Raw genomic sequence first — 144179 nt, forward strand, 5'->3', positions numbered from 1 at the left:
ATGTTAGAGAAAAGCCCACCACTGACAGGCTTTCTGTTTGGCTTAGCCATGTACTTGATCTTTTCCTGCTGAAACAGCTGAGTGAGTGCTGGTATGGATTTTTGACAGGACGAGGGTCTACACTAGAGGGCTCTTATCCCTCCTATGGACTATATGTGCCTTTCCGCATACAGAGTTTGCTTAGATTTCCATTTCTTACTTCTCACAACAGCACATGGTTTTACCTGGAAGAAAAACTGGAGTTAAGCTGGTTCCACCTGTATCCATGTAGCCATATTTACTAAAAGTTTACGACACATTATCAGTATTTTTTGCTTGCTTCAGCAATTGGCTTCGATTAATTTTGTTTACCCTGATCCCACCACCCTTTGACAGTTGTACTCTTCTACTGGAGGAAATTTTTAGAAATTTGCTCCTCTTAGAGTTCCCTTTATCTCAATTTTTTTTTTTTTTTTTTGCTTAAGGTAAAGACAGAATACTATCCGTACAATAAATTATAAATTCATCATTTTGATTTGAAATTTTGGAGAGAAAACACAGCACTATTTTTTTAGAAATTAACAGAATGGTGATAGGTTTTTTTTCCTATTTCATCAGAACTGGTTACTAGGATCCAGAGTTGAGGACAAAAACTTGCCAAGTTTCTGATATTCTCAAGAGAACAAAATTAAAGAGGAAAAAAAAGCCACTTCAGAATTCATTAGAAGACAGACAAACTATCTCTATTACCTTCTACTGTTATCCCAGAGCTTCCTAACCCCAGTCTATATACATTGAAAACTAAATAGGAGAGAGATGTGAGAGGAAGGGAGTCACAGGAGTCCTGAGACATTGGCTGTATTCAGAGGAAGAGTCCACAGAGTTGAGGGAAAGGAGATCCCAAAGAATCACTCATAGAGGTTAAGGATGCCAGTGAGTAAGGAAGACTGGCATTTCATTCCCCATTAGAATACTTCTGCAGCAGCAAATTTTCTGATCTTCTCCTGCATTTATCTCAACTTGTGAGAAAAGAAGTGGAGAGAGACAGCAGGGCAGAGAAGAGTTCAACAGAGTAGCAACCTGCACTCCCATCATGTGGCATGGCAAGTTTGTGGCTCAATTAGATACAATGAAAGCTAGCCTGACCCCTATCCAAGATGACCAACTGCTGGAAAAATAACCCTAGTAACGAGCAGCTATGGGTACCCTGCTGGGGTATACATGAAAAAGCAGAAGTGGAAAAATCTTGGCAGTAATGAGGATGTCCCCATAGGGCACCTGAAGAACTCAACCATGCCTTCAATGAAAACGATAGCATTTGTGTGTCTGCTGGCAAGAGAACATCAATGGCCAGTCAGGATTCTCCAAACGAACAGCAATATCAGAGAGAAGACCACAACACTAACTATGAAAGAGACACCTGTCCCTTTCCACCTTTCTTATTCCCTCCTCCCAGACTCCAACCCCAAAAGAGACATTGATCCAGAAGTGAGAGGGGGGAAATGAGTGGAGGAGTAGACTGTGCCTCCTTTCCACTTCAAGATGAAGTTCAGGTATTCCTGGGAAGAGGGGAAGAGATGATAATGAAATTGAATATAAGGTAGATGCTTTTAAACTGGGTTCAACTAAAAATATCTTTTAAATAATGATCATAGAGTTATGGGATCTGTCTGAGATAGCTTTAGGGGATGATAAAGGGAAAGTCTGCATGGTCCAGTTGGGACAGCAACTGGAGTAAAAGATTAAACAAGCATTGTTATGCTTATATCCCACTGGATTTAGCCTATTAATAGGAATAAATGTAGAAGAAAACAAATATGAAATAATATAACTTTATAAATAAGTCCAAAGAGAAAAGAATATAGATAAATTTTGGTTTTATTTGGCATTATAGGGGTGTGGGCAAGGATGTCAAAAGAGATGCTGAAGAATTTTAATAATTTACAATTGCCAATGAACAATTTTATGTCATGATTCTTAGAAATCAGCTTTTGGTGGTCATAAAGTGAAAAAAAAAACCTCAGAAACATTTTCATGCATTCTTTTCTTCAACTGATTGAACATCTCTATGTACCAAACACTGGCTAACTCACTAAGACACAACAGACCTTCTCCTGCTCTTCTGAAATCTACGTTTTTTTCTTCTAGATGCTCACAAGAAAGAGCTTCTTAGGACACTTAACAAAGGCACAGAAATCCCTACGATCCATGATCTTTCATGTAAGGGAAGAGAGCATTGTGTAAGCACCTGTTATGTGCTAGGTGCTTTTATGATCATTACATAATTTAATCTTTAGCGTAAATATGAAGTATTTGTCCCTATGTGGGGAATGAACAAATTGAGGCTTAGAATCAGTAACTTGCCCAAGTTCACTCAGCCACATAAATGTCAGAGCAGCAATAAGACACCACCTTTACCTGGTTCCAAACCCTGTGCTTTTTCTACTACGATCATGCAGCCTCTCTATGAAATAGCTTCATAGAAACAAACTAAATCTGTAGAAGAGATATTGACAATTTACAATTTGGAGATCAGAGCATTATGGGACCACATTTCTCATGAGCATTACGGAGAAAATTCCATGTAATATGGGGTCACTTTGGATTTTATCCTTAAGGTGTAATTCCCTACTAAAGACCCATAATAAAATGAGTGCACGTGTAACTAAAATCATATAACTTCGACAAAAGCATTTTGAATTATTTAGAGGAAATGTACTTATTATTTTAATAAGAACTTCCATTTATTGTAGAATTTCCTAATATAATTGTTGTGACCCCATGATTTTCAAATATTTACAGAAATTAATTTCCTTTGTTGCATTATCATATTGCCTAGACAATTTACAACTGTTCCCCAAACATGAAAAAGAAGAAAAAAGCGATAATAATCTTCCCAGGGTAAATATTACTATAACCCCCATCATGTAATAACATATACCACCCTTTTGTATTGTCAGAGAAGAATTGTCATAAGGACAAAGTAGTTAGAAAGGCTATATTCTGACCTCTGGTGTATACTGATGTTCCCAATTATTAAATGATGCCAGTGGAAAATGCTTATACAAGTTATTGTTATTCTTATCTATATACATCCTGGCATTTATAACTTTAATTAGGATGTACCCAATTTCAAACATTTATTTATTCATCAAGCATTTATTAGGAAGCTACTCTCACTTGGGTTCTATGAGACATGAGAAATAAGAACAAACAGAATCTCTACCAGTAGGCGATTAGAATGAAGCAAAGCACATGGAATATATACACAATTTCTATAATATAAGATATAGTGTGAAAAGTGCAAGAAATAAATGCAGAGATATGAGAGTTCAAAGCAGCGATTACTTTCAGCCAAAGGAATCAAGGATGACTTTTTGAAAGAGGCAGCGTTTGAACTAGGCTTAAAAAAGAACTTTGAAATTTATCACATGCTTTTTAGTATTTAAGTGAGATTAAATTGTTTTTCCTCTTTTGATTAAATTTATATAACTTACTTAATTTCTTAGTAGTAAGTCATCTGTATACTCCTGTAAGGAAAAATACATTTTAAAAAATATTATGTTGGATTCAATTTACTTGTATTTTATTTTGAACTTTTGCGCATACTTATTCATGTATATTCCAGGAGACTGATGGGCGGTTTTCTTTCAACGTGCTATGTTTATCAAGTTTTATTATCAGGTTAACATAAATCATGTAGCATCCCATCATTTTCCATATACTGGAAGAATTTATCACGGGAAATCATAGTCCCTTGGAAAATAAGAAAGGATCCTGGTAAACCTTTCCTGCTTTGGATCCATTTTTCTTAAGGCAACTGAAAACTGATGGAATTTTCAGTTTCCTCCATGGCTATGGACACACCAATAGCTCTGTTTATGTTTGTTACTTTTTCCCAAGTTAATTGTAGTAATCAATATTCCCTAGAAAGTTGTCCATTTCATTTTATTGAGATTTTAGAATTCATTTTCATAGAACTTTATACAGTTTTCTTCCCCCTTACAGTCTTTTAATAGACTTCTGTCATTGTAACATTGTTCTTTCTCTAATTTTGTTAACTGAGTCTTTTTAAAAGTTCTTGGTTTATTTATTTTCACCAAGAAGGCTGGTCCTCAGGATGACTGAGATTGGGAGGCTCAAAGGTGGGCAGGAAAGGATATGCTAATTGGCTGGAATAAAGACATCAGAGGTAGAAAAAAGGAAGATAATATTTTTATTAAATGAAATACTTCTTTAGTAGTAAGAGAAAGAAAAACAAGATTGGGTCTTCCATGGGTAAGAAATATTGTTTGTATTGATAACATAATAATGCTTTTTAAAGTACTATTATCCCCACTTAAATGAGTATTGTATCTTAATAGGCAAGCACATTTATCAAAATAAATGTCTTCAAATATAGGTGGTGTGGACTAAGGCTTATATTTATCCAGAGAAAAGTACACTGAAAATCAAGACATGTGTGGTCTGGTAATGATATAAGGCTGGGAGAACCGTTTTTAAGTATTTTAACTTCTTCTCGCTCATCCTATACCAGTAGGGGATGATACTGGCTCCATCTTTAGCTTCCAAGGGTATTTTGATGATGAGTAAGGAAACACACAAAGTATTTTGAATCTTTATAAATGGGTGGTTAATTAGAAAAATGCGAAATTTTCTTTTAAAATATATTTAAAGACATATCTTTCCTGGCTAATGTTAATACATTTGCATCTTTACCAGAATACTTATCACGTGCTTTAATTTCAGTGACCAAATTGAGTGAAACTAAGGTTATTAAAGAACTGCAGCCTCAGTTTGAAACATCTCAAAGCAGCACTGTAATTCCTCTCTTAGGTACAGGCAACTGGCAATGTTCAACGTCAGACTGTCTCCATACTGAAATAAGTAGAGCCATTTCCCGAGGAAGCCTCCCTTATTTATATTGTTGGCCCTCTCCCCTTCTATCAGCAAGCACAAGTACAATGAGATCCCGGAACAAATGAGCTGATTAAGATCATGCTTGGACATATCGTTTTTCAAATCACACTCTACAAGACAGATATGCTGGCAAAGCTGTAATAAACATCAAGGCTCAAGGCATCCACCATTCTTTTCAGCAGCCCGATGGCTTGGCTAGAAAAGCTTTTCATAAATTTCAGTACACACCTGTCAAGTGGCAGGTGTGAGAGTCTGCTATTGCGGAACCTAAGCTGTGATTTCTGGGCTGGCAGCGTCGTCATCGTTTTCCGCGCCATCATGTGCTTTTCTCTGTTTGTGACCAATGAAATCTATGTGATCACACTGAGAATCCGTGAGTTTTGGAAGACCTGCCAGTGGTACTCATCACATAGAGATTATTTTAGGTTGGCTGCCATGAAGTGTTATTTCCCATTTGTTAACACAATGGGGTTTCATGACAATGACAACTGAAGTACATTCATTTGTATACGGGTCTTGTCCTTGTTGCAGTTACAAACCCATTCCACCTTTCCTGTACTCCTTTAACCTATCACAATCAATCTTCTACATGAAAGGACTGCGGTGCTAATTAAGTCACATTTTATGTTGGGGAAAAATGAGGGGAAAAAACTTTTATTTTAATAAGCTAAATTTGTGAGTTAGAAATAAACTTTTGATCCAAATTATGTGAAATAAAATTGTATGTCATATACATGTGTGTATATATATGTGTGTATATGTGTGTGTGTGTGTGTGTGTATGTGTGTTGAGAAAATTTCTGAAAGGGAATTCAAACTGTTTATAGTGACACCACTAAAGAGAAAGGAAGATTTGGAGACAGCTGAGTCAAGAATCTTCCATTTCCTTCTCTGTATATTATGGTAATGCTTGGATTTCTATGATAATACATTCATATATTCCTTGTGTAATAAAAAAGTAAATTTTAAAAGAGAAACCTAAATATTGATATCAAGAAGAGAATAGGGCCCCAAAAGACCATACTTAGTTCAACAGTGCCATATGTTTATAGAGTGCTTTCATATATATTGTATTGCTACGTCCTCACAGACACTTGGTGGGATGATTGAATAAGATGGTAGCATTCTCATTTACATAGGTAAAATCTGAAACTTAATGAGGCTCAGAGACATGGTTAATTTTCAGTTAAGTTTCTAAGTTGGGAATAAGAACCTGGTTCTTCCAACATCTGGTTGAAACTTCCAATGCCTCAAGCCCTACCCTCCACTACCTCATTTTCTGCTCTGAAAACAATATCAACAACAAATATATTCTTACTGTCTTTCTATTTGCTATAAAACATTTTTTCCCATTTTTAAAGTATTTCTGACATAGATATATACACTGTGTAGATATTTCAAGTTACCAATAGAGTCACAGTTTTATATTAATCAAACAGATGAATCACTTCATAGAACTGCTTAGACATAAACAGATTCTGGAACATGCACAAAATTTTAATACTAAACTTTCCGCTGAAGAAAAAATAATTATGTATAGCACAACTTTTTTTTTTTTGCAAAATTATGGTAAATGCAAGGCCTCTGGTTTGTTTAATGGATGTCTCCCATAAATACTATTTAAAGAAAATAACTCCTAAGTGGAAATATTAGTTTGCATTGATGGGATAGTCTACTCTACCAGAATTAATAGCAATTCAGCAGTTGAGCACAGGCACATTTTTAAAACATTAATCACTAACGAATAATTACTTAGAGCAAGTTTCATGTGAAAATTTTAGGAAAATGCTTACCTTCCCACCCCTTCTGTATCTCCAAGTTTCTGCCCTTTTATGGTAATAAAATAATTTATAATTATTTTGCTTTTCTCAACCCCTTTTGCAAATGATTTAGAAGAGAGAACAGATATTGGGAAAGGCCTCACATTTGTTTTGATACCAAAACATAACAAATATTCCAAGCTATATGCACAAGGACTGCATTCACATACTAAAGATTCCCTGTGACCTAGAAACCTCACCTGCAACCTTGGCACTGAGTTTAGTGATTTCCAACTTTGTTCCTGACCCTCTCAGGAACTACAATTGAGGGTGTGGTCGAGGGAGAAATGTTTGGGGGGGGATTAAAAGTCTCCAGACAAAGTAAAGGAAGTCAGCCATGACAACCATCACAACTACCAGAGAGCTGTATCTCACGTGCTTTATCAAAGCACCATGCCGTCCTTTAGCTCTGTCACTGTTTGAAACTGTCCCCTCTGAGCTTTCCTCACAAGATCAAGTGCAAGCAAATACTTGACTTCCCTTTGGGGCTGCTACCTGTGCCTCTGAAGCGGAAACATCAGCTTACTCTCTGCCAACTCATAGGGTACGCTCGGTTCAACATTCACTCTGGCAGACACTGACCAAACTCATTATCTATTGAAGGAAAAGACATAGTGTTATGCTTTGTAATATTGGAAAGGCAACTGTAAAGGGGAGATGGTAAGCGACTGCCATAAAACAATGGTTGAGGACTACCGCTCCATTCCTTCCCCAAGTGAGCCCACAGCTGCTGCTGGCCCAGTGACTCTTGGGAGTGGCCAAGCATTTCCCACGACTGCCTGCTGAACTGGCACATCCAAGCCCTGGAGATGACTGTGATTTCTGCATCCTGTACCTTCCCCTGAAGTCCCTAAATCTGCACTAGCAGTTACCCATCTAGGGCCTTCCTGACTTACTGAATGGAAGAGCTACAAGAGTCCTGTCTCCGGTATCTGTGAGTTTAGAGGCAACACAAATTCATCACATTTAACAAGAAATGGCCATTTTGATATCTGTCTTTATTTCCAACATTTTTCTGTCTTTCAATAATTGCTAAGATGTGTTTAATATGTACGAGGTACACTTTTAAGAGCTTTACATTGGTTAATTAAATAAATTAATCCTCAAAACAACCCTAAGAGAAATATACTACTATTATCCACATTTTATAAATGAGCAAATCGAGGCACAGAGAGGCTAGGGAATTTGTCTAAGAGCAGATATATAGTAAGCATCACCTCGCTCTTGAGTCTGGGGTCTGAACTGCCACGTGATGGTGTTTCATTTCCTGATTTCTCTGCCCACTGGTTCTTCCTCTGCCTGTATTTCCATCTGGACCAGGGCACTCAAAATTTCTAGGTTCCCCAGGCATCTTATATAGCCTCATGTACTGAAAAATAAACTAATTAAACCACTTATCTTGAAATTAAAAGCTTTGAAATTTCATTTTATTGTATTTGAAAACCTAAAAAAGTGACTAAAAGCTGGGCTTAATAATTATAGTATTTTCCCCTAGAATGCTTAGGTGGTATACTCCCAAAGCCAAGCACTTTTTTGAGAAGTGATATATTTTATAAACTATCTTTTACCTCAGAGTCCTAAGAAAATGGGAGAAGGCACATCTAACCTTGAAATCCCTGCTGACCTTCATAGCTCCTTGTAAGAAATGGTCTAGTTCTGTGCACACGCACCTTTTCTTTCAATAGCTATTGAAGTTGTCACTTGATGAGGGATTGAGAAGGCTTGTGAATAAAGCAGAAAGGACACTTGCACTAATTCCATCTCCAGATAGTGACATTCTATCTCAGATGAAATAATGCATCAAATATGTGTTGATTTTAGAAAAGGTTTAATGGAAGCTCTGGCACTTAAATGAATCTACAGCTTGTTTCCAGCATTAAAGGGATGTTTCAATTAATGTCTTACTCTGCTACATTTTCGTCGAGCATTTTCCTCTTTCCTTTTACTCCCCTGGGGCTAGGAGCCCAGCACTGCTCTGGGTACCAAAAGTACAGAAAGAGTGCCTATGGCATTGTCCCTGCTCTCCAGGATTTCAATTGGTTTCTAAGGCAATTTCAGCTCGCTGAGACACATGGCTTCCAGGGCAGCTTTACGTTCATATTTTAGCCTGCCATCTTCCCAAGCTCGAGTTTTAAGTCACATTAATTGTTCCATTGTCCTCTCTAGCTGTCATCCCAATGGCCTCGGAAACAAATACCTACATCTTACCCTAACTGATGATCAAAAACTGTAAGTAAGTGAACAAAGCAGTGGAGACTATCAATCCAAAGGAAATGCTCATTAAATGCTGACAGGGAAACCATTAATACTTGAACAGTTGCAGGGAGTATAATCAGACTCCTGATTAATTCAAAACTGTGTTCTGCGGGCAGACTATGCAATCCTGAACAAAATGGGGCTTTTCCCAATCTAGCTAGATCCCTATGAGGTAAGGATTTAAAGGAGATATAGGACCTATAAATAGTCCCTCTGCTGCAAGGATCAATAGTTGAGAAATTTAAGCAGACGATAAGTAGCTCAGCTGGTTCATTTCTCTGATGTTCTTGCAATAAAGACTTGGCTGACTGCCTTTGAAAAATTTTTTTAGGGCTTTGTTGAATTCAATTTAACATGAAACTGTAGTTTTTACCTAAGGAAGGTGTGGGATGATTTTTCTTCATTTGTAAAATATAACCACTGTGATAGTTGGTGAATTGTAAACATGCTAATCGTCCCCTAGCTGCATTGCTAGAGGTTTTCCTCACACGTTAAGTCATCTACTGGCTGCAGTTCTAATATCCTTCACTGAAGGTAGGCAACACTAACTATGTAAATACTGCTTTATGGGCACCCCAACGTCCTGATTCCATTGCTATTTGACTGGGCTTGTGTAGGGAAATAATATAAAAATCTAAGATACCTTTACAGACAGCTAGGTGAGCAAAATACTATTTAAAAAAGAGAAAAAAAAACAGCTATCATGTACTGAGCCCGATCACATAGTACATGCTCAGCAGGTGTTCAGTTTCATCGTCAACACCATTATTGACTCTGACAAAACTGTTCTAGTACATTATATATTGATACTTTATGAAAATTACTTTTTACAAATATGTGAGATAAGTACTATTGTTGGTTCCATTTTTACAGATAAGGAAACAGTCTAAGAAAGACCAAATGACTTGTTCAAGTTCACTCAGCTAGTCAGCTATCCAAACAAGATGGGAACTCTGGTCTGTCTGATTCCAAAGCTAAACTCTAACGTGGACCAAGCTGCTACTGACATTGAGATGCTAATTAAGTTGTTTCGTAGATAGGATGGAAAGTCAATTTGCAGTCACTTTGGGGTTAAATAATATATTCAAACCTTACTTGCTTATTGTGGCAGCTCACAATAAGGTAATTATATATATATTATGGTTCTTTTTTAAAATAAGAATGGGGTCACTTTTTATATTACATCTGCAATTCTTTTTTTTACTTACTATCTCACGCACGTCCTTTCAAGTTAGCACATACTGATCAACATATTATCTCTCATAACTTCATCCCACTTCATAGTAGAATAAACCAGCTGCATCTGAACATTCCTCTGTTAGAGGGCATCCAGATTGTTTCCAGGTTTTGCTCTGACAAAAAATGCTACTATAAAGAGTCTCTATAATGTGTACATGAGATATATATACAGTAACAGACACACATGTACATATGTGTGATTATATATATGTGTCTGTATGCATACACACACACACACACACACACAGAGATACATTGGAGACTTTATTCCCATTGATAGATTCCAAAAGTAGAATGGCTGGCCAAATAGGTATAAACAAGCACAACTTTTTCTAAACTGTTTAATTACATTTTACATCCACCAGCAATGCATGTGAGTATATTTCTGCATTTCTTCTCTATATCCAACTTATTACTATTTTTGGTTTTTGACAATCTGATGGTAAAAAAATGATTTCAATATTATTTTTATTTTATATTTCCTGATTAATCAAGATGTAAAGATACTATAGTTACATTTTACTATTTTCTACTAAATATCATTATATTAGTTGTCCATTTTTCTATCTGGCTGTGTTTTTATTAAGTTGTATAAACTCGTGGTGTAATACTGCTAAGGGCTCTGAAGATCTGAGGTTTTACCCTACTTGCAAGGGAAAGATTAGTCTGCTGTAGTTTTGTGGATGCTGGCAGAAGACACAAGATGCCTTGGCCAGAGACAAAGGGCACTATTTCTAATATCACAGGAGGCCTCGTGAGTGTCACCATATTTGTGTCAGTTCTCCTGCCTCCAAGTCCCTCAGGGGTGCCCAGATGATGCCTGCACAGTCAGTGGGTTGTGCTACAAGAAAGAGACCCAGGCCATAAGCATGTCTGCCCTTTGCTCTGGAGGGAGACACTATCTTCTTAGGCTATCTGCTAGACATACACCTTTGAAAAGATTAGTCCTGAACAAAGGGCAGTTAATGTCTCATTCATAAGATGTACAGAAATGCAAAAGACCCACGGAGAACTGGCTCCTAGCTATTAGGGAAATCAGCCTTTGATCAAATATATCGCATATGTTTTCTCTTAATCACTACTTATAATAGCATTTCTATTTTGTCCTTGTCTGTCCTCCTTCCTATGGTCCTTGATCTGCTATGTATACTATTCTCATGTTAGATTTAGTAGAATAACATTGAAATGATTTCTCTAATTTTGGATACAAATTACTGCTTTGTTCCTCATCAAAATGAAAACAGATATTGTCTATTTGCCACTTTATGAAAACTGCCATTTTATATGTCCATTATTTCTGTTCTGTTTTTGCCCAGATAAGTGAGGAATAAAAGGCATAGAAAGGGGAGCCCATGGGGACTTTTGCCCAATAAAAATAAAGACTTAAGGTTCCTAACTATTTTCTATCAACTGAATTGCTGAAAATTCAAAGGATTAGCAATATCAGAAGAAGATATAGATGCTGCATAGAAGAAGATATAGATGCCGGAGCAGATCGATGTTTTGTGGCACTTGAAGCTTCTATAACTTTGCGGGGGGTAGTGTTTGTAATTTTGTATTTTCATACTTCAAACACAACATCGCTCTGGCCTGTACACATTTATATGGGCAGTACAAACATAACGTCCTGAAATGTCAGCCAAGCTTGTTCAGATTCATGGTAAGTCTGCTCTATCTGGTAGAGGATGTAAAAAAGAAGGTTGAAGCCAATCACAATATGAAGTTTTTGCTTTTCCAGGCCATAGTGCTGCTTTATAGTTCAGCTCAATATGCAGCTTTGGTCCCTCATGGAAAACATTCCACAGCCTCTGTCCTTTCTGACCTTAGATTATGCTGAACTGCAGTTCAAGATGAATGACGTTTTGTGGAGTATATCCACTGAGTGCAAAAATTATCACATCAGATCCAGCAGGATTACCTCAGTACTTGGGGCTGTGGTCAGGGGGAGGGATGGATCCTACAGCAATTCATCCTATCAGGTGCCCTCCTGTGACCTCTCAAAGGTTTGTAAGGTGAAGTCTGTGCTAAATGGATTTGGAAGGCAGAGAAGGCAAGCAAAGAGTTGCAGAAGTACCACAATATAAGGAGTGACATTTAGAAATGTGCATGAAATGAATTGGGATAAAGTATTTTCAGATAGCTTTAGTTCTTCCTGTTTTATCTTTCTGATTGTTTACATATGTCTCATATATATATTTTTAATATAACGACAACTGGCAGAGCTGCCTCTTTTTCTTTGAGTTGCCCTAGTCACTTGGTTCATGTTTCACAATTAGCTTTAAAAAATAAATAATATTTATTGAGTGCCTAATATGCACATGACAGTCTATAAACAATAGACACGTAAAAACTATTACAACACTCCCAACTCTTACAGAGTTTACAGTCTTCTTACAGAAATAAAGCCAGTACACAGATATGTCCAGTGCTGGGTAGACTATGCCTGGTGGCATGAGAGAGCAACAGACAGTTATTTGAGTTTAAAGGAGAAATTTTTCTTAGAGGGAGTAGCATTTAAGATGATACCTGAACGATGAGGTTGCCTACCATGTAGACACAGAGAAAGTGTTCCAGGCAGATGAACGGGCAAAGCCCTGGGGAGCAGAAAATTGCAAGGAACAGGAAATAGTCCAGCTTCAGTTGGAAGACACAGTAAAATTAAAGAGATTGAGCAAGAAAAGTGGTGGCACTGCATCACTAAGATCTTTGCACTCCTGACAAGTGTAAAAACACTGAGGCGGTATAGTCAATGGGGAGCCATTTTCTGCAGGGGAACAGACTGAACACAGAAGTAATTTTGGAAAGTTAAACTGAAAGAAGTATGTAGAATAGGGGAAAGAGATGGGAAAGTACTTTGAGGCCAGGTTGAGACCTCAACAGAGTACACAAGGCATTGTATTGGGTATGGTGGTGAAAAGGCCATTTGTAGATCTCCTTACAGAGATTTAATGCCATGGCAGGAAAGGGAGGTGCAGGGAGAAAGAGGAGGACAATTTTCCGGGAATCTTGCAGCTCTGAGATCCTAAAGGGCAACTTATTTTATTTGTACGATGTTACCATGTTGACTTATGCATTTTCTCTCTCTTGTCTTTACCACGTTATATATACCACTGCCCTAATGCTCTCTTTCTCCCTCCTTCTTCTGTGACTTCACCTATCAGGTGCATCTGCCATCTTACTTAGCTTTGTTAGTGGCAAGGTGGATTAAAGCCCCTTAACAACATAGACACTGTACAGTTTCACCAAAGAAAAAGAAAGTCAATTATTCTTAAGGGGTACATGACTTCCTTGAGATTTCATGCTAAGGAAGTAAAAGTGACAAAAACATGCAAACATAAATACCACCAACTACCTCCACGTGTACAAAAAAAGAGCACCAAGGGATAGCTCTCCGGGGAGGAGGGAAAAAAACACAAATGTGGAGAGAATGATGAGGTGGCTGATGGCAGGTGGTGACGCTGTGCAAAACCTTCATGACCAAAAGGAGTCAAAGGGCTGCAGAATTACTATGAGGTTTGGGAAGGTAGCAGGATATTAAAGACGGAGGCGTTGGTAGGGGGCATGGTTGACTAAGGAGTTTCACATCAACTACGAATTTCTTGGTCCCCTATTTTCACCTCCATCTTGCTTTCATCATCATAGTCATTCTCACATGGAAGTGACAGATTCAACAGGAAAGATAATCTAATGTTATAAAATATTATACAACATCATATCCCTTTGAAGTACATCTTTCCGTGCATTTTCGTACCTCTCAGTTCTGTAAGGCAGAATCATGCAATCTTGATTTTGCCTAAAAACTATCAACAGATTCAATTATAATTAGAGACAGTATATGAGTCAAGGGTTCACAATAATTTATTTGTGTGCCATAAAAGTACACACTGAGAAGTATGTCTGGAATCATTTGGAAATGACTTAACATTTTGCCACTAAAACAGGCAGATTTGTTCAAAATTTCACTGTGCCCTTATGTGGTGGGAATAACCACTTTAGGCTAGGAACTAGGATTCTAGGAGGGCTCCCTACATTACTGAGTTTGTGATATTCTGCAGAGCTGTTTCGAGTATCTAGTGAAGCCAAGTAAATGAAAATTTCCATAAACTGTAAAGGCGTATATAAATGAAAGCTCTTATACTATTATTACTGAAGATTCCATCATTTCCTATAGCACTCAAATCCCAGTTTGGTGGAACTCTGGAGAAGGCTGTCAGGAGTGGCTGTTTTTAGAAAATGCCTGAGGCATCCAGATCTTCTCTAGGACCTGGCCGCTGTTTACCAGCAGCGCATGACTATTCAGGGGCCAGCAGGCAGTTTTCCTTCACAAGAAACTAAGTCAGAAAACTGTTAGAAAATATGTCCAAAGGACATACCCAGGTTATCTGACCTAAAGCTTATAGTTTAGAGACCTTTTTTAGAAAAAAATATAAATCACAAGTATATACTTTGGTAAAAAATGAACATGCACTTAGAATGAGGAGAGAAATCATAAGAAATCACAAATTTTAAAAGGCTGCTGAATTGCTCAAACATACAAATTCCAGGAAAATAATAAAAATTTAATAAATGCCTGACGCACAATCTCAACATTTTTTGTAAAATTTCTGGCTCATACTTTTATTACCTTTTCATGTAACCATAATTTTGTGATACCATTTTCCATAGAGAAAGCATAATGACAATTTAGGCTTTTCTCTAATATAGTTGATTGAAAACTATTTTTTACTGTTGATAATTGAAATGTATAAAACATGGTTCTTCACACTTAGATGTACTCCTTTTGCTACTTCAGGTTTGTGCTTTCATACTAGGAATTCTAATAAATTTCATGGTCTCTTTAAAATATTATATGCATAGTACATTCTTAATTATGGGTATTCATTATTGAGAACATTTCTGACAGGAGAGAACTTCTGATTAGACCCGATGTCAGTAAGAACTGTGTCCTCTGCTTACAATTTCACACATCAGCTTTTTGGAAGGATTTACCACAGATAACTTCTGGCTCTGTACACGTCCACCCTTGTTTCCCTTGTCTGCCCACATATATCCCTCGATGGGTTCTGTGGGACCTGTTCACACTGAGATATGACCTCCAGCCCTACTCACTTCTGACATGACACCAGGTGAGTTGGCACCGCCGGCAACTTACAGAAGCAAGTTCTACTTTGATTCACAGATGTGACAGCATATCTCTTAAATATATCTCATAAACTACAAACAACAGAAATATGTCTACCCAAACTAAATGTATCCCTGACTTTACTTTCCTTACCTATATCCCCAAAATTCCTGTAGCCACACAAACACTGTCACACAGGAGGGGAAAGAATTAGGATCCTAGTGGAAGGAGAGCATTCTTCATGGGGAGTAGTCAAAATGCCTTTCTCTGCAAATATTTTAAAACCATATGCCATACGAACACACTGCTAAGGTCATCGCTGGTCCTTGGAAGCGGCCCAAGCAAATGAGGAGTCTGAAGCTTAAGCTCAATTAGCCTCATAGTAAGTCTGTCTCTGAATCAATGATGTTTGAAACCAAGGAACAAATATTGACTTCATCCGCCTTTTCTATGTGTATCGCAGGAGAATAATGTCAAGTGTAGATTAGTGATAGTCAAATTATACTTCTTCGAGCTTGAACAAGGATTAGGATGTGAGGTCAAACAGACACACACAAAAAAGGAAGTTTAACCAGGAAGACAGGATGACAGAGTTGAAATTTAATGGAGCTGCAGGGAGTATGAGATGAAAGAGGTGGGAATAAGATGGCAAGGATCAGAGTTCAGGATCAGTAAGTGAAACCACAGAAGCAGTTATACCCAGAGATGCCTTCTCCACTGAACACTGGTTTTCTGATAACACCTGGACACAGCCAAAGACATTCAATGTAAGAACCTGCCCACTCCAGGAATATGAAAGGGAAGGCATGCTGGTGTTACTCTAAGTGGTTAAACAGTGACATACATCTCTAATCACTCTGGTTTGGTTGACACTCCAGTGGCTTTACGAGGAGTTTCTTTCAAATGAGTTACTCTGTGAATGAGCAACCCAGCTGAGGAGATGCTGTGTCATTAGTGCTTGAATGGGACTGTTAGTAATGGCACTGACTTATGTTAAGAATTTGTAAACATTTTCTTTTAGGACTATCAGGTTTTTTTGAGCTTAGGAATTTACAGTCACTTGGGAGGGAGGAACTATCAGAGAGAATTTTTTTATTACCAAAAAATAAACAATCTCCCCTGAACACCCCTCCCCCGAAAAAGCACCTCACATTTCCAGAAAAACATCACCATACTCCTTGAGTTTAACATCAAATCTGGGAAGGGGATACCAGTAGTGAAGTTTAGATTAGAGGCTCAACGCTTAGCATGGGTAGTCTTAACTGCTATTCTCCTTGAAATATCTTTCCTGGAAAAACTACAAAGATTCACAGGATTCAGGTAGGAGCCAGACAGCAAACTGAACTATACCTTCCAAAACAAGGTTGCCCAAAGGGTGATCCTAGGTCCACCTGTAGTGGAACTCCTAAGGGTGCTTGTTTAAAATGTAGAATCACCAGCTCACGAAGAGACTTAAGGAAATGGAAACTCTGCGTGTGGCTCTCACAAATACGTGTGGCTGACAAGCATCCCAGCGAATTCTTATAACCATGGCACTAGCTCCTGAAAAGTGGTAAAGGCTGCCATCAAGAAGTAGGGATGGACTGAAGGAAGGGTCCTTAGCCACCATCAAATCAGTTCAAGGAATTGCCTCAAGTCACAAGGCCAGAGTCACAGAGAATTTCAAACTAAGGACACTCACACATTTGAATCCTCTCTTCCCTCCTCCCTGAGTTATCCTTACTGAAGACGAATGCTTTACTCATTAGAACGCCAATTTAACTTTGCTGTTTCCTATTACTGCTCCCTTGCCTTTTATTCTCTGCTTCTTTTGCCTGATGCAACTTCATTTTGAGTGTTCCCATGACCCTCCTGTTCTTTCTGGACTCACAGGATTGAATGGAATCTCAAATCCAACCAATGCTTTGTGATATTCTCTCCCTCTGTGATATTCCTAAAATGCTACCATGTGATTTTGGCTTGACTGACAATTGAAAGGGAACTCTGGGGCCACTTGTTCCATTTTTAGACACCGCTAATCATCAGAACCATGATCCTTATCACAAATCAAACTATGTCTCGCTATAATTAGCACCATTGGTCATAGGTCTGCCTTCTGGAAATATACTCCTGGCAACTGAGTTCCTCTTCCACATGACAGCTTTGGCTACATTCTCACTGATGGGTATTTAGCTTTGAAAGTTTTCTAATGTATCCAGGATGAAGGTATTCTGTGCATGTGAAATGGGAATTAATCGTCTCAGTTGCCATCCCTGTGATTATACCTTCACAGCCATGCCCTCATTAGATAAAAACTCCAACAAAACTGTCCTCAGAAGAATAAGCTGTTTCTAGAATAAATCATCCAAAAGCCTTGGGAGACCTTTTTGCTTGTGTTGTTTCAGTAGTGGTTCTCAAACCAGGGCAATTTTCTCCCTCACCCCCACCCTGATTGCAGGGAACATTTGGCAACGTCTAGAGACATTGACAGTTGTCACACTTGAGAGAGGGGTGCCACTGCCAGTTGTGGACAGATGCCAAACATATAAATATCCTACAATGCCCAGAATAGCTCCTCACCTTCCCCTTCCATCCCTACGCCAAAAAATTATCCAGACTAAAATGTCAAGCGTTGAGGTTAAGAAACATTTGTTAGAGAATCTCAAAGTCAACGTAGAAAAACGTGTACAATGTTTTACTTGCTACTCACTCTTTCTTGAGATTCCTTTCAAAACAGGCGAACTTTTCACACTCCGTGTCACCTTTCACGTGGAAAAGAGTTAAGATATACTTTTACAACTTAGGACTATCATTGCCAAAGTTATCAGCCACTTAGACATTGATCTTAGTGGAAAAGTGGAAAATTCTGGCTATTTGGACATATTTCATTGAATGTTTTGCCTATACATAGTCTCTAACTGGCCTCAATCATTCACCCTCAACTTCTAAAACAAAACAAATGTCAGCACATGAGAGTCTGGCTTTAAGATATTCAAAATCAGCCTTCTATAAACACTATCTTTAACTCTACTCCAATAAAATAAACATTAATATGTTTAAATTACCTATTACGTAAAGAGGAAGCCAAAAGTAATTTTTAAACATTAATGCATTTGCAGTTTACAATCGTTCATGAGGTATTTAATGTGTGCCGGGTACTGCGTCAGATGCTAATGATATAAAGACAGCGAACATGATCCCTAACTTTGACAAAAAGTTTGCTGAGGGAGACACAAATATACAGTGTTTTCTCAGAGCTGATGACCTTCTTGTTCCATTAACAAAATGAAAGAATCAAAAGAGCCCTCCTTCATCCTCGGCCACTGAATCTTCCAACCCACCAGCACCTGTAACCCTGTATGCTTTGCCTCAACCCTGACTCAATGGATTCACTGTCCATGTTCTACATGGACCAACTTCTCTCACACACTGGGCCCCCATCTCTGCCTAGTCTAAGACTTTTCTCAGGCAATCATCTCCTTTCTCTTCTCCTTCATCACATCATCATTTCCTCCTCATTTCTGTATCACTGACATCGTCATAAAAGCATGCTATACTATTGATCAGTTAGCCCTAGTTTCATCTCTCTACCCTCACTCCTTTCTGCTCTCCCGTCACCCTCTTAGCTCAAACTTGCAGCATCATTCGATACAGCTCATAACCCCCTCATCTTTTAAATCCTTTTTTTTTAACTTGGAATTTGGTACACCATATTCTCCTGATTTTTTTCTTACCCATGTGGTTGCTGCTACTTCTCAGTCTTCTCTGCTCGAGCTGCATCTCCCCAACCTTGAAATGCTATAGCACCCCTTACTCTTAGATGACCCTATCCACCCCAACAGCCCGTCAACACATTCTATATGCTGATGACGCCCAGACTTCTATTTCCAGAATGAACCTTTCCTCTGAATTGCCATACTTTGTTCTAGGATGTCTACCGGGCACTTCAATCCTTGCAAATCCAAAACTGAGCCCTTGATTCTCACCCCTACCCCTTGCCAAAAATGTTTTTCTCTAGAGGTTCTTATCACAGCAGTTACTGCCATAAAGCATCTCAGGTCAAAAATCTGGTGTCACACTGGATTCTTCCTTATTTCTCGTAACTTTTCTTCCAATCCATCAAATGAATCCTGATAGAACTACATTAGAAAAATATCCTGCCCCAACCTAATCCAAGCCATCTCTGTCTCTCTCCTGGATTCATCACCTGGTGCCCCAAGAAGTCTTCGGCTTCTGCTCTGGTAAATCGACAGCCAGTTCTCCCCACAGTAGCCAGAGTAAATATTTTTAAACGGAAATTATGTCACATCACCCAGCTCCTGGACACCATGTGGTAGTCTTCCAACACTCAGAATAAAATCCTAAATCTTTATTGCAGTCTATTAGATCCTACCTTATCGGGCTCAAGATAAATTCTCACTCCCATTTCCTGTCATTTTTCTCCTTGCTCATGACACTTTGTTGGCCTTTTTGCAAGTCTCAAACACTCTTCTGCCTCAGAATCTTTATTATCACTGTAACTACTTCCTGAAACAATCTTCCCCCAGGAAAGCACAAGGCTCATCCCCTTACTACATTCATGTTCTACCCAAATATTTCCTAAGAGACAAGCCTCTCAATAACAACTCTTCTCTAGCCACGTACCTTGCTATAATTTTCTTTCTAGCATTTATTACTACTTGATTTTATATTCTAATTTACTTGTTTGTATATTTCCTGTTTATTCCACTATTATATAAATGTCATAACCACAGGATTTTTGTTTTGCTGTCAGCTCTATCCCCAGTGTCAAGAACTGTGCTTGGAGTATCATGGGCACTCAAATATTTACTTGACTACTGAATGAACTAGTCTCCATATTAAGCCGGATACCACCTAGAACATGCAATCTTAACTTTTGTAATTACTCGTTTCACTTATTTACTGACCTTATACTTTTGAAAGCAGTATACTATCCCTATGTTGTTTACAGTTAACTGAAAATAAGCATTTATTTGTAATACCTCCTGTATTTGGTCACATCTTACCCTGAGGTGGGATCAAACAACATACGACGGAGTGAATACAGTAAGCACAGCACATCAGTTAAGTACAAATAAATAATTAAAATAATTACCAATACATCACATTATTTTAAATAATCTCATTTTTAATATTTTCAGTAATTAGCAAAAACATGTTTACAAGAGTTTGTGTATTTTGGGGCTGAAATAGGATGACACCAATATGCCATCTTAGAGATTGGAACAATTTGAGCTCTTCAAAGAGAACTGCAGTATATCTAATGGCCTTAAACAACATTTGATACAAGAAGCAATATCTCTGTCTTTTCTGAATTAGGTTTTGATGTGTTCCCTGACATCTAGGATTTGAAGTTCAACAAGCTGACAACACTGGAACTTTACTTTCTCAATAGCAAATGGAAATATATATTTGAAAATCATACTAATAACTGTGCAACATAAAAAAAAAAGTCTGAATAATGGTAGCAAATCATAACAGGCAGAGATAAACAGACTGATGCTCCCACTGTTCCTGAGTAGACTTAGATTAATTGTCAAACTTCCAGAAACACTAAAACTGGGGAGTGAAGAGCTGCTTGCCTCAATCTTGCTGAAAATAAAGATTCTGACACTTCTTATTTGGCATTAGAAAGGTAAATAAACATATTTAATGCAGTATTAAAGCACTGGATTGGGAGGAAGAGGAACTGGCTTCTAGTTTTTGCTCACCCACTGAGCAGTTGTATTGAGGCTCAAGGCCTCAATTTCCTCATTTTTATCATTAATTAATAACGAGGCGGGGGAGTGAGACAAAATAATTCTACTTTGCATCTTCTACCCAGGGCCAATATGTAATATAAACCACAAAGCCATTTACTGGCCGTTGAAGAGCTGAGATTTGAACTTGTATCTGTCAGGATAGGTAAGCTTATGCTGAGATAACAAACAACCTCCAAGTCACAAGTGGGTTAAGACAATAAAAGTCTATTTCTGACTCATATTACATGTCAGCAGGCATGGTGTGCTCCTGATGATCACTCAGAGACCCAGTTAAAGGAGTCGCCATCTTGACAGTTTCCACAATCACTGAGGCAGGAAGAAGGGAACATGACGCTTAAAGCTTCTGATCAGGAGTAGCACACATCACTTCTCCTGACATTTCATTGGTCAAAGTCACGTAGATGCATTTGGCTTCAAATGGAGTGGGGAAGGAAAATCAGAATATTTTGGGGTAGCTCTAATAACTACCGAAGAAACCAGTCTGGGTTAAGAGAACATATTGTTTATTTGTATGTTAGAGGCAAGCTTGTTAGTAGTCCCTGGTATACATAAGATCAGCAGTGCCTGTTTCTCTAGAAAGTTTAATGGAGAAAATAGATATAAACAAACAGGTTATACCAAATGTAAAATCATTTTTGTGTCTTCTACTTAGACACATGATATAAAATATATTCGTGACATAAAACTGTTTCATAAAATCAATGAGAACAATAGGAAAAACCCCTCAAAACAAACTCCTTCAAAACTCTGAAAATTAACCAATGGTATGCAATAATCCAAGGGTATGAAAAAGCCCTCAAAATCAACTCCTTCAAAACTATGAAAATTAACCAATGGTCTGCAATAATCCAAGGAGCATTTATTCAATAAAATTGGCTGAATCTTGGTAAAGAGCAGTGAGCTCTGTGGTGTTTTAACTTGGCTTATTCCCATCTGCTCTTACCACCTTTGTGATATCCTTGAAAACCAACAGCCTTGCAATCTACTGTGAAAACCATCAGCTTAGCAGCCACTTGGTGGAGCAGAATGGATTTGGAGCTCCCCAAAAAGTTGGAGAATTATTGTTAGTTAATCTGTCTGACAGCTCCCTGAAAACCACCACTCATAGGACTTGTATTTATTTGACCTGATTCAGAACTTGCTCAATGAGAACAGCCCTTTCTTTGGGGGTATTTGTCTAAAATGATTAGGGGCAATTGTTTAAGATTGCAGCAAGGTAGTGATAACAGTTGGGGCAAACAAGAGGCTCACCAGAAAATATAAAAGGAAACACTAGAAATTAGATGTCCATATGGGGTTCTGATATATTCCTGGAAAAGAAGGCCACCCACATGTGCAGGGCTGCACTCAGGAAAGACTGTACTCAGGGCTGTGCAAGTGCTGAAGAAAGCCTCAAAAAAGTCCTAAGCTCTCACCTACAGCTCCGCATAATCGGGAAGTGAAGGCTCAGACATAGTGTAAATTGCCAGAGCATTGAAGGTGTGTCCCAATATGCACACAAATCCCCCTAGAAAAGACTAGGAGAATTATTGATTCAATATATTTAAGGAAATCTCTATCCAATCATCAGCTGACCACTGAGCTAACTAAACAGAGACATCAGGGGCTACACATGACAAAGAGTACCGAATTAGTTCAGGACAAACAGAAAAACAATAAACCTTTGTGAAGACAGCAGGGGTGGGTGGGATGTGATTTCCAGAGTAACCACATATTATTAAAGATGTCCAGTTTTCAACAAAAAAATCATGAGATATGAAATGAAACAGTAAAGTATGTCCCATATGCAGGAGCAGTTAATAGAAACTGTCCCTAAGGAAGCCCAGATGTCAGACTTAATAGAAAAAGACATTAAACCATTTATTATATGTTGAAAGAACAAAAGGGAACTATGTCTAAAAAATGAATGGAAATGAGAGAAAGATGTCTCACCAAATAGAAAACAAAAAAGAGATGTAATTTTTTCTTTTAAAAGACAGGATGAAATAGAAACACTGGAGTTGAAAAGTCAAATGACTTAAATGAAAAAATGTACTAGAGAGTATCAAGAGCAGATATGAGCTAGCCAAAGGAAAAATCAGCAAACCTGAAGATAGGTCAATTAAGAATATCTAGTCTGAGGTACAGAAAATAAAAAAGAATGAAGAAAAATAAGCAGAGACTCAGACTTGCGGGATAACATGTACAAAATGAGAGTTCTGAAGGAGCAGAGAAAGGGGCAGAAAGAATAGTTGAAGAAATAGTGGCATAAAACTCCTGAAACTTGATAAAAATATTCACCTATCTATCCAAGCTCAATAAATTCCAAGTAGGATAAACTCAAAGAGATCCACACCTACACACATCACAGTAAACATTCTGAAAGCCTAAGACAAAGAGAAAATCTTGAGTGTAGCAAGAAAGACATGACCAATCATGTATAAGGGACCCTCAATAAAATTAAGAGATGATTTCTCATCTTCAACTATGGAGTCCAAAAGGCAGTGGGACGACATTTTCAAAGTGCTGACATCAAGAATTCCATATCCAGCAAAACTATTTTTCAAGAATGAAGAAGTTGGGGCTTCCCCGGTGGCGCAGTGGTTGGGAGTCTGCCTGCCAATGCAGGGGACGCGGGTTCATGCCCCGGTCCGGGAAGATCCCACATGCCGCGGAGCGGCTGGGCCCGTGAGCCACAATTACTGAGCCTTCGCTTCTGGAGCCTGTGCTCCGCAACAAGAGGGGCCGCGATAATGAGGGGCCCGCGCGCCGCGATGAGGAGTGGCCCCCGCTTGCCGCAACTGGAGAGAGCCCTCGCACAGAAACGAAGACCCAACACAGCCATAAATAAATAAATAAATAAATAAATAAAAATTTAAAAAAAAAAAGAATGAAGAAGTTAAGATATTCACGGATAAACAAAAACAGCGAATTAATTGCTAGCAGATGTGTCCCACAAAAATTAACACAAGGAGTCTTTCAGACTGAAATAAAAGGACACTAGCAAGAAACCTGAATCCACACGAAGAAATAAGAGAAAAAGTTAACTATAGAGGTTCAAATAAAAGTGACACTAAGTGTATTTTTTGTTTCTTACTCTTTTATTCTCTTACCTTATTTAACAACAGTTGAATAAAGCAATAATTATAAAACTGTGTTGATGCTTGTAATGCACAAATATGTAACATATAAAAACTTGTAATGTATAAAGATTACAATAATAGTACAAATGAGGAAGAAGGAAATGTAGATATATTAGAGCAAAGTTCCTGCATTCAATTGAAATTAAGTAGTTTTTAAGTTGAACTAGATCATTAGAGTTAACATGTTGATGTAATCCCCAGGGGAACCACTAAGAAAATAACCAAAAATATATTAAAACAAACAAGGGAATGAAAATGATATATTAGAAAATATTTATTTAACACAAAAGAAAAATGGAGGTGCAAAGGAAGAAAAAAGACATAAGGCATATAAAAAATTAAAGAGCAAATTAGTAAAGTAGATAAGACACAATTTCCAACTATATATTGTTTAAAAGAAACACACTTTAGGGCTTCCCTGGTGCTGCAGTGGTTGAGAGTCCACCTGCCAATGCAGGGGACACAGGTTCGAGCCCTGGTCCGGACGGATCCCACCTGCCGCGGAGCAGCTAAGCCCGTGTGCCAAAACTGCTGAGGCTGTGCTCTGGAGCCCAAGAGCCACAACTGCTGAGTCTGTGTGCTACAACTACTGAAGCCCGTGCACCTGGAGCCTGTGCTCCGCAACAATAGAAGCCACCGCAATGAGAAACCCATGCACCGCAATGAAGAGTAGCCTCCACTCGCCACAACTAGAGAAAGCCCGTGCACAGCAACGAAGACCCAATGCAGCCAAAGCTAAATAAATAAAAAATAAAGTTATAAAAAAAAAAAAAGAAACACACTTTAAAAGACACAAATGAAAATTATGGAAATTAAAAGGATGGAAAAAGATACCATGCAAACAGTAAAAGAGGTAACGTGGCTATGTTACTATCAAACAAAAGAAACTTAAAGACAAAATTGCTACTACAGAAAAAGGAGAATATTTTATAATAAGAGGGTCAATATATTAGGAAGGCAATATTATAACCAATGTGCATCTAACAACAGAACCTCAAGATATATGTAACAAAAATGTTTGAACTTAATGAGAGAAAGAGACAATTCAACAGGAATAGAGACTTCAAGACTCCATTTTCAATAAGTCTTATACTACATGATTATAACAGAAAAAATAAGGAATAGAAAACTTGAACAACACTACAAATCAACTAAACTTAACAGATAATCTATGTAATACTCCACCCAACAACAGAGTACACATTCTTCTCAAGCACACATGGGCTATTCTCCAGGAGAGAATGTTTATTAGGCCACAAAACAGCCTTAATAAATGTAAAATGTTTAAAATCATTTAAAATATGTTATCTGACTACAAAAACTGAATAAAACTAGAAATCAATATACAAAGAGAACCTAGAGAATTCATGAATATTTGAAAATTAACACTCCTAAATAATCAATGGGTCAAAGAGAAAACCAAAATTAGAAAATATGTAGGAATAAATGAAAATTAAAACACAACATGTTAAACTTAGAGCATGCTGTGAAAGCAGTATTTAGTAGGAAATTTATAGTTGTAATACTCATATTTAAAAATAAGGAAGATGTGAACCAAAATATATACATTATATGGTGCTCCCGTTTCTGTAGTTTCATGAGGATTTATACATCAAATTTATTGTTCTCCATAAATCTGCCTTCATTTTCATTTATTAGCCCTTCATTTGAGAGAGTACCAGCAATCGTGATCAACTGTTAACTCTTGTACTAGCTACTGAATTAAGCACAGACTCATCAGATCAATTTTTTTTTACCATGAATGTGTATGTCTTGCTATAATTCAACAATTTAGCAAGCAAGTGCTAGCTTCACTGCTCAAAAATTGGAGAAGAAATATACAATTTTTAAAATGAACTTTTAATGGCAAAATTGACACACCTATGAGGTGCATTTTGCTGTTGTACATTTGCAATCACTCCTATAAGAAAGATCACTTTTTATTTACTGTTCTACACTCATTAAGTACCCTTCTTGTTAGTTCTGTTAGAATTTAAATCAAGACTGTTTATTTAAAATATATATATATATATATTTATATATACGTATCAGTATTTTTCCATCCTATTTCATTGCAAATATTGAGATTTGTCTTCTCTACCTAGTTAACTGATATTTCATATTTGTTTCTCAAATACTTTGGCATGGTGAATAACCATACCTGAGAAGTTGTACTTCATTGTTTCAATAATATAACTTAAGTTTCCCAAACCCCCTTTATCAGATTAAAATTAGCATACTTTCAGTTATTTAAATGTTAAAAATTTGAGTACTTATGCTGAGGCCACTTATGGTCATAGCTGATGCAATAATCAGTTCTACTCCTGTATCATTCACACTCACTATATATACTGCCATGATGATAATGTGGAGGAAAAAATACTCCAGGAATCATACACTTGTATAATTTTTTATACTCTGATTCTGTAATAATTGATTTTTTTATAGGAAAAAAAACTGTGATAAAGCAACAAGACCAACAGTTTTACTATCAGTGTTTAGGGTCATTTAAACTTTGCTGGCCTGCCAATTTATATGGCCGAATTAATATATTAGAGTAATAATTTTTCAAAAGCTATTCTTTTCTGTAGTTTTGGTATTAAAGTGACAATACCATGAATAATAAGGGAGAATTATAAAGGAGAAAACCGGCAAGTTTCAGTTGTGTTTGTGTTACCTAAAGAAGCAATGTGGAGGCAGATGCAATCAGCCACCTTTATCACTTGGATAGTGTTGATTTAGAAGCATCCATATTTGCATTTCGTGTTTTTCACACATAATTACTAAAGATGAACTATTTCATTATTTAGTTAAATAATACTTTCTCCCAGATATACCAGGAAGTTTCTGTAATATATTGTCTTTTAGTTGCAATAAAAATGACTGAGTTGCATTTATCAAAGAAAAGAATAAGAACAAAATCTTAAATCAATAATCTAAACTTGCACCTTCAGAAACTAGAAAAGGCAGAGGAAACAAAATCCAAAGCAAGCAGAAGGAATGAAGTAATAAAAATTAGGGCAGAGATAAACGGAATAGAGAATAGGAAAACAACAGAGAAAAATCAACAAAACCAAAAGTTGTTTCTTTGAAAAATCAAAATTAACAGTTAACACATTACATAACATAAATAAATTTAAAAGTTCTCATTAAGGGATAGCTATGGACAGATTCAAGAGGAAAGAGAAAATCCCAATAGACCTATTAACAAGTAAAGAGATTAAATAAGTTTAAAAAAAAATCCCACAAAGAAAGCCAGAGCCCAGATAGCTTTAGTGATGAATTCTACCAAACATGTAAAGAATAATTAAAACCAATCCTTCACAAATTCTCCTGAAAAGTAGAAGAAAAGGGAACATTTCCCAATTCACTTTTATGAGGCTAGTATTACAGTGATAACAAAAACAAAGACATCACAAGAAAACTATAGACCAATACCTGTTACAGGTGCAACAGTTCTCAAAATACTAACCAACTGAATTCAGAAACATGAAAAAGGATTATACATGATGACCTACTGGGATTTATCCCAGGGCGGCAACATTGGGCTAACATCCAAAATCAATTAATGTAAGTCACCATACCAATAGACTAAAGGGCAAAAGTATATGATAATCTCAGTATCAGTAGAAAAAATATTGGTAAGTATTCAAGTCTCAAATAAATGGAAAGATATCCCATTTTCATGGATCAGAAGAATTAATATTGCTAAGAAGGCAATACTTGCCAAACCTATCTACAGATTCAACACAATTCCCATCAAAATTCCATCTGACTTATTTGTAAACATTGACAACCTGATCCTAAAATTCACATGGAAATTCAAGGGTCAAGGGTAGCCGAAACAATCTTGAAAAATAGAACAAAGTTGGAGAAATCACATATCCTGATTTCAAACCTTACTACAGAAGGACTTCCAGTTTCTGGCTCTGCATGTAAGGAGCTTGAAGTCACCAATCCATGCTAACAAGTAAAATGCTGACCAGAATGAAAAGATCAGTAACTCTCCTAGAATCTATAGGAGAGGGCAAGACACAGGAAAAACCACTACCCTCAAGATTGGAGAGATGAATAGGCAAAAACAGCAATTATGTCTGATTACAGCAGAGTCTGAGGAGTAGAAACTCCCATGGGAATCAGTGCTTGGGTAGGAAAAGCTGAACTATAACTTATAAATTGCTTGAACAAGTGAACAAGTCTCAGAGCTAAAAACTCCAGGAGGACCCAATCATGGGGGGCTGGGGGCTCCACAATATTGTGAGATTTATCTCCAGGAGATCAACCAGATTCCCACAATAAATAGCAGAGAAAAAAATTCTCTCCTGCTTCTGGCAGGGGGAGGGGGAAAAGGAAACATTTTAAAATATGCCTGAGCACTCTGCTCTTCTTAACAAGACCTGCCCTCAGGGGAAACTACTTAACAAGAGCTTAACCTGCTGGGGTATTACCAGAGCCTAACTGAGCTAGGGTCGGAAAATACCCAACTCTAGCTCACTACTGCCATCCTGTCCCATCTAAGCTGGGAAGAAAAAATTGAGAAACACTTGCTAAGTTTACAGTTCAAAGGCACAGGCTTCTTAAAAGACTGACCTAATCAAAGACTACAGAATGTTTCCCTTATCCCCATATCTCACCACCATATTAGTAAAAGGCTTATTTACAGCAGTTACTTTTACCTAGTACATAATTTCCACCTATTAAGGAAAAATTTTAAGACACACCAAAAGGCAAAAAAAAGAGTGTCATAGGGAAGAACAAATCTGACTCCATACTAGAAATGTTTTACTTTAACCTTTGTATTTTATTGCTTTTGCTGTAAGTTAAGAATGTTGCCTATAGCCTGAAATATACAGGATAGCCCATTCTCAAGGCTCTGACCTTCAAAGGTGTAACACTTTCCCATTCAAATAGACACAAAAAGTTTCAGAACAGAGAATAACATTTGTCTTGTTGGAGGTTTATAGGAACACTGTGATTGGACCTATATGGACAGCTGCAAGAACAAAGGATTCTGGCATCAAGAAGTGTGCAGCAACCAACCGCACCCCCTCCCCTTTTAGTATAAAAAAAAGCCTGAATTCTAACTTGGGTAAGATGGTTCTTTGGGACCATACTTCACCATCTTCTCAGTCTGCTGGCTTTCTGAATAAACTATTCCTTGCCACAACAACTCATCTCTCAATTTATTGGCCTGCCGTGCAGTTGCAGTACAAGCTTAGACTCAGTAGCAATAGCAAGCACTGGAACCAGACATGGCAGGGCTAGTGGAATTATCAAACTGGAATTTTAAGCAACTATGATTAATATGCTAATGGCTCTAATGGATAAGGTATACAGCAAGCAAGAAAATATGGGCTATTAAGCAGAGAGAATGAAAATACTAAGAACAAACTAAAAAAATAATTCTAGTGATTGAAAAGGAAAAAAACCGTACCAGAAAAGGAGAATGCCTTTAATGGACTTATTATACTCTGTATGTGGCTAAGGAAAGACTCTTTCAACTAAAAAGGATATATCAATAGAATCCTCAAAAACCAAACAGAAGAAAAGCAGGAAAAAAACACATCAGATTATCCAAGGACTGTGGAACAGCTACAAAAGGTGTAACATAATGTGTAATGGGAAGACCAGAGGAGAAGAAAGAGAGAAAAAGAGTATCTGAAACAATGACTAAGACTTTCCCCAAATTAATGTCAGACACCAAACCACAGATCCAGGAAGTTTGAATAGGCCTATATCTATTAAAGAAATTGAATCAATATTAATAACCTTCCAAAACAGAAAGCACCAGGCACAGATGGGGGTCACTGGTGAATTCTGTCAAATATTTAAGGAAGAAATTATACCAATTCTGTACATTCTCTTTCACAGGATAGAGCAGAAGAAATACTTTCAAATTCAATCTATAAGGCCAGCATTATCCTAATACCAAAGCCAGACAAAGACATTACAAGAAAAGAAACTACAGACCAACACCTCTCATGAATATAGATTCAAAAATCCTCAACAAATTAGCAATCAAATCCAAAAACAGTATAAGAAGAATTATATACCACAACCAAGTGGGATTAATCTCAGGTATGGAAGGCTGGTTCAACATTAAAAAATCAATTAATGTAACTCATCACATTAATACACTAAAAATTGAAAATCATATGATCCTATTAATAGATGCAGAGAAAAACAATCAACAAAACCTAACACCCATTCATGATAAAAACTCCAAGTTAAAAGGAACAGAGGAGAATTTTCTCAACTTGATAAAGACTATCTACAAAAAACTACAGCTAACATCATACTCAATGGTGAGAGACTAAAAGCCTTCCCATTAAGATAGGGTATAGGACAAGGAGGTCTCCTTTCACTGCTCCTTTTAACATTGTACTGGAACTTTTTACTAATGCAACAAGGCAAGAAAAGGAAATAAAAGGTATACAGATGGGGAAAGAAGACACAAAACTATCTTAGTTCACAGGTGACATGGGTAGAAAATACAATAATTGACAAAAAACTCCTGGAACTAATAAGCAGTTATAGCAAGACTGCAGGATTCAAGGTTAATATACAAAAGTCAGTTGCTATGTACCAAAAATGAACAAGTCGAATTTGAATTTAAACAATACCATTTACATTAGCACCCAAAAATGAAGTACTTAGATATATATATATATATATGATTTATATGAGGAAAATTACAAAACTCTGATGAATGAAATCAAAGAACTAAACGGTGAGATATTCCATGTTCATGGATAGGAAGAAATCAGTATTTTCAGGATGTTAGCTGTATCCAACTTGATCTATAGATTGAGTGCAATCCCAATAAAAATCCCAGCAAGTAATTTTATAAATAATGACACATTGAATTTAAAGTTTCAGTGAAGAGGCAAGAAGACTCAGAAATAACACAGTAAGGAAAGAACAAAGTTAGAGTACTGACAATACCCAATTTCAATTATAAAGCCACAGTAATGAAGACAGTTTGACACTGGTGAAAGAATAGACAAATATATCAATGGAACAACAACAACAAAGAGCCCAGAAATATGTCCCATAAATATAATCTACTGATATTTGACAAAAGAGCAAAGGTGATACAATGGAGCAAAGACAGTCTCCTCAACAAATTGTGCTAAAACAACAAGATACTCATATGCAAAACATGAATATAGAGACAGATATTACAGCCTTCACAAAACTTAATTCAAAATGGATCATAGACTTAAATGTAAAACGCTAAGCTAAAGAAACTCCCAGAAGGTAACATAGGAGAAAATCTAGATGAGCTTGAATATGGCAATGCCTGTTTATATACAACAAAGACACTATGCATGAAAAAAATAATTTATGAGCTGGCCTTCATTAAAACTAAAAACTTTTGCTCTGTAAAAAACTGAGAGAATGAGAAGACAAGTCACAGACTGACAGAAAATATTTGAAAAAGATACACTTGACAAAGGACAGTTACCCAAAATATACAGAAGATGCTTAAAACTCAACCACAAGAAAACAAACCACCCAATTAAAATATGGCCAACATTAACAACTCACCAAAGATGATATACAGGTGGAAAATGAGCATGATAACATGTTCCACATAATATGTCATCATGGAAATGCAAATTAAAACAACAATGAATGGTCAAAATCCAGAACATTGGCAATACTAAATGTTGGTGAGGATTTAGAGCAATGGAAAGTCTCATTCATTGCTGGTAGGAATGCCAAATGGTATAGCCACTTTGGAAGACACTTTGGTGCTTTCTTAAAAAACTAAACGTACTCTAACCATGGAATCCAACAATTATGTTCCTTGGTATTTACCCAAAGAAGGTGAAAACTTATGTCCACAAAAAAACCTACACACAAGTGATTACAGTAGTTTTATTAACAATTGCCAAAACTTGAGAGCGACCAAGATGTCCTTCAGTAGGTGAATGGCTAAATAAATTGTGGTACATCTAAGATGATGGAATATTTATTCAGCATGAAAATGAAATGACCTATTAATTCATAAAAAGACATGAAGGAAACTTTAATGAATATTACTAAGTGAAAGAAGTCAGTCTGAAAAAGCTATATACTTGTATTATCCCAACTACAAGACATTCTAGAAATGGCAAAACTATGGAGTAAATAAAAATATCAGTGGTTGCTGGGGCTGGGAGGAGGGGATAAATATGCAGAGCACAGAGATTTTTAGGACAGTGAAAATACTCTGTGTCGCTACGATGGATACATGTCAACAAATGTTTGTCAAAATCTGTATTATGCATAACACCAAGACTTAACTTTAAAATAAATTATGGACTTTAAGTGATTATAATGTGTTAACATAGGTTTATCCTTGATAACAAATATACCAATCTGATGATTGATGTTGATAATGGGGGTGACTATGCATGTGTGGGGGCAGTGGTTATAGGAAAAATCTCTATACATTCCTCTCAATTACGTTATGGACCTAAAACTGCTTTAAAAAATAAAGTCTTAAAATATAACTTACTGATATTATAAAACTACAGTAATCAAGATTGTGTTGTACTAGCTTGAGGACAGACATATAGGTCAATAGAATGGAATCAAGAGTGCAGAAATAAACCCTTACATTTATGGTCAACTGATTTTTGAAAAAGGTTCCAAGATAATTCAATGGGTAATGAATGTGTCTTTTCAAGAAATGCTACTGGGACAGCTAGATATCCAGATGCAAACTAATACATTTGGACCCCTACCTCATACCACATACCAAAGTTAACTCAAAATGAATCAACCCAAATGTAGGAGCTAAAATTACAACACTATTAGAGAAAAACATAAAAGTAAATCTTTGTGATCTTGAATGTGGCAATATGATTCTTAGATATGATTCTAGAAGTTCAACAAGCAGTAAGGGAAAAATTACAGCTGACCTTTGAACAATGCTGGTTTAAACTGTGTGGGTTCATTTATATTCAAATATTTTTCAATAGTAAATACTACAGTACCACACAGTCCGTAATTGGTTGAATCCAAGAGTATGGAAGGACCACAGATAGAGAGGATGAACTATAAGTTATGCACAGATTAACACCTACATTTTTCAAGGTTGAACTGTAGATGACATGAACTTCATTAAAAGCAAAACTTTTACCAGGGATGCAAGAACAGTTCAACATCCGCAAATCAATGAGGTACACAACATTAACAAAATGAAGAATAAAAATCATATGATCTTCTCAATAGATGCAGAAAACGCATTTGACAAAATTTAACATACATTCATGATAAAGAAAACAAAAAAAAACCTCTCAGGACTTCCCTGGCAGTCCAGCAGTTGAGACTGTGTTTCCAGTGGAGGGGGCATGGGTTCAATCCCTTGTTGAGGAACTAAGATCCTGCATGCTGCACGGCACAGCCAAAAAGTAAACAAAAAACAAAAAACTTCTCAACAACTCAACAAACTAGGTATAGAAGGAATTTACCTCAACATAATAAAGGCCATATACGACAAGCCGACAGCTGACATTATACTCAATGGTGAAAAACTGAAAGTTTTTCCCCTAAGATCAGGAAAAAAACAAGGCTGTTCACTCTTCACCACTTTTATTCAACATATTACAAGAAGTACTAGGCAAAGCAATTAGGCAAGAAAACAACATAAAAGGCATTGAAATTGGAAGTAAAACTGTTTCTATTTGCAGATGACATGATATTATATACAGAAAAGCCTGAAGACTCCAAACAGAATTAATAAATTCAATAAAGCTGCAGATTATAAAATCAATATACAAAAATCAGTTACATTTCTATACACTAATAACAAACTATCAGAAAGAGAAATTAAGAAAATAATCCCACTTACAACTGCATCAAAATAAATAAATTCCTAGAAATAAATTTAACTGAGGTAAAAAAAAAAATCTCTACACTGAAAACTACATGACATTATGAAAGAAATTGAAGATGACACAAATAAATGGAAAGACATTCTGTGCCCATGGATTGAAAGAATTAATATTGTTCAAATGTTCATACTACCCAAAGCAGTCTACAGATTCAATGCAATCCCTATCAAAATTCCAATGGCATTTTCATACAAATAGAAAAAACAATCCTAAAATTTGTATGAAAACACAAAAGACCCCAAATAGCCAAAGCAATCTTAAGAAAGAACAATAAAGATAGAGACATCACGCTTTCCAATTTCAAACTATATTACAAAACTACGGTAATCAAAATAGTTGGTATTGGCATAAAAACAGACACATAGATGAAGGATGCAGAACAGAAATCCCAGAAATAAACCCACACATATGTAATCAATTAATTTATGAGAAAGGAGCCAAGAGTATTCAATGGGGAAAGGAAAGCCTCTTCAATAAATAGTGTTGGGAAAACTAGACAGTCACATACAAAATAATGAAACTGGATTGCTATCTTATATCTTACACAAAAATCAACTCCAAATGGATTAAAAACTTAAAGGTAAGACCTGAAGCCACAAAACTCATAGAAGAAAACATAGGGAGTAAGCTCTTTGACATTGGTCTTGGTGACAAGTTTTTGGATTTGACACCAAAAGGAAAGGCAATAACAGCAAAAGTAATCAAGTGTGACTACATCAAACTAAAAAGCTTCTGCACAGCAAAAGAAACCAACAAAAAGAAAAGGAAATGTATGGAATGGGAGAAAATATTTGCAAATCATATATCTGATAAGGGGTTAATATTCAGAATAAATACTCATACCACTCAACAAAAACAACATGATTTAAAAATGGGCAGAGGATCTGAATAGACATTTTTCCAAAGAAGACATACAGATGTCCAACAGGCACATGAAAAGATGTTCAACATCACTATTAGGGAAATGCAAATCAAAACCACAATGAGCTATCACTTCACATCTGTTAGAATGGCTATTATCAAAAAGACAAGAGTTAACATGCGTTGGCAAGGAGGTGAAGAAAAGGGAACCCTTGGGCACTGTTGGTGGGAATGTACCCTGGTACAGCCACTATGGCAAACAGCAGGGAGATTCCACAAAAACATAAAAATACAACCACCATAAATCCCGCAATTCCACTTTAGGGTATTTATCTTAAGGAAATAATTATTATCCCCACGTTCACTGCAGCATTATTTACAACAGCCAGGATATAAAACAAACTAAGTGTCCTTTGATGGATAAATGGGTAATGAAAACGTGATATATCACATTGAGATATATATATACACATATACACACACATATATCACATTTATATATAAATATGAGTATTATTCAGCCATAAAAAAAAGGAAATCTTGCCATTTGTGACAACATAGATGGACCTTGAGGGCATGGTGCTAAGTGAATAAAGTCAAAACAGAGAAAAACAAATACTGTATGATCTCACTTATATGTGGAATCTAAAAAAAGAAACCAAACTCATATATAGAGACAACAGATTGTTAGCTGCCAGAGGCAGGGGTAGGGGGTGGGCAAAATGAGTGAAGGGGATCAAAAGGTCCAAACTTCCAGCTGTAAGATAAATATGTCCTGGGAATGCAACATATATCATGGTGACTATAGCTAACAATACTCTACCATATATTTGAAAGTTTCAAAGAGAGTAAATCTTAAAAGTTCTCATCACGAGAAAAAATAATTTTAATTATTTGGTAAAAAAAGAAAGAAAAATAGTGAGACACTATTGAGTGAAAAAATGTGAAACAGTGGGAACATTTACTTACCATTTAACTCTGGCTCTTTTCTGAAATATATGGAAACTCCAAACATGAGAAATAGTTGTAATTAACCACTGACAAAGGGCAACACAGACAATGGAAGTAATCAACTCTGTTTACTAAGTAAAGCAGTTAAAACTACTAGAATCATCATAGACACTGTTAGACTGGGCAACATTAAGTAAGAGTGGATCCAATGTTTCCAGGAGTGAAGAAGCAGCACTCTGGATTAGATCTTCCATGTTTACTTCTTGGAGATATTTCAGGTACTTCTGCAAACACAGTTACTCCTTCTCTTAACAGGAGACAGCATGATTGGAAAGAAAAAGTAAGTCTTTGGAGGCCCCCCACTCCCCCACCCTCCCCACCACACCCCCTTCAGGTTCAAATCCTCACAAACTGGCCCTGGGGCAAGCCACTTAACCTCTCAGAGGCTCAGATTTTTCATCTGCAAAATGCATTTAATAATATATTATTGAGGAGTACATGAAGATTAAATGAGATTTTTTGAGTATGTAAAAAGGACCTGGCATCAAATAGGGGTTAAATAAATGTATGTTGAACAGACTTATCTTATTAAATTAAATAAATGATGCCTGGTTTGGTGTATTATTTCAAGATACTAGAATTTATTTTAAAAATTCCAATTCTTATACCAATTCATGCACTAAACCCTAGTGGTATGAAAAAGCACATGCTTAATGCAGAGATGTCCAAAGTAGTTTACCTATTGGGAGAGCCTAGCTCTGTGACCTGTGAAAGCATTCCACAGTCCTTGCTGAACATTGATGGGTTTTATATCTGTACCTTCACATACAAGAGGTTCTTGAGAATATCAGGTTTGTAGGGCACAATCTCCTTCTCGAGGACAAAATGTCAACCTTCCAGAACTAAGTTAAGGTTTCTCCACAATAATGCTATTCCCATTTAAAAGGAGCAACCAAAACAGAGGTATATAGGGATTTCCCTAGTGGCGCAGTGGTTAAGAATCTGCCTGCCAATGCAGGGGACTCAGGTTCGATCCCTGGTTTGGGAAGATCCCACGTGCCATGGAGCAACCAAGCCTGTGTGCCACAACTACTGAGCCTGCGCGCCACGACTACTGAAGCCCACGCACTTTAAGGCCCATGTGCCACAACTACTGAGCCCGCGTGCTGCAACTACTGAAGCCCATGTGCCTAGAGCCCGTGCTCCACAACAAGAAAAGCCACTGCAATGAGAAGCCCGTGCACCACAAAACGAAGAGTAGCCCGCCCCCACTCACTGCAACTAGAGAAAGCTTGCACACAGCAACGAAGGCCCAACGCAGCCAAAAAATAAATAAAATTTTTAAAAAAAGAGGTAGATAGAGAATTTACCTATCTTAAATAGGTGTTTTCTGAAATACGTTCAAAGCTTTAAGTATTAATAGATCAGTTAGAAGCTGACCTATGTCCACTTGAGGATTTATTTCATTATTTGACAAGTCTATTTCAATCTTCCAGATATATTGTTATTTCAAATAAAAATTTTAATAAAAAAGAATGAAATATTGCCATTTGCAGCAACATGGATGGACCAGAGATTATCATATTAAGCGAAGTAAGTCAAGCAGAGAAAGACAAAGTATGTGGAATCTAAAAAATATATATACAAATTAACTTATTTACAAATCAGAAACAGACTCACAGACATAGAAAATAAACTTATGGTTACCAAAGGGGAAAGAGGAGGGGGAGAGATAATTTAGGAGCTTGGGATTAACAGGTACACACCACTATATATAAAATATATAAACAACAAGGATTTAGTGTATAGCACAGGGAATTATATTCAATATCTTGTAATAACTATAATGGAAAAGAATCTGAAGCTGTATACCTAAAAATAACATGATACTGTAAATAAACTATTGTTAAATTTTTTAAAAAGCAGAAAGAAAATATCTAATTTACCATAATTTATATTTGACATTGCAGCAAAATGACCAAATATATCAAAAAAAGCTACATGAATGAATGAGAAGAGGATTTTTAAAATATAGGGGTGATAATCATAGGAAATAAGGTCAATTAATAGAAGCCAGTTAAAAGTTCTCAAAGTTTAATTTAATTTTCATCCAGTCTTAGAGATCTATTATGATCCTCAACTTCAAGTCATTTCAGTTTAACAAATGTTGTAATGCTTACTATGTACAAGGTGCTGGTGCTAGCTGGTTAACTTCTCTCTTCCCCCACTCTGAGTATTGTCAGATGTGGTCCATTTAAAAATCCATTATTGTTTTCCAAAGGAAACAAAAGAAAATAAACAAATGGCACCTAATTAAACATAAAAGCTTTTGCACAGCAAAGGAAATCATTGACAAAACAAAAAGACAACCTACTGAATGGGAGAAAATATTTGCAAGTGATATGATCTATAAGGTGGTAATATCTAAAATATATAAACAGCTCATACAATTCAACATCAGAAAAACAAACAACCTGATTAAAAAACGGGCAGAAGACCTGAACAGACATTTTCTCAAAGACATACAGACAGCCAACAAGCAAATGAAAAGATGCTCAACATCGTTAATCAGAGAAATGCAAATTAAAACCACAATGAGGTATCAATTCACACTTGTCAGAATGGCGATCATCAAAAAGAACACAAATAACAAATATTGACAAGGATGTTGAGAAAAGGGAACCCTCGTACACTGTTAGCGGGAATGTAAATTGGTGCAGCCACTGTGGAAAACAGTATGAAAGTTTCTCAAAAAACTAAAAGTAGAACTACCATATAACTGAGCAATTTCACTCCTAGGTATATATTCAAAAACCACAAAAACACTAATTTGAAAAGATACACGCACCCCAATGTTCATAACAGCATTATTTACAATAGCCAAATTATGGAAGCATCCTAAGTATCCATCGACAGATGAATGGATAAAAAATATGTGGCATATTTATACAATGGAATACTACTCAGCCATAAAAAAGAATAAAATTTTGTCATTTGCAACAACATGGATGGACTTGGAGGGTATTATGCTAAGGGAAGTAAGTCAGACAGAGAAAGACAAGTACTGTATGATATCACTTATATGTGGAATCTATTAAAAAAAATAAAATAAACTAGTGAATATAACCCCCCAAAAACAGAGAGACTCACAGATATAAAGAACAAACTAGTGATAAGCCATGGGGAGAGGGAAGGGGGTAGGGGCAAGATAGGAGTAGGGAATTAAGAGGTACAAACCACTATGTATAAAATAAATGAGCTACAAGGATTTATGGTACAGCACAGGAAATACAGCCAATATTTTATAATAACTATAAATGGAGTATAACATTTAAAGTTGTGAATTGCTATATTATACACCTGAAACTTATGTAATATTGTTCATCAACTATACCTCAATAAAAATTTTTTTTAATTTAAAAAAACCATTATGGCTTTTCACTTGCCTCTCAGAAAGTGTTAAAGATAATGAATCATCACATCTAAAAAAAAAACAAAACGTTTTGTGCTTCAAAACACAACTTCAAGTAAGTGAAAAAAAAAACTATATCTGATAAGGAACCTGAAAAGGGGTTCTTTAAAATAAAAAGAACTCTTAAAACGATAAAAAAGACAGTCCAATTAAAAGACAAGCAAAAGATTTGCATAGACATTTCTCCAAAGTAGATATATAAATGGTCAATGAACATATGAAAAAATGTGCAACATCATTATCACTTAGGAAATGCAAAAAGAAACACAATGAGATACAACTTCACAGTCAGTAAGATGGCCAACATACAAAAGATAGAGAATATCCAGTGTTGGTAAGGATATGGAGAAACTGGAATCCTCAATACACTGTTATAAATGTAAAATGGTGCAGCCAGTTTAGAATTCAGTTTGGTGGTCAGTTAAAATGTTGAACAAAAAGTTACTTTATGACCTAGCAATTCCACTCCTAGATATACATCCAAGAGAACAGAAAACATGTCCACACAAAAATCTGTACATGAATGTTCATGGTAACCTTATCCACAATAGCCAAAATGTGGAAACAATCCAAATGTCTACCAACTGGTGAATGGATAAACAAAATAGTATATACATAAATACAATATCATTCAGTCATAAAAATAAATGGTACTGATACATACTATAACATAGATAAACTTTAAAAACATTATGTTAAATGAAAAAAGCCAGACAGAAATGGGCATATGTTGTATGATTCCTCTTATATGAAATTTCAGAATAGACAAATACACAGAAATAGAAAATAGAGTAATTTTTGCCAGGGCCTGGGTGATGAAGAATGGGTTACTGTTAATAGTTACAGGAGTTCTTTTTTAGGATGATGAAATGTTTTAAAGTTAGTAGCAACGGTGTACAACTTTGTGAACATCTCTGAGTTACATGCTTCAAAAGCATGAATTTTATGGTATGTGAATTATATTTCAATAAAGCTGTTATTATGGAAAACAGTCTAAGAGTCATCTTTAGCTTCAAATCTACCCTATAAAAATGGACATTTTCTCTCATAACCACACACACACATGAACACCCAAGCCCATGGTTTATGAGTATTTGGAAATGTGTATATTTGATTTTTCTATACTGATGAAAAAAATATCCTGGTGTTAAAAATTAGCAAGTCACTTCTATGTACATGTATAGATCCCTGGACTGTCATAAAACTTATTTAACTATTTCCAGTATTTATCCAACATAGTATCTATCATGCATATAGATTATTCCTGGAAAGGTTCACTATACCTTCCTAACTAGGAAGACATTAATAACTTATATTGATTTTTATCAGGACAATACCATTATATTAAAAAAATTTGTCAGCCAAAGGCATATCTTTATATCATTTAAAATGTGTCACTAGTTAGATAGCTATGAGAACTGAAAGAAGTTCAAATTAAAATATTTGCACTGTAATTCTTTCCCCCAAAATAATCCAATCTGGACAACAGTATTATCACTTCTGCCAAGCACTGGATTCATCAATTTATATAGGTCATGCTTATTTTTCTCTTCTACAAATTTCTTATCTATTTCACACAGGCCCTCTGTGAGAAACCACTGGTATGAGAGAGTAACAGATGTGCGAATTTTCTAACACCTCTTTCTGTCCATATTTTCCTTTAAATTCTCCCTTGTTCAATTACAACTTTGGAGCTCAAGTCATTTTCTAGTCAATAGCTCTTTGTATCTTTTGACTGAACCAAAAAATAAGGAGACTCTCTAAGGAAAATCAAGTTGTGATTAGCCATTACAAAAGAATCCATTTTAGTCAGAAATATACCAGTTTGTTTCATGTGACAATTAAACTAGTGCAAGACAACCAGATTGTAAATACTGTGATTGACATAGTACACACTGAGAACAACCAATTAAACTGTCAACTTCACATGAGCAAATAGTACACTACTAATTAATATTTAGGATCTTGTGATCCATATCATACAATCCACAATGTATAGCAGAATAATTTAAAACCTATTTTAATATTGTCTAAAGAATTATTATCAACTTTATTCTAATATTTTCATTATACCCCATAATGAATATTAAGACTCCTCATTGTTATATGAGTGGCAAAACCATAGACTTTATAATAATAATATAGATCACTTTGGGAAATTTTTTATATATATAATTTTTATGCATAGGAGAATTATTATAAAAGTGGATGCATTTAGGACAGTAGCATTAGCTAAACTTTTATAAAAGGAAATTAAAATACTAAAACTATGACTTTATTTTCAACATACAATTAACACTTTAAATCAAGTGCTTTAAATACATCCCATCCAAATTGTTCTTTGTAAATGGAATCAACTGACTTATTAGTTGGATATCCTGATTTCCTCCATGTCTTAAATTATTGAGACTCCTATCTTATTCCAATAGGTAAGACTGAGGGTTTTTGTGTACAAAGAATAAAATTCTCCATTTGACCTTTTGAGATGCTTGAAAGACAAAAAGAATTGACTGACTGCCAAAAAAGGGATTTAAGTTGACATTACAATTTTAAGGTTGACCAGCTGTGTGCTAACATATTTGGAAAGTATATCACAACATTCTGAATATCTTTTTTTTTTTCCCTATGCTAAGTGCCCTTTGGTTAGTTAAGGGTAAGAGGTGGCAAACTAAAACTGTGGCTACAAAAAATATAACAATAAACTTAACAGAAAAGCGAACATTCCAATAAACAAAAGTCAAAATTTAGAACAAAAGTCACAGGCTGAATCTATAAAGACAAATATTCTCCACAGAAGTGTTTTTGCCCTATAAAGATTTTTTTCACAATTTTAATTTATCTATAATTAAAAATTGTGATATTTCACAAAAAATTTTGAATATCTGGCTTTTATTTTAATAAATCACAATCTGGCAGCCCTAGGTCCATTTTTTTTTTAACATCTTTATTGGAGTATAATTGCTTTACAATGGTGTGTTAGTTTCTGCTTTATAAACCTAGGTCCATGTTTTACACATAGCAAGAAATTAGAGACGGGTAAAGCATGCTTTTTTAGATGGGGGCATGACAGAAGCATTGCTTTCAGTCTGTTTTGAGGATTTACAGCACTTGTAACTTCTTGGCTTTGCTGATTTATATTACCTACCCCTCTAAGCATCTAAATTTATGACCCCCACCAAAATAAATTTAAATGCTTCTATTAAAAGAACAAACAACAAATAAAATTTAGTTTCAAAAAGTTTAAAGTCCCAGAGTATATCTTCAATACTTTTATTTTGATATAAGTAATGACTTTGATCACTCCTTTTAGAAGTAATTGGTACACATAGCTTGTCATATATCTAGCTTTCAAAGCACTATGGAAAGGAAGCCTTAAAAGCTTAAGTACATTGTGCTCTCTGCTTGCTAAAAATTCTGCTCCCCTCAATCTCTAGAACCCACCATTATGGCTGATGAAGACTACACACACATGAAAATGAGTGGGGTTAGAGAAGACAGAAAGGGAAGCAGTCCTTTCTAATCAGTTGTATACAATATTTGCCCAAAGTCAAAACTGCCTTATTTCAAGATCTAACCTGGGATATAAACTACCTATAACGTTAATATATTAAATATTGATATAAATATTGACGAGATGACATGCTGGAAGTTTAATAAAATTTTCCCTAGAACTAAGTTGATTCTTTTCAAAAAGGCATAAACACACCCAGTCTACTTATCCGCCATTCAGAATATCAGATGGTGTAAGCTGAATATTACTAAAAATCTTGGAAAAAATATACACTCTTGGACCAAGCAATTCCATATGTAGCATAGGACTTCACATCATGGAAACAATCACTGATGCATCCAAAGATTTATATACAAGGAAGTTCTTCATAACCTCATTTGTAATAGCAAAAAAGGAGAGGGCAATATAGCAACATATTCACCAAGAGAGTATTGGTTGAATTAACTTGGTACACTGGAAATGTAAGGTGTAGATAATTAGTCAATGCCACAATACAAATTCACAGTATCAAATGAAGTAAGCAGGTCCAAAGTGGTATATGTACCAAGATCCCAATTTCATAATAGATATGAACAAATTAAAAATGAAAAGATGTGCATCAAAATATGAACAGAAATTAGATTTTAGGTATAGTGGATTGAATAGCGTCCCCTCAAAAGTTATATCCACCTGGAACCACAGACTGTGACTTTATTTGGAAATAGGGTCTTTGCATATGTAATTAGTTAAGATGAGGCCAGACTGGATTAGGGTGGGCTGTAAACCCAATGACTAGTGTCCTTAAAAGAAGAAATGACGCACAAAGACATGCAGAAGAAGGCCATGTGAAGACAGAGGCAGAGATTGGGGTGATGCAGCTACAAACGAAGGAATGCCAAGGACTGCTGGGATCTACCACAAGCTAGGAAGAAACAAGGAAGGATCCTTCCCCAGTGCCCTGCTGACACTTTAATTTTGGACTTCTCATCTCTAGAACTGTGAGAGGACACATTTTTGTTGTTTTAAGTCACCAAGTTTGAGGTCATTTGTTAAGGCAGCCCTAGGAAACTAAAACGGTAACTGATCTTTATTTTCCTCTTCATGTGTATGGTTTTTGCCCTATTTTGTAAATTAATATGTTACTTTCATAATGAGAAAAATGTAATTAAAGACATATTGTGGCCTAATAATTAAATATCTAATAACTGATAATTATATATTCTTTTGAATGGAAAAGTTCTAATCCACGTATTTTGTAGAGAAAAATCTGTGTTCAAACACACTCTAAAATACTGATGAGTATCTGAAGCCCCAATACTTTTATTATTTACCTTCTACATTTATGAGATTTGGGGATAAGCAAGGGAGATCTCTCTAAGCATGACCAAACATCACTAAAATTTATAATAATAAAATCAAAGTAAATTAAGCAGCTCTGTAAAAGCAATAAAGAACTTCTGGAACAGCAATCGTGTTTGGCTCATATAATATTGATTTGGTTTCAGTAAATAGAGTTATTTCTCAGGTGGGCATTGAGAGAATTCAATATGGAACAAATATGAGAAAATATACTTGGATAAAAGACAGACACAATCCAAATAAACCTTAGAACTGGAAGATTTAGACTTCATCTAGTACATCTTCCAATAATTCAAGAATCCTTCAAACAACATTCCTGACAGGTGATAATTCATTCAACAGAATGAAATTTTCCAACTACCCATCACTTGCCAAGGATGCATGACTACATCATCCAGTGACCAGTTCCAAAGGCAGCAGCTCACTTCTTCAGAAAGCAGCCTATTCCATTCTTCAACAATTCTAGTTCTTAGAAAACTCTTATGTTGAGATAAAATCTTCTTTCTGGGATAACTAAATTATTTTTATCCTCCTTCTATATTTTTTCTTCATTCTTCCATTCATCCTTCATAGTCAACTTGTATCATAACTTGAAGTTATAAATTTTAAAAGTTTTAGAAAGGAAATCAAGAGATTACTAACTTCTCACCAATGACAACATTCTCTTTACAACATTCTTTACCCAACTGCTATCTCCTCTGGTTTTGAACACAATCAATTTAAAAAGAACAAGTTCCCTAATCTGTGAGCAGGCAGATCTACTTTAGGCATGTTTCATGTAGAGTTGAACTTTGCCTTTCTATGAATTTCACTGAGTGGTTCTATTCCTTCCTGCCACAGCACAGTGAACTCATCCATGTGAAGGTTACCCAGGCATCAGAAAACCACCATCAGCTCTCCCCTTAGATCTCTACCTAACTAGGTAAAACACTCCTGGTTACCCTTCCTGGTTTTGAGAGTCTTCATTATTCAACCTCCTTCATATTTTTTCTGAATAAATCTCAATACATCCATATGTCTGTCTATAGCCTAGTGCCTGGTGCTCAATATATTTCAGATACAGTATGGCCATGGAGAGTGGCAGCACTAATATGGCCACTGTGGCAAAAACCATATTAACCAAAGAGGCAACAGTACACTTCCTGTTGATTGGTTAGCTAAAATCCTGGAGTATTTTTCACTAGAATTCCTTTTAATTCTTGTTTTTTACCCCATTCCTATAAACAGGAGTTTTTTTTTTTAATCTTAACTAAAATGCAGAACTTTGTATTTATCCCTATTGAATGTCATTGCATTAGTTTCTACCTTTCTTGCTAGCTTTTCAATGTCTCTCTGAACCCTAATTCTTCAATCCAAATAGTATCCTTTAGAGACATGCACCATTCACAAATTTAACAAGATCTTCCCTGTCTTCCCTTAAGCAGAGGGTTTTAAGCATTTTAACTGTAAAGTTCTGGAGTTCCGTGGAAGCTCTTCAAGTTTTAGTCACAACGCTGCTGCTACTGCTAATGATAGCTAATGAGTACCTCTTTCTACCAAACATTGTTCCTAGTGCTTTATTTACATTATCGCATCTAATACTCATAAAAATGTTATGAGATAATGAGTACTGCTACTGTTCATTTTACAGATAAAAACATGGCTAGTGAGTGATAGAGCCTGAGCTGGTTATGAGCCAGTGTGGCTACACTGGCTCTTTACAGGCTCTGTCTATTCTGACTGGGCAATGCCCTGCATTACCAGTTGTTAAATATTTTTAAAATAACTCTTGTGTAGAGCCAGGATTTGGACCCCAGCTGCCTGATTCCAGAGTCCATCTTCTTAAGCAGATTCCATTCTGGCTCTCCATGATGGATGAAGGCAAAGCCAAATAATCCTGTCTCCTGTGTGTGCTTCAACTACAGATACTCCACTTTTATCTCATTGAGCGTTTTCTCTCTGAGTGTTTTCTCTATAAGTATTTGATGTGAAATTCACTTTAAAAATATCTGCTGCGAGAAGTTTTAAAAGAACTAAAGGATAAATGAAAATACAGTAAATAACTGAACTTAAGATGTATAGCTCCTCCCATACCACTATAAATATCAAATATATTATTTAAAATAACGCTGAAATTACATGAAATACTGTGTGTGTGTATGTGTGTATACGTGTGTATGTGTGTGTATGTAAGTGAGAGAAAGCATTTCTTCCCCCTGTGAGATGTGTAGCTTTTGTTAGATTCTTAGATGGGTTACAGATATACAAAAGTCAGCATAGTATAGGATCACCTCTGATCAGATGTACAACTAAATTTGTCCATTTTTTTCAAGGACATGAAACAATAGAAAAAATTCCTTGTTGAAATCAGATGAATTGTGATTGTAATTCTCAAACTCAACAATTTGATCTTGAGTAAATTTCACGTTGCCTCTGAGTCTCAGTTTCACATTTGTGAAACAGGGGGGAAAACAGTACCTACCTTAGATTATTGCAAGAACAAAATGAAATAATATATGTAAAGTACTTGGAACAATTTCTGGCAGGCAGCTGGTACTAAATATAAATTAATAAATTTATAAGGAACGTTTTGTGCCAGAATTGTCAAAGCTAAAGGATGAACAAGAAACATCTTCCTGTATGAATTGTACTTGAATTGGGGAAGTTATTTATATAGTAAAACAAATAATTTAGGAAAAAAAAATCATCTGCTTGAATATTCAAGACAAAATGGGGGACTTGGAAATTCCTTACTGAAGCAGACCTCTTTTATTGGAATACCTGAGTAGAAACCTCTGATGAGTACTGGTGTGGGAATTCTCCACTTCAGCAGTTTAATAACACTCTCCAAAAAGGGAAAAACCTCTTCAGTCTAATAATAAAAGGAACTATCTAAGAATGATAAATTTTACTATATAATTTTGAAACTAATTATGGCACTTACTGTCAGAATACAATTATCCATTGGTCCCTCATATCCCTGCATATCTTGGGAACCAAGGTACTGACAAGCTTTTCTGAATTAGCTTTTCAAGGATGTTTATTCAGCAACACCCTCAGAAAATAGAGATCGGGTATGTTTGTCTGCTGTCCAGCATAATAAAGGTAATATCTAGCACTAGGGCAAATATTGGTCAGAGTTTCTTGCTGGCTATCATAAAATACTGGTGTTTTCTAAGCTTGGGGTTACTATCCTATAATGCAACCCACTGCATGTGCAAACATCACCTGGCCCTTGTAATGTTGCCCTGTGGGAACAGGAGGTTGGAAAATCTGCTTGAGAAAATGCTGACATTCTGGACAAGCTTCTTAGATAGGCTAATTCACCAGAGGGCAGACAGCAGAAGCAAGAAGAACTACAATCCCGCAGCCTGTGGAAGAAAAACTACGTTCACAGAAAGATAGACAAGATGAAAAGGCAGAGGGCTATGTACCAGATGAAGGAACAAGATAAAACCCCAGAAAAACAACTAAATGAAGTGGAGATAGGCAACCTTCCAGAAAAAGAATTCAGAATAATGATAGTGAAGATGATCCAGGACCTCGGAAAAAGAATGGAGGCAAAGATCAAGAAGATGCAAGAAATGATTAACAAAGACCTAGAAGAATTAAAGAACAAACAAAAAGAGATGAACAATACAATAAGTAAAATCAAAAATACACTAGAAGGAAATGAATAGCAGAATAACTGAGGCAGAAGAACAGATAAGTGACCTGGAAGACAGAATGGTGGAATTTACTGCTGCAGAACAGAATAAAGAAAAAAGAATGAAAAGAAATGAAGACAGCCTAAGAGACCTCTGGGAAAACATTAAACGCAAAAACATTCGCATTGTAGGGGTCGCAGAAGGAGAAGAGAGAAAGAAAGGACCCGAGAAAATATTTGAAGAGATTATAGTCGAAAACTCCCCTAACATGGGAAAGGAAACAGCCACCCAAGTCCAGGAAGCGCAGAGAGTCCCATAAAGGATAAACCCAAGGAGAAATATGCCAAGACACATAGTAATCAAACTGGCAAAAATTAAAGACAAATAAAAATTATTAAAAGCAGCAAGGGAAAAATGACAAATAACATACAAGGGAACTCCCATAAGGTTAAGAGCTGATTTCTCATCAGAAACTCTACAAGCCAGAAGAGAGTGGCATGACAAATTTAAAGTGATGAAAGGGAAGAATCTACAACCAAGATTAGTATACCCAGCAAGGATCTCATTCTGATTTGATGGAGAAATCAAAAGCTTTACAGACAAGCAAAAGCTAAGAGAATTCAGCACCACCAAACCAGCTCTACAACAAATGCTAAAGGAACTTCTCTAAGTGGGAAACACAAGAGAAGAAAAGGACCTACAAAAACAAACTCAAAACAATTAAGAAAATGGTCATAGGAACATACATATCGATAATTACCTTAAACGTGAATGGATTAAATGCTCCAACCAAAAGACACAGGTTCGCTGAACGCATACAAAAACAAGACCCATATATATGCTGTCTACAAGAGACCCACTTCAGACCTAGGGACACATACAGACTGAAAGTGAGGGGATGGAAAAAGATATTCCATGCAAATGGAAATCAAAAGAAAGCTGGAATAGCAATACTCATATCAGATAAAATAGACTTTAAAATAAAGAATGTTATAAGAGACAAGGGAGGATACTACATAATGATCAAGAGATCAATCCAAGAAGAAGATATAACAATTATAAATATATATGCACCTAACATAGGAGCACCTCAATAAATAAGACAACTGCTAACAGCTATAAAAGAGGAAGTCGACAGTAACACAATAATAGTGGGGGACTTTAACACCTCACTTACACCAATGAACAGATCATCCAAACAGAAAATTAATAAGGAAACACAAGCTTTAAATGACACAATAGACCAGAGAGATTTAACTGATATTTATAGGACATTCCATTCAAAAACAGCAGATTACACTTTCTTCTCAAGTGTGCACGGATCATTCTCCAGGATAGATCACATCTTGGGTCACAAATCAAGCCTCAGTAAATTTAAGAAAATTGAAATCATATCAAGCATCTTTTCTGATCACAACACTATGTGATTAGAAATCAATTACAGGGGAAAAAATGTAAAAAACACAAACACATGGAGGCTAAACAATACATTACTAAATAACCAAGAGATCACTGAAGAAATCAGAGAGGAAATCAAAAAATACCTAGGAACAAATGACAATGAAAACACGACAATCCAAAACCTACAGGATGCAGCAAAAGGAGTTCTAAGAGGTAAGTTTATAGCAATACAAGCCTACCTCAAGAAACAAGCAAAATCTCAAATAAACAATCTAACCTTACACCTAAAGGAACTAGAGAAAGAAGAACAAACAAAACCCAAGGTTAGTAGAAGGAAAGAAATCATAAAGATCAGGGCAGAAATAAATGAAATAGAAACAAAGACAACAATAGCAAAGATCAATAAAACTAAAAGCTGGTTCTTTGAGAAGTTAAACGAAATTGATAAACCATTAGCCAGACTCATCAAGAAAAAGAAGGAGAGGACTCAAATCAGTAAAATTAGAAATGAAAAAGGAGAAGTTACAGCAGACACCACAGAAATACAAAGCATCCTAAGAGACTACTACAAGCAACTCTATGCCAATAAAATGGACAACCTGGAAGAAATGGACAAATTCATACAAAGATATAAACTTCCAAGACTAAACCAGGAAGAAATAGAAAATATGAACAGACCAATCACAAGTAATGAAATTGAAACTGTGATTAAAAATCTTCCCACAAACAAAAGTCCAGGACCAGATGGCTTCACAGGTGAATTCTATCAAACATTTAGAGAAGAGCTAACACCCATCCTTCTCAAACTCTTCCAAAAAGTTTCAGAGGAAGGAATACTCTCAAACTCATTCTACGAGGCCACCATCACCCTGATACCAAAACCAGATAAAGATACTGCAAAAAAAGAAAATTACAGACCAATGTCATTGATGAATATAGATGCAAAAATCCTCAACAAAATACTAGCAAACAGAATCCAACAGCACATTAAAAGGATCATACATCATGATCAAGTGGGATTTATCCCAGGGATGCAAGAATTCTTCCATATACGCAAATCAATCAATGTGATACACCATATTAACAAATTGAAGAAGAAAAACCATATGATCATCTCAGTAGATGCAGATAAAGTTTTTGACAAAATTCAACACCCATTTATGATAAAAACTCTCCAGAAAGTGGGCATAGAGGGAACCTACCTCAACATAATAAAGGCCATATATGACAAACCCACAGCAAACATCATTCTCAAAGATGAAAAACTGAAACCATTTCCTCTAAGACCAGGAACAAGACAAGGATGTCCACTCTCACCACTATTATTCAACATAGTTTTGGAAGTCCTAGCCACAGCAATCAGAGAAGAAAAAGAAATAAAAGGAATACAAATTGGAAAAGAAGAAGTAATACTGTCACTGTTTGCAGATGACATGATACTATACAAAGAGAACCCCAAAGGTGACACCAGAAAACTACTTAGAGCTAATCAATGAATTTGGTAAAGCTGCAGGATACAAAGTTAGTGCACAGAAATCTCTTGCATTCCTATACACTAATGATGAAAAATCTGAGAGAGAAATTAAGGATACACTCCCATTACCACTGCAACAAAAAGAATAAAATACCTAGGAGTAAACCTACCTAGGGAGACAAAAGACCTTTATGCAGGAAACTATAAGATACTGATGAAAGAAATTAAGATACCAAGAGATGGAGAGATATACCATGTTCTTCGATTAGAAGAATCAATATTGTGAAAATGACTATACTACCCAAAGCAATCTACAGATTCAATGCAATCCCTATCAAATTACCAGTGGCATTTTTTACAGAACTAGAACAAAAACCTTAAAATTTGTATGGAGACACAAAAGACCCCGAATAGCCAAAGCAGTCTTGAGGGAAAAAGACAGAGATGGAGGAATCAGGCTCCTGGACTTCAGACTATACTACAAAGCTACAGTAATCAAGACAATATGGTACTAGCACAAAAACAGAAATATAGATCAATGGAACAGGATAGAAAGCCCAGAGATAAACCCATGCACCTATCATCAACTAATCTATGATAAAGGAGGCAAGAATCTACAATGGAGAATAGGCAGTCTCTTCAATAAGTGGTGCTGGGAAAACTGGACAGCTACATGTAAAAGAATGAAATTAGAACACTCCCAAACACTATACACAAAAACATACTCAAAATGGATTAGAGACCTAAATGTAAGACCAGACACTATAAAACTCTTAGGGAAAACACAGGGAGAACACTCTTTGACATAAATCACAGCAATATCTTTTTTGATTCACCTCCTAGAGTAATGGAAATAAAAATAAAAATAAACAAATGGGACCTAATGAAACTTAAAAGCTTTCACACAGCAAAGGAAATCATAAACAAGACGAAAAGATCACCCTCAGAATGGGAGAAAATATTTGCAAACAAATCAACGGACAAAGAATTAATCTCCAAAATATATAACTGCTCATAAGCTCAATATTAAAAAAACAAACACCCCAATCCAAAAATGGGCAGAAGACCTAAATAGACATTTCTCCAAAGAAGACATACAGATGGCCAACAAACACATGAAAAGATGCTCAACATCTCTAATTATTAGAGAAATGCAAATCAAAACTACAATGAGGGGGACTTTCCTGGTGGCACAGTGGTTAAGAATCCGCCTGCCAATGCAGGGGACACGGGTTTGAGCCCTGGTCTGGGAGGATCCCACATGCCGCACAGCAACTAAGCCCATGCACCACAACTACTGAGCCTGCACTCCAGAGCCCGCGAGCCACAACTACTGAAGCCCGCATGCCACAACTACTGAAGCCCACGCACCTAGAGCCCGTGCTCCGCAACAAGAGAAGCCACCGCAATGAGAAGCCCGCGCACCGCAAGCAGAGTAGCCCCCACTCGCTGCAACTAGAGAAAGCCTGCATGCAGCAACGAAGACCCAATGCAGCCAAAAATAAATATAAATAAATAAATAAATTTATTTTAAAAAAAAAAACTACAATGAGGTATCACTTCACACCAGTTAGAATGGCCATCGTCAGAAAATCTACAAACAACAAATGCTATAGAGGGTGTGGAGAAAAGGGAACCCTCTTGCACTGTTGATGGGAATGTAAACTGATAAAGCCACTATGGAGAACAGTATGGAGGTTCCTTTAAAAACTAAAAATAGAACTACCATATGACCCAGCAGCCCCACTACTGGGCATATACCTGGAGAAAACCATAATTCAAAAAGACACATGCACCCCAATGTTCACTGCAGCTCTATTTACAATAGCCAGGTCATGGAAGCGACCTAAATGCCCATTGACAGACGAATGGATAAAGAAGATGTGGTACATGTATACAATGGAATATTACTCAGCCATAAAAAGGAATGAAATTGGGTCATTTGTAGAGACGTGGATGAATCTAGAGACTGTCATACAGAGTAAAGTAAGTCAGAAAGAGAAAAACAAATACTGTATATTAACACATATATGTGGAACCTAGAAAAATGGTACAGTTGAACCAGTTTGCAAGGCAGAAATAGAGACACAGATGTAGAGAACAAACGTATGGACACCAAGGGGGGAAAGTGGCGGGGGAGTTGGGGTGGTGGTGTGATGAATTGGGAGATTGGGATTGACATGTATACACTGATGTGTATAAAGTGGATAACTAATAAGAACCTGCTGTGTAAAAAATAAATAAAATGCAAATATTCAAAAAAAAAGAATTAATGCTACATAGGAAATTATTAGTCAACTAAAAAACTGGCATATGGTTGTTTGCTTGGATAAAAATATTGTATCAATATTAAATTTCCTGAAGTTGAAAAAAAAAAAAAGAAAAGAAAATGCTGACATTCTGGCTACTGCTATTGCTGTAAATATCCAGAAGTCTCGTGTCTTTTGCCAGCATCTATGAAATTGTAGCAAGCTAACTCATTAGCTTCCAAGTAGGATAAAATCTTAGACCCATCAGTTATCTATCTATCTATCTATCTATATATCATAAATAAGTTTGAAACATAAATGATAAAGAAGAAGATGCATTTAACTATATAAAAGACAATGGGCTAACAGCTTTTATAAACTTTTTTAAAAACTTCTGAAAACCAGTAAGAAAAAGATGAACATCTGAAAATATGGGCAAACATATGAACATATAATTACCCAAAAAATAAATATAAATGTAAGATGTGAAAAATATATAAATTTTTAATAATCAAAAAAAATAGGTACTTAATTACAGAAAAAGTTAAACTTGGAAAAAACTTCTAACTTCAATGACAACAGTGAATTTAATATAGGTATTCAGAAAATGTCTCCATCATTACCAGCTGGCAGGAGTGTAAGTTGTGAAACATTTTTTCTAGGGAAACTTGTAATATATGTCACAGTCCCTAAAAAGAATGCATACCCTTTGATACTATGATCCCATTTGAGGACTATATCCTACAGAAATAATTAGATAATATATTTCATCATTTTTCACAATAGGAAACAGCACAGATTTCCAATGACAAATGAATTTTTAACTTTTAATTATGATATAGGAATACAGTATAATATAGTGTACTACTAATAATTTAAATACACACAAATATGAAAGAAGAGGGCATTTATGTATTTTGAAGTGAAAGAAGAAACACTACAGGAAAATTTCTATAGTAGAACCTCAATTTTGATAAAGAAAAATTTGTACGTATAATTTCCCATAAGGAATATAAAAGCCAATAACCAAAATTGTTAATAGTCATTTTCTCTAAACGATAGTAATCAAAGTAATTTTACTTAGACTTTTTTGTGTCTGATGTCTGTGACTTTTATAAACTTTTAAAATTCTAAAAGAAGAAAAAGAGAAAGTAAGTTATCTTCTCAAGATTCTGTTTTGTCTATCTTGGCCCTTGTCATCTCTGTCTCTTTACTAAGTGGTCTAAATCCATCTGTTAACACAGTCCTCTTAGGTCTCGATACACAGTCTTCAGTGTTACTTGTCTGAACAATCTGAAGTTTGCCTTCTCCCACATTTTAAAAAATACATGAGTCTTTATCATTTTATGCTCCTTGGAGTCATAGAGTACAAGTGTACACCCTCAGATGTATAAGAGTTCTTCAAATATTTAAAGGCCTTGCTTATTTCCTTAACCCGTTTCCATCTTCTCTGGTTAAAACATGGCTTCGTCAATCATTCCTTATATGATTTAATTCCTAGGCCCTTCTCCATCGCAGTCACCTGTTCTCACATTTCCTGGAGCTCTGTGGTCAACGTCTTTTTAAAACTTCAGAGAAGTTTTAAATCCCTCCATACCCAGTTTGACAAACACAGAGTACAAAAGACCACAGCTTCCATCATTGGTACATTTCTATTAACATGCCTCTTTTTGCATCTTTTTAAAAGTAGTCGTATTGCTCTACTGATGCATACTGAACTCTTCACTTACTAACACCGCCTTCATAAAAATACTACCAAATTATAGCTCTATCATCTTGCATTTCCTAATTGACTTTGTATGTAGGTATTTGAATTTGTGTATTCATACTTGAGTAAATCTAGGAGTTCACATATCCCCCTATTATATCTCATTTTATTAACTCTGGTTCTTAACCCAACAGAAAACAGGAATACATCTTTTAAGCTTAACAAATCTAGATGAATTTTGTGTGCCTCTAACTGTGCACCTTTATTTCTCACACACATACATCTTTACAAAATGTAATCAAGTGGTTTGTTTTCTCTCAGAGAGTAAGTTGTCATCTTGAGAGGATCCTAAGTGAAGAGTATTGGAAATTTAAAAGGCTGGGGACAGATCATTTTAACAAGAAAGAGCCTCAAGCCTTTGAGGGTTCTCATACTCAGAAGCAGCTAGTATAAATGAGTGAAGCATCATATGCTGGAGAGCACTTGAGCATCGAGAGGGGCCACTTCTGACCTCTGCCATAGGGGAACATGGCCCATGTTTTGACTTTTCATGAGAATCCAGAAAGCTGAGTTTTTATGGGAATCATCCAATTTTCAAATTGCTTCATTTAATTTTTAAAAAGTTTAACGAGCTCTGTCTTCCAAATTAAATATACCCACAAACCAAATATATTCTGTATGACTGATGGATAACCCTAGAGGGGGTGAAAGCTATGAGAAGGAAGCAAGAGTCTTAGTATCCAACTCCCCATGATTGACGGCATGCCACGATTGGCAATTTCATAGTTTTGTATTTATTAACAGTTCACGAAGAACTCTGGATTCTTTACTGAGCATTAATTGTAAAAGTACTTATTGAACTCCTTCTATACTCTTTAATATTATCAATGAAAAAAACATCAACATAATCAACTTATTAGCATCTACCGGAAATATAGAATAATTTCAAGAAAGTCAAATTCAGAGTTTCAAGTATGAGTCCCTCTAAAAGCCTTAATAAAAATCTTAGGATCAGGATTTAGCATGAAAAATGTTTACTTAGTATCTCATAATCACCATAAGGAATTTTAGACTCATAATATGAATCTGTCATAATCAGGAGACATTTCAGTGCTTTAGGATTTTTCATGAGACTTTCTGGGAACCACACTTTTGTTAAATATAACTAGCTATACAACCCTTGACACAAAGTCAAAATTCCATGAGCAAAAACGCTCTCTCCTTTGACCTATAGCAACTGTACAATTCTATTCCATGCCTGACAGCTGATTCTCACAAGGCCTCTGACATACCAAACATAATCCATGACAGCTGATTCTAGAGAACAGCAGTCACAGCAGACAATTATTTTTGATTAGTTGTCTGAAAGAAGCAAGAATAAATTATATATTTGATCTCATCATGTATAGAGATAGCCTTTAATCAGATCCAAATCTGGAATTACTAAGTAAACTTTTACTTAGTAAACTGACATAGGCAAATACACAAGAGTGATTTGATGCTTTATATTCCAATACATTGTTCAGGTTTTCCTCCATCCCTCTCTAGCAGTCATCCTTTAAGATAAAGGGAGCTCTGTTTAACATACAGGTTCACAGGTCAAAAGCCCAAGAGTTTCACTCTTCAATCTACAAGTGGCCCAGGAATCTGCATTTTATTAGGCTCCCTAGGGGATTAGGAAGTGGGACATCTGCAAAGTGTATTTTGAGAGACGCTGCCTAATTCCTATCATTTCCCTAAGTGTTACTCATATCAAAACTGTACCCACCCTCAATTCTCTAACCCCTTGATTTGCACATTACATAATATTCATATCACTTTCAGAAAACATAATATATGGAAGACTGGACAAGACATAGGCACCAATTTGTTTAGTGACTGATAGTCTCTATTAGTCAACCTCCAATTCCTTCTGTTCTCACCTCAGAAACTGACTCCAAAAAGACTGGCCAAACTTTGATTTTTTTCCAACACAAGGGCTTTTTATTTTTAACCGATATATAGAGATATGCAATGAAAGTTGCTACTCTCTCCTATATAAGAGTGGCCTTGAAGCTAGCCCAGGCTTCAGCTCCCACCATACCTGAGGGTACAAAGAGCTCAACTATCAGTCAGACTCCATGGCCAGATGGCACATTGCCAAGCCTCCAAGAAAGATAGCTCTAAAATGTATTTGTAAGAGTTTTGGTCCTAACCTACCAGACCAATTACTCAAGGTCGGACTTCATGCATGAGTTTCTCTGGCAAATAGTATTTACCAGTTGTGGGCAGTGATTTGACTGTGGATCCAAGCCCCTTTGATTGGATTCCTCCAAAGAAAGTTCAGCACTGGGAATAAGCACCTTTAACTGGAAATGTTGGCTTATCTGCTGGTAAACAGAAAATAGGAGTCAATTATGTAGGTAAGGACGTGTGTGTGTTTGTGTGTGTGTGTGTGTGTGTGTGTGTGTGTGTGGACACTGAGCATTATAAACTTCTCTGAAAAATATGTGACCCAGTTATGATACTAACTAGCCATTTTACCTTAGCAAATACTTTAACAAGGGTGTCCACTATCACTGCTCTTATTCAACATAGTCCTGGAAGTCCTAGCTAGAGCAATCAAGCAAGATAAAGAAAATAAAAGCAATCAAATCAGAAAGGAAGGAGTAAAATTGCCTTTGTTTGCAGATGATATGATCTTACCTATAGAAGATCCTAAAGACTCAACTAAAAAATTGTTGGAACTAATCAACAAACTCAGTGGAGTTGCAGAATATAAAATCAATATACAGAAATCAATTATATTTCTACACACTAACAATGAAATATCTGAAAAAGAAATAAAACAATCTCATTCACGATAGCAACAAAGACAATAAAACACTTAGGAATAAATTTATCCAAGGAAGTGAAAGACTTGTACAATAAAAACTACAAGACTTCGATAAAAGAAATTGATGACACAAACAAATGGAGAGATATCCCATGTTCATGGATCATAAGAACTTGGACTTCCATTTTCTATATAAAGAATGGAATTAGAATCAATGATGGCAAAAGATTCCTCCTCTGATGCTCTGTTTCATTCAAATACAGATTACCTTTCAGTATTATTTAAATATCTCATTAGTGTATTTCAACAACAAAACTGTAAGCTTCATGATATTATGTCTTATACTTTTTTTTCCTTTATCACATCTGAAAGCACCCTGTTCTTTTCATTCCTAGGTTTTAGTAGATTAGTTAAAAATTTCTCTCCTCCTCTGGGGGACACAACTAGATTCTATTTTCTATCCTCCCCTTGATCATGTGACCAAATTGTGAACAACCGAATGTGAACAGAAGTGAGGTATGCCATTTCTAAGCCAGGCCCATAAAACCCTCCCACACAGAGTCCTCCACTCTTTTCCCCCCACATTCCAGCTAAAAAAAGATAACTTGAAGGTCTAGAAAAGAACTGAGCTGCAAGATGAAAGGAACTTCTGTCCCCAAGTTGCTGCCCATGAAGAGATACCTAGATTGCTACCTAATACAGGAACAACTATGCTGAGCTGTAGAGTGAGTAAGAAATAAACTCTGTATCTGTAAACAGTCTGAAATGCAGTTTTTAAAATACGAGCATTTAGGCACTTAATACTAGCACTTATCTCAATTGTAATAATATACTATTTATTTATTTATTTATCTCCCTAAATAGTCTAAAAGCTCCTTAGAGCCTGGAACTATGCCTGTTTTTGCTCACCAGCAAGTCTCTAGCTCCTGGCCCCGTGTCTGGTATGTAGCAATTTCTCAGTAAATCCTGTTGAATGTATGAATAAAGAAAAACATGCTCAACAGGTATAAGTTAATAAATGCTTACAGTAAGTCTCCTACATACAAATGAGTTCCATTCTGAGAGCATGTTCGTTAAGTCCAATTTGTTCATAAGTCCAACAAAGTTGGCCTAGGTACCCAACTAACACAATCAGCTATATAGTACTGTACTATAATAGGTTTATAATACTTTTCACACAAAAAAATATATAAAAAACAAACACAAAAAATGAAGAAAACATTTTTAACCTTACAGTACAATACCTTGAAAAGTACAGTAGTACAGTACAACAGCTGGCATACAGTGGCTGGCATCAAGTGAATAGGCAAGAAGAGTTACTGACTGGAGGAGGGAGAGGAGGTGGGAGATGGTAGAGCTGAAGGATCATCAGCAATAGGAGATGGAGGGCAAGCTGTAATTTTACCATGCCTGACGTTAATGGCACAGGTTCTGGTTCCTTGCTGGATTCAATTCTGTCTACCCCTTGAAAAAATGATTCACTGATGTCTGGGCAGTAGCTCTTTTTTTCTAGTCATAGATGATACAGTAGCACTGGATTGCATTCTGAACGGCTGCTGCAACCTCTGTGTACCGTTCTATGTTCAGATCCTGTGCCTCAGAAACTAACAGTGCCTCCTCAAATAAAGAAAATCCCCTTGCCATTTCCTGTGTCGTGAATCTCATCAGTTCTTCAGTTACTTCTTCTTCCTCTTGTCTCTTTTCATCCTTTCTCTGGGCCTACAATTCCATCAGGTCTTCATTAATAAGCTCCTCACGTTGCACAGCAAGGAGTTCAGTGAAGTCATCCTCTTGCAGATCTAGCTCCAGCTTCTTGCTGAGGGTCACTAAGTTGCTCATTGTCGCTTGGCGCTTCATAGCAGTACCAGCTACATCACTGATGCTTTTACACTTGCTTCCAGACATCCTAGGCTGAAATAAAGATAATGTACTACTGTACTCTATAGAGTACTGTACAGTACACAAAAGCACAACCACTTGTCACTTGTATGCACGTGACAATACACCAGACACGTGAACTAATTTATGTGCTTGGACACACAAATGGCACATTCACATCTTTGAAAGTTCTCAGTGGGAGATTCAAGATGGCGGAAGAGCAGGTGGATGTGCAGATCATCTCCCTTCACGGATGCATCAGGAATACATCTATAGATGCAACAATTCTCACAGAACACTGGCTGAAAACTAACAGAACATCTTAGACACCAGAAAGGGCTATAAAGATCCCTGCATAACTGGGTAGGACAGAAAAAAAGAAGGGAGAAGGAGGAGGAGAGGAAGCGCGACGGGACCTGCACCCCAGGACAGAGGAGCTGAAGTAGAGGAGAGATTCCCGAATTCTGGGAAACCCCCTCTCTTGTGGGGAAATTGATTGGGACAGAAGGGAAGAATTAGAGCCTGTCAGAAGAGGATGTAGAGGCCGATCTGTGGCAGACGGTCCATACCATGGCCCTATGTGCCCCGGACTGGGATGTGGGTTCACAGGTGTGCAAGGGGGCTGGGAGCTGGTGCATGGGGATTGGAGAACAGGCCCAGAGTGAGAACTCCTGTTGGCTGTGGGGAGATGAACTGAGGGGATAGAAGGGAGGCAATCTGCAGCAGGGAATGCCTATGGAGGAAGACCAGACTGCCATGGAAGCAGGGCGCTATTGCTGAGTCACATGCAGGGAGAGGAGCTGCTATTGTAGCCTCTCTCCCCACACGCCGGTGCCTGCCAACAACAATTTAAAAAGCCCGCTCAGGGCTGGCTCTTGCATGCTGGGTGCTGAGCAATAAAAAAAGCCCCCTCAGAGCTGGCTCTCATGTGCTGGCTGCAGGGCAATTAAAAAAAAAAACCCTCAGGGCTGGCCCTTGCAGGCCTGGCTGCTGCATGCCAGAAAAAGCTGGGCCAGGGCTGGCCTTCACACACCTTACGCCAGGCACCAGAAAAGGCCCTCACTAGGGCCATTTCTCTTGTGCCCATGGCTGCTGGCTTCCCTGCACATTTGGCATCGCCAGGGCTCCAATGGAGATCCAAACAGTCATACCACCTCTGTGTCTGGTCCTCACAGGGGCAGACCCAAGAGCTCCAAGGCAGCCTCAGGACCAGACTCCTGTGGGTGGACCACATGCAGAGGTGAGGATAAAACCAAAGCTGAACCCCAGGGACAGGGTGACTAAGGAAGAAGATCAAAAATCTTTCCATCAGCTGTACAAGCCACAGACTAAATCCCTGCAATCAGTTAGGTAGACCCTGCATCTATGGAATATCTGAGTAGACAATGAGGGTTCCCACAAATGAAAACGGTCTAGCTGTGGCAGCTGTGGACTTTGGGGGCAGCACATGCAGGAAATGGGCCAGATCAGAGTCTGAGTGGTCCCCACAGGGCCCACAGCAGGTCCAGAGACCAGCCCAGAGGCAGAGGAGGGCCTCTTAGGGAGGCGGAGGTGGGCTGTGGCTCACGGCATGTGCAAGGACACTTACAGCAGAGACCCCAGGGAAGCATAATTATTACTATTAATTTTATTATGTTTTGATTCATTCTGTTGTTGGTTCTAGCTTTCTGGGGTTTTTTTGGTTTCTTTTTCTTTCTTTTTTTGTTTGTTTGGTGGTGGTGTTTTAGTTTGTTTCTTTTTAGTCTTTTGGGATCTCCATGTTTTACAACATACATTTTATTTTTTCTTTTATACATTTCTATTTTTACTTTGCTTTCCTGTGGTTCTGTGTTCTTTTCCATTGTTTTTTTCTTTTTCTTTAATATATTTTGCTTTTTTTTTAATATTTCCATTTGTACTTTGCTTTTCTGTTGTCCTGTGTTTTTTCCCATTTTACTTTATTATTTTTTTTAATCATTTTTATCGGTTTGATCTGTTGCCTTGCTTTATTCTTCAGTTGGAACGCTGCTTTGGTTTTCTTTTTAGGTTATGTGTTTCTGTTGTCTTAATCCTAATCGTTTGATTTCATTTTTGAGTTCTATTTGTCTGTTTGTTCTCTTGCTTTTTATTTGGTTGTTTTTGTTTCTATTACATGTGTTTGTTTCCTTTTCTCTGTTTTTGTTTGCTTGATTTTGTTTTTACCATTTCTCTGGGTTTTTGTCTTTTTTTTTTAAATGTATTTTCTATTTTACTTTTTTTTAATATTTCTGTTTCTACATTGCCTTTCTGTTGTTCTTCTTTCCCCTTTCTCTTTTTCTATTTTTTTTGTTTTTCTTTTTTTATCATTTTGGTCAGGTTGTTTTGTTTCTTTGCTTCATTAGTCAGTTAGCACTCTGCTTTCATTTTGTTTTTGGTTTCGTGTTTTTGTCAGCTTTCTTCTCAATTGTTTGATTTCGTTCTTGGGTTCATCTGGTTGTTCTCTGGCTTTTTGATTTATTTGGTTCTGTTTTTGTTTCTTTTGTGTGTGTGCGTGTTTCCTTGTTTCTCTTTGTTTGATTTTACTTTTTACCATTTGTCTGGGGTCTTGTTAATCTTTTCTTCTTTTTTTAAAATCCCCTTTATTGATGGGATGAGTGACACGTGGGGCCTTGGTCCCTCGACCAGAAGTCGGGCCTGAGGCTCTGAGATGGGAGCACTGAGCCCAGGATGCTGGGCCACTAGAGAATTCCCAGTCCCAGGGAAGATGAATCACTGAGAGCTCTCATGGAGGCCTCCATCTGAATCCAAGACCCAGCTCCACCCAACTGCCAGCAGCTCCCAGTGCTGGATGCCTCACACCAAACAACAAACAAGACAGGAACACAAACCCACCCATCAGCACACAGACTACCTAAAGTCATACTAAGCTCACAGACACCCCAAAACACACCACCTGACACGGCCCTGCTCATCAAAGGGAAAAGACTCAGCCCCACCCACCAGAATGCAGGCAACAGTCCCTCCGGATCAGGAAGCCTACACAAGACACTGGACCAACCACACCACCGGGGGCAGAGAAGAGAAGCAAGAGGAACTACGACCATGTAGCCTAGAGAAAGGAGACACCAAACACTGTAAATTACACAAAATGAGAAGACAGAGAAATATCTTACAGTCAACGAGCAAAATAAAAACCCACAAGACCAGATAAATGAAGAGAAAATAGGCAAACTACCTGGAAAAGAATTCAGAGTAATGATAGTAAAGATGATCCAAAATCTTGGAAACAGAATAGAGAAAATAAAAGAAAAGTTTAAAAAGGACCTAGAAGAACTAAAGAGCAAACAAACAATGATGAACACCATATAACTGAAATTAAAAATACTCTAGAAGGAATCAGTAGCAGAATAACTGAGGCAGAAGAACAGATAAGTGAGCTGGAAGACAGAATGGTGGAAATAACTGCCACAGAGCAGAATAAAGGAAAAAGAATGAAAAGAATGGAGGACAGTCTCAGAGACCTCTGGGACAACATTAAGCACACCAACATTTGAATTACAGTCTTCCCAGAAGAAGAAGAAAAAAAGAAAGGGTATGAGAAAATATTTGAAGAGATTATAGTTGAAAACTTGCCTAACATGGGAAAGGAAAGAGTCAATCAAGTCCAGGAAGCACAGAGTCCCATACAGGATAAACCCACGGAGAAACACACCAAGAAACATATTAATCAAACTAAAAAAATTAAACACAAAGAAAAAAATATTAAAAGCAGCAAGGGAAAAGCAACAAATAATATACAAGGGAATGCCCATAAGGTTAACAGCTGATCTTTCAGCAGAAACTCTGCAAGCCAGAAAGGAGTAGCAAGATATATTTTAAGTGATGAAAGGGAAAAACCTACAACCAACATTACTCTACCCAGCAAGGATCTCATTCAGAATCGATGGAGAAATCAAAGGCTTTACAGACAAGCAAAAGTTAAGAGAATTCAGCACCACCAAACCAGCTTTACAACAAATGCTAAAGGAACTTCTCTAGGCAGGAAACACAAGAGAAGGAAAAGACTTACAAAAACAAACCCAAAACAATTCAGAAAATGGCAATAGGAACATACATATCAATAATTATCTTAAATGTAAATGGATTAAATGCCCCAACCAAAAGACACACACTGGCTGAATGGATACAAAAACAAGACCCACATATATGCTGTCTACAAGAGACCCACTTCAGACCTAGGGACACGTACAGACTGAAAGTGATGGGATGGAAAAAGATATTCCATGCAAATGGAAATCAAAAGAAAGCTGGAGTAGCAATACTCATATCAGACAAAATAGACTTTAAAATAAAGACTATTACAAGAGACAAGGAAGGACACTATATAACGATCAAGGGATCAATCCAAAAAGAAGATATAACAATTGTAAATATTTATGTACCCAAAATAGGAGCACCTCAATACATAAGGCAAATGCTAACAGCCATAAAAGGGGAAATCGACAGTAACACAATCATAGTAGGGGACTTTAACACCCCACTTTCACCAATGAACAGACCCTCCAAAATGAAAATAAACAAGAAAAACAGGCATTAAATGACACATTAGACCAGATGGACTTAACTGATATTTATAGGACATTCCATTCAAAAACAACAGAATCTTCTCAAGTGCACAAGTAACATTCTCCAGGATAGATCTCTCGAGGGTCACAAATCAAGCCTCGGTAAATTTAAGAAAATTGAAATCATATCAAGCATCTTTTCTGACCACAACGCTACGATACTAGATATCAATCACAGGAAAAAAACTGTAAAAAATACAAACACATGGAGGCTAAACAATATGCTAGTAAATAACCAAGAGATCACTGAAGAAATCAAAGAGGAAATCAAAAGACACCTAGAAACAAATGACAATGAAAACATGACAACCCAAAACCTATGGGATGCAGCAAAAGCAGGTCTAAGAGGGAAGTTTATAGCAATACAATCCTACCTTAAGAAACACGAAAAATCTCAAATAAACAACCTAACCTTACACCTAAAGAAATTAGAGGAAGAAGAACAAAAAAAACCCACATTTAGCAGAAGGAAAGAAATCATAAAGATCGGATCAGAAGTAAATGATAAAGAAATGAAGGAAGCAATCGCAAAGTTGATAAAACTAAAAGCTGGTTATCTGAGAAGATAAACAAAATTGATAAACCATTAGCCAGACTCATCAGGAAAAAAAGGGAGAAGGCACAAATCAACAGAATTAGAAATGAAAACAGAGAAGTAACAACTGACACTGCAGAAATACAAAGGATCATGAGATACTACTACAAGCAACTATATGCCAGTAAAATGGACAACCTGGAAGAAATGGACAAATTCTTATAAAAGTACAACTTCCCAAGACTGAACCAGGAAGAAATAGAAAACATGAACAGACCAATCATGAGCACTGAAATTGAAACTGTGATTAAAAATCTTCCAACAAACAAAAGCCCAGGGCCAGATGGCTTCACAGGTGAATTCTATCAAACATTTAGAGAAGAGCTAACACCTATCCTTCTCAAACTCTTCCAAAATATAGCAGAGGGAGGAACACTCCCCAACTTATTCTACGAGGCCACCAACACCCTGATACCAAGATGGCACAAAAGAAGAAAATTACAGGCCAATATCACTGATGAACATAGATGCAAAAATCCTCAACAGAATACTAGGAAACAGAATCCAACAGCACATTAAAAGGATCATACATCATGATCAAGTGGGGTTTATCCCAGAAATGCAAGGATTCTTCAACATATGCAAATCTATCAATGTGATACACCATATTAGCAAACTGACGGATAAAAACCATATGATCATCTCAATAGATGCAGAAAAAGCTTTTGAAAAAATTCAGCACCCATTTATGATAAACACTCCAGAAAGGGGGCATAGAGGGAACCTACCTCAACATAATAAAAGCCACGGGACTTCCCTGGTGGCAGAGTGGTTGGGAATTTGCCTGCCAATGCAGGGGACACGGGTTCAATCCCTGGTTCGGGAGGATCCCACATGCCACAGCTAAGCCTGTGCACCACAACTACTGAAGCCTGCGTGCCTGGAGCCCATGCTTTGCAGCAGGAGAGGCCACCGCGGTGAGGGGCCTGTGCACCGCAGCGAGGAGTGGCTCCTGCTCACCGCAACAGGAGAAAGCCCACAGGCAGCAACAATAACCAACGCAGCCAAAAATAATTAAATAAATAAATTTATAAAAAAATAAAACAAATTAAAAAAAATAAAAGCCATATACGACAAACACACAGCCCACATCATTCTCAATGGTGAAAAACTGAAACCATTTCCTCTAAGATCAGGAACAAGACAAGGATGTCCACTCTCACCACTGTTATTCAACACAGTTTTGGAAGTTTTAGCCACAGCAATCAGAGAAGAAAAAGAAATAAAAGGAATCCAAATTGGAAAAGAAAAAGTAAAACTGTCACTGTTTGCAGATGACATGATACTATACATAGAAAATCCTAAAGATGCCACCAAACTGCTAAATCTAATCAATGAATTAGGTAAAGTAGCAGGACACAAAATTAATGCACAGAAAACTCTTGCATTCCTATACACCAACAATGAAAAATCGGAAAGAGAAATTAAGGAAACACTCCCATTTACTACTGCAACAAAAAGAATAAAATACCTAGGAATAAACCTACCTAAGGAGGCAAAAGACCTATATGCAGAAAACTATAAGACACTGATGAAAGAAATCAAAGACAATACAAACAGATGGAAAGATATACCATGTTCTTGGATTGAAAGAATCAACCTTGTGAAAATGACTATACTACCCAAAGCAATCTAAAGATTCAATGCAATCCCTATCCCATTACCAATGGCATTTTCCACAGAACTAGAACAAAAAATTTGTATGGAAACACAAAAGACCCCGGATAGCCAAAGGAATCTTGAGAAAGAAAAATGGAGCTGGAGGAATCAGTCTCCCTGACTTCAGACTATACTACAAAGTACTGGCACAAAAACAGAAATATAGATCAATGGAACAGGATAGAAAGCCCAGAGATAAACCCACACACATATGGTCACCTTATCTTTGACAAAGGAGGCAAGAATGTACAATGGAGAAAAGACAGCCTCTTCAATAAGTGGTGCTGGGAAAACTGGACAGCTACATGTAAAAGAATGAAATTAGAACTCTTCCTAACACCATACACGAAAATAAACTCAAAGTGGATTAAAGACCTAAGTGTAAGGCCAGACACTATCAAACTCTTAGAGGAAAACATAGGCAGAACACTCTATGACATAAATCACAGCAAGATCCTTTTTGACTCTCCTCCTAGAGTAACGGAAATAAAATAAAAAATAAACAAATGGGACCTAATGAAACTTAAAAGCTTTTCTACAGCAAAGGAAACCATAAACAAGATGAAAAGACAACCCTCAGAATGGGAGAAAATACTTGCAAACGAAGCAACTGACAAAGGGTTAATCTCCAAAATATACAAGCAGCTCATGCAGCTCGATATCAAAAAAACAAACAACCCAATCCAAAAATGGGCAGAAGACCTAAATAGACATTTCTCCAAAGAAGACATACAAATTGCCAACAAACACATGAAAGGATGCTCAACATCACTAATCATTAGAGAAATGCAAATCAAAACCACAATGAGGTATCACCTCACACCAGTCAGAATGGCCATCATCAAAAAATCTACAAACAATAAATGCTGGAGAGGGTGTGGAGAAAAGGGAACTCTCTTGCACTGCTGGTGGGCATGTAAATTGATACAGCCACTATGGAGAACAGTATGGAGGGTCCTTAAAAAACTAAAAATAGAATTACCATATGACCCAGCAATCCTATTACTGGGCATATACCCTGAGAAAACCATTATTCAAAAAGATACATGCACCACAATGTTCATTGCAGCACTATTTACAATAGCCAGGACATGGAAGCAACCTAAATGTCCATCGACAGATGAATAGATAAGATGTAGAACATATATATACAATGAAATATTACTCAGCCATAAAAAGGAATGAAATTGAGTTATTTGTGGTGAGGTGGATGGACCTAGAGTCTGTCATACAGAGTGAAGTATGTCAGAAAGAGTAAAACAAATACTGTATGCTAATGCACATATATGGAATCTAAAAAAACGGTACTGATGAACCTACGGAACCTAGCGGCAGGGCAGGAATAAAGACGCAGATGTAGAGAACGGACTTGAGGACACATGGGGGGAAGGGTAAGCTGGGACGAAGTGAGGGAGCAGCACTGACATATATACACTACCAAATGTAAAATGGATAGCTAGTGGGAAGTTGCTGCATAGCACAGGGAGATCAACTCGATGCTTTGTGACCACCTAGAGGGCTGGGATAGGGAGGGTGGGAGGGACGCTCCAGAGGGAAGGGATATGGGCACATATGTATACATATAGCTAATTCACTTTGTTTGTTGTACAGAAGAAACTAATACAACATTGTAAAGCAATTATACACCAATAAGGATATATATATAAAAAAAAAGAAAGTTCTCAACTTGAAGGTTCGTGTGTAGGGTACCTACTGTATTGTTTTTGTTTGTTTTATATTGGAGCATAGTTGATTTACAATGTTGTGTTAGTTTCAGGTGTACAGCAAAGTGATTCAGTTATACATATACCTATTCTTTTTCAGATTATTTTCCCATATAGGTTATTACAGAGTACTGAGTAGAGCTCCCTGTGTTATACAGTAGGTCCTTGTTGATTATCTATTTTATATATAGTAGTGTGTGTATGTTAATCCCAACCTCCTAATTTATCCCTCCCCCCACCTTTCCCCTTTGGTAAGCATAAGTTTGTTTTCTAAGTCTGTGTGTCTGTTTCTATTTTGTAAATAAGTTCACTTGTATCACTTTTTTAGATTCCACATATAAGTGATACCATATGATATTTGTCTTTGCCTGTCTCACTTATTTCACTTAGTATGATAATCTCTAGGTCCATCCATGTTGCTGCAAATGGCATTATTTCATTCGTTTTATGGCTAATATCCCATTGTATATATGTACCACATCTTCTTTACCCATTGATCTGTAGATAGACATTTAGGTTGCTTCTGTGTCTTGGCTGTTGTAAATAGTGCTGCAATGAATATTGGGGTGCATGCATCTTTTTGAATTATGGTTTTCTCCAGATATATACCCAGGGGTGGAACTGCTGGATCATATGACGGTTGTATTTTTAGTTTTTTAAGGAACCTCCATACTGTTTTCCATAGTGGCTGTATCAATTTACATTCCCACCAACAGTGTAGGAGGGTTCCCAATGAATGCTTATTGAATTGAAGCACAGAAGCAGAGAAGGAAATCCAAAAGTAAAATTTAGAAACTACCTTTCACTTCTCATTTTGTTTTTCCTCTTCTGATACAAAACATTTTAAAATGCTGAGAATTGAATCTCAGTAGGCTTTGTAAGTGCTTGAATAAATTCAACTCTGTCAAGGCTATCTAATCAATAGTCTATGATATTTTCTGTTCTCACACCATGTCTATGTAACTTTTTCTTCCTTGACTGAGTGTGACTGTGTTGCTATGTGACATATTCTAGCAGTCAGCCAATATTGCACCTGTATTGGCACCATTTGACTGCTACGCTAATTCTGCCTGACGTGTTCTGATTTTCAATAACTTTCTTTCAGCCAGACAGTTCCAGATGCCTGCCTAATACAACTTGCATCATTATATGAGCCCCTGTGTAGATCAGATTAGATCAACAACCCCAACACACGATGCTGAAAGGTAATTCCTTTTTGTCTTCTGACTATAAAGGCAAATCAATGCCAAAAGGCACTGACTTACTGTCAGTCAGTGCCACAACAGACAATCTTAACAGGGTTCGGAGAAGCACTGTGGTGCTTAAAGTATGTGTGCTGCCAGGACAACAGGGTGTATTGCATCTGCTGCCTGAGATGCACATCTACAACATCCAACAAATAAGCTATACAGTTTAGTGTTTGAGATAAGCCAAGAATGTGCATATCGAGCAAATAATTGAGGAGGAATTGCCTTAGATGACGAGGACAATCCAAGTAGTCACAAAAGGAAATAGAGGCCAAGGCACTAGTGAAATACCAGTTCGGTACATCAAATTTTCATAGGGAGAAATCTGTAAAGATCTCTTACTTTTTAAAGTGTTCTTTGACCCAGTGGTAATCTGCTCTAGATAGCACTTGTGCAGCAGGACTGCACTTGTTCACTGAGATGAAGGAACAGTTTGACCGTAAGTAAAAATTTTCCAGTGACCTGTAAAGGTCATGTCACTATACATATTCATAGTTTTGGTTTTTTGCAAGATTCATTTCTATAGTATATTCTGTTTGTGCGTGAAAGGGTGGATTAAAGAGGACCACATATTCTTGGATAGCCTTCTCATCAAGAGGTAAATTCTATTTACCCTCCTTTTCAATCTGGGCTGCCTTGTGACTATTTTTACCAACAGTGCACAGTGGAAGTGATGCTAGTCCAGCCTCAGACGTAATCTGTAGGATGACTGGCAGCTTCCACACTGGTCTCTTGGAGACCTGACCCTCCATGTAAGACGTTTCATAATCCCACTGGAGAGACTACATGAAGAGGTCCTACAACTACATGGAGAAAAAGAGGAGCCCAGTCGAGCCCAGCCTTCCAACTGCCACCATCAAAACACCAAGCTTGTGAGTGAAGCGGTCTTGCTTCCTTCAAACTGGCCAAGACACCAACTGGGTTACCACCAAGGGACCCCACATGATATCATATGAAGCAGAAGAATCAGCCAGCTAACCCCTGATGGAGTCCGGACATACAAACGTCTTAGATGTAAGGGCACTAAGTTTTGAATAATTTTTCTGTACAGCAATACAATAGACAACTGAAACACATGGACATCAAGCACAAATTTGGTGGAGTGGCTTTTGTACGAATGTAGGATCTATACATTGGTGATTACACAGTAAAATTACATCATTAGGAGAATGAGGAAAGAATCTAGGTAGCCAGTTACTTAATGCAGGGGTAGGTCACCTCAGAGCTGGCCTACCAGAATTACAGCCTTTCCAACACTCACCTCAGTCACCGTTCCTTAGCTTCTGCTGACTGGCCGAAGGGATTTTATTTCCAAAAGCCATAAAATTAAATTAGAATTCACTGCTTAAGCATAATGACTTCCCACTGTTTATGTGGGTTATCATTTACAACCAACTGGCATTTAATCAACCACTATTATTTTTCAGGACCAGAGGCCAGAATATTGTGTTTTTTTCTCTTCCTCCCTATTGAGCCAAGCAGCTTCATCCAAGCTATGAAGGGATATCAAATTGTTTATGAAAAAATCAGCATGTAGTATTGTTTTCAAACATATTTATGATTTCACACCAACTTAGGAAGGATTTAATTCATTTTGTTGATGGACACATAATTTTACATTTACATATATAATCTCAGAAACTGCTGGAGAAAAAAAAGAATTAAAGGAATATAATCACATTCTGATACAAATTTACCTATGAGAAAAGTTTTGTCTCCAAATTCGGATTCTGCCCTGAGTTGGAAGAGTAGAAAATATGCACATGATTGCCTCACCCAAGTGAACAATGTGTGTTCTCACCTGAAGCCTCTCAAGTCCACACTCTTGCCCCTACCCCTTCTTCACTTAGATTCCCTCCCTCCCTCCTTATTTCTACCTCTTGAAATCAACGAGACAGCTAAATACCAGGTCTGTAATGCCCACCCATGGGTTTGTCTGCCTTGAACACCTTTTAATTATGAGTCTCACTCTGACTCCTAAGTATCTGCACAACTGCAGCAAAATAAATCACATTTCCTTTAAACTAACCAGGGTCCATTTCTGTCATCACTTGCAACCACATAATCCTGGCTTCTTCCTTTGGAAGCTTTTCCTGTCTCAAACTGCAAACTGTCACCTTTGAATACCTATAGTTACATAGTTATAGTCCAGTCTTAAAGTTCTTATTTCAAGTTAACTTGTAATAAATTAGATGATTCTTGTGGCAGGTACCTGATTCGTTTACTCTCCCTGAGACCAAGCACCGTGTCTTCCTTGCACTTAGTAGGTATTTATTTAGCAAATAATGTTAAATAATATAAAGTCTGTCAAAATGTAAAAGAGTGAACTGCAGGGGCTCTACTCTTCCTCTTAATAAACTGTAATGGCAGTGAAAATGCAAAGTTGGTAAGATACTAGTTGGTTATTATGAAAATCACCTATGTAACCCCTCTCCTTCTATCGTTCCTTGATGGTACTAATGCTGGGGAAAAGGGCAAATTTCTGCCTATTGAATAACTGTTTAGTTAATATTAGATTTGCAGCATCTGTATAACTTGAGCCATGGCATGACCAACCTCATCTAACTATATATTATGACAAGCCATATTAATTTATTTATTTAAAAGAATTCATTGGCTTCAAAATTTCTTAAAAGCTCAAAAGGTAAAACTTTTGAAAATGTATAAAGCTTGATGGTGTTTCAGGTAAATCACTAATTTAAAAAAGCAGGTACAGTATGTAGGATATTTACATATATGGGCAATCTCAGTTCAGAGAAACACACATTTTATTTTACATGTGCTGGTGTTGTCATGGTCATGCCACAGCTGTTAGAAATTACAGGTTTTCAGTAACAAGCGTCAGCCATCGCTGTAATTATTATTATTTTATCAAACACAGTCGCAGGGAGTATTTTAGGCTGACAAAAGCCTTCTAGGTCTTTGTTTATTCACCGCACCGTATGTTCTGCCCTCCACGCCGACTGAGTTCAAGTTCTCTTACTCCTGATTTAAAACCTATTATTAGAGAAAGCAAAGGTTCCCATCTTTAACACAAAGGAAGATTGGTGCTTGCATGGAGAGAACACTAGTCTGGGAATGTAAATAAAAGAGCACAACCTGAGAAGTCTTATTTAATGGGCTCTCAGCAACATTCCCAGATAGGGACCGCAGATCGCCCCGTAGTGTCAAGAAATAAGAAGTGGGGCAACACGCAAATGCCAGGCTAAACAGATTTATAGCCTCAGATGCAACACTAGCCGCTCAAGGAGGTCAAGCTTTCTATCTAAGCAGCAGGCACAGCAAAAGCTCCACCTCCATGCCTCTACTAGGGAAAGATTAGTGTCATGAAAAGCCTGTCATGGCCAGGAGGAACTTTTTCTCCTTTAAACTCTTCAGTGAGCCTGCAGAAGTTCTAAGCATCGGTCAAGGTAGAGAGCTTAGTGATCTAGGAGAAAGGAGACAGAGGGTAATACCTGCTTGCTGCAGAAACGAGCTGCTGCACAAAGGACCAGCCAGCTGGGGGTTGGATGTCGGAGTAGGGCATTTCTAACAGTCTACATTATAGCCCCTATCAGCAGCCAACATTTTAAACTGTGTCTTGCACATTAAGATTACACATACTTTTAATGCCCAATTACGCCAAGGTCAGGGTAGGGAGATGATGGAGGTTTTATTTCGTACCACCTCACCTAGTACGAGAGATGTTCCACCACTGCTTATTGAGTAAAACAGAAAAGTTCTAACGCCCTTAGTTCATGTTTTGCAACGAAACTTCAAAAGTTTCAATTAATGGCGTGTAGTCTCTGAGGAGCTGATGCTATGGGAGAAGAATGACATCAGCCCTAGAAGGTTGCAGAATAGTATCCTCATCATGTGAAGTTGGATGCCATTCTTTGGCTTGTAAAATCCCAAACTCATGAATAACAAGACAAGTTACAGCCCTGCCGTGATCTTGTGAAATGTGAAGCACATTCTCCACATGCTTTTCCATATAAATTAGGTACATTTTTCTAGTAGAACTCAGTTTTAGTGTTAAAGTTAATAAATGTTTACAAAAATGAGATTTTATTTGTGTACCTAACACGGCACTAGAGAATAAATAATCCATTCAGATGCTGAAATGCCATAATACATTTGCCAAAGCTTAAATATCATTAGTTTCATTAAAGTATTATATTAAAATGTAATGTGCATCATTATATTTCAAGCTTATATTTGCTCTCATTGTTTGCTCCTCTTAAGAGCTTCCCACTTAATCCTATTACCATACTCAAAGTAGAAAGTTCTATTTGAGGCTCTGTTTCTACACAAGCCAAAGCTGGGCCTACTTAGAAATCACATTCTTGCCCTTAAGTTGGAAAGGATGGTTCTCAGAAAAATCACAATTTAACTCCATTAGTCCAAAGAAAATTTTAAAAAAGAGTCCAATTTGGGTCACTGGTCTGTCTTTTCAGTGCCAAATTGAAGGGCTATTCTACAAGGTCACAGTTGAATATTTAACCCAGTCAAATTTTCTCCTTTTATTTTCACAGTCCAGTAGCCTCACCATTAATTTCCCCTGCAAATTAACCTGTTGACATTTCTCCAAAAGATTCTATTCTAAAATTAGCAGTTACTCTCCTTCTTTGTTTTTTAATTTAAAAACCTGTTAAAAGGCTTTGAAAAGTAAAATTCACACATCACAAAAGTAGACATCAATAGCATGCTTTTGGTTTTAGGAAAATATTCTAGCGAGGAGGAAATGCACCATTTCTAAAAAGCATCTAGAAAGAAAGGTATGGGGGACACTGACACTTTCAAAAGTAAGACCTGAAATAAAAAAACGATTCAAAGAAAAAATAGCATACACTTTAAAAACACTGCAGTCAGCAATGAGAAGGAGTTAAGCTGTATACTTCTCAATTTATATAAAGAAAAACGCCACAAATATCCGAAGTGCCTCCAGATATAAAATGTTTATTGTTAGCAGTTTGATGAGATTCAAACTCTGTGGAGAGGAATTGCACAACCAATTTGTTATATCAAGGTAAATCTGAAATAAGTGCTCAAATGTGCCCAGAGCACTAGGAATAAAAATCAGATCCTTTCCCCTCTTCTGCAGTCAGAGGACAGGCATCATGCATCATTTTCTCAAGCCTCCCTACACAGAGATAGTTAACATACACAGATATTCCTGCACAGGAGATGACAAACCCACATCATGGCTGCCTTCTAGTCACCTAGTCTTAACTGTGTGTAGAAACAAGAGATGAAAACACAATCTAAGAGAGAGAAGGAGAGGAATCCGATCCAGACAACATCGGAAGGTATCACCAAGATGAAAATATTCTTTTCTTTCCTCCTGATATTTCTCTGAAGAAAAGTGTTTGAGAAAGGAAAAAAAAATTTGGGGGCAATTGGGAAAGTTTGGGTTGCACTAAATACTAAATGACATTATGAAAGTATCATTAATTTTCTTAGGTGTGATAAAATACTGAAATTATGTACAAGAATGTCCTTACACTTAGGAAATGTATGCTGAAGTAATCAGGGATAAGTTCTAGGGAAAAAAACAGGAAGCAAGAAAGGAAAAAAGGATAAAGCAAATGTAGCCACATGCTAACTTTTCTGACGATGTGACTATTTTCAGAGTCAAAATGTCAAGAAATAAATATTGCATAAATAGAAAAATGTAACGGACTTTGTTGATCTGAATTCTTGTGATACAATTTCTATTTATAACTAAGCTCCTGATCATTTCTTTTTAATGAGTATATGAGGCAAACTCAGCATAAAGCACGATTTCTGGCATATATCTTTCAAACGACCAACCATGTCAGCTCTCAATGCAATATGCCCCTTTCAAGCCACCACTTTAGCCTTTTGGTGGCATGCCTGGTGAGAGCTGACTGGGGACAGCCCTCAACTCTGTGGAGCAGAATTGCAAAACCAATTTGTTCTATTAAGGTCAATCTAAAATGGCACAGAGGGACAGAAGTGCTGAAGGGCTCAGAGGCTCAGGAGAGGACTGCTACATTGTGGACTGAAGGAAAGTCACTGAACTCTTAGGAAAACTCTAAATGAGGAATGCAATACATATGGCTTGCTAGAAAGGATGAGGTGTGAAGGGGCCACATCAGAGGGAAGAGCGCTAGCTCTTTGAAATGTTTTGTTTTTTAGCCATGATATACATATCACTCATTTGTTAATAATGCACATGCATGTGAAAATCAATATCTCAAAATGTTAAGCTTTAGCCTCACCATACATTTAGGAACACTAATTTAAAGCATGAGCAAAAGGAATCTACAAATGCTCTAGGAGTAGATATTAAAATGACAGATATGCTCTACATTGGATACCTAGAGTACAGATGAGAAAGGAGTGGGTATTTCATTTTACTCATTCATCCTTTAATTCAATAAACGTTTGAGTTTCAAGCACAATGTGTGCACACACTTCTACCCCTCTTCTTTCTTCTCTTCCTAGACATTATTTATATAGGCCTCCACCATCTTAATTTCCTGACTTGTAGCTAGAGCCATCTGTTGATAACAAATTCTAGGAACTCCTCTCATCTAAAATTTTTTCAGGATATATTGGTCTTCAGGGTACCTGTGACTGCAAAGTGTTGGAATTACCCAGATTCACCTAGGAAATTTTCCAAAGCTAATGAGCAAGTGTTGAATATTTTAAGATGCCCAGAGCTTACACATATGAGACCTAGGACAAAAATCTGAACCAGGAAACTGTACAAAAAGGTCTCATTTTCAGGCTTATTCCTTCAGTTAGTTCTTCCCGTATGCCCATAAGAAAGGAAGCTTTTTATGATGATAACTGCCAATTCCAGAAGAGATTATGAAAGACTTCACGATGCAGGAAGTCAGTGTGACTTACAAAACCTTGTAAAAATGTTTTGCTTTGAGAGGGCTGAAATATCATGCTTCTTGCATCCATGATGCAGTGATATCCTGAGGTTAGTAATTTTCTAAGACCTTGCAGACCACATTAGTCTTTATCTTTTCTATACTATTCCAGGATCCCAAGGAAGCCATATTTGCTAAGGACAGAAGGGAACCAGATAGCAGCAATGTATTTCACAACAAAGGGAAAGGCAAACACCTCACCATATGTGTAATTCTCAATTGCTGACAATCCCCAGCGAAGCATGCTTCATGTGGGGAGGGTTAAGCTTCCCCACAAAATGGTGGTTGGAGTCTAAGAGTGAGTGTCTCAAGGGAGCCAGGTGGACGCTATATCACTGTGGATCATGCAGCTTCAAAAGTTATACAGTAACTTCCACTGTAGTCACAAGCTCTTTTAGGTTCAAGGAGGAAATAGGGACACCACTTCTTACTAGGGGGAGTATTTAAGTCACACTGTAAGAAGACTATGTGGGTTAGAAGGTATTATTGTGGCCATTTTGAGAAAATACCACCTGCCACACTCACACAACAGAATTTTCAGAGGTAGAATGCTATGCCAGATTATCTATTTTCAACTTGACATCATCCCTGATCCTACCTGTATTCTCTACTGCATTACAGAGTAAAAGTCTAAAATTACAGTTTCCCCATAGAGTCTGGCTTGGATTCTCCTAAGAGATGTAGCTGCAGGAGGCTTGGAAAGAAAAGAAATAGAAGGTATTACCTAGCAGCAGCTGGCCCTAGCTGAGACCAGCAGCAGCTTGTGAAAGTCTTCCTGAGTAACATCCACCACGGCATCATGAGTGGGAGCCCTTGACCAATGGGGAATGGCTATTACTATTCTTTCAGGTGAAATTTATAATCATATTAGATTTTCCTTAAAAAAAAAAAAAAGAACCTGGGGTCTTGAAAGAGATGTAAATACTTAAATGCGTAGATTAATTTGGGGATGATTTAAGTGTTTGAAATGTTGAGGTTTTTTCCACCAAGGAATGTTTTCTTTTGTGCCTCCTAAAGTTCTACAACCATTTTTACATAGGTCCTGGCCATTTTTGTTAAGTTTATTCTGACATATTGTCGTAATTGTTGTTGATGTCATTACTAAAAATGATTAATTTTTGCCATTATATTTTTTAGTTGGTTATTATTTTTGCAAGTAAATTGTTAGAGATTAAGCTCAGTAAGAGGAGAAAGAAATCCAGAGACGTCTGCCAGTTTGTTTTCCCACCCCCCCAATAATAGAAATCATAATATACCTAACCCCCAACCTTGGAGAGTTGTGTTTTCCAGGAATAAACAAAAAATAAATACCAAATGAAAAAGAATGTGATTGTATTCTAAGTGCAGAGGTAATGTTTGTGTTATTAATAAACAGTATGAGTAACCCTATAAAAGAAATTCCAAGAAAAGTTTAACATGAATTACTGAGGCGAATATTAGTAGCACATTTTCACACCTGAACTTAGCTCATCTCAACATCATTTCCTTAATTTATCTATCAAATCTTGTCAAAAGCCATGTATTCACTCATTCTGACCCCACAACTTAACCTTTGTTATACAGGCATACCTCATTTTATTGCGCTTTAATTGCCAGTCATAGGGGACCTGCTTTTGCTTCAATTAATGTGCTGTGAATATGAGAACTCGGTTATGTCTGGAAGCTGGTGAGGGATAATTTTCCATTGCAATGGCTGACATCAGCCTTCTGTTTGTCAGCCCTGGATTTTTATTATTATTATTTTTAGGCTAAACAGGTTAAGCAAAACCCTAGTCAGCTACCTATTTCATTCCTTAAAACATAATGCTCTATTAGTCACTGACACAGCTTCCAGCAAGTCAAGGCTCCTGGTTGCCACTCTCGCTTTACTGCCTATATTATACCTTGTTGCCATCAGGTAAATTCTGCCATTTGATCCTTTTCTGTTTTAGAACCCTATCTACCCAACTAATACTAAAGAGTCTAGTTAAATGGCAATATTCCCTACTGTCAATACTGGCTTAGCAGTAGAAGATGACAACCCCTAGTGAGCTTTTCAAAAATGCAAGTACTCACCAGGACTTTACTTCTTGATGGCTTAATGAAGGAAGTTTCTTCCTGGCCTTGCCGAGGAATCTAGTCAGCTAGTGGGCACTCTGTTCTCACATAATCAGCCCAATCTAAAAGCTTCCCTCCTCAAGCCTTCAAATCCCTTTCTTAATACTCTGCCAAGGCAGTTCTAGAATCTCTACCCAATTAACTGCACATAATTGTGGCCATGCTTCAAGGAGTCCCAGCAGCATATCAGGGCCAACTCCAAGTGTCCTTGCCAGGACATTAAACCATGAGTCACAGGAGACTGCTGCCAATACATTCCTCCCTACCCAGCCTTATATCTCCCCTCTCTGGTCCAATTCCCTCAACACCCTCTCCCACGTGTGTTTCCCCAGTTCCAGCTGGTATGCATTAGCCAGACCTTACAGTCCTTTGGGTCAGTATATTGTTTCCTTCTGGGCTGTGCTATTATCTGGTCCTAATTAATGATCTTCAGTCAGTTGAGGGAGGGGAGGGGACAATGTTGACAATAAGCATCATTTGTGAGGCAGCCATTCACTGCGAAGGTCGTTGTAGGTCTCTAGGCAAAGGGAGGAAGTTGCTGTTCCTAACATGGAGGGCTTGGGAGAAAATGGGGATTGTCAGGCTACATTGTGTGCAGTCAGTAACAGCCATAGCAAAAAGGTAGACTGAGAAGCTGTAAGGCAGAGTATAAATATCTGACAAACTGATGAAGCACTTAAGGTAGGTTTTGGTTGTGAGGTAAGCTGTCAGTCCATTACCAAGGATTTAATTAAAGAGAGCACCCCACAGTAAGTAGCAATGAACACAATCAAGTGTGAAAGAACAGGAGGCAGATCCTACTAGTGAACTGGCTGCTTACTAAAGTGAAAGGCAGAGCAAATAGCAGACAATGCAAAAAAGCAATCCTTGTTCAAAACAGTAATAGAATCTTTTCTATTCAGTATTCATTAAATCATCAGAGAGCAAGTCTGAATTAACAAAGATTAGCAAAATCATCATCATGGAGCAGTTCTTTTGATAAACATGACATTAAAAGATTAGGAAATTGCACAAAAATATGCATTTAGGGGCTTGAAATAGCTCTGACTTGCCCAACAATTTCAAATCCAGGTTAAAACAGAGAAAGAAAAAAAGAGGCCATTTTAGAAAGATAAATAGATTTACAACCTGCACATCTAGATTTCAACTGATGTATCCCTAATTAAAATGGTCCAATTATAGAAATATCATTTATTTTTAAAAATAATAATCAAAAGAGGAAGGAGGCTGGCTCTAGTAGGATGGCATAGCACACTAATGCCCATCCCTCCCTCTGACTGAAACTAAAAATTCTGTGCAAAACAGAAAACCAACAACTAACTACCTGGCTGAAAATTCTACAAGTAAACAGAGACAGGAAGATTGTACAGGGGAGTGAAAAACCTAGAGAAATGACTGTTATGTTATTTTCTTCTCTCCCAACTTTGCCTTGAGAAAGGTCCCAGTTGCAGAGCAACATGTCATTGTGGGCTTTAAAAAACTGGATAGAAAATTCATCTTTTTCGTCCAGAATAATCAGGAAAAGAGTCCTTATGGACAGATAGTTTGGGGAGGGGGGCGGTTAGGAAGTCTGAAGGAGAGAAACCTCCACAAGGAGATTGCCTAATTCTGTATATGAATCCATGCAAGGCTCAGCCTAACCCCTCAGTAATGCATTCATAAGACAGACCGAAACCGTCATAGAAAAGACTTAGAGAAGTTAACTGAAATTTGAATGACTTCCCACAGAAGACACAAACAGATGTTATGACACAACCCTAGCCAGGTTGATGGCCTGGTTAACATGAAAACAATAATATTTTCTAGAGACCTATATTAGCACTCAGAGTCTGAACAATGTCCAAGACACAATCCAAAATCACTTGACATAAAAAGCAGAAAATGTCAAGGGAAATCTGAACAATGTCCAAGACACAATCCAAAATCACTTGACATAAAAAGCAGAAAATGTCAAGGGAAATCTCAAGAGAAAAGATAATCAAGAGATAAAAACCCTGAGATGTCCCAGATATTAGAACTATTAGTCAAAGTCTTTAAAATAGCCTATTATAACTGAGCTTCATGAGATAAAGGAAAAATACTTAAAGTGAATGAAAAAAGATGCATTCTCAGCAGAATAACAGACATTACAAAGAGAATACATGGAGTTATGATCCAATATGGTAACATGGGAAGCTCCTGAAATGACCTCGTCCCGTGGACACAGCAAATCAACCGCTACACATGGAACAAATTCCTCTGAAAGAAATCCAGAAAATAGCCAAGAGACTCCTACACATTGTGTAAATGAAAACATACCTACATGGATATGGGTAGGAAAGGCTGAGACACACTCTTACCAAAAACCCCGCCCCCAGTGCAGTGATATACAGTCAGGAGGAGACACACACAACTCTCAGCTTCTCCATGAGGCCAGCAGGTGCCGTCTCCACATTCTCCCTCTGGCCCACTCAAAGCAGAACCTGTGTTCAATATAGTCCCACAGGACTATAACAAACAAATGGTTATTAACTGGCTATCCCCCAGGGCTCAACACAGAGGGAACAGACAGATGTGGCCATTTTCCAGTCTTCCCCTGAAACAGGTATATTTTTATACTACTAAAACTGCTGCCTGAGGGTCTGGCTTGCAATCAGCCTGCATCTAAGTGCTGACTGAGATCCTCTCCTTTAAGACAATGACAGGTCTTGGCCCACCTTCAACTACTGGGAGCCACTGAAACAAAAAAGGCAGTTTAGACAATCAAGAGATTCAAGAGACAACCTAGAGCTCAGACTGGGCTAAATAATAGCGTTCAACTCTACACAAGATGATTCTATCAAGACTGGGAGAGGTGGTTGTTTTACCTAAGGCCAGAAACCAACCAAGAGAGTCAAGGAAAATGAAGAAACAGAGAAAATGTTCCAAACAAAAGAACAAGATAACACTCCAGAAACAGACCTTAATGAAATGGACATTAAGTGATTTACCTAATGGAGAGTTCAAAATAATGGTCATAAATATGCTCACCAAGGTCAGGAGAACAATACATGAATAAAGTGAGAATTACAACAAAGAAGTAGAAAATATAAGAAAGTATCAAACAGAAGTCACACAGCTCAAGAATAACTGAACTGAAAAATTCAAGAGAGGGATTCAACAGCAGACTAAGATGATCAGCAAACTCGAAGAAAGGGCAGTTGAATTCATCCAATCAGAGGAGCAAAAGAAAAAAACAGTGAAAAAGGGTGAAGATAGCTTAAGAGAATCATGGGATATCAGCCAACAGATCAATATTTGCATTATAGGGATCCCAGAAGAAGAGAGAGGGAAATGGGCAGAAAGTTTATTCAAAGAAATAATGTCTGGAAACTTCCCTAACCTGGTGAAGAAAACAGACATCCAGATCCAGGAAGCCCAGAAGATTCCAAATAAGAAGAACCCAAAGAGACCCACACCAAGACACACAGATTATGAAAAGTTAAAGACAAGGAGAGAATCTTAAGAGCAGCAGGATAAAAACAACTTGTTACACACAAGTGAACCCCCATAAGACCATCAGCAGATTTTTCAGCAGAAACTTTGAATGACAGATGGGAGTGGCATGACATATTCAAAGTACTGAGAGAAAAAACCTGCTAACCGAGATCTCAAAGAGGTATTTGCACTCCCATGTTCATAGCAGTATTATTCAAAATAGCCAAGATTCGGAAACAATCTAAGTACCCATCAATGGATGAATGGATAAAGAAGATATGGTGTGTGTGTGTATATATATGTATAAAATGGAATATTATTCAGCCACAGGAAAGAAGGAAATTCTACCATTAGCAACAATATGGATGGACCTGAAATAAACCAAACAAAGAAATACAATATTACATGGTATCACTTACATGTGAAATCTAAAAAAATAATAATAATAAAATAAAAAGTGAAACTCAAATCCAGAAACAGAAAGTGAAAAAGTGGTTGTCAGGGGCTGGAGAGGGAGAGGGCAGTAAAAGGATATAAACTTTCAGCTGTAAGATGAATAAGTTCCGAGGATCTAATGTAAAACACAGTGACTATACTTGATAACACTGTCCCATATAATTAAGATTTGCTAAGAGTATAGAATTTCACCAAAAAAAAGATAAATATGGAGGAGATGGATGTATTAATGAACTCAATGGACAGAATCCTCTTACAGTCTATATGTATATCAAAATACCATGATGTATGACACATAAAACTGTAAGATAAGTGTACAATTATACATCAGTAAAACTGAAATTAGAAACACACACAGTAGAAATTTTCAAACTGAAAAATAGTTGCTGAAAGTTTTTAAAAGCTTCTAGAGTAAACAAAGCAATTTTAGAATACAACAAAGTTGAAGGATTTAGACTACCTTATTTCAAGACTTATTATAAAGCTATCATATAATCAAGACAGTTTGGAATTTTTGAAACTCTGTTCCATAGATCAATGCAACAGAATAGAGAGTCAAGAAACAGACCAATACATGTATGCTCAACCGAGTTGTGACAAAAGAATCAAGGCAGTTAAATGGAGAAAGGCAAGTCTTTTGAAAACAAATGATCCTGAATAAACTGGATATTCCAATGGGGGGGGGGGGCGGGGAAGAACACAACACACAAAACTTAACTCAAAATGGATTAAAGACCAAAATCTAAAATTTAAAACTGTAAAACTTTTAAAGATAACATGGGGAAAATTATTGCTTCCTTGAAGCACACAAAGGTTTCTTAGAATACTGAAAGTATGAAACATAAAAAACAACTGATTAATTGGACTTCATCAAAATTAAGACATTTTATTCTTCAAAAGAGACTACTGTTGAGTAGCACTGTCATACACACTTGGTTGGATTTTAAAGACATTATGCTCAGGGAAAGAAGCCTGTCTCAAAGGTTACATACTGTATGATTCCATTTATATGACATTCTAGAATCTATAGTGATGGAAAACATCAGCAGTTGCCCAGAGTTATGAGGTGGAGAAGGAGTAACTATAAAGTGATAGTGATAAAGGGAGTTTGGGGGGATGACTGAACTGATTTTTTTCTTGAATATGATGGTATTTTCATGAATCAATATACAAGTTAAGATCCATAGAACTCTACACACACAAAAGTCAAATTGGTTGTATGATAATTTTAAAAATTAAGAATATACCCCCAGAGTGGTTGCCCAAATAAATAACCCCACTGCATTTCTATTAACAGTGTATGATATGAGAATGTCTCCTTTTCATGTTCTGGTTAATGGTCTGGTTAATGTTCTGGTTAACACTGGAAAATAGAAAAATTTTTATTATTTTCCAATCTGAAGTGAAAATGAAATCAATGTTTTGATTTGTATCTCTTTAATTTTAACTTTAAAGTCTTTTCAGATGTTGAATGGGAATTTATTGTGCTGTGTTGTCTTATTTTGTTTAGAGGAAGGGTGTGTGTGTTTGTGTTTGCGTGTTGAAGCAGAGGGTGGGGAGTTCTCTTGTTAATTTCCTGTTTATATTCCTGGATCAATTTTCCTATCTATTTAAAATATTGCTTTGTATAACCTCCATATAAAACTTCAGAATGAAAAACAATTGAGTAACTTATTTGGCAGGACCATAGGAAAGGTTAATGAGAGTAATTGGAGCTGAGATTAGAAACATTGTTTCTTTTTTTTTTCTTCCAAAGATCATAAATGGCCTTGAATGTCATGCTAAGGAATTCAGATATTTAGAAATCAGAAGCCAAGTTGGTAATGACCTACATTCTAAAACTATGACATCAGAACTGCTGGCATGACTACTGAGCTAGATCTGGGCACTGAAATAAATTTCACAGATATTTATTAAGCCTAAGAAGTCTAAAAGGAACCATGCCTAGAGTAACATATGGGCTTACCATTATTTTTAGAGGATGTGGATGGCAATCTAAGTGGAAAAATTGTAGTTCAATTGATGGCATACCCTTGATTAAATTTTTGTCCCCGACTATCAAGAAATGTTTCTCTATTTGGTATTGTCACTGGATCATAAATTCCAAGAGGAAAGAGACTTACTGCTATTAATCCCACTGCTAATGTGAATATCAGTTACACCCTTAACCAGCTTAGAGCTCCCTTTGGTATTCTATCATCCTCTGTGCTTCATCCAAATGCTTATCTAGCATAGTGCCTGGAACTTTATCTGAAGTTTTCTTCTTTTTTTTTTTGGGAAAAAAAAAAAGACTAATACCACCTCCCTCTTTCACCAGTAAGTATTTCAACTGCTGCTTTTTATTGTCCTCCTCTAGATGAATTGGATTGTTTTAAACTATTCTTTTTTTAAAACAAGATGGGGTTTTAGTATCCCCAAGAGCTGTTGAATTGGCCTATTTATTGGTCAAGCTTAGTCACTCTTTCTTAGTATTCTGACTTTTGTATGAACAGGAGTGGACCAGAAGAAGATGGTAGGAGGAACACTGCAATTACCCATACCCACCTCAGAATGAACACTGTATTGCCAACTCTGACTGCTAAAGTGGAAGGGACATTAATCAAAATCAAATTCTAAATCAAAATCAAATTATTTAATTGCTGACAACCAATACAGTCATATTTAACCACAGAACTAACAAAATAAAATAATCTGTATTTTTTCAACTAAAAGAATAAAACACCAAAAAAATGCTTTCTTCTTTAAAATTCTATATTATTGTATGATTAAATACACACTTTCCCTGTACACCATGTAAATTAGAATGATGGAATGCTTGGGGAATACTTTCAACCTAAGTATTTACTCAGGGAAGTGAGTTACTTGTCGTTTGTATAACCAACTTGTTTAGGCATAATGTTTATTTCTAAGTAGTAAAGTAATGATATAAAAGTCTTTGGAGCTGAATTCTGCAACTGTCTGTAATGTTTGCCATTTTAGAGTATATTACTTTTTCCGTCCTGTAAACATTCTTAATAAAGAATTTAAATGCCTGCAACCATATGTCTCTTTGCCAAGCAACAACTACTCAGAGGAAACTAAGTTCCCAGTGATCAGTTAGCTTATGTACTAAGTAAAATAATATCTTAAGACACATGGTAGAGCACTTGAAACATAATATAGCCTTTACCATATTTCATGTAAATATAAACCCTATACTATTTCCACAACTATGTTATTAAAAAAAAAGAATAATTACATATTTTTATTAGAAAATTGACTTCAGAGATTAGACCCATGCCAGGCACTAAACTCATGGGATGACTCAGAGGATACCACATAAAGCATTAAAACTTGAAGAGAAGGCCTTAATAGACCACCTCATCCAAGTTTCTGTTACTACAGAGAGACTCCTAATAGCCCACCACTCTGCCAAGGGTACGTTTTTTTCCCTCTAGTGAGAGTTACACACAGACCTTGCACGGAGAGGTCCCTTTGCTTCCCTCATAGTTTCTATCATGAAGCAGGACTGCTACTGAAACTTATCACAGACATTTTCTGTTATAAAAATCTTGGCAGTTTTAACTCTAATTTGGACATTCTTACTTTACAGATGGTCCAAATATCAATAGCAAGTGGCAGAAATTCTTCTATCGGGGTCAAGAATATTTGACTAGCATGTTGCTTTGTGTTGACAATTTTCAGTTTACTAGTTATGATTCCTTTCCAAAAGCCATTGACCTTGTTTACACATTAGTCTTTTTCTAAGTGGCATAGATAGAACTTGATGGTATATACTAAAGTTAAATTTTATCTTTTTTTTTTTTTTTTTAATTTTATTTATTTATTTATTTTTGGCTGTGTTGGGTCTTCGTTTCTGTGCGAGGGCTTTCTCCAGTTGCGGCGAGCGGGGGCCACTCTTCATCGTGGTGCGCGGGTCTCTCACTATCGCGGCCTCTCTTGATGCAGAGCACAGGCTCCAGACGCGCAGGCTCAGTAATTGTGGCTCACGGGCCTAGTTGCTCCGCGGCATGTGGGATCTTCCCAGACCAGGGCTCGAACCCGTGTCCCCTGCATTGGCAGGCAGATTCTCAACCACTGCGCCACCAGGGAAGCCCAAACTTTATCTTATTTAAGAGTCTATATTTGTATCTCAGATGTGTCTAATAAAGGCCAAAAATCTGCTTCTTTCCTGATCTGTTGGATGCAATGCCTCATAATATTAATTTCTTATCAGACTTTTAATTATTCAGTCCTTGAAACTATACTTTTAGTGCTCTAGTGGAAACATGGCACACCTCTGATTTGGTACTGTTTCTCAAATATTATGTTTATATTATTATTGAAATGTATTGTTTGTGCAATATTATTGATCTGCCATGAACTTGTCTCTACAGTCCTCTAGTTACTGTGTCATTATAGAATTGACTAATGTCCTGATTTTCAAGTCAGAATCCTGTTGAAATACAATGGCTATGAATATAACCAGTAATCTCTTTTTGAACATAGTAATATTGAATTGTCTCCACCAACTTCTGTACTCAAATTTTTCTTTGACACTTTACACCTGAATGTAAATTGGCATTGAAGAGCATAAATCCTTTTAAACTGAGATTGGTAATAATCTGACTGCTGAGTATCTGAAAGATGGATTAAAAAGAAGCTTGTAAACAGAACAAGATCAGTAGAGTTTTCCGGTAATTCAAATAGACCATTAGGCTATTTGGAGAAATCAATACTGTAACACATCAATAGAGGGTTTTTTAAAAAACTCACCATTAATGTATAAATGGTAAATTAAATACTAGTGACTATATAACAAAAAATACACAATAAATAATAGAAATTTTCAGAAGTAGACATGGGTAATTCTTTTGGGGTAGTATCATTATCATCAACTGTTTTTCAAAATAAATGTTATAATTTACATAATGTACCGTAATAATAATAGAATGATGACACTTCTTTTGTTTCCTAGTAGCATTACTACATTCCTGTTTATTTTCAACTTTGATCAATGGTAAACTTTATTGTATTAGCTAAGAATATACTAATTAATAATCAGCCAACAAGAATTTTATTACACACATTGTTTTCATTCAGATTGAAAAAGTGAGGGATAAAAAACTAAGTTTTAGAAGTACTCACAATGTACAAGATAGTAAAAATAAAACAGAAATATTCATACATCAAGTAAAAAACTATGTAAAACACTATGCAGCTAGCACTGAATTGTGTGATTCAGACTACAGCAATGTTGGATCAGTGATTGAGAAATATGGGGGAGTGGGAGGTAGCACTATGGGCTTGATGGAGAAGGAAAGAATTAAGTTGAGACTTGAAAATGGGAAGATTTTGAAGCAATGGGACTAACCCAAGAGTGACAGAAACAGTTAAGAAGGATACTGGGCAGAGGGATTGTAAATAAACATGATTTATGAGGAAAAAAACAGTCAAATATTAAATTATTACTAAAGATGATACACCAGGTAGATGGGTGTTGGATAAATATACACACAAATTATATATATATATATATATATATATATATATATATAGAGAGAGAGAGAGAGAGAGAGAGAGAAATACACAGGAATCCTAATAAAATTCACAGTTACTGTACTCAATGGCCATTTTAACTCCGTGAATTAAAACTATTGTTGAAAGATAATGTGGAACAAAGTCTATTAAGGCAAAAATTAATTTCATGGTTTCAGTCTTCTTATTCTAAATAGTGATTCCATTGAGATCCACAGGTGTAATTTAAACTCCTTTAGTCAAGCCCATGAGAGTTTAGAATAAAAAAGAATACTGATCTATTAGTTTCAGTGCCTATAGCTAAGATTAGAGATATGGGGGACTTCCCTGGCGGTCCAGCCTTCCAATGCAGGGGGTGCGGGTTTGATCCCTGGTCGGGGAGCTAAGATCCCACATGCCTCCCGGCCAAAAAACCAAAACATAAAACAGAAGCAAATTGTGAAAACTTCAATAAAGACTTTAAAAAAAATGGTAAAAAAAAAAAGATTAGAGATATGAATACTATCAGTTTAATCATGATATATGGTATTTTCCTATGCTATCCTTTCTTTATTAAAGAATGTGGAATTGCCTAGGTGGACATTATATGGATTCAATTCAACAAATAGTTATTGAGTGTATTAAGTACATTGGGGTTCTTAGTAGTGCCAATATGATTAAAAAAAAAAAATGCAAAGAAAGCACTGAGATATTTCTCCTCTCTAAGGTCCAAGATTGCAGGTATACAATATTCAGTAGGTGAGAAGGACGTGGAAATTGAGTTGTAAATGAATGTAGGACTCCAATAATCAGGGAGAGAATTCCAGACAACAGGAAAGGCGGGAGTGAAGTAACAAGGTGGAAATGAATAGACGATATTAGAGGAAAAATGAGAGGCGGTGCTCAAGGGAGTGAGGGTTTCTGTGGTTGAGATACCTAGAGATGGCTAGAGATCACATGGCCTAAGCAAAATGGAAGCAGATTTGGGGAGTTTTGGAAAACAAATCAACGGAGAAGAAATAACATATAACGTGAAAAGCAGACTTTGATTCAAGATTTGAACTCTGGTATTGGTAGTATTGGCATTGATATTAAAGGGGGGATAAAAGGTAAATAAAATGTATTTCTCTCCTTTAATAGTTTAACCTAGGAGTAATGAATACATCTGAGAAGATACAATTAAACCTAAGAGAGTTTATTATCAATAAAAATGTGCTACAAAGAGTATGCTAGGCATTCTAAGTCTTCTGGATATGAAAAAATATATTTTTAATAAAAATGGAAAGTTTGAAAGGTAATTCTGAAATCTCTGATCTCAAGTATCCAGTTTTCTAAAGGTAATCTTTTCCCCCAATATCCAAATCAGCTATAATTTAAATTGAACCCTGTTCAATAAGAAGACTGTTTTCTCCCCAAAGCCATCCTCATCAGCTGTCATGCTCCAGATCAATGCTCTGGGAAACCCCCAGCCCCAATCACCTCTGGCCATCCCATAATTTCTTCTCAATGAAGCTACTCCTCTCTTTAGTTCTCCTTGGTCCCAATGCCTACACATCAATCACTTGCTTTAGTCTCCCAAGCACATGTAGATTGACAGTAAGATATAGGGATGAAAAGGAAATTTTAAAACTAAATATGAGACCTCATTGCCACAAAACTCATGGCCCCAAGTGTCTCCTTACTATGCTCTTACACAGAAAATTCCATAAAAACCATCACTCTTCTGAATTCCAAACTCCCATCCTAGTCTTCGGGCCTGCATTTTCCATAGACCAACTTGAGTGTACCTATTTATGTGCTTTTTCTCAAGGTCCAGCATCCCAGCCAGTCTCTAAGCCTTACCAAAGAAAGCAAAAATAAGTTAATATTGTAATAGCTGCCAACTATGAAAATAAGTAGTATTCTAGATAACTGAATAAATTGTTTAACACTCCAAACTAAAGTATCTTCTTTTGGAATCACTGATTTTAGATTTCCAAAGCCATGAGTAGGAAGACTGTATGACTAAAAATCTCAACAAAGACTCTTCCTTTAGCTTTCACTCTAATTAAGATATTGCTGCGGTTTTAGATATACAATTCTTCTTTATTTCAAAAATAGAAATGGTGAGAGTCATGCTATAAGCAAGTCATTATTTAAGACTTCAGCTGGGCTTTCAGCATTCTTTATCTGTTATTTTACTGGCTTTTGGTTAGCTCTATTTTCTTTTTTCCCTCAGTTTCTCAAAGTTGCTTTTGCCTCTCTCACATATTCATGTATGCATCCATTCTAACTCTCTCACAACCTTAATTCCACCCTGCCTCATAACCTTTCCACATTCTTCTAACAATGATTCTCTCTAACTCTCTCTTGCCTTTCATTGGCTACTTGACTATCTCCTTCCTTTCATTCAGTCTATCAACTTTATCAAGTTTCTCCAATCTTAATATTTATTCTCAGACCCTGTATTCCCTCTTGTTCTTATCCAGACTCTCCTTTTCTTCATGTCAAATTTTTTGAATGTTTGGTTTCTCTTTGTTTTATAATGTAATTTCACCCTCCCTCTTGAATGATAGTTCAGTTTGGTATAGAATTATAGCTTGGCATTTATCACAATGCTTTGAATTTATTATTACATTCTAATTTCTGTTATTATAGACAAGAATACTATCAGCCTAATTTTCTAGCTCTTGTAGGTAATATCACTTTTGTCTCCAAATACTTATAAGACATTTTCTTTTCCATTGTTCTACATTTTTATGATGATTTATTTAGGTAAGAATTTGATTTTATTTATCATGTTTGGGATTTATTGGGTTTCTTGAACTTGAGGATTCATGTGTTCAACAATTCTGGCCAATTCTTAGCCATTATTCTTTCAAATGGTGTTACACTCACTTCACTCTGGTCTCATCTTTTAGAATTCCGAGTAGACATATATTGGGCCTTCTCTTTATCTCTATTTGCTGCATCTTGAGCAATTTCCTAAGATCCATCTTCTAGTTCTCTTACATCTTCTTTAACTGTATCTAATCAACTGTTTAATCTACTGAATAGTTTTTAAGTTAATGATTTTATTTTCCATTTCTAGAAGATTTATGTTTATTCTTACTTCTCTTTTTGATAGTATCATGTTTTTTTCCTTATGTTTTAGTTATTAGTAACATACTTATTTTATAGTCTCAATTCAATAGTTTTAATGGTTTACTCCTATTGTTTGTCATATCTTCTGACTCCATTCCTGATGGATTGCTTCCACATGTATTTTGTCATTTTGGATTTTGAGCATATGTTAGATGAAACTTCACTGTTGGTATTCTACAACTTTTGGGTCGAACTTATATCATTCAGAAGGATCTTACGTTTGATTTTGTTCCATATCAAGAGGTTTTACCAGGCTGTGACTACCTTTTTATATTAATAGCAAGGCGTGGGGCTCTTCACTCATGTGGGTAGTACAAATTAGAACTCCAAACTGGTATGAAGACAAGTCTGTTGTTATAAAGTCTTATGGAAGAATGTTTTTCCATAAATGTCCAGATAAATGCGAAACATCTCCCTGTGCTAGTGGGTGGACTTTTTTTTTTTTTTAAGTAGGCCCTTTTACTGAGTGTTAGTCCTTAAAGAGTTCAGCTTTCTATGAGTGTTTTCACTTTCAGATACCACCTTTGTTGGGCCCACAGCCTTACCACTTGTCCCTATAGGAGCATTAATTGCCAAGCGCCTTGGTTAATAGATTAACAAATCTCATAGAACCTGCTGTACCATTTCACCACTCCAATTTTCAGTTACCTTCTTGGTTTTGGCCCTGGGGGCCGGGGGGGATTACCTTTACATTTTTAAGAATCCAATTATACATTTAAAATAATAACTACTATTTTTTATCTAACCTTCCCAAATGGTTTAAGAACATGAGTTTCCAATTTATCTAACCTGCCATATTACTGGAAGCGGACATCTAGTCTACGTTTTCTCAACTTCCTTTTATCTAGTAATACACAATACAATCAGACTTTTCCTACTTTACACGGTAACGTACTGTTTTTATCCAATTGCCAAATCTAATGAACAGTTGTTTATGTTTGACTTTTAAATGCTCTTAAACAATTCCTCATTTTAAAAACTGTCTTTTTAATTATACTTCACTACTCTCTCTTTGGTGTTCCACAAGATTCTGTCTTGGCTTTCCTCCTGCCTTTGTCTTCCACTAGTGTATTAACTCCAACTTAGGTATCAATGCCCTCCACTCCCATGAGCTTCAGAGTCATATTTCCATCTGCCTACAATGTATTTCCAAACTGCATGTCCCACAAAAACCTTGACTTCAATATATTCAAAACTAAATTACCTCCTCTTCTCTTCACCTCTTCTCCAACTTGGTTGGTGGCACTACCAGCCACTTAGTCTCACACAAAAAAAAGATTATGGCATTCATTCTAGACTATGACCTGTCTCTCACTGGTCATATCTAGTTTAACACAAAACCCTATTCATTTGGCTTTCTATTCAATCATTACTCCATAGATTGTTACCATAGGCTCTTTAACCAGTCTCTCTCCATTATTCTCAATCCCTTCATCCATCCTTCATGCTATTATCAGTGTTTTTTTTCTAAAACATAAATAAAATCACAATATTTCCTTATTTATAGTCTATCAGAGGCTTCCTAGTGTCCACAAAATAAAGTCCAAACTCCTTCAGATATTCTATAAGATTCATCAAGATTTGGTCCCTGCTTAATTCCCCCCTTTTCATCTCCTGCTGTTTCTTCTTCCATCACCTCAGACATAATGCTCTGGTAACTACCTCCAGTTAGGGAGTGTGAGAGAGACTGACAACTAAAGTAGGCATGCCCATCTAAAAGGGGCCAGGCTACTAGGCTGCAGCAAACCACCGTCATGAAGAAATCTGAATCCAGTATTGCCAAATTTTCTGATTTTCTGAAATAAGCCCCAAATCCAGATTATTGTGTGCAATTTTCCAATTTTTAAACATTGCTAACTTAAAAAATTATAAAATACTCTGCAAACCAAACTATACATATATTATGGATCAGACTATGGACTGAAAGCTTATGAGTTCTGAACTAACACTTGTTCTAATATAAGAGCAAATTCTAATGTCTAATAAAGTATCTGACACACAGTGGGCCACAATAAAGGATTTTTGCATATGTATAGAATAGGACACAATGTTATTAATATATCAGTTTAAAAGGTAGTTGAAAAAATCATTTGAAATATTTGGGGACTTTAAAAGTAATAAAGGTGTTGTGTTAATTCCCTGCTTTCATTCAGAGCACATTTAAAATGTTTCCTAAATTCTCTTCCTTTTCCTCCCCTCCCCAACAGATGTATTTCATACAATTAGCAAAAAATTGAGGTTGGCATGTTACATTTTCCCTCTTTACTTAGCCTCCTTTGCCTCCACTTCCCAATTCCACAGCTTGAATACACAGAAAATGAAATCAATAAAATCCCTTTCATTATAACTGACCTCCTATAAATTACTTGTGACTCCACAAATATGAACACATGGCAAACTTCAAGGTTGCTAAATAGGCATACAAAATATTTACATAAATGGTCTTGTGATTTGGTTGTAAATTACCTGAAGTACTCAAATGAAAGGTGCTGTATAAATGTGAAATAATAATGATGATGGAATATCCATTATTAACCATATAAAAAGAAAACGAAATATTTTGTGTATACTTACCACATAAGCAAATTCTTTTACTAGAAACAATTAAACAGCAAATAAAATATGCTCATGTGCTGGAAATGGACAGCTGGATTTATGCCACTCTTGCAATATCTTCATCTCAAGCCATATGGTTCTTGCTCATTAATGCAACTTTTAAAGAAAATCTCACTTGAGAGTAAGTCTGAAGTATGATAAATAAACAAGAACTTATTATATCATTGTCCCTCTTCTGCATCTTAAGTGTTTTTATTTAATTTACATCAGCAGTGGGTTTATCCCAAGCAATACCTCCAGATAAAATCTGACATGTATACATCCTCTTTAACTTAGCAGATCTTGTGATTAGGTTTTTCTTTACTAACAAAAGGTGATTTAGAACAATGAGGCTAATCCTAGTTGATGAAGGCAGCAATAGCACAACAGTATTTTTAGACATTCTAGGGATGATATTTAATTTAGTTCAGGTATCTGTATTGTTTCAGTCCATACAGTGATTAAGTTAAAAGTCCTGCTATCCAAAAAAATTCCTTGAATTTAAGGTTTACAGTTTTTTGTTTTTAATTCTGAGACAATAAATTTTAAAATAAAACTACACTGTAGGGTTTGTTTAAAAAAATAACCAGCTCTTCTCTGAAAAGGAATTTAGTCAGAGGAGAATGGTCTTAAGAAGCCTTTCAGAAGTCATGTATAAGGAGAGAAACATCTCTGTGAAAACTGCTATGCAAAATTCAACACAGAGCATTTTCTCACTTCCAATAGCTTTATATTTGAAAAAACATGTATCTTTCTTCCCAATGTACTGTAACAAGTGCATTTTAATAGATGGTAACTGAATGGTAATGATAAAACTGATAAACATTTTTACATGTTTCAGCTTAACTGTACTGAATATTATAGAAGATAGACATAAATGTTTAAGTTCATCCTAAAATCTGTGGGTTGCATAATTCTGAATTCTAGACAGATGTCAACAACATGTACAGATTTTAAGGGCCAGAGATTACCATTCTCCTTACTCACCAAATATCCATGAAATTGTCAAAAAGAAAATACCTTAATGACATAGGAAAGAAATCCAGTATATTTTATATTCTGGAAGGCATTTTAACATTATTTAAGAAAGGATGTAACAATATTCAGTCTATGGGGGGTCTTGGGAAGGAATATTGAGCCAAAAGCCACAGAAGTGGGAATCAGTCAGAATCAGCCTCAGTTTCCTGATTCATGGTCACAGCACATAATACAAAGTTCAACTTTGGGTGGGGCTGCTTTCTAAAATATCCACTCCATGAATGAAAGAGTAAAACTTCTAAGTGTATAATCCTTCACTTCAATTCCTGGGAAACATTACAAGTTAAGAGTAAATCCGTCTTTAATCCCCATCAGGCTGTAACATCAACTGAAGCTACAGTAATAGGAGGAGGTAAATTAAAGCAATATCTCAAGGTGTTCTTCCCAACTCCCAAAATATAGAAGTAATTTCCCTGAATAATCTTCCTCAGATTGAGCAATCAATGTAGGTTTAGAACCCACCCACTGGCCTCAGTTTTCCTAACTATGGATTGGTCTTTCACCAAAATGGCTGCCAGCAACTTACCACTGGTCGTGGACTCAAGTCACTGAAAAAGCACTTCAGAGCCAGCTTCCCATGAGACCATTCTCTAAGAACTAGTGAAATGTTTACAAGAAAAAATTATAACAACTAGTGCGGAGAGAGGTACTAGCAATCATTTCAATAGTTTGACTCCCTTGAGAAAATTCTATATTTAAAAAAAGTTTCCTTCAGCACTTTTGTTATAATGTTTTGGTTTTTTAGAAGTACAAGCCGTATTTATATTTGCTTTATTTTTTCCCTCTTCACTTATTTACATGGGGTCTTTAAAATGTGTCACAATTAGTGTAAAGCACTGAGCAAGTACCATAGCCTATGTGCCAGCCTTTCTCAAACTGTAGAGTGTGAACAGATCCTGAGGGCTCTGTGAAGTGCTCTAGAATAAATTTTAGTTTGGGGTGGGAAAGGCTGTGGCATATTGAGTCAACACAGCATACACAGTAGGATAAAGATGCTGGACTATGATGCAATCAGTACTCTATTCACATTTTAAACAGAAATGTCATGTCAGCAAAGCAGTATCATTTAGCTTATTATATTTTTGTTTAAATTTTATTATCTTTATAGTTTTTCGTATCTTGAACCGCTACATTTACTTGGATTTTATGTTTGTATAAGAGCTATCAGCATTTGGGATTTTATCTATTTTATGTTTGAACATGTTTAATTAACATTATGTTAAAACCAAGTTAAGTCAATATAGAGTTCTATACATATTTGGAGGGGAGCTTCGAAAGCAGTACAAACAATAAGAAGCTTTTAGATTCAGCCATATCAAATAATAGAATTACCTTTTTATGACTGTAAAAATCAACTCAGAACCCCAAGGAACTAAATCAAAGTGATGCATTAATCATAGATCTCGTTCTGTGAAAAATGCCACTGGTAATTTGATAGGGATTGCATTGAATCTGTAGATCGCTTTGGGTAGTAGAGTCATTTTCACAATACTGATTCTTCCAGTCCAAGAACATAATATATCTCTCCATCTGTTTGTGTCATCTTTGATTTCTTTTATCAGTATCTTATAGTTTTCTGTGTAGAGGTCTTTTACCTCTTTAGGTAGGTTTATTCCTGGGTATTTTTACTTGTTTGGCAGAAGACCTAAATAGACATTTCTCCAAAGAAGACAAACAGATGGCCAACAAACACATGAAAAGATGCTCAACATCACTAATTATTAGAGAAATGCAGATCAAGACTACAATGAGGTATCATCTCACACCAGTCAGAATGGCCATCATCAAAAAATCTATAAACAATAAGTGCTGGAGAGGGTGTGGAGAAAAGGGAACCCTCCTGCACTGTCGCTGGGAATGTAACTTGATACAGCCACTATGGAGAACAGTACGGAGGTTCCTTAAAAAATTAAAAATAGAACTACCATATGACCCAGCAATCCCACTCCTGGGCATATACCCTGAGAAAACCATAATTCAAAAAGAGTCATGTACCACAATGTTCATTGCAGCTCTATTTACAATAGTCAGGACATGGAAGCAACCCAAATGTCCATCAACAGCGGAATGGATAAAGAAGATGTGGTACATGTATACAGTGGAATACTACTCAGCCATAAAAAGGAATGAAATTGGGTCATTTGTAGAGATGTGGATGGACATAAAGACTGTCATACAGAGTGAAGTCAGAAAGAAAAAAACAAATATCGTATATTAACGCATATATGTGGAATCTAGAAAAATGGTATAGATGATCTTATTTGCAAAGCAGAAATAGAGACACAGACGTAGAGAACAAACGTATAGACACCAAGGTGGAGGGGGGATGAATTGGGAGATTGGGATTGACATATATACACTACTGATACTACCTATAAAATAGATAACTAATGAGGACATATCGTATAGCTCAGGGAACTCTACTCAATGCTCTGTGGTGACCTAAATGGGAGGGAAATCCAAAAAAAGAGGGGCTATATGTGTTCATATAGCTGATCCACTTTGCTGTACAGTAGAAACTAACACAACATTGTAAAGCAACTATACTCCAATAAAAATTAATTTTAAAAATGACAGATCTTAATTAAGAAAAATATCAGAAAATGTGTAAAGATTTCCCACTATTACTTACTTCTAATCTAGTGGAATGCATGCAGTGAAGTCTCAGGAAGCAATATTGTGTTTACTCTGTAGATAATAAACCAGCCTAAGAGTTTTGCCTTCTCAGATACTGGTCAAACAAATGAGGCAAGTATTTCACCTTCCTTCAGTGCATCAACCGGAATTGTGATTTTATTTAACACAGCTTTCAGTCTCACACACCTACCCAAATCCAGGAATTCTGTTTAGTCTCCCAGAAAACAGCACAAAATATTCTATTCCTACCAGCCATAGAATTGACCATTTTGTTTACTTCTAAACATTTTCTTCTCTACACCTATTTACTTGATATTAGGTGCTTTTCTTCCTATAGACAGAAACGGGCCCTGCTATCTTCCAGATCAGTAGGCAAGTCATATTCTCCATCACTCTACAGTGTGTTAAACAACACTTGTTAGGTAAAATACATTCTCTTGGGCCAATGTTTTCCTAAGAACAAGAAGAGAGAAAAGACTTATCTTTGCTTCCTCATCTTCCCTCTTAACTATCTCACTTAGGCTTGCAGACGGGAACTTGCTGCCTAGTTCATAGATTCGGTGTAATCCAGGTTAAGCCTCCATCAGATGATGAACGCTGTTCTGATCTGAGGAGTATTGCCTGATAATTTACCAAATCCACAAGAGATTTTTGGGCATCGCTGTACTCTTAGCTGCAAAAGGTAGGTCTAGGAAGATCTTAGGATTTAGACTCAAATTTCTAGCTGGCACGTAAATATGTCGTAAGAATTGGCTATGTGACATCATAAGATATGTAGATGCAAGTTATGAAACTGACCATTTTGGTTACCTTACTGGTAAAATGTCATTGTTGTGGGCATGGTGGGGAAGGAGGACTGGGAGCCCATAGGTTCATTTAATTTGCCTGAAAAAATTTTTTTTAATTTATATTTGAAAATCTTTACACAGGGCACTCAAAGCTTACTATTTCCTACTGTCTAACAGCAGGCTAGCTTCACCCATTTATGTTACCTACCCAATACTTGAAGGTATGACTTTGCTTTGTAATCCCTGGATAGCCTTTAAAAATTCTCTCTGTTATAGTTTATGGGTCCTGCCAATATCCGAAGTACTTTTTATGCCTAACAATCCTCTTTATTATTTCAGATTGGTATAATATTCAATGTGCAATAAGTCCTTAGGGGATTTTATGGGAAAGGTCAGCTGTAAGAGCCGATTATTGCTCATTATTATTAAGACTCCTTTGTTGCATACAATCCCTTCATCCAGTTGGGGAATACCCCTCAAGGGATGACTTTATCTCTGTGTACTTTTGCAATAAAAGCAGTATCCATATACAGTCTTTGCCTTCTTTTAATTCCTTCCTAGTCAAAGAAAGCCTGTTTTTCTGGTTAATGCTTTGAAATTATTACTTTCAAATCTATCCCTTGTGAGGTGTGTTAGGTTTATCTTTACCTGTTACCTCTGAACTTACAGTGACTCTGCCCCCAACAGACACTTAACCTCCTGACTTACACTTTTCCTAAATGTGGCTCTCACTACTGGGCACCAATTCCTGGTCTAAAAGACAAAATTAACAATTTAAAAAATACTTCAAAAATCATATAATCATGACCAATCTTTTAAAAAAAACTATCCTTAAAATTACTATATTCTATTATGAATTACCCCTGTATCACTTACTAAGAGCCATATCTGTCATCTTTTAAGGTATATGGATTTTTTTTCTTCTCACAGAATATTTTATTCTGTTGAACCTGTGATAACATGACTATGAAAAGCACTGACTTTGAACACCTGAATGATGAATCAGCAAAGGGAGTCTGAAGAAGAAAGCAGCATACTGTGAAGTCTAAACAACGAGCTGTCTCTAGCCTGTCAGATGCAAGCTGGAGGCATCCTTCACACGAGAAAGTACAATCTTGCGAGCTGATCAGTGAACCCTATCCCTTTAGAACAGCAGTGTTTTCAGCTGTGAAAGTAGCTGACATGATACATAAGATCTCGAAGAAGCCTCTGAGGAAAAGAAGCCAGAGCCATGAATGAGGAGGACTGACTTCCATGATAGTAAAATCAGCCTTAAAACTGGCCAGGAAAAAAAAAAAAACAAAACAGAAGTGGCCAGGTTTCCCCCCCTTCTGCTTGGTACGCAGAAACCTGGAAAAAGTGATGTGACTCCCTAACAAGGCTAAGGTAGAAACCACAAAATCCTAACTTTAGTTGACCAATCAAAGAGTTGACAGCAGGGCCAATAAGTTGGATGAATTCCAAAGAGGGACAAGCTTCTCCAAAGAGAACATATAGCCTGCTTAACGATAAACCATGAAAGCTAGGAACAGTCACTACACTTAAAGTGAGATGAAAGGAAATCACATACAATTTTCACAAATTGTTGTACAGTATGGGCTAATGTGTCTATCTGGAAGAGCTGTGGACTCCAAACATTGTTGGTTTCCTGTTTTACTCACTAGCAGATTTGCGGGTTTGTTTGTTTGTTGTGGGTTTTTCGTTTCTTTTCTTCCATGAACCTCCTCTGGGTGCTCACAGAAAGAATGGAGCAGAGTAGTTCAGCGAGAGAACCCATGGGCATAACAGACCTGGAAGTGATTAGCAGATGCCTGGCCCCTTCTCTCACTTGAAGCAAAGTCTTGACGCCACTATGGAAGGGGGAGTAAAATCCATGATCTTTAAGGAACAGAAAAGATCCTATTGTGTTTGAGGCTAAAGCAGAAAAAAATCTCTCTCTATGCTTGGGGGAGGAAAAGAAAAGCATCCCGTCCCAAGGTTCCTATTCCAGTATCAAGCAGCGGTGATCTGTTAACACTTAGGAAAGGTCAAGAAACTTTTGCCCAAGATTAACCACAGAAACAGGGCAGACTTTGACTGCCATGGGAAGGAGAGGCAGGAATACCAAGAAAGTCCAAACCCAAGGCCTGGTGCACAGGGCCAAACGAGGACCAGAACAACAGAAACCCACTGCCATGCCCCACAGTGAGTGACCAACAGCAGCAGTCTACACTGGGTGAGGAGCCACAGCATGGATAAAAACCCCATGCAAGCGTGCAAGAATGGTGCCCCCTGAGAATGGAGTACAAACCCTCAGAATGCTCTTCAGCATCACAGCCCTCACTCTAAGCACAAGGAATGGTAGCCCACCACTAGAGGAAATCAAAGCCCATGAGGTGTTGAAAAACAAAACCTAAGGGCTGTGAACTGAATGTTTCTTTCCTCCTAAAACTCATATGCTGAAATCCTAATCCCCAATGTGATGATATGGGAGGTTGTGTCTCTGGGAGGTTATGAGGCCATGAGGGCAGAGCCCACCTGAATGGGATGGGTGCCTTTATAAAAGAGACCCCAGAGAGATCTTTTGCCCCTTCTGCCATGTGAGGACACAGTGAAAAAACACCTACTATGAACCAGTAAGTGGGCTCTCACCAGACACAAAATCTGCTAGCACTTTGATCTTGGACTTCCCTGCCTCCAGAACTGTAATAAATAAATTTCTGTTATTTATAAGCTCCCCAGTTCTGTGGCATTTCTGTTATAGCAGCCTGAATAGACAAAGACACCAAGTTTAGCACAGCTCCTAACTAGACTGACTCAATGCCCCACATCAATGACCTGACACAAGAAGAGCCTCTTTCTGGGTATAAATAATACTTACCTCAATTTCAACTATTTTATACTTGATGTTTTACATTCAAATAATACAAGAAATATCAATAAGGAAGAAAACAAATTACTGTCAAGAGATAATAAAATTCATATATAGGAACCAATCTCAGAGATGACCCAGATATCTGAACCATCACATTGGGACTGTAAAATAACTGATTAATATGTTAAAAGCTCAAGTGCAAAGGGTGGACATCATGCATAAGCAGATGAAAATGTTTAGAAAAGAGATGGGAACTATCAGCAAGAATCGAGCAGAAATGGTAGAAATGAAAAACGTGTCAGAGCATTACTCTGATAGGCTCAAAGACCTGACATGACTTAAGAAAGAAAGAATCATTGAACCTGACGATAGATCAATATAAATTATCCTCTTTAATAAAAAAGGAGGGAAAAGAGTGAAAAAATAAATAACAGAGGATCAAACAGTTGGACAATATCAAGTGGACTAAAAATATATATATATATTATATATATAAAATATATATAAATGGAGTCACACAGGAGATGAGAGAGAACAAGACAGAGAAATATTTGAAGAGACAAAAGCCAAGATTTTTTTTTTTAATTGTTAAATACATCCAACTACAAATCCAGGAAACTAGAGAACTGCAAGAAGGACAAAATTAAAAACAAAACAAAAATAAAACAACAGATACATCATGCATGATAGTCAAATTGAACTGCAGTGAACCATTAAGAGAAAATCTTGAAGGCAACCAAGAAAAAAAAGGACTTATTACATATTATAAACAAAAAAAAAAACAAAAATAAGAATTAGAGCAGACTTCTTGTCAGCAACCATGCAAAGCATCAAACAATGGAGTGACAACTTTAAATTGCTGAAGGAAAAAACCCTGTCAACCTAAAATCCTAAACACAGTGAAAATATCTTTCCAAACATAAAAGCAAAAATAAATGTTTCAAGAAAACAAAATTTTAGAAATATCTCACTGCCAAGAGACTTACACTAAAAGAAACATTAAATGATGTTCTTCAGGCAGAAAGAGAACAATACGAGATCAAAATTTGGGTCTACACGATGAAATGAAGATCTCTGAAAATGGAACAACAAAGGTGAATAAATTTTTTCCTTATTTTAATTGCTACAAAATAATTAACTCTATAAAGTAATATTATTAATATTCTCTTGTGGGGTTTATAAAATACGTAAAACTAAAATGTATAACAATAATAGCAAAAAGGATCAAAGAGAGGGTTTGGAATTATATTGTCATGAGCTTCTTATACTGCATGTGAAATAGTGTAATAATACCCGAATATAGACAGTGATAAGTAAAGACGAATATTGTAAACTATAAACCCCCTCCCAATTTCTTAAACGGTAGACCTGGTTTAAGTTATCTGAAGTGGACAGACATTTCAGTTGTAGACAGCCAACAAGAAGCTCGAAGCAAGAGATACTGCCAAGAGCTCAGTAGCTGGAATTTTAGCCCTTAAGGTCTAAAGCTTAATAAACTAAAGATAAACCATAGTGAAAAGCCAGGACTTGGAGTTTATATAGAGCCAGACTACGATTTTCAGCTAATGCTGAGAAATCTCTACCGTCAACAGGTAGGAAAGTTGCTCTCGAGGCATGTACAAGGAGATGACTACCATCAGGAAACCTGGTATTCAGTAGAGTAGAACTGCCACAAGAACTAGAAGCTACTACTCATGCTTTATTTTTTGATACCTCGTGTCTAGCAAAGTATAATAAATCTACAGTAGTGAACAAGATAAGACAATTTCCTGCATTCATGGAGCTTACCCCACGAATAAAATAAGGGAGACGGACAGTGAACATGTAAGCACAGGCATAAATATAAGTATGATGAAGTCAAAGAAATGGGAATACGAGAGAGAGAGAGAGAGTGCCTGGTTGCTGGGCAACACGAGCTAGTACCATCAGAGAAGGCCTTTGTGAAGATGTGAATTTTGAGCTGACCTGTATGATCAGAAGGAGACAGTACTACACTCTAAGCAGAAGTATTAAATGAAACTCCCTGAGGTGAGGAAGTCCAGGGTGGTTGGAGCACAGATGACTGCCATGTGGCTATAGATACAGGCAGAGGCCAGATTCTTTGGGCCTTGTGAACCGTGCTACCTGTTCGAATAGTATTTTAAATGGGACAGGAAAAGCTAAGTGTTTTAAGCAAAGACATAACATATAATATTTTTAATGAGTGAAGCTAGAAGGCATAATAATGCTATATAAAGATTCCTGATCAGGCACAAGACAGGTTTCACAGTTTTGGTGATACTGGGCTTATATATGGGGTCCAATTAAATAGTAAAAGTGTTTGAAACTCTATTTGCTCTATTTCTGCTTCTAACACTTATTAAGTGGTTATTAAGTCCTAGGAATTTTGTAGGGAATTCACAGTCCTGACAGGAAACTGAGCCTTAGAAAGTTTGTCACATGGTCATAGAGCATTTAAGTTTCTTACTGTTGCTATAAACAATTACCACAAACTGAGTGGATTAACACACTTTATTGTCTCACACCTCTGAAGGTCAGAAGTCTGAAATGTGTCTACAGGGCTGTATTCCTCCTAGAGGCTTTAAGGAGAATCTGTTTCCTTGCCTTTTCCAGCTTCTGAAGGCTGCCTACATTGCTTGGCTCATGGTCCCTTTTTCCATCTTCCATGCATATCGATCTAATTTTTGTGCTCTGCTTCCATCATGCATCTTCTCTTGGACTTTACTACTGTCCTCTTTCAAGAACGCTTGTGATTACACTAAACCAACTAAAATAATCCAGGATAATCTCTCCATCTCCAGACAGTAAATTTAATCACATGCAAAGTCTCTTTTGTCATATAAGGTAATATTTTCACAAGATCTGAAGATCAGGATGTGGAAATCTTTGGGAAGTCATCATTCGGCCTACACACAGCCAGAATCTGAGCCCCCCATCTTTTGGGGACAAGATGAAAAGAAGTTCATTAAAACGTGAAGGAATCTGAACAAAGGATAAGAAAATGCATTCATCTTCCAGGAAAGACAGTGAACTGAAAATGATGACTGATGGGTAGATGTAGAGTAGAAATGCAACCTGGCCAGGAGGGAGCCCACATGTATGGACCACAATGGCATCAACAAAGGAAAAGAGGAAAGAGTCAACATTTATTGTGCTGCCTACCCTGTGTCAGACCAAATAAATATACCCTAAACATACATCATCCCATTTAATCCTCACAGTCAATAAGTAAAGTATATATTATACTCCCAGTTTTACAAGGGAGGAAACCTGAGCTCTGTCAATACAAGTTAATGAAGTATTGGGCTGGCCAAAAAGTTCATTCGGTTAACGAATACGTTGTTCAATAAAGTTCTTGGTGAAAATGAAAAATGGCTTACTTAAAACCGAACGAACTTTTTGGCCACCCCAATAGTAGGCCAGCATCTGTATCTAGCTCAGATTCCAAAGCTTATGTTGTATTATTTTTTCTTAATTCAAAAATATCAGAAAGACTTTCAAGAGAAAAGTTGTCAAACTGGAATACTAAACTAGGAAGCAGATGAGGGAAATATGTTATTTTGAAGAAGAGTTGAAAGGACTGGGGATAATAAACTTGAAAGAAGGAAGACTTAGAGAAGATATGATAACGTTGTCATGTGGAAGAGGGCTAGATCAGGTGTATAAAAGTTAAAAGAGAAAGTCACACAAGCAATGTGGATTAAAGGTGTTTGAACTGCACTGAATTGCATTGTTGAAAAAAATTGCAGAAGACTCTAGACTAGACTGGATTTTTTTCCACTATGGTCAATAATAACTTGGGCTCTGGAGCCGGAGTGCCTCTGTTTGAATACTGGCCCTACAAATCACCAGCTATGCCCTTGGGCAAGATATTTAACTTCTCAGTACCCAGGTTCCTTAACCGTAAATGAGGATAAAAGTAGTACGCTACCACATAGGTTATACACATTCAATGAACTTACAGCCATCAAGGGTGTTAAAAAGTGTCTAGCAATAATAATAAGTGCTCCATAAATGTTCAATATTGTCATTATACCTATAGGAAGCTGAACTAAAGTACTGAGTACTAGGTACAAGGAAATATCTGGACATATGGGATTGGAAGATCTACATTATGAGAATTATTCAAACCGAAGTTAAATAGTCACACATAAAAGATGCTTGCGATAAGATTCCTGCATTGTATAGAAAGTTAAGAGTAGGTCATCTTTTTTCCAAATTGTATTCCATGAAATGTAGTGAAATGAGATTTTGAAAACTGTTCCATGGGTTGGGAATGAGGATATGGTAATTGGTTAAATAAGTTTGAAAAATACTATAAATTAAATTCTTGAGAATTCATAATGTGTATTAGCGTGTGAAAGCTCTAAGTCTTACAGAAAAGAAAGTCACAAAACTTCTTTTAAAACCCTGCTTTTCAATTCTGTGTGTGTGTGTGTGTGTGCACGCGTGTGTGTGTGTGTGTAATGTTTGTTAATATGCAGTGAAATATTCTTTGGAGCATAGTTTGTGAAATGTAAAATTAATAGACTAGACAATCTCTAAAGTACCTTCGTCCTCTAAGCTATTATGATTCTAGGGTTATATAATGTGAAATAACATGCTCTACAAGAATGTGAACTCTTAGGATATAATTCTCTTTCACTATAGGTTTAGGATACACTGCCCAGGATATAACTCTATTTCACTATAGACTTAGGATACACTTCAATCCTTCAAATACTTATGCATATATAGTGGAAATTTTCCAGGAAGAATATTCCTAAATAGCAACTTCCTTTGACAAGGGTACTTTCAGATTCTGAGCAGCTGCCTTTGGTTTTTAAAACCAGTCTCAACAATAATTACCTTATGATTTAGGATCAGCCATAAAGAGATAATGGTATGTTCACTGGCAAATGACCAGATACATAAAATTCTGACCAAAAATGCTGCACACTGCTTCCAAAATCTAAGAAATATATTGTATAAGATACATAATAACGTTTTGCAAGGTGTAACTATAAACTGTTCATCTATTCAAGAGTAAAATAGCATAATTACAAAAATTAAATACTGAACATGAGTCAGGTCTTTTTTGCATGCACTGAACAACAGCATGTATTTATATACAGCACTGGCACTGGCACACAGTAGGTGTGCTCCCATTCTTTTATGTGAGGGAGGTGTTATAATCTCTACTTTATGCTCAGCAAACTAAGGTTCAGAGAGCCAAGCTCCCCATTTGCCCATGATACTCTCGCCATCTTCACCTTCTCTCACACCTCGTGCTTTCCTCCAGGTCTCTGTGCTTGCTGTATCTTCTGCTTGAATGTCTTTACCCCAGACCTTGCCTTAGCTCACTTCCTGTCACTCAGATCTCAGTTCACAGTCACCTCCTCAGAGAATCCTCCTCTAACTGCTCTTATCTGAGAGGGCCAACATTCGTATTTAGTGACTACCTATTCTTTGTACTTATTATTTGAGACTAGGATAGTACTATCTCTATTTTCATAAATTACATGGACCACACTATCACGTATGCTTTGTGAGAGCTGAAACCTTGTCTGAGATGGTTCACTGCTATATTCTCTGTTCCTAGAACAACACTTAACCCATAGTTGGTTCTCAATAAATATTCTTTTAGTTAATGAATGAAGTAATCTGCCATTTTGATTAAAAGCAAAAAAAGAAAAACAAAAAGAAACACTTACCATAGAAAATTTATTTTAATTTCAGTATACCTCAGATCCACTAATAAAACTGTTACTTTTTCACTTTGTTTTTCTGATTATTGATAAGGACGGTGCATGCATGACAACAATAAAACTGCTCAAGGAGCTTTGGCAGACTCAGGCCTCATTGCCACAAATGGTATTTAAACCAGTAGAAAAAAACTGGAGCCTCTCCAAATAACTGACAACACAATGCAGTATCATGGAAAACAACTGCCAAGTGAAATCACTAATCAATGCAAAAATTGCCCCAACAAAAATGATCTTGGGAGAACTGTTCAAAGAATACACAAATCTATTAATAACATTTGTTAGGCCAGAATAAAATATGTCATATGTGCTTCCTGATGGAAGGATCATGTGAGTCAGATCACAGGAATGTATGTCAATGGTATTCTGAAAATATTACCATTACACTGCACCAGTACTTACTATTACTGCCAGTAGATCCCAGACTATCATGAGTTTTAGCTCCATAAATCTTCTCAGGACCTGATAGTCTCTGAATTAACTACACTCCAAGGTTTTTTTTTCTTTTTAGTTTTGACCCCTTCATCCATTTCTCCCAACCCTATCCCCCACCACCAATCTGTTTTCTGTATCTAGGAGTTTGTTTTTAGTTTCTTCTTTAAATTTTCTTGTTCATTCTTTAGATTCCCCATATAAGTGAGATCATATGCTATTTGTTTTTCTCTGACTTACTTAACTTAGCATAATACCCTTGAGGTCCATCCATGTTATCACAAATGGCAAGACTTGCACTCTTTCTGTGGCTGAATAATATTCCATTGTGTATATATACCACAGTTTCTTTATCCATTCATCCATTGGTGGACACTTCAGTTGTTTCCGTACCGTGGGTTATTGTAAATAATGCTGCAATGAACATGGGGGTTCATATATCATTTTGAGTTACTGTTTTCACTTCTTCAGATAAATACCCAGAAGTAGAATTACTGGATCACAAGGTAGCTCTATTTTTAATTTTTTGAGGAATCTCCATATTATTTCCCATAGTGGTTGCACCAATTCACATTCCCACCAACAATGCACAGGGTTCCCTTTTCTCCACATCCTTGCCAACACTTACTTTTTGTCTTTTGATTAATAGCCATTCTAACAGGTGTGAGGTAATATGTCATTGTAGTTTTGATTTGTACTTTCTTGATGATTAATGATGTTGAACATCTTTTCATCTACTTGTTGGCCATCTGTATGTCTTTAGAAAAATGTCTATTCAGATCTTCAGCCCAGTTTTTATTTTTTTGCTCTTGAGTTATATGAGTTCTTCATGTATTTTGGATATTAGCCCCTCATCAGATATATGAATTGCAAATATTTTCTCCCATTCAGTAGGTTGCCTTTTCATTTTGCTGATTTCCTTTGCTGTGCAGAGCTTTTTAGTTTGATGTCCCACTTGCTTATTTAGTAGTCCCACTTGCTTATTTTTGCTTTTGTTGCTTTTGCTTTTGGTGTCAGATTCAAAAAAGCATTGCCAAGACCTATGCCAAGTAGTTTACTGCCTATATATTCTTCTAGGACTTTCACGGCTTCAGGTCTTACATTCAAGTGTTTAATCAATTTTGAGTTAATTTTTGTGTATGGTACAAGATAGTGGTTGAGTTTCATTCTTTTTCATGTGGCTGTCCAGTTTTCCCAATACCATTTATTGAAGAGACTGTCCTTTCCCCATTGTATATTCTTGGCTCCTTTGTAGTAAATTAATTTTGACCATATATGTATGGATTTATTTCTGGGCTTTCTATTCTGTTCCAATCTATGTGTCTGTTTTATACAATATCATGTCATCTGCAAATAATGACAGTTTTACTGCCTCTTTTCCAATTTGGATGCCTTTTATTTCTTTTTCATGCCTTTTTCTGGCTAGGATTTCTAGTACTATGTTGAATAAAAGTGGCGAGACTGGACATTCTTGTCTTGTTCCTGATCTTAGACGAACTGCTTTCAGCTTTTCACCATTAAGTATGATGTTAGCTGTGTGCTTGTCATATGTAGCCTGTATTATATTGAGGTACATTCTCTCCATACCTACTTTGTTGATAGTTTTATGATAAAATTGATGTTGAATTCTGTCAAAAGCTTTTTTTTGCATTTATTGAGATGATCATGTGATTTTTATTCTTCACTTTGCTAATGTGGTGAAAACCGTAATTTTTAAAAAATTCTTATAATCTTAAACATGGACTTCTTACAAAATGGCCAGAAATGATTACTTAGAGACTATTAACTAAGATTAGGACTATTTTCCACAAGGTCAGTGGCAAAATGGCTCTAGGAAATTTTGCAACTCTAATTTACAAGTGAACCAGGTAGTAAAAGACCCTACAGACCAGTTTCCACCATGTAATTGGAGTACACTCCTCAATTTGACTGAAAGATATGGTTAAAAGGATCCTCGTATTTCTTCTAGCCTCATATGTAAGTAAGCCTAAATTTTTTCCCACAAACTGGAGAACTAGACATGTTCCTTTATTCCCAACAACAACAGTTCTGATCTGTGCTCCCAATAAGCAGGAAAGTCAGTCACTGAACCAGGACCAGACGGTCTTTAGGCCTCATTTACTACAACCTCTTCCTTTTGTGAATGTGGAAACTAGATGTCAGAGTTCTGCAACATACTGAGGGCCACACAGTGGTAAGAGACAGAGATGAGAGTACTCAAATCCAGACCCCCTAACTTCAGATCAGCTCCCTCTCCACTGGTTCACACCACCCTCCTCTGCATTTCTCGGATTCTTCATGTCATTCTTCCTCTTAATTCCTTCCTTTATCTGTCTTTGGAAGAAAAGGTTCTTAAAACCAACTGAAGTACTATTATTTCATTCTAAATTTACATTCACTTTTTAAATTCACCTTATGATCCATACCCAACTACGTTCAGTTCTGTTGCTTTATCAGTGCCTGATCCACTGATAACCTTAAATTATTCCCTTACCAATCCACAGAACTATTAATCATATCTTCTTGGCTTAAATCTCAAATCAACTTGTACTGCATTTATTTGTGTGAGTCTATTTTTCAAGGTCAGCTTAGGCACTTGTAATTTGAGACTGGCCCTAGAAAACATTCAAATGGCCTAGCCGTAACCTTGGAAAACATGTTTAAATGCTGATAGAAGCATTTTGACTAACAGGTGCAATTGAAATAAATGTCTTTATGAACTACATCCTACTACATCCTAGTAATGGGCTTCCTGCATCTTAAGAGCTTCATTTGCCATTTCCATAATCATCATGCTGATAGTGTCATAGGAAATTAGTGTGTGCTTACCTTGCTATCTGTCCTTTATGGTTATTATATTATTGTTAAAATAAACTAATGATTGAGTTGACAGAACAAGACCACAACTAAATGGCTTTCATAGAGAAACTTTTAACAATTTCATAGGAACTAAAATCAGTCATTTTTATAAAACTAAAGACTCTTTGAGGAATAAAATTGCTTTATTGCTTTTTCCTCATGAAAAAGCATGTGGTTAAGAGGGATTCATTGTGGGTGTGATGATGTCTGAAGATGTCATAATCAAGATTGATTTAGACCAATATAACCTGACTGAAGATGTGTAACTACTATCATAAGACTGGCATCAATATATCAGTCTCTGAACCACTAAAATAAAACTACTTTGTGAATAAGCATATAAATTTTTTATTGACATAACCCCATTGCTGAAATATGAATTTGAATTATGATATGTTCTGTACTTAAAAGTACTAACTTGGTAATCAAAATCATAATAATAGAATTGGCTAACAATCAGGAAAGTTCAGTAATACATATAAATTATCTATTCTTTTTCTAGTCAGCAACACCTATCAGTAATTCTGCTTTGATAAAGAAATCTCAAGCACTGAAGCCAGACCAGCTTGAATTCCAATTCCAGCAACCCTACGTATTAGCTGTGTAATCTAGAACAAGTCACTCAACATAAGTTAGTCTCACTTACATCATAAATTACACAGAATAATATTTTCTACTTCTGAAGACTGTGGTGCAAATAAAACACCTTTAACATTAACAGTACCTACTAAGTGATCAGCAAAGGTTACCCCATAGTCTTAATAAGGTATTAGTTTTATTATCTCAGGTTATATTAGAATTACCATTATGGCATGCACAAATTATCACTTAAAAACCTTTCTTTGAAGATTAGTTGGTTCAAAATATGTAATAATTTGGGTCATCATTGTATACAATATAAATGATTATTATAATGAAAATATGCAGAAATATCCTATAAATAGATATTGAAGATTAAGTAGTTCTAAATGGCATAACTTACTACCAACTACAAATTACAGTAAAATGTTTTCTTGCTCATTTTTTTGATTCCCCTAGAAAAATATATTATTATAACAATGGCTGACTACAAGAATATTCATAACAAATTTATTCAAAAAATCCCAAACTGGAAACAATCCAAATAACCATCAGTAAGAGAATGGATAAACAAATCATGATATATTCATATACTAGAATAGTACACAGCAATAAAAAGAATGAATTACTGATATACACAACAACATATATGGATCTCAAAATCATTATGGGTGAAAGATGCAATGCACAAAAAGGTACATAAAATACAATTCCACTCATATGAAGTTTGAAGAAAGCAGAAGTAATCTATAGTGGTACAAGTTAGAATAGTGCTACTTCTGCAGAGCAGGAATGCAGGTACTAACTGGGAAGGGGTGTGAAGGAATCTTCTAGGGTAGTATAAATGTTCTGTGTCTTGATATGGGTGATGTTTTCCTATGTTTACACATAAGTAAAATTCCTCAAGCTTTACGTTAAGATTTAGGCACTTCATCATATGTAAATTGTATCTCAAAAAGTAAATATAAAAATATAATAACTGAGACCTGACAACTAGACTGCCTATACATAGTGTTTTCACCTCTTTCATTTATTCTAAGACTTCCACTTGTGACTGAGATGGCGCACCAAAGACTGGATTTACCCTCTCACCTGAAACAACTAAAAGTCCAGACAAAATATGAACATCATTAGTATGGGACAGTGTTTCCCAAAACTTTGGAAGCAAAAGAAGCAAGACCTACAACTGTCCAGATTACTGACTGGAGTTTTTAGACTGCAGCAAAGGGAAGGATAATCCAGGTAGAACTCAGTGGGTTCTCTGAGTTGAGATGGAACTGAAAGCCTGGGAAGACCAAGACAGTTAGAGTCTGCAGAACAGAGTACCAAAAGGAAAGAGCACTCCACAGTATGGGAAGTCCAAAGATCTGTATAGTACCTCTTTGGGTTTTCATTTGATTAATGATCAGTGCATGTACGTGAGAAAACTACTCAAGGCTAGGGTAAGAATTACCTGAAGTATTGGAAGGAATAATAATTACATTAAATGTAAATAATCTAAAGACACAAAATAAAAGGCAAAAATTCTCAGACTGGTTTAAAAACAAAGTAATACCCAAATATATGCTACCTACAAGAATCCCATTTTAAATATAAGGACACAGATTGGTTCAAAATAGAACAATGGAAAGACATACTCCATGCTAACAGTAATAAAAGAAAGTTGGAGTAACTCTTAATATAAAGCAAAGTAAATTTCAGATCAAAGAATATTACCAGGGATAAAGATTATTTCATAAAAACAAAAGGAATAATTCATCAAGAGGATATAATAAAAATTTGTATGTACATAATAACAGAGCTTCAAAATACATGAAATAAAAATTTACAGAAATAAAGGGAGAAATAGACAAAAGCACAATCACAGTTGGAATCTTTAACATACCAGTTTCAATAAATGATACAAGAACTAGAGAAATAAAATCAGTAAGGTAGAGTATCAACCACTTTAATCTATTTGACATTTATAGACTATTACCACTTAACAACTGCAGAATACACATTCCTTTCAAATGCACAGGGAATGGGTACCAAGACAGACAACAGCAGGGCTATAAACAAGTCTTTATAGATTTCAAAAGACTAAAACCTTACAGAGAATGTTCTCTGACTACAACAAATTAAACTAGAATCAACAAAAACAAAAGCACCAATTATACAGAAATTAAATAAGTCACCTCTTTGAACCCATGGATCAAAAAATTATGAAGAGAGAGCATTAACCAAGATGGCGGAGTAGAAGGACGTGCTCTCACTCCCTCTTGTGAGAGCACCAGAATCACAACTGGCTGCTGGACAATCACTGACAGGAAGACCCTGGACTTCACCAAGGAGGATACCCCACGTCCAAGGACAGAGGAGAAGCCACAGGGAGACGGTAGGAGGGGCGCAATCAGAGTAAAATCAAATCCCATAACTGCTGGGTGGGTGACTCACAGACTGGCGAACACTTATACCACAGAAGTCCACCCACTGGGGTGAAGGTTCTGAGCCCCACGTCAGGCTTCCCAACCTGGGGGTCCTGCAACGGGAGGAGGAATTCTTAGAGAATCAGACTTTGAAGCCTAGTGGGAATTGATTGCAGGACTTCTACAGGACTGGGGGAAACAGAGACCCCACTCTTGGAGGGCACACACAAAGTAGTGTGCGCATTGGGACCCAGGGGAAGGAGCAGTGACCCTGGGGGAGACTGAACCAGACCTACCTGCTGGTGTTGGGGGGTCTCCTGCAGAGGCAGGGGGTGGCTCTGTTTCACCGTGGGGACAAGGACACTGGCAGCGGAGGTTCTGGGAAGTGCTCCTTGGTGTGAGCCCTCCCAGAGTCTGCCATTAACCCCACCAAAGAGCCCAGGTAGGCTCCAGTGTTGGGTTGCCTCAGGCAAAACAACCAACAGGGAGGGAACCCAGCCCCACCCATCAACAGTCAAGTGGATTAAAGTTTTACTGAGCTCTGACCGCCACAGCAACAGTCAGCTCTACCCACCACCAGAGCCTCCCATCAAGCCTCTTAGATAGCCTCAACCACCAGAGGGCAGACAGCAGAAGCAAGAAAAACTACAATCCTGCAGCCTGTGGACCAAAAACCACAGTTACAGAAAGATAGACAAGATGAAAAGGCAGAGGGCTATGTACCAGATGAAGGAACAAGAAAAAACCCCAGAAAAACAACTAAATGAAGTGGAGATAGGCAACCTTCCAGAAAAAGAATTCAGAATAATGATAGTGAAGATGATCCAGGACCTCGGAATAAGAATGGAGGCAAAGATCGAGAAGATGCAAGAAATGATTAACAAAGACCTAGAAGAATTAAAGAACAAACAAACAGAGATGACCAATACAATAACTGAAATGAAAACTACACTAGAAGGAATCAATAGCAGAATAACTGAGGCAGAAGAACGGATAAGTGACCTGGAAGACAGAATGATGGAATTCACTGCTGCGGAACAGACTAAAGAAAAAAGAATGAAAAGAAATGAAGACAGCCTAAGAGACCTCTGGGACAACATTAAACGCAACAACATTCGCATTATAGGGGTCCCAGAAGGAGAAGAGAGAGAGAAAGGACCAGAGAAAATATTTGAAGAGATTATAGTCGAAAACTTCCCTAACATGGGAAAGGAAATAGCCACCCAAGTCCAGGAAGCGCAGAGAGTCCCATACAGGATAAACCCAAGGAGAAACACGCCGAGACACATAGTAATCAAAGTGGCAAAAATTAAAGACAAAGAAAAATTATTGAAAGCAGCAAGGGAAAAACGACAAATAACATACAAGGGAACTCCCATAAGGTTAACAGCTGATTTCTCAGCAGAAACTCTGCAAGCCAGAAGGGAGTGGCATGATATACTTAAAGTGATGAAAGGGAAGAACCTACAACCAAGATTACTCTACCCAGCAAGGATCTCATTTAGATTTGATGGAGAAATCAAAAGCTTTACAGACAAGCAAAAGCTACGAGAATTCAGCACCACCAAACCAGCTCTACAACAAATGCTAAAGGAACTTCTCTAAGTGGGAAACACAAGAGAAGAAAAGGACCTACAAAAACAAACCCAAAACAATTAAGAAAATGGTCATAGGAACATACATATCGATAATTACCTTAAACGTGAATGGATTAAATGCCCCAACCAAAAGACATAGACTGGCTGAATGGATACAAAAACAAGACCCATATATATGCTGTCTACAAGAGACCCACTTTAGACCTAGGGACACAGACAGACTGAAAGTGAGGGGATGGAAAAAGATATTCCATGCAAATGGAAATCAAAAGAAAGCTGGAGTAGCTATACTCGTATCAGATAAAATAGACTTTAAAATAAAGAATGTTACAAGAGACAAGGAAGGACACTACATAATGATCAAGGGATCAATCCAAGAAGAAGATATAACAATTATAAATATATATGCACCCAACATAGGAGCACCCCAATACATAAGGCAACTGCTAACAGCTATAAAAGAGGAGATCGACAGTAACACAATAATAGTGGGGGACTTTAACACCTCACTTACACCAATGGACAGATCATCCAAAATGAAAATGAATAAGGAAACAGAAGCTTTAAATGACACAATAGACCAGTTAGATTTAATTGATATATATAGGACATTCCATCCAAAAACAGCAGATTACACGTTCTTCTCAAGTGCGCATGGAACATTCTCCAGGATAGATCACATCTTGGGTCACAAATCAAGCCTCAGTAAATTTAAGAAAATTGAAATCATATCAAGCATCTTTTCGGACCACAACGCTATGAGATTAGAAATGAATTACAGGGAAAAAAACGTAAAACAGACAAACACATGGAGGCTAAGCAATACGTTACTAAATAACCAAGAGATCACTGAAGAAATCAGAGAGGAAATCAAAAAATACCTAGAGACAAATGACAATGAAAACACGACGACCCAAAACCTATGGAATGCAGCAAAAGCAGTTCTAAGAGGGAAGTTTATAGCTATACAAGCCTATCTCAAGAAACAAGAAAAATCTCAAGTAAACAATCTAACCTTACACCTAAAGAAACTAGAGAAAGAAGAACAAACAAAACCCAAAGTTAGCAGAAGGAAAGAAATCATAAAGATCAGAGCAGAAATAAATGAAATAGAAACAAAGAAAACAATAGCAAAGATCAATAAAACTAAAAGTTGGTTCTTTGAGAAGATAAACAAAATTGATAAGCCATTAGCCAGACTCATCAAGAAAAAGAGGGAGAGGACTCAAATCAATAAAATCAGAAATGAAAAAGGAGAAGTTACAACAGACACTGCAGAAATACAAAGCATCCTAAGAGACTACTACAAGCAACTTTATGCCAATAAATTGGACAACCTGGAAGAAATGGACAGATTTTTAGAAAGGTATAACCTTCCAAGACTGAACCAGGAAGAAACAGAAAATATGAACAGACCAATCACAAGTAATGAAATTGAAACTGTGATTAAAAATCTTCCAACAAACAAAAGTCCAGGACCAGATGGCTTCACAGGTGAATTCTATCAAACATTTAGGGAAGAGCTAACACCTATCCTTCTCAAACTCTTCCAAAAAATTGCAGAGGAAGGAACACTCCCAAACTCATTCTATGAGGCCACCATCACCCTGATACCAAAACCAGACAAAGACACTACAAAAAAAGAAAATTACAGACCAATATCACTGATGAATATAGATGCAAAAATCCTCAACAAAATACTAGCAAACAGAATCCAACAACACATTAAAAGGATCATACACCACGATCAAGTGGGATTTATCCCAGGGATGCAAGGATTCTTCAATATACGCAAATCAATCAATGTGATACACCATATTAACAAATTGAAGAAGAAAAACCATATGATCATCTCAATAGATGCAGAAAAAGCTTTTGACAAAATTCAACACCCATTTATGATAAAAACTCCAGAAAGTGGGCATAGAGGGAACCTACCTCAACATAATAAAGGCCATATATGACAAACCCACAGCAAACATCATTCTCAATGGTGAAAAACTGAAAGCATTTCCTCTAAGATCAGGAACGAGACAAGGATGTCCACTCTCACCACTATTATTCAACATAGTTCTGGAAGTCCTAGCCACGGCAATCAGAGAAGAAAAAGAAATAAAAGGAATACAAATTGGAAAAGAAGAAGTAAAACTGTCACTGTTTGCGGATGACATGATACTATACATAGAGAATCCTAAAACTGCCACCAGAAAACTGCTAGAGCTAATGAATGAATATGGTAAAGTTGCAGGATACAAAATGAATGCACAGAAATCTCTTGCATTCCTATACACTAATGATGAAAAATCTGAAAGAGAAATTATGGAAACACTCCCATTTACCATTGCAACAAAAAGAATGAAATACCTAGGAATAAACCTACCTAGGGAGACAAAAGACCTGTATGCAGAAAACTATAAGACACTGATGAAAGAAATTAAAGATGATACCAACAGATGGAGAGATATACCATGTTCTTGGATTGGAAGAATCAACATTGTGAAAATGAGTATACTACCCAAAGCAATCTACAGATTCAATGCAATCCCTATCAAATTACCAATGGCATTTTTTACGGAGCTAGAACAAATCATCTTAAAATTTGTATGGAGTCACAAAAGACCCCGAATAGCCAAAGCAGTCTTGAGGCAAAAAAACGGAGCTGGAGGAATCAGACTCCCTGACTTCAGACTCTACTACAAAGCTACAGTAATCAAGACAATATGGTACTGGCACAAAAACAGAAACATAGATCAATGGAACAAGATAGAAAGCCCAGAGATTAACCCACGCACCTATGGTCAACTAATCTATGACAAAGGAGGCAAAGATATGCAATGGAGAAAAGACAGTCTCTTCAATAAGTGGTGCTGGGAAAACTGGACAGCTACATGTAAAAGAATGAAATGAGAATACTCCCTAACACCATGCACAAAAATAAACTCAAAATGGATTAGAGACCTAAATATAAGACTGGACACTATAAAACTCTTAGAGGAAAACATAGGAAGAACACTCTTTGACATAAATCACAGCAAGATCTTTTTTGATCCACCTCCTAGAGTAATGGAAATAAAAACAAAAATAAACAAATGGGACCTAATGAAACTTCAAAGCTTTTGCACAGCAAAGGAAACCATAAACAAGACGAAAAGACAACCCTCGGAATGGGAGAAAATATTTGCAAACGAATCAACGGACAAAGGATTAATCTCCAAAATATATAAACAGCTCATTCAGCTCAATATTAAAGAAACAAACACCCCAATCCAAAAATGGGCAGAAGACCTAAATAGGCATTTCTCCAAAGAAGACATACAGACGGCCACGAAGCACATGAAAAGATGCTCAACATCGCTAATTATTAGAGAAATGCAAATCCAAACTACAGTGAGGTATCACCTCACTCCTGTTAGAATGGGCATCATCAGAAAATCTACAAACAACAAATGCTGGAGAGGGTGTGGAGAAAAGGGAACCCTCTTGCACTGTTGGTGGGAATGTAAATTGATACAGCCACTATGGAGAACAATATGGAGGTTCCTTAAAAAACTAAAAATAGAATTACCATATGACCCAGCAATCCCACTACTGGGCATATACCCAGAGAAAACCGTAATTCAAAAAGACACATGCACCCGAATGTTCATTGCAGCACTATTTACAATAGCCAGGTCATGGAAGCAACCTAAATGCCCATCAACAGACGAATGGATAAAGAAGTTGTGGTACATATATACAATGGAATATTACTCAGCCATAAAAAGGAACGAAATTGAGTCATTTGTTGAGAAGTGGATGGATCTAGAGACTGTCATACAGAGTGAAGTTAAGTCAGAAAGAGAAAAACAAATATCGTATATTAATGCATGTATGTGGAACCTAGAAAAATGGTACAGATGAGCCGGTTTGCAGGGCAGAAGTTGAGACACAGATGTAGAGAATGGACATATGGACACCAAGGGGGGAAAACTGCGGTGGGGTGGGGATGGTGGTGTGCTGAATTGGGCGATTGGGATTGACATGTATACACTGATGTGTATAAAATTGATGCCTAATAAGAACCTGCAGTATAAAAAAACAAACAAAACAACTAATACTAAACTTTCATTGGGTTATTTGTATGGAAATATGTTAATATAAATGTTTCAGACATTACATGAAATTTCTAAAAATCTTATATTTGTATTTGTATGGAAATATGTATGGAAATATGTTAATATAAATGTTTCAGACATTACATGAAATTTCTAAAAATCTTATATGTTCTGGTATAATGTTATAAGTAATAATCCTAGTTATTACTTTAAAATGTATATCTCAGAAATAACTAATTTTCTTGTCAAGTGCATTATTATGAACTTTCATCAAATCTTTAACTGTGGTCATTTTTAAGTCTTTTCTCATTTACAGACAGTTCTGGGTGTACTCTGATGCTTTTGCAAATATGTTCCTATTAAAGGGTTTCATCTTCAAGAAATTCATGGAAAAGACTCTGACAAGTACAGGTTTCTGGTAACTGACTGTACTGCTGAACTGAATGAATAAGCATTTTCAGAACTCTAATGAAAAACTGATGAACTCAAAACAGTGCTAACAAAAGATCAAGATGAAAAAAAAAATTTAATTACATGGGACTGAGTGAACTGATGAGGATGAGTATAATTTTTGTGACTTTCTGTCTGAATTTAAAAAAAAAAATCCCACAAGGACTCAGAGGCAAAGAATATACAAATCAATTTTCACTGCAAAGTAAAGGAGCTGTTACAGTGGAGGATTACTGGACTGAATGTCAATATTATGACATAGTATGAGTGTGTTTCAGGTTTGGTAATTGCAATCATTGTTGCTTTTGTTGTGGTCATCCATGTACAATGCTTAGTGTCAGTCTACTTATCTCTTGTAAAAATAAAATACACTGTGTGTGTGTGAAAAAAAAAATTATGAAGAAAACTAGAAAATATTTTGAACTAAATGATATTTAAAGCATCACATATCAAAATTTGTGAGATGTAGCTAAAGTAGTACTTAGGTACTTAAAGCATTATTAATTGATTATATTAGAAAACAAGAAAGTTCTCAAATCCAGTATTTAAATTTTCAATCCATGAAATTGGAAAAGGAATGGTCAATTAAATTCAAAATAAGTAGAAGAAAATAAAAATATGGGCAGAAATAAGTAAAATATAAAACAAAGACAATAAAAAAAATCAATGAAACCCAAAATTCATCCTTTGAAAAGATTAATACATTTAGTCAACCTCTAGCCAGATTGAAGAAAGTGAGAGAGAGAGGATACACAATTTCCTAATATCAGGAGTAAAAGAGGGAACATGACTATATATCCTATGGACATTAAGAGGATAATAAGGGAGTATTATGTACAACTTTATGTCAGTAAACTATAAAGTTTAAATGAAATAAACAAATTCCATGAAAGATAAAAACTATCAAAGCTTACTGAATTAAAAATAGATATCAACATGGTCTTATGTCAATTAAAGAATAGAACCTGTCGTTCAAAAATGTTCCCTTTCAGCCTTCTTGGCCTTCTCAACTTCTCTCATGGGAAGCAGACTCTGCCAGCAATGAAGAAAGGAACAGAAGACGGTTGCTGAGGGGCAACCAATAGTGTGCTGCCATATCTCCCCCACGATACTCAACATCAAATCTCCCTAAAATCTTTCCTCTGCCTTTCAAAAGCCCCCTTGCCTATAATGCAATGTATATATTAGGTTGGCCAAAAAGTTCATTCGGGTTTTTCCATAACATCTTGTGGAAAACCCAAACAAACTTTTTGGCCAACCCAATATTTAGGAGAAACAAGGAGAAAGGAAAGAAGAAAATGATTACTCTCTATCCAAGCCCAAAATGGGATAGTATTATCTGACTTTTCTATTTATATTAGTGTTCTTTTACCTTTCTCAATTTGTTTGATAATTTGGTAGCATTGGCTTGCCTTTTGACAATGTCTTCTACAATTATCCTCAATGCTTCACCATGTAATGGGTAGAATTGACATCTCTGAAGTGAGACTGCCAGGTTCAAATCATGGCCTTACCACTTAACCCTTAGTTGTGTCACTTTGAGTAATTCTTAAACACTCTTTGTTCCGGACTTCTCACGTGTAAAATAAGTACGATTTTGTCAATATTATCTTCATCCTAGAGTTATGAAGATTAAATGACTTAGTGCCTATGAAGCATTTTGAATAGTAAATACTAGGTACACATTAGCTACCAATACTATTACTATTACTATTATTAATTCTGATCAAAGGGCAAACAAACCCTTGGTAATTTTGTGACACCAAGGGAAAGGCTATTGATAGTACAACTGAAATCATTTTTGGAGCCATTTAGTTAGCTAGTTGGCTAACTAACAAACAGCCTTTCCCCATGTTTTTTCTTAATTTTCAAAGACATCTTGCATCCCTTTTCTACTAAGTATCAGTACAAGAATACTGCATTCTTTTTTCAGCTGCTGGTAAGGAGAATACTTCCCCTTATGTTAGAAATGTCCTAGCCAGCGGCTGACAGTATTCCTAGCTGAGGAGTGTATTTTATGACTTCTTTATGGTGCTCTCTGAAAATTAACAAGGTGACTACATTAAAATGTTTATTAGTGTGTTTATGCTTTGGCACTCCTTTTAGACTTTAATTTCCAAGAGGGATAATGATTGGGAGAAAGGTTCCATATAAACAGATAATGTGAGTGGCAAAGGAAACTGATATGTATTTTAATAGAATGCAGATGTCCTGAGCACTGTGGAAATGCTGCCTCTGGCATGATCATAAAATGTTAGAGTCCAGAGATTCGTTGGATTATAAAATTTTGTAGCTGGACCATATCTATGAGGTTGTTTTTGCTTATTCCTCATTTTACAGGTGTGGAAAGAAACCAAGACAAAGAGAAGTTCAGTAGCTTATTCAAAGTCAGATCTCAAAACAAGTTCTTGGGCCTCTTGACTCACAGTCCAATTTTTTTTCCCCACTATGCTACTTTTCCTCTCTGGTTGATTTTCCTTCCCTGAATATAGTTCCTAAGCTTGCAGCTGAATTTACTTTTCCATGGCTCAAACAGACTTTCATTCAGAAGTGTTTCCATTAATCACTGAAAATAGTTGATTGAGACTTAATCCAAATGTTACTCTGTTTAAACTATTTTGCATTTTCCTAACTAATCCCCCTTCCTTTCAAAAGTCAGAACTCCAAGTTACTTATAAGATTTATAATAGACTGTCTCCAAAATTTATTAGTGCATAACTAAGACATCAATAAGTAGCCAAAGAAGTATGTGAGATTTCTATCAACAATTGTCTCCTTAAGGAGAACTGGAAATTCTATTTCTCAAAGAGCCTGAGTTCATTTACCCTGATTTCAACTGAGAGAGTAGTCAGGTTACTTGCACCACTTAATCTATTTAACTCCATAAATTAATTTTATATATGGTCAACCCTAAGGCAAGTCATTCAGCCCGGAAAACCTTTGATAAGAGATTTTAGGAAACTACACCTCTTCACAGGATCAAACTACTACAGACTGAGGACTTCTCAAGAATGTGTAGAATATGCCTACTTAGAAAACAAATCTAATAAACTTTAACAGGGGGAAAAGTAAACAAACCAATATCATGCTCAATGTTCTTAACTAAAAAATATTTATTCACATATGGAGCACACTATGGTTAAAGGCCTAAAATTAAGGTCTAATGTTATGTGCTGCCTTGATACCTGGTCAAGTCGGGAGGGCCTCAAATGGCCTACACGAAGGTTCTCCTCCTCACTCTGCTCCCAAGGATAAGTCCCCCTACCCACACAATCCTCCTTATCAAACAGACCAAGTAAAGTCCTTGTTTATCCCTGAGTAGCAGTTTCAGTTCCCTAACAGCCTGCAGAATTATTCAAAGAAGCTAATCACACCCCCCTGTGGGAACCAGGGAGCACCTTTGCTACTGTTATCATGAAACCTGCCTCCCATAGCTCCTGGCTGTTCACTCTGTCCCCAAGGATAACCCTCATGTGGCCCAGCACAGTGTGCCGTGCCCTTCTCCCCCAGGTTGTGAGTACATTTGACAGTAAACTGCTGTGATTTGTGCAGTGTCGGGCGTCATGTGTTCAGCTTTTGCCATAACCCTAGGGCTGGAATCCTCCAACTATGGGGTGAATAGGGGGTGACCGAAATACACACACGAATGATCCTGCTTTGCTGCAGGTGAACTCAGCTGAAAGAGGGGAGCCCAGTGGGCTGGTCCTATTTTACACTGTCTGCATTACATATTTAAACAGACTTGGACCAGACACCGCCTTTAAGGTATGAAACCACTAAAATTACAGAACAAACTTTTTATAATTCTCTTCCTTTTTCTGTGTGTGGCCAGCTATTTTCCATTTCAAACAACAACATGAACCAAGGAAATGAATGAAATACTGAATGAGACTGCATAAAAGAAAGTGACAGGTGTTAAGCACTCTACTGGATGTGCTTCATTATCATCTAAAAAAGGATAGATTGTCATTTTTAATTTAATGTAAGAAAAAGAATAGTAAATAATTTCACATGGATTTTAATACTATGAGTATACCATATGACAAGATAATTTTTACAAAACACTTATAGCAGATTTACAGGTTAAGATGGTAGGCTTAAAAACAGATTTATATCCCTTACCTCCTGAAGACTCACTGAAATAATAGTAAAGGAATAAATATAGTATAAACTGACAACAGCAATAAAGATTGAGAAATGAGGCCATGAGATCAAAAGTGATTTTAATGAATATATAAAGTGAATGACTGCATACTGACCACCAAGGCAGAGCAGAAGTTACAGTCTGGAAAATGAGCCAAGATCTGGAAAGTGACCCAGAGAAGGTGGAAACTCAGAACCAACAAGTCAGAGAGAAAGAGAGAGAAACACACAAGTAAGCAGAAATGAGGACAAAAAATGGGGGGATTATTTATGGGTCTACAAAAAGGATATTATGACCCCACACTCACTTTCAACTTACAGGGCATGATATAACTGGCAATGAAGCAAAAGAATTATATCTCTGTATGGTTGTGTCTATGTCTTTTGAATTAATCCTTTCTGGGATGTGACATGCACCTTCAATCTAAAATTTCTTTTAATCTCAAATAAGCTCTTTCATTTTTTGTAATATTTTACCTTCCAGTAGATATTGGTCACTTGTAGCTGTTTAACATCTTGTAACACTATCACTGAATATTGGTAATTCTTCACAGTGTGATTTCCACCCTCCAAGTTAGAAACCAAAATATTCAGAGAGGGAATTGATCTGGCAGGCATGGTAGTAGAGACGTCACATTCTCAGGGCATAGCAAGGCAGAGATTCTTTTACTCCCAGTCTTAAGTAGTGGTGCCATTTGTACCACAGAAGCCCCTTTGTGTTTAAGCATGATGCTTAGCTGTGGAGCTTCAGAAAATGGTCATGAGTGGCAAAGTTGCCAGTGGTTAATGCAGTTACATTTTTGCTAGAGAAGCCCCCAAGTTTTCCTTGGGCACTATGTTTACCCCCATAGCTTCACAGGCTAGCTCTCTAGCCATATTGCACAGATTCTGCCAAACGTTTTAATAATTGCTCTTACTTCAGCTAGCCAGAGTGAATTCTGTTGTTTGCAGGAAGAAGCTTGACCAACATATGTTTCCATATATTCTATTTCTCCTTATGACAATCTTACCATTGGAATATATGTTCTTCTAGATCATTCTTTTTTTATCAATATAATCACAATTTTATTTCCTTGTACTTATGTACTTTGTTAAGATTTTACATTTCTTAAATTATTCCAGAAAATGAACTTGGTTGTCTTTATTTTTTGATTCCTCTGTTACTATTTAAAATGTTGAAATCATGTTTTCTGTCCAAAATGCCTTTATGGTCTCTAATCATAGTATCTTAAAAGTATATAGTACTCTTAAGTTAATATGTTTCCCCAAAGGGGGTGGCCAAGATGGCAGAGTAAGGAAACCCTGAGCTCACCTCCACCCCCAGAACACCAGATTACAAATATTTACAGGGCAACAACTGATAAGACCAGAAGACTACCAGAAAAAATCTTATACAACTAAAGATATAAAGGAGGGACCACAATAAGGTGGGTAGGAGGAACAGAAACACAGTATAATTAAGACCCATACCTCTGGGTGGGCAACTCACAAATGGGAGGATAATTACAATTGCACAGGTGCTCCTCAAAGAGCAGGGGGTTTGAGCTCCCCATCGCGATCCCCAGCCTCCAGTCCTCCAGCAGGAAGATAAGCCCACAGAATGTTTGTCTTTGAAGGCCAGCAAGGCTTACTTTCAGGAGAGCCATATGGCTGTAGGAAATAGAGACACCACACTTAAAGCTGCACATAAAATCTCACATGCTCTGGGACTCAGGAGAGAAGCAGTAATTTGAAAGGATCCTGGGTCAGAAACACCTACTTGGAGAGCCTCCTGGAGATGCAGGAGGCAACTGGAGCTCACCCTGGGGACACAGACACTAGTGGTAGCCATTTTGGGGAGCTCATTATAAAATGAGGACATTAGTGCTGGCAAGTGCCACTTTGGATCCCTTTCTCTAACTTATTAGCACCAGGACCCAGCCCCACACACCATCGGTGCACACAAGCTTTGGGACACCCTGGACCCTACAGCCAGCTGTGTCAGAAAATGACCTTGCCTATCACCAGGTCAACACCAGTGCTGGGACCCCCAGGGCTCTGCAACCAGAGATCCTGGGACCTGGCTCTGCCCACCAGTGGGCCAGGACTAGCCCTGGAACCCCTGGGGTCTCAGCAATCAGCTACTTCATGGCCTGGCCCTGCCCACCAGCATCCAGCAGCCTGCACACAAGACAGGGACTGGCAAACAACTGGACCAGGGGCCAGCTACACCTACCAGACTGCCCAGAGTAGTCTGCCACAATAGAAGGACCCACACAGCCCACACAGGGGGAGCCCCTAGAGAATATACCTCTGGTGACCAGAGGGGAGTGTGCTGCTGTAATGCATAGAATATCTCCTACAAAAGGCCACTGCAAAGGTGGGAAATGTAACCAACTTACCAAATACATAGAAATAAAAATAGAAAATTAGGCAAAATGAGGCAACAGAGGAATATTTTCAAAACAAAGAAGATAAAACTACAGAGGAAAATCTAAGTGGATACAGGCAATCTATCTGATAAAAAGTTCATAAAGGTAATGATCAAAAAGATGTACAAAGAACTTGGGAGAAGATTGGATGAACAGACTGAGAAGTTAGAAGTTTTTAACAAACAGAAACTATAAAAAAAGAACCAAACAGAGATGAAGAATAACTGAAATTAAAAATACACTAGAAGGAATCAAAAGTAGATTAGATGATACAGAGGAACAGATCAGTGAGTGAGAAGACAAATTAGTGGAAAGCACTAAAGCTAAATATAAGAAAAAAGAATAAAAAGAAATGAGGGCTCTTTAAGAGACCTGTGAGACAACATCAAGTGTACTAATATTCACATTATAGGTGTCCCAGAAGGAGAACAGAGAAATAAAGGCACATAGAATATATTTGAAGACATAATAACTGAAAACTTCCCTAACTAGGGAAAGGAGCAGACATCCAGGTCCAGGGTGCACAGAGAGTCCCAAACAGAATCAACATAAAGAGATCCACACCAAGACACATTATAACTAAAATGGCAAATATTAAAGATAAAGAGAGAATATTAAAGTGGCAAGGGAAAAGCAACAAGTTACATACAAGGAAACACCCATAAAGTTATCAGCTGACTTTTCAGCAGAAACCCTGCAGGGCAGAAGGGAGTGGCACAATATATTTAAAGTGATGAAAGGGAAAAACTACAACCAAGAATACTCTACCTGGCAAGGTTTTCATTTAGATTTGATGTAGAGATCAAAAGTTTTAAAGACAAGCAAAACCTAAAAGAGTTCACCACCACCAAACCAGCTTTACAAAAAATTTTAAAAGGACTTCTCTAAGTGAAAAAGAAAAGTCCAAAACTAGAAAAATTAAAATTATGAAAGGAAAAATATCATTGGTAAAGCAAATATTCAGTAAAGGTAGTTAATCAACCATGTATAAAGCTAGTAGGAAGGTTAAAAGACAAAAGGAGTGAGGTGACTTCCAAGATGGCGGAGTAAAAGGACGTGCTCTCACTCCCTCTTATGAGAGCACCAGAACCACAACTGCTGAACAATCATCGACAAGAAGACACTGGAACTCACTAAAAAAGATACCCCACACCCAAAGACAAAGGAGAAGCCACAATGAGACGGTAGGAGGGGCGCAATCACAATAAAATCAAATCCCATCACTGCTGGGTGGGTGACTCACAAACTGGAGAACGCTTATACCACAGAAGTCCACCCACTGGAATGAAGTGAAGGTTCTGAGCCCCATGTCAGGCTTCCCAACCAGGGGTTCCAGCAACGGGAGGAGGAATTCCTCCTCAGACTTTGAAGGCTAGCGGGATTTGATTGCAGGACTTCAACAGGATTGGGGGAAATAGAGACTTCACTCTTGGAGGGCACACACAAAGTACTGTGCACATCAGTTCACAGGGGAAGGAGCAGTGACCCCAAAGGAGAAAAAAACAGACATATCTGCTAGTGTTGGAGGGTCTCCTGCAGAGGTAGCGGGTGGCTGTGGCTCACCGCAGGGACAGGGACACTGGCCGCAGAAGTTCTGGGAAGTACTCCTTGGCATGAGCCCTCCAAGAATCCGCCATTAGCCCCACCAAAGAGCAGATAGGCTCCAGTGGTGGCTCGCCTTGGGCCAAACGACCAATAGGGAGGGAACCCAGTCCCACCCATCAGCAGACAAGCAGATTAAAGTTTTACTGAGCTCTGCCCACCAGAGCAACACCCAGCTTTACCCACCACCAGTCCCTCCCATCAGGAAGCTTGCACAATCCTCTTAGATAGCCTCATCCACCAGAGGGCAGACATCACAATCAAGAAGAACTACAATTCTGCAGCCTGCAGAACAAAAACCACATTCATAGAAAGATAGACAAAATGAAAAGGCAGAGAACTATGTACCAGATGAAGGAACAAGATAAAACCCCAGAAAAGCAACTAAATGAAGTGGAGATAGGCAACCTTCCAGTAAAAGAATTCAGAGTAATGATAGTGATGATGATCCAGGACCTCGGAGAAAGTATGCAGGCAAAGACTGAGAAGATGCAAGAAACGCTGAACAAAGACCTAGAAGAATTAAAGAAAAAACACCTAGAAGAATTAAAGAACAAACAAACAGAGATGAACAATACAATAACTGAAATCAAAAATACACTAGAAGGAATCAATAGCAGAATAACTGAGGCAGAAGAATGGATAAGTGACCTGGAAGACAGAATGGTGGAATTCACTGTCATGGACCACAATAAAGAAAAAAGAATAAAAAGAAATGAAGACAGCCTAAGAGACCTCTGGGACAACATTAAATGCACCAACATTCACATTATAGGGGTCCCAGAAGGAGAAGAGAGAGAGAAAGGACCTGTGAAAATATCTGAAGAGATTATACTCGAAAACTTCCTTAACTTGGAAAAGGAAATAGCCACCCAAGTCCAGGAAGGGCAGAGAGTCCCATACAGGATAAACCCAAGGAGAAACACACTGAGACACATTAATTATAATCAAATTGACAAAAATTAAAGGCAAAGAAAAAGTATTAAAAGCAACAAGGGAAAAATACACAAATAACATACAAGGGAACTCCCAAAAGATTAACAGCTGATTTCTCAGCAGAACTCTACAAGCCAGAAGGGAGTGGCACAATATATTTAAAGTGATGAAAGGGAAGAACCTACAACCAAGATTACTCCACCCAGCAAGGATCTCATTCAGATTTGACAGAGAAATCAAAAGCTTTACAGACAAGCAAAAACTAAGAGAATTCAGCACCACCAAACCAGCTCTACAACAAATGCTAAAGGAACTTCTCTAAGTGGGAAACACAAGAGAAGAAAAGGACGTACAAAAACAAACCCAAAACAGTTAAGAAAATGGTCATAGAAACATACATATTGATAATTACCTTAAACGTGAATGGATTAAATGCTCCAACCAAAAGACACAGGCTCACTGAATGGATAAAAAAACAAGTCCCATATATATGCTGTCTACAAGATACCCACATCAGACCTAGGGACACATACAGACTGAAAGTGAGGGGATGGAAAAAGATATTCCATGCAAATGGAAATCAAAAGAAAGTTGGAGTAGCAATACTCATATCAGATAAAATAGACTTTAAAATAAAGAATGTTACAAGAGACAAGGAAGGACACTACATAATGATCAAGGAATCAATCCAAGAAGAAGATATAACAATTATAAATATATATGCACCCAACATAGGACCACCTCAATTCATAAGTCAGATGCTAACAGCTTATAAAAGAGGAAATCGACAGTAACACAATAATAGTGGGGGACTTTAACACCTCACTTACACCAATGGACAGATCATCAAGACAGAAAATTAATAAGGAAACACAAGCTTTAAATGACACAATAGACCACACAGATTTAATTGATATTTATAGGACATTCCATCCGAAAACAGCAGATTACACTCTCTTCTCAAGGGCACATGGAACATTCTCCAGGATAGATCACATCTTGGGTCACAAATCAAGCCTTGGCAAATTTAAGAAAATTGAAATCATATCAAGCATCTTTTCCTACCACAACTTTATGAGATTAGAAATCAATTACTGGGAAGAAAAATGTAAAAAACACAAACACATGGAGGCTAAACAATACGTTACTAAATAACCAAGAGACCACTGAAGAAATCAAAGAGGAAATCAAAAAATACCTAGAGACAAATGACAACGAAAACACAACAATCCAAAACCTATGGGATGCAGCAAAAGCAGTTCTAAGACGGAATTTTATAGCAATACAACCCTACATCAAGAAACAAGAAAAATCTCAAATAAACAATCTAAGCTTACACCTACAGGGAGAAGAACAAACAAAATGCAAAGTTAGTAGAAGGAAAGAAATCATAAAGATCAGAGCAGCAAAAAATGAAATAGAAACAAAGAAAACAATAGCAAAGATCAATAAAACTAAAAGCTGGTTCTTTGAGAAGATAAACAAAATTGATAAACCTTTAGGCAGACTCATCAAGAAAAAGAGGGAGAGGACTCAAATCAATAAAATTAGAGGGCTTCCCTGGTGGCGCAGTGGTTGGGAATCTGCCTGCCAATGCAGGGGACACAGGTTCGAGCCCTGGTCTGGGAAGATCCCACATGCCGCGGAGCAACTGGGCCCGTGAGCCACAATTGCTGAGCCTGCACGTCTGGAGCCTGTGCTCCGCAACAGGGGAGGCCGCGATAGTGAGAGGCCCGCGCACCGCGATGAAGACTGGCCCCCGCTTGCCGCAACTAGAGGAAGCCCTCGCACAGAAACGAAGACCCAACACAGACAAATAAATAAATAAATAAATAATAATTAAAGGTGCTAATAATTTTTTAAAAAATAAAATAAAATAAAATAAAATTAGAAATACAAAAGGAGAAGTTACAATGGACACCACAAAAATACAAAGCATCATAAGAGACCACTACAAGCAACTCTATGCCAATAAAATAGACAACCTGGAAGAAGTGGACAAATTCTTAGAAAGGTATAACCTTCCAAGACTGAACCAGGAAGAAATAGAAAATATGAACAGACCAATCACAAGTAATGAAATTGAAACTGTGATGAAAAATCTTCCAACAAACAAAAGTCCAGGACCAGATGGCTTCACAGGCGAATTCTATTAAACATTTAGAGAAGAGCTAACACCCATCCTTCTCAAACTCTTCCAAAAAATTACAGAGGAAGGAACACTCCCAAACTCATTCTACGAGGCCACCATCACCCTGATACCAAAACCAGACAGAGATATTACAAAAAAAGAAAATTACCAACCAATATCACTGATGAATATAGATGCAAAAATCCTCAACAAAATACTAGCAAACAGAATCCAACAACACATGAAAAGGATCATACACCATGATGAAGAAGGGTTTATCCCAGGAATGCAAGGATTCTTCAACATATGCAAATCAATCAATGTGATACACTGTATTAACAAATTGAAGAATACTAATATTAAATCTTAAAAAATATTTACAACCACTAAAATAGTTAAATAAGAATAAATCTAACAAAGTATAAAATCTGTATGAGGAAAACTAAAATGCTGATGAAAGAAATCAGATATAAATATATGGAGACGTATTCTTTGTTGATCTATTGAAAGACTCATTGTTAAGACGTCAGTTCTTTCCAACTTGATCTATAGATTCAGTGCAATTCCAATCAAAATTATAGTAAGCTATTTTGTGGATAGTGAAAAATTAATTCTAAAATTTACATGAGAAGACAAAATCCTAGAACGGCCAACACAATACTGATAAAGAATAAAGTAGGAGACCTGACTTCAAGACGTACTATACAGCTACAGTGATCAAGATTGTGTGGTTCTGGTGAAAGTACAGGCATATAGATCAATGCAACAGAACACAGAAACCAGAAAGAGACCCAAATAAATAGAGTCAATTGAACTCTGATGAAGGAACAAAAGCAATTCAAAGGAGGAAGGATAATCTCTTCAATAAACAGTTGGATAATATATGCAAAAAAAATGAATCCAGACACAGAATTTTCACAAAAATTAAAATGGAACATAGATCTAAAATGTAAAACATACTATGAAACTTCTAGACAGTAACATAGAATAAATTCTAGGCTTGGGTTTTATGAAGAGCTTTTATATACACCACCAAAAATGCCTTCATGAAAGATAAAATTAGTAAATTAGACTTTATTAAAATTTAGAACTTCTGTTCTGCAAAATACACTGTTAAGAGAAGCAAAAGACAAGCCACAGATTGGGCAAAAATATCTGAAAAATATGTATCTGATTAAGGATTTACATCCAAAATATACAAAATACAGTTGAAGTTCAACAGTAAGTAAAGAAACAACCCAATTAGAAATTGAGCAAAAGATCTGAGCAGACACCTAACCAAAGAAGATATACAGGGTGGCAAAAAAAGAATATGAAAGATACGCACCATTATTTGCCATTAGGGAACTGCAAATTAAAGTAACAATGAAATACACACCTATTAGAATGGCTAAAATCCAAGTCCTGACACTAGCAAATGCTAGTGAGGATGTGGAGCAACAGAAACTCTCATTCAGTGCTGATGGGAACACAAAATTCTATAGCCACTTTGGAAGACAGTTTGATAGTCCATTATACAGCTAAACATAGTATTACCATATGATCCAGCAAACAGGCTTCTAGGCATTTACCCAGTTGATTTGAAAATTCACACAAAAACCTGCATGTGAATATTTATAGCAGCTTTATTCACAATAGCCAAAAACTGGAAGCAACAAAGATGTCTTTAAATAGGTGAATGGATAAGCAGACTGATACATGCATACAGTGGAATAATATTCAGAGATAAAAAGAAATGAGCTATCAAGCCATGAAAAGACATGGAGGAATCTTAACTGCATATTTCTACATCTGAAAATGCTATATAATCTATGATTCCAATTGTATCACATTCTGAAAAAGGCAAAACTATAGCAATGATATGTCCAGGGGGTCAGGGGAAAGGGAAGTGCTGATCAGGAGAAGCATAGAGGATTTTTTTTTTAGAGTAGAGAAACTATTCTGTGAGATAACGTAGTTGTGGACACATGACCATATATTTGTGAAAATCCAGGTGCTAATCTAAGTAACTGAAAAATGAGTGTAATCTGTAAGACTAAAGGTATAAGAAACTGTACCTATGCACTGTGCTGTAGTTGAGAAAGTTGTCTCCCATGGGAGTACAGGTTAAGAATTCTGACGCCACTATATACGTACACTATAAGTTCACAATTACATAAACGGATAGCTAATGGTGGGAGTCAAATTTCTGACTGTTAGAGTGGAAGGCTATAATAGATAAGCAAAAGGAGGCTAGAAAGATCTATGTGGTAATGGATTGAGTTGGAGACATCAATATGAACTCATGTTTAGCTTTATATAGACACCAATTATTTTATTTCATATAGAAATGTTTATAGATATGTGTAAATACATAGGTTAATATACATACTTGTATTTCTTTGCTCTATCAGTTGAGAGGACCTAGAAGCAAACACACTTCAGTAGCAACAAACACATATAGCACCCAGATCTTGGTTTTTGAATACCCTTCTTCATTAAAATGAACCAGAGTTCCTAGAAGAAATGGCTGATTCTAGGACAGAGGCAGGAAATATATAAATAGAGGTTAAAGTATCTTGTAGTGCCAAAAAACAAGGACATGCTAAAAAAAATCCACAATAATGGTGGTATGTCAAAGGGCCTACAGGGTCAACTGAAAGAGCTCTCAATGGTCAAGGCTGGAACAATCTGAGCAACAAAATAAATAAGTAGTATTAGTTACAACCCTGAGTATAAAAAAAATCCATGAGTCTATACTGATATAAATAGGCAAATTAATGGAGAGAACAGACAAATCTCCCATGCAGAAGAATTCCAAATAATTTATGTAGATATTCCACTTTCAAGCAGAAGAGTATAATTCCTCACTCCTTAACGTGGGCTGTGCACAGTGACTTCCTTCCAACCAGTATGAAAAGGGCGGGAAAAAAGTAGCTTTAAAGCAGAGAATCCTAACAAACACTACCTCATCCAGATGATCAAGGTCAACACCAACAGTTATAAGTAAGGTTAACAGAATGTATCCTTGATTCAGTGTGATGAAAATAGCACTTCATCTTTGTGGTCTTCCTCACCAAACCCATAATCCCAGTTAATCAAGATTAGAACATCAAGCAATTTCCAAATGAGGGACATTCTACAAAATATCTGACAAGTACTCCTCAAAACTGTCAAGGTTATCAAAAACAAGGAAAATCTGAGCAATTGTCGTCTATAAATAGGAGCATAAGGAAACAGAATGACTACACGTAACTGGTGTCTTGGATGGATCCTCGAATAGAAAGAGACTATCAGGTAAAGATGAAGGAAAATTAAAGTATAAACCTTAGATTATAATAATGTACTAGTATTGCTTTGCTAATTGTAACTAATACATAATCCTATAGTTATGTAAAATGTTAATAATAGGGGAAATTGAGTAAGGGGTATATGGGAATTCTCTGGCCTATCTTCACAAATTTTCTGTAAATCTAAAATTGTTTTAAAAACTAAAGTATATTAAAAGCTAAAAGAAAAAAAGACAAATTTATCTATGCACTGCCAGCTCTGTATAGAGCAACTTAAAAGGACGCATCTTAAATCAGAAAAGCACATTATATCAGCAAAAAGAAACCCAAAATGCAGCTTTTCCCTTTGTCTAAAAGATTATCCCCTTGTGTCTTATAACACCTGTAAAGCTTTGTAAGATTAGAAATGACTGCCAAGTCTTCATAAGCCATTTGTTCCTACAAAATTTAACGAAATTTTCAGCTATAATAAATAAGTTTATCAACAAAGTGATAAATTTGAGGTACCTATTACCAGTCTACAGATGGCCCTTAATTGTTCTTGGAAATAGATTGATTATTCATATTGGAAATATGTGGTCTTAGCTCTGAAAGTCAGTCCCCAGGAAAGCCAAGAGTGAAACTGTCCTCATGCCAACTTCCTCTCCAAACCTCTAGTATTAATTTTCAATTAACGGTGTCTCTGAAGTGAATATATATAGGATTATTTTTTGTTAATTTGGCCCTTATGTAGACATTGTTTAATGTAGGCACTGATTAAAATAGATACCCAAAGGATACCATGGAGAGGGAAAGAGTCACAGGAAAAGAAAAGAATTATCAAGAATCTGTGTATCAGTTAGCGTTCAGCGTAGACAACAGAAGACATTGGGGCTACAGCAAAGGAAAGCAATTTAATACCAAGAATGAGGTGCTTACAGATGGTCTACAAGTGCTCTGGGCTGGGTCTCTAGAAGCAATTCCCAGATCATCACTGCATAACTGGCTCAAAGGAAACTGCTACCGCGACTGCAGACAGGAAGCTGGGAAGCAGGAAGACAGCGCCTCAGCTCTGCTCCAAGTATCAGGAAACTGCTGCTGGAAGCACTGGCCCTGCACCAAGAAAATGCATGACCCCTCCAGACCCTCTCTCTCCTCACTTCACTCTGTTCTGCATTCAAGCCTCTCATGAGTGCATTTGATTGATTCAACTTAAATTACCTCTGGAGCGTCTGCTCAAAAAAAAAACTCTGAGAAATGTACTCTTAAGCTTTCCAGTCTCTGCCATACAGAAAGCACATTAAGGAAGTTGGAATAAATGTTGAGTCAGTCAATCTAGCTTATCCACCATGTGTGACGTTAGATGACTGTAATGTGAGTAATGCATTTGAGGGGCTATTATCAACCAGCCTCTTACTGGAGACATATTTTTCCTCTAGAGCTTAACAATGACCTATTCATATAGACCTTGTGGCCAACATATCACTCAGAAATCCAGATGAACCAAAAGTAGAGCACCCTGAAGTTGTCACAACATCATAGATCATTTGCATTTGTTCTCCTAAAACATATTCAAACCACAGAGTCTGCATCCAAAACCTCTTTTCAAAATTTTTTCTACATTTCATATAATCTCTATTTGGATTTCTTGCAATGTGCATGCATTTACACACATACGTACATGCTCTCATGAACAAACTCTATTCAGCTTTAAATATGAGAAGGTGCCCCTGTGGATACATACATACCTATTAATTATCGAGACGACTTTGTCTAAGCTCACAACTTTCATATTGTCCTTCCAAATTAAAACAGTTTTCCCCAGAATACAATATGAGGTTGGCATTGGCTATTTATATCATTATCAAATATTCTCACAGGCTAACCTCCTGCTTGAGCTCTTGCTTCCCAGCATAGATGTCTTTATCACTAACATAGTTTGGTTTTCTATAGACAAAAACAAATGACTAAATTTATATTACATTAAGGGACAAACTGAAGTTATCCTAAAAAAATACAAAAGGGATATAAAAATTAGTTTGACTACACTTTGTACAGAGTAGTAACTCGTGATCAAGTTGGGGGAAAAAAACTCTACATACAAACAGAAATTATTAGAGAAAAACCAGTAGGATTGGTTGCTGAGATGGATTAGGAAAGATGATTGTTATAGTCAAAGGAATTATTGTTGAATGGGGTATGAATGATCTCTTAAACAGCAACAACAACAAAAGTCCTTGTGGAACTCAGTCAGCCATGTGTCACCCCACTCCTGTTGCACTTGTGGGTACAGGCAGATGAAATACAAGAAACTGCCAGAGGTTTCTGAACTGCTACAGAACTTTCCAAAGTGTCTCACAATTACAGATGGTACCACTGAAAATGCACAATTTTGAAATAAAATCTCCCTCTATTTTTTTCATTCATTCTTTAAATTCTTTCTAAATAACACATTCTACAATAGAAACAGTTACCAAAAAGTTCTTTGATCGGAAATAACAATAAAGAAGAGATTTGAGCACAATATAAAAACTAAAATAACCTTCTCTTCTCAGTCTATAAAATTCCTCAGATAAATTTTTGAAATGATGTATTCATCATTCAGAAAGAGTGCCGAGAAATAGTTGTTTAAGAGGACCCTAAATTTAACATGCTTTCCCTTGAATTGCTACTATATGAAGAAAAGAATGTTCCACATTGAATTTAGTAGGACACATCAATTTAGTCATGAAACATCTATTCTCCTGTAAAATATACTTCATCTTATCTTCATTTTTGTACACCATACTTGAAGATAGGAGTTACTCGCAGATGCCAGGGGGAAAAAAAAATTTGCACCATCAGATTTTCACTAAAATCCAATTTTACACTAAATTCTTAAGAACCAAAATCAGCAAAGGACAGCATAATAGGCTTCTATCAAAGAAAGTTACTTTTTAAATCAGAAGAAAGCTATATAATATTTTCCCTTACACATGAACTTTAAAAGAATTATTTTACAATAAGATTAAAGCAGTCATAATCACAGGTGAATGATAATATTCCCATATACTTCATTTTTCTGTCAAACACTTCTATGACTTATTGGGCTAGCAAACTATAACCCTAACTTTTATTCCATATTTTTGTTATCAATTAACTGATAATAATTTTAAAATATCTAAGTAGCAGAAATTTATCAAATAACAAATTTTTTTTGACCACACATAGGGCAAAGAAACCAGCATCTACTTAGCGCCTACTATATACCTGGCAATATGATTGAAGCACTCATATTTTTTATTTAACCTTCTAAACAGCTCTCTGTAGTAGGTATCAATAAGTATAACACAGAAGAACAAATCTGACGACATGTTGGATCTATTCCTTTAGCTCAAACCTTTGTGCTCTGTTACCTGTGCTTAGTCAAGCTGGCTCTACACCTTTGTAAAAGAATGTTAGCTACAGCCTGAAATATACATGATAGGCCATTCTCCAGGCTCTGCCTCCCAGGCTTGACCTTTAAAGGTATAACACTTTTCATTCATACAGAGATAAAAAGTTACAGAACGGAAAATAACATTTGTCTTGTTGAGGTTTACAGGAACATCGTGACCAGACCTATGTGGACAGTTGCAACAACAAAGGATGATCACATCTGGAGTCTGGCTGGCATGAAGAAGTGTGCAACAACCAGCCACAACCCTTCCCCTTTCAGTATAGAAGAAGCCTGAATTGTGACTCAGGTAAGATGGTTCTTTCAGACACTAGTTCGCCACCTTCTCGGTCTGCTGGCTTTCCGAATAAATTCACTATTCCTTGCCCCAACACCTCACCTCTCGATTGACTAGCCTGTCACACAGCAAGCAGTACAATTTTGGACTTGGTAATATAATGACCTATACAGAAAGAAAAACAGACCAAATAATTTAAATATTGATGAAGTGTTACATTACTGATGATGAAATTGTCATTCCAACCCAAATCTGTTATTCTCTACAACTTTACCTACTTGCTGCTATTAGATTTACGATTATAAACACTGAACACTTTCTACTCATGAGTAGACCCAGAAAATGGTGCCTTGAGTATAAAGCTGCCCTGTAGGATGTCTCTGAACAGCTCTTCAAACAGACCATACAGTTGTCTCATTTCTTCTGTGGCCCAAGGTATGCACTGATGGTGCACCCTTCCGAGAAGATAGCCCATCTTAGTACAATAAGAAGATTATTCTAAGATGGTGGAGGAGTAAGATGTGGAGACCAGCTTCCTCTCCACAAATACATCAAAAATACATCTACATGTGGAACAACTACAGAACACCTACTGAATGCTGGAAGAAGACCTCAGACTTCCCAAAAGGCAAGAAAATCCCCATGTACCTGGGTAGGGAAAAAGAAAAAAGGAAAAACAGAGACAAAATAATAGGGACGGGACCTGCACCTCAGGGAGGGAGTTGAGAAGGAGGAAAAGTTTCCACACACTAGGGGGCCCCTTCACTGGAGGATACATGGGGTGGGAAGCTTTGGAGCCAGAGAGGAGAGCACAGCAACAGGGGTGCAGAGGGCAAAGCGGAGAGATTCCCGCACAGAGGATCAGTGCTGACCAGCACTTACCAGCCTGAGAGGCTTGTCTGCTCACCCGCCGGGGCGGGCGGGGGCTGGGAGCTGAGGCTCGGGCTTCGGAGGTCAGATCCCAGGGAGAGGACTGGGGTTGGCTGTGTGAACACAGCCCGAAGGGGGCTAGTGCGCCACAGCTAGCTGGGAGGGAGTTGGGGAAAAACTCTAGACCTGCCTAAGAGGCAAGAGACCATTGTTTCAGGGTGCACGAGGAGAGGGGATTCCTTCCCTGTCTGCCCACAGAAGGCAGAGCGCCGCCTAAACGAGCTCCAGAGATGGGCATGAGCCGCGGCTAACAGCTCGGACACCAGAGACGGGCATGAAACTCTAACACTGCTGCTGCAGCCACCAAGAATCCTGTGTGCAAGCACAGATCACTATCCATACCCCCGCTCCTGGGAACCTGTGCAGCCCGCCACTGCCAGGATGCCATGATCCAGGGACAACTTCCCCAGGACAGCACACGGCACGCCTCAGGCTGTTGCAACGTCACGCCAGCCTCTGCCCCCGCAGGCTAACCCCGCATTCCAGTTACAACCATCGTACCCCTCGCTCCCCCCAGCCTGAGTGAGCCAGAGGCCCCTAATTAGCTTCTGCTTTAACCCTGTCCTGTCTGGGCCGGAACAGAAGCCTGAGGGCAACCTACACGCAGAGGTGGGGCCAAAACCAAAGCTGAAGCCCAGAAGCTGTGGGAACAAAGAAGAGAAAGGGAAATCTCTCCCAGCAGCCTCAGGAGCAGGAGATTGAATCCCCACAATCAACCTGAGGTACCCTGCATCTATGGAATACCTGAATAGACAACGAATCAACCCAAAATTGAGGCGGTGGGCTTTGGGAGCAACTGTAGACTTGGGGTTTGCTGTCTGCGACTGACTTATTTCTGATTTTTATGTTTATCTTAGTATAGTTTTTAGCACTTGTTATCATTGGTGGATTTGTTTATTGGTTTGGTTGCTCTCTTCTTTTTTTAATTACTTTTATATTTTTAATTTTAATAATATTTTTAATTTTTAATTTTATTTTTTTCTTTCTTTTTTTCTCCCTTTTTTTCTGAGCGGTATGGCTGACAGGGTCTTGGTGCTCCAGCCTGGTGTCAGGCCTGAGCCTCTGAGGTGGGAGAGCCAAGTTCAGGATATTGGACCACCAGAGACCTCCCAGCCCCACGTAATATCAATCACTGAGAGCTCTCCCAGAGATCTCCGTCTCAACACTAAGACCCAGCTCGACCCAACGGCCAGCAAACTCCGGTGCTGGACACCCCATGCCAAACAACTAGCAAGACAGGAACACAGCCCCACCCATTAGCAGAGAGGCTGCCTAAAATCATACTAAGTTCACAGACACCCCAAAACGCACCACCATACGTGGCCGTGCCCACCAGAAAGACAAGATCCAGCACCACCCACCAGAACAGAGGCACCGGTCCCCTCTACCAGGAAGCCTACACAAGCCACTGAACCAACCATATTCACTGGGGGCAGACACCAAAAAACGGGAACTACAAACATGCAGCCTGCGAAAAGGAGACCCCACACACAGTAAGTTAAGCAAAATGAGAAGACAGAGAAATACACAGCAGATGAAGGAGCAAGGTAAAAACCCACCAGACCAAACAAATGAAGAGGAAATAGGCAGTCTACCTGAAAAAGACTTCAGAGTAATGATAGTCAAGATGATCCAAAATCTTCGAAGTAGAATGGAGAAAATACAAGAAACGTTTAACAAGGACCTAGAAGAACTAAAGAGCAAACAAACAATGATGAACAACAAAATAAATGAAACTTAAAATTCTCTAGAAGGAATCAACAGCAGAATAACTGAGGCAGAAGAACAGGTAAGTGACCTGGAAGATAAAATAGTGGAAATAACTACCACAGAGCAGAATAAAAAAAAAAAAAGAATGAAAAGAATTGAGGACATTGTAAGAGACCTCTGGAACAACATTAAATGCACCAACATTCGAATTTTAGGGGTCCCGTAAGAAGAGAAAAAGAAAGGGTCTGAGAAAATATTTGAAAAGATTATAGTGGAAAACTTCCCTAACATGGGAAAGGAAATAGTCAATCAAGTCCAGGAAGCACAGAGAGTCCCATACAGGATAAATCCAAGGAGAAACACGCCCAGACACATATTAATCAAACTATCAAAAACTAAATACAAAGAAAAAATATTAAAAGCAGCAAGGGAAAAACAAGAAATAACATACAAGGGAATCCCCATATAGGAATATTTAGATTTTGAGGGAAAGAAATAACACTTTTCAAAGATTTCTAAGAAATGTTATTGAAGTAAGTTTAAAGTCAACAATGTATATGGATATTAAACATCTTGCAGCAAAAGCGAATCAGCAAAAGCAAATAAGCAATTGTTATCAGTTTTTCTTAATCATAGTAAGGCAAATAACTGAGGGGTTGCATTGTAATTAAATAATACTCTAGATTTAATATTCAAAACAAGGAAGTTAATTATTCTTCAATATTTTTAAGTAGGAGGCTCTTCCAGGAGGTGGTATTAGCCAATTCAACTGACAGAGTCAAACTTCTCACAAAAATTTTCAAAAAAATACTGAAAGAGATGTAAAGTTATAACAGTAGTAGAAGCCAAAGTTACTTATAAAAATTTGCTAAACTATGGGAGGAAATTCCCCTTATAAAATTGCATAGATGAACTGATTAAGAAATGATCAATGTCCAGAACTGGGCTGTGTGATAGGATAGCGACATGTGGCCAATAAGTGCTTGCAAGCAATAAGTGCTTGCAATTCCAAATGGAAGCATTCTGGAAATGTAAAGTACATAACAGCTGTCAAAGACTTTCAACAAAAATAAGAATGTAAATTACCTCCTAAGTAATTTTTTTATTGGTCACTTGTTTAAATAATAACATTTTAAAATACTGGGCTGACTCTAACATATTATAAACATTGATTTCATTTGTTTTCATTTAGTTTTTTAAATGCAGTTACTAGAAAATTTTAAATTACATTATGTGGCTGGCATATTTCTAAGGATGCTAGTCTAGACCTTTGACTCAACAACATGGCTAGAGAGAGATTACATAAGAGATAGTTTCCACTCTCTTTCAGGGAGCCCTAATGTCAGAGAACTGGTGCCAGAACCACTGACCTCCCTTTTATATAATATATTTTCTTTGAGAGAGCCAAATTGGTTCTTCCTTTCATGCCTCCACCATCTATCAATAACTTTCTCCTTATCGATACATCCATTAATGAAGCCATATCTCCTAGCAATGCAAAATGGCCAAGAATAAAGAGCACAGGCTGTAACAGAGTGCCACCTGAGATCTCATTGTAATAGGTAAGGACAGAGACAGGAAACATCTCAGGAATCTTCAGTGTTCACAAGTCACTAAAATTTCTTCTAGCACATTATTTAGGAATAAAGTCACCTATTCACATTACAAAGAACAGGTAATCAAAGAAAGAACCCCTTCCCTATGTCAAAGGATTAGTAAAAAAAGATTTTATAAAATAGAAATTTCGCTAGTAGCCGTGTAGATCAACTTGTTCTAGTATGTAGTCTAAGAATCAGAATCTGGCAGCACAGAGATATACAGTAAAGAGGATCAAAGCAAATGAACACATCTTGTCTGGTGGCTTGCCTAGATCTTTTCCAATTCAAGAAAGATTTCATAGCCTAAAACAAGGAAATTAGTCCATTTAAGATTTAGAGGAAAAGCATGCCTGTGAACATAGGAGGAAATATGATTCCATCTGGTTTCATAGAGTCTATGAAACGAGATAAACTGACATGGCAAGACAGAACATTATCTAAGACAAAAATAGAATTAGCAGATATAAGAAAATAATTCAGTGAAACTGAAATAACAAAATTAAAGTATAAATTGGAAGCTATGAAGTACAGAATCAACACTAAAGTAGATAGAAACAAAAAGTAGAATATTGACTCTTAAATGTCAACAAACCAACTGCATCAGAATCACATGGAATGCTTTTCAAATATACAGACATGAGGCCCTATCCTTTCAGAACCTGATTCAGTTGTTATAATAGGGCATGAAAATATGTGTTATAAAAAGTTCTCCAGGTGATTCTAACATACACACAAGTGTGGGAATGAAAAATGTGTTGAACCAGAGGAGCTAAATGCCAAAAAGGAGGGAAAGATAAAGGTGAGAAAAAACATGACAAATATGGAAAGCAAGAGAATGGAGATAAAAATTAGCAATTATAAGCTTCTTTGGGAGAGAACGAAACAAAGGAGTAAAAATATTTTCAGAACCTTAAAAACAGATAGGTAGATATCTGTAGACCGGAAAGGATTATAGAATTCTGTGGTAAAAGAGTGGAAAGAGAAACACATGCTTGGACATATCTTGGTGAAATTCTTGATTGTCAAAGAGAATGAAACAAATCTTACAGGGGTTAATTTCAAAGAATAAAAAAGCAAGCTGTTTCCAACTTCTTATATGGAAATGATTTCCAGCAGATAATGAAGTAATATTTAGAAAATTAAAATGGGCTTTAATCTATGAAGTATATAGTTAGTGACATTTTATTTTTGTGCAGAGGAAAAAAATATTGCAGGTATGAAAAGGCACAAAAAAATGGATCAACTAGATATTTTTTTCTACAAATAGATATTCAATGATTTAATAAAACAAACTGCACTTAAGAAAAAACTCTAAAACTGGTAAGTCAGAAATAAGAAAAAAAATTAGCAGTACCAGATATTGAGGCCCATGATAAGTCTGATAACTAAAATGATGTGATACCATAACAAGAAAAGATAGATATGTTCCAGGAACAGAACAAAAAGCAGAAGCAAACTGCAGTATACATAAAGAAAAATATACATTTATGCGTTCAGATAATATTTAAAGAGAAGCAAATATTTTCTAGATACATCTATTTGTAAGGAAAAAAACACATAGGAAGAAAATTCAACAAACAAAATTGGTTTCCTCTGGATGGTGGGAAATTTTTATTTTATTCTATATTACTTTGCCAAGGAAATTTCCAAGGAAAAACTTGTATCACATATAATCAGAAAAGAATAATAAGTGCCAAAAACAAAATTAGAATCCTTAAAAGTATTTTCCTGATATTGTAGTTAGAGATGTTGCAAAATATTATTTGGTTTGTAACACAAGGGTCATTGTGTGTCTTCTAAACTTTCTTCAAAATGCAGCGAATAGAAAGGAGTAGAATATCCTGGAGAGAGAACAGCTTGACCACTTCCCACCTTTCTTACATTTACGACCGCAACCCCAAATCCACTATAACACTTGAGCCAAGCAGATGCTGGCTACAGTCAGGTAATGTTCCAACTGAGAGAGACACTGAAGAACTTTCAGAGTTGGAGAGCCTAGGCTGATGATAGGATTGCAGCTGGAGTCTTGAGAGGAATCCGTGGATCCCTGAGGAAAAAGCTGACACTAGCCTCAAAAGTATACCTAGTTTTCCTCATCCCTAAATAATAGAGGAAGATGCAGACAATGGAGATAAATAAATTCAAAAAACCAAGGATCTTCCCACAGATTTTTGTTTGGCTTCAGGGAGTAATCAACAATGAGCATTGTAACGCAGAAAGATGGAAAGAAACTGAGTGCGTGAAGACATTGCTAAGCCACTGAATCAAAAAAACATAGTATCAACCCAACTTCTGAACTGTTAATTAAGATAAAATAATTTTTAATATTGTCCCTTTATTTTCAACCACCTTAAATCCATTGTTACTTGTCATAAGAAGCTTCTTAATTAATATAAGAAGACCAATAGGACAGAAAATTGTGATGGGCAGTAAATCTTAAAATGTGTAATGTGAAATCCAAATAAACAATGTTAGATTATATGGGAATGTGTCATATATGTTTTATAAATTTAAGTTTCTTAAAACACAAAAGTTACCCGGTAATGGAAATCCTAATATTCACCTGGTACTAAAATTTCTAAAGTAGAATTTGGAGCTTGGTGGGGCAAGGTCAGAGCAAAAGTTTTCAAAGATTTCATCTGGGAAGTAGAAGTGAACCTTAGAAAAAAATGACAGATGTGAAGTATAGTAGTAATGTCAGCATCATTGCGATGTAATATGCTCCCTTTGTCTCTCTCCTTCCATCTACAACTAGTAAAACATCCATGATTTAACAAAGGATGCTCTGTCCAACACACTAGGATGCTGGAGAGATCCACACATTTATAGATCTGAAGGTTGGTGGATTGGAACATACAGAGGCAGCAGAACCAGGGAAACAGTGAAGGTGGTGCCTGCAATCTCAGCCCTCTGGCCATGACAGCTAAGTCCACACCCCAGAGAACCTGGTAGCAGCAGGGGAGGTGGT

This window comes from Eschrichtius robustus, chromosome 5, assembly GCF_028021215.1.
Source record: "Eschrichtius robustus isolate mEscRob2 chromosome 5, mEscRob2.pri, whole genome shotgun sequence".
In the NCBI taxonomy this organism is placed as follows: Eukaryota; Metazoa; Chordata; class Mammalia; order Artiodactyla; family Eschrichtiidae; genus Eschrichtius; species Eschrichtius robustus.